Consider the following 144,179-nt stretch of genomic DNA (forward strand, 5'->3'; position numbering starts at 1 on the left):
GTGCAACAGGGCTGGTCCTCTGTAATTTGCCTTTTGTTTGCCATGGAAAGGCTGGTTTGTTTGCTTTGCACTTAAGGCCCAGAGTTTATTCAGGACTGTAAAACTCTTCAAAATCACATATAAGTAAATACATGAAAAACAAATAACGTTGAAAATTAGTGTGGTCAAAAATGAGGGACTACTGTTGCTTAATAATATATAGTTACTAACTTACTTCATTCCACAAAAGAAAAATGTATTTTCCACTCGCCAAATATCTTCTGTGATGTCACAAAATCCTAAACTTTTTTTTAAAAAAAACAAGTTAAATGTTTGTGTTTAAAAGAGTACTGTGCCTGACTTTCTACTTCAGCCTGTTGTGAATGACACCAGAGAATAATGAGGTCAGTGTTTCAACTGAAAGTTCCAGCTTAAGTTCTATTATTGCAAACTGCTTAAAACTGGAAACGTTAAATTATAAAACCATGATAGGTAGATGGTACAACATTAAACAAATTAATTCCGAACTCTAGAGCTTCCTATCCTGATCCTCCTGAGCCAGTCCTTGCTCATTTCCTTACTTCTGATTCATCAAAGCATTTAAACACTCTAGATATCAGTTGGATTTAAGCATATGCTTGTTGATTCAACACTTTTATCAGAGAAAATCCTCACTAAGGTTAGTGGGAATTTTTGCCACAAAAGACCTAAAGTTTCACACTTTTTTTTTCAATCCTGTACTTGAATCTGCACGACTTGAAATTGAGAATTTATATGTTTGGTAGTTGTTGCTATGCATCACTCCCTGCCAAACCAGTTATTTCACTTTGGCTATTTAATCTCTGGCTAGTAATATTAGTGGCAAGAGGAATTTAACAGACGGGGTAATGCTGGAGTAGGTGGAGACATGTTGAGAATAAGGTTACATTAATTTGTTTCAGGTGCCTCCTCTTTAGATGGCATTTCAATACTAAGACGAAAAGCACACTTTTTCTTTATCCCCTCTTGAACCCTCTCTACCATTTGAACATCCTGAAGTATAGCATAGCTTTATTCTCTTGTTTAAATGTAAGTTAATTTTTTAGGAAAAACATATGGAAGCATGTGGGAAATGACCAGAGAAAATGGAATGGAGAAGATACAGGGTAGTGGCTCCTCAAAATTCACACAGCTGCTGTGAAAATTCACAACACCTTGGTCTGCTGAACTGCCGCCCGCTGGTGTAAGCCCTTAGAAAATTTAGTGAGTACGTGGTGAGAAATTAATTCTACTGCAAGTTTGTTAAAGCAGGGTTTCTTAACAGGCTTATGATATCTATTTCTTCTGGATTCCTTTGGTACGAGCCTGTTTGACTAACATGTCTTACAAGTTAAATCCGTAGGATGTCTCTTAGAGTGATGAGACTGGGGAGCGCAGGGTGGCAGCTCCAGCTTTGCTCCCCGCTGGCACGGCAGGCTGCACCTTTCCCTTCTGCTTTCTGATATAATGAAATGCGATTCAGCCTATTTTTTTTTTTTTTTTCCCAATTAGAAACAAACAAAAACACTGCTACACTTCCTGGACACAGGTCCGCTGTTTAGCCCGTGCAGCAAATTAGCGGGAAAATGCCAGTTTTTGGAGATTTGCAGCACAGTGAGAGCTGGTTTTGGCAGCAGCCTCAAACTCTCACTGCTTCCCCTGCAAAGGGCAGGACAGGACAGCCTCCAAATTTTGCAAGGCGTCTCTTGCTTTACCGGACTTTTAACAACAACTTCCTTCAGTAATTACGTACTTTCCTTAAATTTTCCACTGGGAAGAGCTTGGAAGCACGGCCTCCTTACTCCCAAATAGCTCAACTGCCTGGGAAGCAAAACTAAATAAATAAATAACGCCCTAACTCCTTAGAGCCTCATCACTCCTAACTCGGGAGCTTTTCAGAGCCGGGGCTGCACTATGACCCTGCCGGGGCAGGCGGTGACGAGGCCGCCCTGGCGGTCCCGCTCCCACCGCTCCCTGCCCGCCAGCACAGGCTCCGCGCGCTACGCTCGCCTTTGGCGCGGCTCAGGGAGTTTTCCCGCCGCACCGGCAGGAGCAGAGGGGAGGGGGAGGAAGGCGGATGTTCAAGGAGGGGGTTTTACCGGTGAAAATGAAAGAAATCCTGTCAGACGGGGAGCAGCCGCGCCTCGGCGGCCCCCCCGGCCGGCGGAACGTTCGTGCGCGGGCCGAGCCCCGCGGCGGGAGCGCGCGGGCCGAGCACCGTTGCTACGGCAACCGCCGGCCGCGCTGGAAGATGGCGGCCGGGGATCGGGGCGGCGGGGCGGGCTTCGCCTTCCGCTGCCTGCCCCAGAAGGTGTTCCCCTGCCTGGAGGACAGGGACATTCGGGGGCGACTCTTCAAATGGTGGGAGGGGGAGAGCCCGCTGCGAGAGGGGGCGGCGGGGGGCGATGAGGGGCGGGCGGGCGGGCGGGGAAAGGGCCGGCCCCGCGGCGGCGGGTCCGTATCTCAGCCCGCCTCCCTTCCCCCGGCCCCTTTAGTTGGGAGTCGCATCAGTATTTTTCAGGCACGTAAAACCCTTGTTCTGAGGAGCAAGGCGTTTATCCTCGTCTTCCAGAATTAGCCAGTTCTGGCATTAGCCAATTAGCTTCACACAGTTACTCTGATGATAGTTAAGCAGCGGTTCTGCTTCCCCCGCCCCTCCAAGGAGGGTTGAGAAGCGGTTATGAGTGAGAATGGAAAGAATGTACTTACTGGTCAGAATAGGACTCTCTGTAGTGCACCTAGGCACATTTGCAGAGTGAGCACCTGGTATATCTGCACAATCTTTAATCTAATTTTCCCGTTTCAGGTCCATGCAAGGCAGGATCACAGCACAAGCATTCAGTTTTGACCAGCAGTTTAAGCCCTATCAAAAGGATGAATTTGTTATGGTAGTTCTAAGTCCTTTATATTTTAAGTTGCCTTTTTTTATAGCTATTGGAAAACTACATCATGGCAAACATTGTAGCAGTATTAACATGCTATTGGCCTGGGATTGAAAGTAGGTGATTTAGGTGTGGTGCTCAAACAAGCCTTTCTGGGTTAACTGTATTGTCCAGTAAAAATATTTAAGTCTGCACTAATGTTACTCTGTTTTTAAGAGAGAACAATTTAATCATTCAAGATTCCCAAGAATGGGAATCTGAACTGGATGCTGATCTTGGCCACAGCATTTAGTGTTGGGATGTCTACCCAGAGCAGTGTACATGCAGCTGGTACCCTTGCTCACACCTATTACCACTTTGTCACAGTAAATACACTGTAGTAATTACACGGGCATATGCACCGTAGATCTGAAAATGCAAGATTTTAGAATGTATTGGATATCATTGCTTTATACTGGAATTTTGGGCACTCAGATTTTTAAGACTCGAGTCTCTTGCTGATTTTGTCCCTTCCATTTTTGTTGTTGGCAAAGTGAAATCTGTTCATCTATCTGCAGACAGAAAAAGTAATAACCTGTGGGTTTAAAAACAGTGTGCTTTTTGCATCTGTTGTTTTTAAAGCAACTCTTTGATTTGTTGTATGTCTACTTTATATTGTTATCCTGGATAAAGAATTCAGCCTCTTTGTGTTTTGAAGAAATTCACACCATAATATGCCAATATTTCATCTCCAACTGATACACTTTTCAAATTATTGAAGTTTACAAAATGTGCATTTACTTTCTCCATGCTTGTCTCTTTTGAAGTAAAAATATAAAGATACCACTATGAAATTATGAACTCTGAGTAACTGTGAATTAACTGAGAACAGAGGGACCATTACATTATATAGTCAAATCTCTCTATATCCCAGAGAGGTGGTAAAGAGGTCCAGTGATGCTGAGACTGAAAAATCCATCATTTTCTTAGCAACTTCTTCAGTGATTATTTCCTCTGCTTGTATGCGTATGCATAACTTTGGGTTTTCTTAATTGGCTTACCTTTTAAACTTGTCAGCTACCAGCATTAGTATGCATGTCTCCTTTTCAAATTGATAAATCAGTAAGATGCAATACTTCAGATCTTTCTGTGGAACATCTTCTCCATCCTTTCAGTAAGTTATGTATTTATTCTATATCTAACAATTGTTGTGAATCTCTACGGTTTTCCCAACTTCAAATTTGTTTTCAAAATGTAAATGTTACAGTCATACTTAGCACATAAATTTTGACATCCACAACATTGTGTGCAGAAATAGAATTGTTTCATCTCTCCTTCTGTTGTGTGTACCTCCAAGGATTTCATTCAACCTTCTTCTGTGTTCTTGGACTCAAAGTACTTTACTGTAAAACCATAATACTTCATGTACAAGAAAGTATCTTGAATGTACGAAATACACTGGCTACACAAAGTTACAAAGTTATTTGGTGGTGTGATATTTAGTATCCAAACTGAAAGATCATACCTAATCTGCTTACTAACTGGATCCTTATAATTTACTTTGAAGATATCCAAGGCACTGTCAATGATGATTTTATGTTTCATTTAATTAACTTGTATTACCTTATTTGAATATTACAGGCATTTTTTAATGATCAAAATGTGAACTCCAGTTTAAAGTTGCTCTCATCTTCAGGACAATGGACTACATTGGGTAAATTTAGATTAATCTTAAAAAGACCGTGTAACTATTTTTCTCTAATTTACCATTTTGTAATAATGACAGTTCATATATGTATCTTCTTTTACTAATGAACAAGATTCTGACCTAGCTTGTTACTAAATTGTCACATTTTACACTTTTTTTCCTTGACTTCTGCATTGATCCATAAACCAAGCTACTAGGCATGTTTTTAAGTAGTCTGTGGCATCCAGTTGACCTGATCATGTATCCTGACATAAGCAACTGCATTAATTGTGGAATTATAGTACTACCTTATTCAAATAATATTTGGAGACAGACACTCTTCTATAGATGCAACCACCTTATTTAGGACAGATCTGAGATGATGGTTCTGTAACAAATTGAAGCTGAGATAGCAGAAGATTAGATAGAGCACAGCCCCAAGCTTGTGTAAATGTGCTGTCTGCACAACAGAAGTGATCTGGGTGCAGAAACAGAGCCATGTGATAAGTTGTTCTAGATGCAATTGTGGCTTGAGGTTGACTTCTACTTTGTGGCCATATCATTAACTGCTTGTAAGATTTGATTATGTCTGTAGATGGAGATGAGACACTAAAGGAGAAAGACCTAAAGCAAATAGCACATGATTTTATGGCACCACTTTGAAATGGTATTTTGATTATGTAAATGACACACAAAAGTTCATGGAAATCGCATATTATAATGTAATGGGATTTTATCCATAATGTGAACTCTGATATTGCCACAGTGATTTTCCTCGATCTGAATATTTAAAAAGAGGGTAGTGGGAAGTCCTCAGTTCTTTTGGTTTGTCTGCAGATACTTTTCTGTGTGTAAATATTTAATGGAGGTTTGGGAATTTTCTGACTTTTCCATTTCAACTCTGAAATTGGCATACATTTTCCCCAATATATACAATGACACTAGACTTTGCCACCTTTTTGTCAGCAAAATCCATTTTCCAAACACTATATCCACCTATTGAGACAACTGAAACATAAGATGCAAAAATATCTCAAGTTCCCCTTCAGGTACTTTTTTTTTTTCTACTCTGGAAAGCAAAAAGAAAAGAAATACATTTCAAACCATGGGTAAACCTATTCCTGCTTTAGGCAAGAATTTTTTTTAAGCTGTCTGGCCTGTGACTTGCCAGCCCCTGTAGTGAAGCTCCATAGGTTACATACCTCATGTTAAGAGCGGACGGTCACTTGCCAAGTATCCCAGCTTAACGCCTGATTCTGCTCAGTCTTCCTCTGCACAGAAGTAGAGCATTTTGTTCTGAGGACTGGAAGGGTTCCCTTTCTAAATCCTGAACAGCTGGTATACCCCATTTGCTCTTAAAATTTCATCTTCCCATTCTTTGCCTATTTTTGGCAAGGAATGTTGGCACATTTTTCTATACTTAGTCTTCATGTGCATTTTTTGAAAATATACTAAGAAGCAGCTTTGAGTAGGAGGAAGTAAAAAAATAATCTTCTAGAATTTTCTTGTTCAAACATGCCAATATATTAATCCAGATTTATAATGTACTTATCATTGTGGACTAACCCTTTAAAAACAAGTTTCTGAAAGAAAATAGTGGAAATGCGCTTATTTCGCTTTTTAGGAAATCTGAAGAAAATTACATAATCTAGATTGATTCAAATACTGTATTTATTCCCTTTCAAACTAAAGTGTTAGGGTTTTATTGCAAGGGGAGATATTTTGGCTGCATAATATAAGTGGGGCTTAGATTGGCTCTCAGAAACCTGCCTCCGCCTCCTATGAGCTGGGGCAGAAAGTATTTATGGACCCACAGAAGATGTCAGCATAATATAAAACATCAACGTAATACCACTTTATGGTAGTGTTTGTTTTCATAATATTTTTGTCTTTTTCCAGGCTGTGGTTCCCTTTTACCTTCTCACTAAGAATTTATTTTCCTTTATAATTCTGTGGGTGTGGTTTCACATTCATATTTATTTTTATCTCCTCTCCTTTTCCTAAAATCTGTTTCTGAAGTTCTATATTATTTTACTCTTCTGTATCTAATATCTCTTTTTTTTTTTCCTTCTTTTTGCTGCTTTTCATCCTCACCTTGATATTATCAGACTGTAATATCCTCAGTATCCATCTGTTAGATCAAAAGGTGGCATAAACCATTAGTTCCCCAAGGAATGCAACATGTACCTCCCTCCCCAGCTTCCCCACGTGTTAGGATTTCTGGTAGAATCCCACAATATAGTACATTGTCTCAAAGACTCCAGCCTCAACATTATTTGGAATACAACATTTTTGGTAAACAATACACAAAGATACTCGCTAGTCTGCATCATTTGATCAGACAGATACTACTCTCATGCCACACTTTTTTGGCTGTTGTAGTAGGGATATTTTTTCCCCTCTTCCTAGCTTTATGGCAGAGTACTTGATAGTTCTGTCATGTGCTTTAAGCCCCTTCTTCATCTCTTACTCTCATATTTCTAAAGTATTTGGTGTATATCAACTTATGTTTGAGTCTTGCGTTTTTAAATAGCTGCAAAGAAAACTAAATGGTAGTTTTTCCTTGGGCATGTTACTGACCTTGCACCTGTCAGCAGTCTGGGGGAGGCAGGACTGTATCTGCTTAAGCTCAATTAACACTTGAAAAGTTATCTTCGAAGGTATAGGTTCACTGTCTTTTTTTCTTTTTTTTCTTTTTTTCTTTTTAATGAAAGATAAGTATTTGCCTAAGAAATATTCTTGAGTTGCCATATGTACTTGAAGCTCTAACAATTGCAGTCTTTGGGATGAGCTTTTAAAATCTGCATGGTAACTTTAAATCAGCAGTTTTTTAGACCACTGTTACAGGTCTTAATTTGTAAAAATTTTAGACATCATTTGAACTTAGAAATCATTGACCTGCACCGTTTACTTTTGAAATACCATATTTTTAGTACAGAGCACTGACCTTGGATTATGTAGGTTCTATACAAAGTGTTTTGTAAATAGTAAATTGTTAGAGGTTTCACTGAGGTAAAAATTGTTCTTAAACTTTGGAGGAATTCTAAATATACTTAATCTGGGGTTTGTCTGCCACATACTAGATACGTAATGCGATAATTTAGAAGTATATTGGGATTGCTTTATAGATATTCCAGAGCTAGCTGTTATAAAAACCTTAATCTGCTTCAGTACTTCTAAGCTCTTTGTTTTCCACTTGCATAGTTGTCAAGGCATTTCTTCCTCCTATTTTATTGCTCACTTTTACAGTGTTATTAAAACTGGTCACTCTTTTCCAGGAAATTCTGAATCTCCAATTTTAAGTCTCTCCTCTCAAATGGACAATAGGAGTTTACAATATATTTAAACTTTTCCATTTATTGTTTGGTTTTCTGAACTACTGAAGAGATTACAAAACTCTTGATTTTTTTTCCTGATGAGAGTTTTCATAAAATCTTGTTTCAGAGCAGAAGTGTGTCTCCTTTCCTCCCCCTCCCCTAATAAAATCCTGACAATATGAAGGCTTATAAATAACTCAGTTTCTTACAGTTTGACCTCAATAACTGGGAAAATGTAAGAAGTCTCTTTTTTCTCAAGTCATTCAACATCTGATTTTTATTGGTCTTGACTCAATTTTTGATTCATAGGTCTTTATAAAATCACTTCTAGAGCTTGATTTAGCTCTTATTAAATCTCTTATAAATTAAAAATTCTATCCCTTGGAAAGGAAGCTGGAGAATTAGAAGTCTGAGGAGTCTGGAAGCAAGGGGGTGGGAGGAAGCATTATTATTAAAAAAAAAAAAAAGTTTGTCTTCTTTTTCCTTAGGTTGTGAGGCTGTAAGTAATTTTTTTTTTTCTGACTTGTAGTTTTGGTTATATAATTTAATTATTTTTTTATAGTTACTATGAGGACAGGTAGGCGAATGTCCTAAACTTTTGTTCTTTAATAAAAGGTACCCTTTTTCATAACCTAATCTGTAGCTGTGAAGCAAATCAATTAAATGCCAGGCTTTGCCAGCTTTCATTACATCACATCAGCCCAATAAAATGATTATGAAATATCATGTCAGTATTTTTAGCCTAACTTGGCAGATTTTCAAGCCATCAACTTGTAACTTCAATTTTTTCCTTAGTGTTGATCAGGTAGGTGGTACAGTTTAACTGAGTTTAGATACCAAAATGCCAGTCCTATTTAACCTATGAATTAATGATTTCCTTGTAATACATGGGAGAAATCCCATGGGCTTTTTGAAAGTGTGGGGGCAAGGGAAATTTCAGGTTATGCTATGCTTGCAAAGATTAGGATCAGAATGAAATGATAGGTGCTCTTGGAAACATCATGGTTCATGCAAACCCTCTGGGCATATTTCTGTTCTTGAAACAGTGTCATCTAGAGTGAAATTTGGACATTTCCTAAATATTAGTCTTTAGTGACCCCTTAGGTCAGTTTGTCAGAACACTTAATTTTATCTTTAATTATAAGGTCAAAAGCCTTTTGATATCAAGGTGTTGACCAGTCTATCATCAATAGAACCTACAGAGGAGAAAATACAAGAGTAAACTCATGGAAAACTGGAATGCTGTGAATATTATCTCTGCAGAGACATGTTGCCCTTGTGTTGCATGCTCACTCATGCTCATGCTCCCTCATGCTCCCCTCTTCTGTTCAGAAGCACTTTGAAGAGAGCAGATGGAACTGGACTGAGTCCAAAGCTTCTTAAACAAGGAGTCTAATGCTATTTGAGATTCCATAAGTTACCCAGTACCACACATATATATTTGTAGATGTAACACTGTATATAGAGAAGACACGTGCCCTTATGGACTGATACCTCATTAAGGAAAATACCGTAGGTCATCTCAAATGGTGCTAGATGTCTATGAGCAGCAGGATGCAACCTTGGATGACTTGCAAGCACACATGACAGAAAAATTATTTTAAAATGTACTCTGCACTTAATGATTACAGAGATAATACTCCTGATTCATAAAGGAAGTGTTGATAGTAAATAGCTGGTTAGTAAAGCTTGTAGTAGCTACACAATAACTTTTCCAAAAGTTCAGCTATAACACTTAAAAAAAATTCATCAGGGCTGTGTTCATTGGGGTTTTTACTTTGTGAGGTGCTGTTAGCAGCTACTGACTTTTGTCAGTTTGTACTTCATCACGACAAATTTGGTATTTGTCCTCAGATTCTTTAAGGCTTAGGCTGTGCAATATGATTTTCTAAGGCTGTGATCTAAGGTGATGTTGAGTTCCCATGGTGTTTCATCTGTTACTGTTTCGATTGGTAATATTGCCAACAAGGGGAGCAGACACAGGAGCCTTAACAGAAGGTAGTGTTTTCTTTACACTTGTTTCTTTCTTACCTTTCTTTGTTTTTTTGGGGACTGTGTGATTGAGTCACCCCTATGTGATCTGTGCTTTTTTAAAAGAATATTCCACAAACAACCATTCAGAGAAGTTAATTATTTCCATGCTGTATTGAATTATGAATTACTGTAAAAACATTAGTACCTGGAAATTCTTCTATTTGATTTATTGCAAGAGACTTGGAGTGAAGCCTTCCTGTACATTTCAGGTTCCAGAGTGACAAGAATTGAGGCTGCAGTGGTGCCCTGTACACAGATTTCCATGTCATTTTTTGATCGGCTGTACTCTGAAGGAGTTGTTAGAGAAACTGGAATTATTGTGAAATGTTATGATGACTACTACGATGATATTCTCATCTCTGATGAATTAAGGAAGGTCAGTATAGCAATGATTTTTTAATTGTAATTTTTCATAGTCTATTAGGTACCATAAGCACACCACGATTTTTCAGTTGTTGGGGTTTTTTTCTGATGATACATCCTTTGCATGGTAAAAATGGGCATCGACAACCATGTGAAAAGGCTGAGGCACTGCAGTGGCTGAATGTGTGAAAGCAATGGCAGTTTTCCAGATGGGCCCTCTTTCTTAGGTTGGAGAAAAAGTTAAAGCCTTCCTCTGTCCACCCTTGTCTCAAGTAGTTGCTGCTTGGATGGGGGGGCTGGGGATGCAGGCACTCATTTGCCTGTGAGGGCAAAGCAAGTGGTGCAAATGGAAAGGTCTTATGGTACCCAGAGCTGCGTGTTCACCCAACCTTCCAGGTAGTTGATGAAAGTGAATGTACTTTATAGCTACAACCTGAAACATTCCTGAGCAGGAATGCTGAGCATATCATATCAAAGGAGAGGAAACGCTGAAAATATAAATTAATCTTCAGTGTAACTCTGGAAAAGGACTAAATGTAACTCCTGAACAGGCCTGCAAGGTAAAAACTGTTTTTTATACTCCAGTGGAGGTGTTAGAGAGCAGATTATTCTGAAAAAGATTCTCTAACAGTGGCACCTTCTTAATCAACATATGACTTCACTGTGTTTCTTTTGACTTCATAAGCCAAACCAATTTTTCTTCTACTTATGTTTGTTTAGCATTAGCAAAGCATAGTGTGGGAGAACTGGATTTTGCTCTTCCTTGTATCTATAATCATCATAAGTACTTAATAATTATAGAGTTACACTCCTTTGCACTTGGCAAATCCTTTGAAGGCAATGTTTTGAACCAGTGACACTGGTTACAGGACAGGGCCTGAAATACTGGTCCGTCTTGTAAAGTTCTGGGAAAAGGAGAGAACTCAAGCTCAGATGTGGTTTGTATCCTAGCAGTTCAAAATACTATATAGTTATTTATAAGTTGGGTACATGTGAAATGTTTTCTGAAAATTAAATATATTTGATTTAGGAAATTCAGAGGCAACATTTAAAATAAGAAATCATTGGAGTTTCAGTCTCTTTCAGTTTTCCTCCCTTGGAAGGGATGTGTGTGTCTGCATTTGCAAGTGGAAGGATACCCATTTGTTTGAGATGAGCATGATTTTCTTGTAAGACATAAGCAGAAAGAACTAAAAGTCAACATATTCCAGGAAAGAGGTCAAAGTTTCAGATTGAATCAGCCAGCGCCCTGGGACGTGGGCTGTAGGGGGCAGCAGACTGTCTATCGCCTGGTGTCAGAGGGTGGCCCTCAGCTGCAAAACTTCCATGTTTCTGTCCTACCTGTCACATCTTCTTCTGCTTCAGCCAAGGAGAGGATTGGGATACGTATAAGGTGGCCATCAACAACAGTTGCTGCCCAGCAGGTTGCGTAGTGGAGTGATAAACAGGGCCAGCAAGTGGTAAACTCATGTCCAGCTGTGACCGGTTTGCCTGGGTTGGCATCTGCAGTTTGGCTGACGTGAGTCAAACATCTTGTAGCCACACTGAGTTACAGTTCCTTTCCACCCTGACAATATGCAGTGTTGGGACTAATCTAGCAAGTCCTCTGTGTTCACATAATATTGCAGGAAAAGGCAGATGGGAGGCATGGAGGCAGCTGGACAGTCTGGTTTACCCAGCCTTGCAGATAAGGGCTCACTAGTGTCTGCAGTAAAGAATGGTGTGGGTTTGAGTGATCTCCTCTGGAACATCCTTGGGATTCCTTTGCAAGTGTGAGATAACTGTGTAAACTTAGAGTAAAAAAAACAAATGTAGGCAAAATTACCAAAGACAAACTAATTGGCAGTGATCAACATACCAAAAATAGCTACATTATTTTCAGATTATCCATTGTTTCATTAGTGTGATAGGTGATTAACCAGTGAGTAAAAACACTCTTGAAAAAATCCTCCCTTAGTACTTGTGGACACAAATCTGACAGTGATTCTGCTTTATATAATATCTATAATTCTTAAACATAGTTGCATCATTGGAAGAAGGATTTAGAGAGAAGTACTTATTTATTTCCATCCCTAGTTCATATATATTTTACATGGTCGTAAGCTCTGTGTGACATATGCCAAAGTAGTTGCATTCTTTATAAACTTAATCTCAAATAAGAATTTTTTGTCCATTTGACTTCTTTGTTATTTTATTGTTCCACAAGGTCTTGCTTTTGGAAGATTCAGAACATTATGACTTATTCAGCCAATTGGATCGTGAGGAATTTTTGTTCTGTCTTTTTAAGCATCTTTGCATTGGAGGAGCTCTTTGCCAGTTTGAAGATGTAGTTGGCCCATACTTAGAAACTACAAAAGCTTTATATAAAGACTTGGTGAGGTGAGTGTTTTCTGTTTTATACAATTGTATATGTATGTGCTATACATACATACTTGGTGTCAATTTGACTAAATTTATTATGCATTACTTCAAAAATGAGGCTGTAATTTATCTGCGAGTGTATTATCAAAATACCATGTAACAATGGTAGTAGTTCAATGACAAAATGTATGTCATTTTAGTGGCAACTGTCCCACAGAAAAACTTTTTTTAAAATTATGTGTATGGACGTTGGTGTTTTATAATTCACTCCCATTTAAAATACTTTTGTTTCAGTAATTGTCTGCTGAAAACATAGCATGGCACTGGAACCAGAATATGTTCCTACTGTCACTGGTAAAATATCAACAAATAAGTCTTGGATATATAGTCTGGGACTATTTTCAAGCTGCTTTTGAGTAAGGATTTTAAAATTGAAAAACTTAAGTTGAAATGTTTTGTTCTGTATGCATATATAGGTGTTGGGTTGTTGAAATACAGTTGGATTTTGGTATTCTTAATTCCACAAATACACTTGTAGCATAAAGCTAAGGGTGATGAAATCTGGCTGTTAACATGACACAGTGGAATAACACACGTTTTTTGCTAGGTCTTGTATATGGAATTGTTAGGAATTTTTAAATATTTTTTTTTTCTTGAAGTTAGAGGTGACAGATGGGAGGTTCCAATTCAGGAAAAAAAAAAAAAAAAAAAAAAAAAAAGGCAGTATTTTGCCCTGTTTTAATATATACATGGGATAACTTCTCTGATCAACAAAATTTCTTATTTTCTGGCTAGGGAGAAATGGAATGTAGTTATCAGTATGCAGAGATTCATTCCTAGCTTGGCTAATGGGAATGTGAAGATCATAAATTATATTACTAAAAATTGATATTTTATTATACTTTCCCACTCATAATAAGTATAAAGAACAGTATTAATGTAAACAGTGGAAAACAGTTGCAGACCTCTGAAATGTGAAATAATACAAGAACTCTGATGATGTGGATACTAAGTAATGCACTGGAACGTACAATACAAAGGCTTTAAATTGCTGCAGGAATTGGTATTTTTCTTCCTTCTCAGCTATATTTGGAATGGTGTGATGATCAATTATCTCTTATTTTAAGATTCTATACTAGCATATTAGGAAAAAATTGTGCAAGATGTGTTTGTCTTTAAATCTGTTCTTAAAATGTCTTTGGATAAACATAGAGTATAATGTATATGTCTCAACAAAGATACAGTGAAAGGATTAGATCCATTGATTCTTAATCACCTGAATGATTTAATGATTCTATGATTCTGAGAATATTTCTGTACTTCTGTAGCAATTGTGTATAGCTTACTGAATTGAAACAAAATATTTAAGACAAAATATTTTTCTGGGGGTTTATTTATTTATTTATTTTGGGGTAATACTTAACCAAAGAAGCTTACAAGGCTTTAATAACTTCTGAGCAGCTTTGAGATTTTCTAGTGGTTGGTACTTTTCAGGATGCAAGTTGATTTAGTCGTAGGCCATTTCTCAGGGTCATTTAAAATAAATTATTTAAGTACCAGTAGAACTGTTGATACTTCTAGAGAAACCACAGAAACAGAAATTGAATGTTCCAATAAGGTTTTTTAGAATTAACTTGGATTGCTGCATTTATTAATTTTAATATTCTGATTACTTACCAAAGCTTTGTTATTAGTGTGATTAGTTTTGATACTTTCATATAATACATAGACAAAAATCAAGTGGGTTCTTCAGAAATACAGAATATGACAAAAGTTTCCATCAATCCTTCAGCTCTACCCTCCCGTTTCTTTTAAATCGTTCACTCTGCACTTGAAACAAGTTATTTGTTACTCTAATCCTCGGCTTTAGTTGACTCTGCATTGATTACAGCTGTTCCTGCTCTTGTGTTGTTGAATTGACCGAGAACAAAACACAAATCCAGTTCCTTCACTTTCTTGCTTCCCTTTGCTGTTGAGTTGTTTTCTTCTAAAAAGATTCAAGATTTATTCTAAGCCACTCCCTTTTTTAGCCTTCATATCTCCTTAAACTTTCTGCTCCCCCCCTTTCCTTTTTCTGCTGTAAAATCTGGTGTCAAGTAGATCATGTCAAGTAGTTCTTGCTAATAATAAATAAATTTTTAAATCCTGCTTTCAAGCTTTGCTTTTTCTATACCCTCAGTCTCTTTTCTTAGTGGCCCTTTATATATTTCTGTGATTTTTCTCTTGGATGCTACTTGTTTTCTTTATGCAATATCAGGAGAAAACCTTTCAAGGTCCTTTCCTCTGTTTTTTGGTGTTTGGGTGTTTTTTTCCCAGTTGGCAGCTCGCTTTCTATCCTCAGAAGTTTTAAAGTACATCTACTAAATTCATATGACTTAACTGTTCTTCAATTTTTGTCTGCCATGTGCTTCTCCAGTTCCGTGCCTATAAATGCCTGCTCATTTCTCATTGCCAGTGGAGCGGGTGTTACCACTGACTAGCAGTTGAAAAAGAAACTCACAATTTAACTAAATCTTTAACCTTGCTCCTTTGATATTAAGTTCTCTGTTGGTCCCATGAGAAAATCTTGACATTTCAGACTTTTTCTCCCCCTTCACAATCACAGCTGTCTCCTGCTTTGTGCGGTTTCTCCCTGCCCCAGTTTATCCAAAATGATGTTGCTATTTTGTTGCCACCTGCCTAGGAGAGAAAAAGCCAGTTAAAGGATAAGGAATGCAGCTCTGAAGAGGGTCACTCATGCCACAATCTTAACTGAAGTTTTAATTTCTAGTTGATTCTGTGCACTGTGTTACTTACTTCATTTTTACACAAATTGCAGTAAAGCAATGAGAATTACTTTCTTATGGCCTCTTATTTTCAGTAAACAATTGCTAGTAACAGTAGTGGTCTCACAAATTCTGTTCACCAAATCACCTTCAAATTCCTGTTGAAAAGCAACTATTATTTTTATTTTTTTTTCTTTTCTAGATGACTATCCTTTGTCTTATTTCTTTTCATCTTTGATTGCAGAAACATTAGATACTTTCTGCTCTTTATAAAGGGATATTAAAAACTTTTTGTGGTATTAAAAAATTCTGGAAGCTGTACTCTTCTTAAGCTTTCATTTTTCTGCCTTGAGGGCTTGAAAGGCTTGGTAAAAAAAAAAAAAAAAAAAAAAAAAAAAAAAAAAAAGATAGTACAATTATTAGCTGCTGGCTGATGTGCATTGAAAAATTAGCTCCCACAGATGAACTTAATCTAATCGTGATACGCCTACAGAGGTATAAACCACAGCTGTTTGATCCTGTAACAGTTTTTCTTATGGAAAAATGCCTTGGCATGAAAAGTTCCACAAAAGTCTCTAGTGCCAGGAATGGCAAACCTATTATGAGCTTTTTTCCGACTTCTCTTCCTTCCAGTCCTTCTTCTGGCCTTTCCTGAGTGTCTGACTCCAAGGCACAAGCGTTCAAAATAGTGCCAAAAGGTTTGAGATTTAATTTTATTAAAGCATGTCCATTTATTTATTTTTTTTTTAATGACAGAATTCAATTATCTCTTGAGATTAACTGCTCTAGATATTTTACAAGCACAGCAAGGGAATTTCAAATACAATTATTAAATAGCAGACATTTTCTCCTTTGTAAAAAGAGTAATAATTACTTCCTAATGAATTCATGCACAATTTGTCTGTTACTAATCTAGCAGTAATTAGTCTGTGACCAGTTGAATCCATCCAAAATTTTAGTGTTGTGTCATCCTGTGTCACCTAAGTTAATTTCAAAATCCTTGTAGTAGTTTTGGTTTAGTAAATGATATACTTACATGATTAAAAATGTTAGTTAAAATATAATGTATAGCTCTACTTCCCTGATTTTTCTGAGTGTCTCTCCATGGTGACAGCTGCTGTAGTATCTCATAGTCATTGTTCTCTTCATCCTTCTGTGCCATATCCAAGCCCTTTCCCCGTAATAAATGAATTGATGTGAATTCATTGAGTTGTTCTTTTAATGTTTGGAACACCTAATATAATATTGCCACTAAGGTTATGATACAAATAGAACCCAAACTGAATTGAGAGATGATGAGGAAGTTTGCTCTTCATAAAAGAGAGGAGATGCATATTAAAATGATGAAGGAACTACCACATTCAATGAATAGTTTAGAAGTTAACAGTTAAAAATAGCAAACTGGGGTATTAAGACTATTTTCAAGGAGATACTATCCTATCTTCTTCAAGCAAACTAGGCAGCTTTTTCTAAAACCTTTTAGGGAAAAAAAAGAAATAGAGCAAACAAGCTTGTCAAAGCTACCTCCTGGTTTCTTTCAAGTCAGTAGGGGAAGAATCCCATCTGATTTCGGCAGATATATTATTTTGCCTTCAAAATTAATCAAAGTACTAGAAATAAACACTCAGTCTGAAGAATTGCTTACAGGAACCACAAGGGGAAGGTTTGTCAAGGCAGGGGAATAAAAAGGAAGCCTTATTCACTGTCACCCCTTACTTTGTTATCCTAGATGTATATAACATAAAAATTAAGAAATCAGAAATTTTAAGTCATTGTTTTCAGACACAAGAATGTGTTGTTCTGAAGTTGTCACTCTTTCAGCAGAGGCAGTTAAACAGTTTCTGAACTGCTGCAGTTTACAGCCCAGTACGTTAGCATAAACTGACATCCGTGTTGGTTTATCTTAATATGCTGGTCTGTAAACTGCAGTGGTTCAGAAGCTGAGTCATGAACCAGTTGAGCTGTCCCTGCTGGGAAGGCAGTAATCTCTGGAGGGGTGGTAAGGCCAGCAACTGGGGCCAGTACCAGTTTCAGCAGTGCCAACTGAATCCACTGTTGAGTGTATCTATATGTCAGTTGCAACAAAAAATTCTGAGAAAGCTTCATTTACTGACTCACCAGAGGAAGGAGCAACTTGACAGTATAGGCTTAGTTCATACATAACTGTGTCATTACTCTACAGATGAAATCAGTTAATCAGAGAGTCAATTTCTTTTATTGGTTGGAGAGATTGAATCAACAGATGATGTTGGTTGATTTGGGCTTTGTTCTAATAAAGAAGCTTTGCGAAAGCAGTGGTAATAGGGGACTGTGGTCACAGACAGCTTGGAGCTGGCGTGGTACAACTAGGCTGTGTTTAACACACATCCTCCAGCAGCTTAGCTGTATGGGGACCTTTCCCAGCAACTGAACCTGCCTGTGAAAAGGCAGGTTTTGAGCTATGCATTCCTTGGAACTGTGTAAGTATGTAATTTATAAGGCTCAACTGCTCCACAATGAGTTAATGTAAATAGCAATCTGTGATATTAGTTAAATTTACGGAAGTTACATATTCTAATTTATTAAGAACATGATCTAATTTATGAAGAAATGTACACATCACTTAAAGAGGACCTGAGGAAAAATGACACATTTAAAAGTACTGCAAATCCATTGAGATGCCTGAATGCTCTGTGATAATATCTTAGTGTTGTTAGCAATTGTGATGGAAGAAATGGCAGTCTTCACAACAAACACAGTCTAGAAATATAAAAATTAAGAAATAATACCACCCTAAGTTGCCTATCTGTCTATATATATATATACAACACTGCAAAGGAGAAAAGATTAACCTAAACTATAATGCCATATTAATTTAAAATGAGGTAAAGTCTGCATTTCTTCACCAGTATTGCTGCTACTTCTCGTAGTCTGTATTAAGATGCAAGTCACGTTGCAGGTTGTTGGTTTTTTTTGTCAGTGAAATGTGAAAAGTTTTTTACAAAAAGTTTAGCTGAATAACCTCTCATATCTATCAAAATGCAAACTTTATATTGGAGTTATCTAGGCCTGGGTAATATTGCTGTGATTTAAAAGCTGAAAACAGTGAAACTAACTCAGACCCAGATGCAATCAATAGTTTTCAGTAAAATGTCATAATAACCACTTTATCTAACAATGGTCAACACACCTTTTCACAGTCAGTGTGACAGGAGTTGAATTTTAACTGTTAATTTGAACTTGATCAAATTTGAGTGAGAATGCAATGCATATGTTAAAAAAATATTTCTTAAATGAAGGATTTAATAATCAGTGGTTACTGTACATACTAAGTATGTATGATTCCCCTGTATTTCAGTGTTCAAAAGGATCCTGAAACAAAAGAAATAAGTATTATTTCTACAGTCTTCAGAGTGTCTGCATATGTAAGTATTAATACATTTTTTGTATGGGATTTTACTGGAATTAACATGCATAACATGAAAATAATGAACAGACATTTACACAAAGACAGAATAATATTCCATTTTAAAGGGTTATTTTTCCATAGTTCCTGTCATTTTTTATTTACTCTCCCTGATCTCATCCTACTTATGCTCTTTACTAGCTTTTCATCAGTAACCACCAATAGACTTTTATCTGGTAGCTCACTAAAAATAGGTTTACTGGGTTACACTTGAAGTCATACTAGTTGTCCAGAAACTATTTAAAAAAACAAAACACAAAACCAAACATATCTAGGTCTGAGTAATTCTGGTTTTAGATCTACTTGAGATAGCAGTAAGGATTAATAATCCATTCTTGACTTTGTATAGTTCTGTATTTTGAAATGTTGCTAAAGCTTTCTGAATAGCTTGTATTGCATCTGTTTCTGTAGAGACTGCAAGGAAGTTTAGTATACAGAAAGGTCAGAGTGATGAGATGACTGCTGCTAACCTCTTTTCCCCTCCCTTGCCAAGTCTCATTCCTGTTTCTCTTGCAAAATCACACATTTATCATGAAGATAAGTTTGAGAACTGGCTGCATGTTTACTAGATTCAGCACATGTGTCATTTAATTGTTACAGTAGGATGAACTACCCCAAATTCTTCTTGAGTAACCAGAATATGTAATAATGCCAGATAATGTACCCACTTTGAAAAGAAAAAGCTGATGTAATTTCAAACTGCACAAACTTCCCTGTAAGTTGCCAATAGCCCAGTTGTTCATCTGTGGGTCATCATCTTTTAAGTAGTGTGTGTTTCATAAAAGGCTTTTGAAAGGTTTGGAAAATAAGCACTTTTTGGGTGTATTAAAATTTACCTTTCTACTAGGCTAAAGACTGTAATAGCAACAAAATAAAAAATGTTCTTCTGTCACTACTGCTTCCTCCCCATCTCTGAATAAAATGTATTGATGAAAACTTTGCAGATTTCTGTGTTTAAGTAGATGCATTATATTTAAGAGCTCCTCCGTGTGTCTTTGCCATGCATTAAATATCATCAGTATTTAAAAAAAGAAATGAATGCTATCCTCCCCTAGCCTTGGGGGAAAATTGGGCTTTAATGCAAATTTGTGAATTTCTGAATTCTGAAATTCTGGTTTCTATTAAAGAACATCCTGAAGAATTTTCTCTCAGAATAGAGAAACCCTTTAACAGGTATGTCTAGATTGTTTCATGGCTCTGTAGATTTCTCCAAGCTGGGTTAATAAATGGATAAATAAATATACTTGTATATTTGCACAAGTACTAATGGAATAGGGAACTGAGAACTTTATGTAGCACCATCCTGGCACTATGCTGGCACCATCACTTTCTTTTGTATTTAGTTTTTAAGCTGTGGCTAAGAAGCCCTTGTTTTTTGAATCAATATATAAAACAGCATGCTATTAGAGATGTAAATATTTCAAGTTATTAAGATGTAGTTATAAATGTGTAGATCCGTTTAGCATCAAAACTAGATAGAGCTGGGCATCACAAGAAAAATAACTTTAAATCTTTTAACCAAGTACTTTGCTGAACTCCAAATAACCTTGAGAAATCTAGGACTTGCATCTAATGAAATGTTGTTACAGCTGAAGTATTTGGCATTTCAGAACTTCCTTTACCTGAATCCCAACTATGACAGTGTTAGAAATCAGTGTACCACATGGTTTAGTATTATAGTATTTTTAAAAAATTGTTGATTAAATGGTGCAGTTTTGAGAGATGTGCAGCAGTGTCTTTATTGCTGCATTATGCTATGCATTATGCTATGTATATGTACTCTTAAATCATCATCTCATTATCTGTGTTCCTACAAATTAAAAACAAAATTATCCTACTCTAACATCAGTAAATCAGTCATTACATCCCCTGCATGTCTGAACTGAAGTCCACACTGCAGATGGAATTCGTGTGATTCCTAGCTAGGGTTCATACACACATTGCTCTAAAAAACAGAGTAAATGTTTTAATTCTAGAGCCTTTATGCTCTGGAACCTTTAGGGTTTTTATGACCTCTTATACTAATTAAAATAAATCTAAGAACACTTTTTATTATATTATATTATATTATATTATATTATATTATATTATATTAATTATTTTCTTGTTACCATATTTCGGATATTCTGGAGTTTCTTGAATTGCCTTATTACCAGAACTTAGTTAAACTAATTTTTGTTCTTGACTTGTTGAACCATTTTTTAGTGTGCAAACACTGCCTTTACACAGCCAAAACCTTATCTGACATCGGTCAATTCCATAAGAATGGCAGGAGTGGAATTTTCAGCAGCAATGGAGAAAAAAGTTTAACTAGCAATCACATTCTGATGTTGGTTTCCTTCTGGTTTGTTTGCTGGTTTTGGTTTTTGGGTGGGTTTTTTTGTTTGTTTGTTTCAAGCATGAGTTTAGGTTATTTCTGATCAAACTCAAAAGGCATTGCTGAGTACTGTGAAATCTTAAAGCTTGCTCTCCTTACTGCAATTGAGAATCCAGTGTTTGATACACGTGTCCCTAAAAAACACCTGAAGATAGCTTGGCATCTTAAAATTGTAGCTACAGAGCTTTTGATTCTGTATTGCTTAAAAACAGAATGCTATTTTTAGCTTGTGGCACTTGACTATCATCAGAAAATGCTGTGAATAAACACTATCAAATCTCTACCTGTCTTAAACAATGCTTTTATGGTGCTGCTTATCTTAAATTAAGATTTACAGTCTTAATAATCCCTCAAAGAAGACACCAGTGGGGTTCATCCTCTTTGAGATAACAGGAGAAAATGAGTTGCCAGCAACATTTACTGGATAAAATTCACATATGATCCTTGGAGTAGAAAATGGAACCCACGCTTCTTCCTTCTAAGCTAATTGCCTTAATCACTTAAAGAGGTTTCAATTGTCATATTTCCATGGTCCAAAAAAAAAAAAAAAAAGATGGATTATTCTCTGCCAAGGAAGACAGCTTCAGACAAAAGAATGGGAGAGATGTGCCTCTAATCTGGAATAGTCTGTGGTCTGGGAGTTTAACATTTTCCTGGACATAATGGACAATATGTGCAATATAGGAATTACCCTTATGCAAAAAAAAGAGGGAACAGAACTTACATCTCTTTGAGTATTGTATAAAGGTGTTGGGGAGCAGAGGAAAGTGTTACATGTTTTAAAAGAAAGGAGGTATTGGCTACACATTTGTTGACCTTTCAGATGTTCACTTACCAGACTGCATAAAAAAAATCCCAACCCTTCAGAAATCCCCCCATCTAGTTTCTGGATCCCTACTGGTTTTGAAGCTGTGCTACCCTGTCAGTGCTGAAGCTTTTATTGTCATGGACAGACATAGGATGTTCAATTAAAGAGCCCAGTTCTTGCAGGGTTGGTTGTCAGCTGAACATGTTTTTTTCAGAATGCGGATTTTGAAGCTGTGTGCTTAGATTCCCTTCAAACCCTTTCTGAGGATTGGCACACAAAATGTTTTTGGTAACAGTTCAAAGCTGTTAATAAATGCTGTAATAAGCTGAGGGTTTTCTTTAAATGCAAATATTTGAAACTGAACAGATGCAGTAGCAAATATTAAGTGAAAAAGAATTACTGATAGAACAGCTTGAGGTATTAGCATAGAATCTCTAACTATTTTTCTGTTTCACAGGAAATGTGATTGGACCCTTGTGTATTTAATAATCTGTAATTTAGGCTCTAACTGTGTAAACACATGCTTATAGATTTAACTTTGCACTTTATATTAATATTACATTTACCTGAAGGTTATTGGAACTATGCAGATGTTACTACTGTGCATTTTGCAGTGTCAGGATCCTATGGTTCATTTTTCTATTTTGCCATGAAATAAGCTGTTCCAGTTGGAACAAAATTATGTATTTCATTCAGTTTTTATGAAGGCTCTTATGGGTATCCTCAGTAATACTGTTTCTTTCCCCTCCTCTCAGGATGATAACGGCCTATGTTACCCTTCAAGCAAAAGCCACCCTCAGACTTTCGCCTACCTGATTGTGGATCCCTGCAAACGGCACGTGCATACTCTGTATCACTCTTTTGGTGGAAGTTTATTTAGTAGTGACGTATAAACCTGGCTGCTCTCCAGCTTTATAATGGAGGTGGCCTTCTCTGCAAGAATTCCGGTAGAAATAGCCTAGTTTCGTTGCGGGATGTGCTCCTTGGTCACACGCCGTGAATGGCTACACGTCCACGTAGATGTTATGTGGTTAGTGACAGAAGTTCTCTGCAATTTTCTGTGTTTAAAAGGCGTAGTTCTTGAAGCCGTTTGCCTGACAGTTTTGTCCCCCCCTTCGCTCGCCCTTTTATCTAATAAAAGCTATTTCTCTAGATGTCTTTTCAGCTTTTCAGATACACGACGCAGAAATGTAGGAGACCCTAGAGTCGGTGAAATCTCTGCGGAATGGGAACAGAGCCGGGCCCGGCGCTTCCCTTCCTCCCTGTCCCCTCACCCCGGCTCCCGCTTCGTCCCGCGCGGTAACACCCCCGGGAGCCGGTGCCGCGGCCGCCAGGTGAGGAGGGGGCCGAGGGCCGGGCCCGCCCGCCTCCTCCCCCCGGGAAGGGCCGGGCCCCACCGCCCCAGCCCCACCGCCCCGGCCCCGCAGCTGCTCTCGCTGCGGGAGGGAGGAGTGGTCAGCTTGGGGGTCCCGAGCCGAGCCCCCACGCACGGTCCGTGTGCGGGACACGTGCGGGGGCGCAGCCCCTGCCCGGAGGCAGCTCCCCTGCGGGCGCGGGGCAACGGGGGCACCCGCCCCCCTTCTGGGCCGGCGGGGGAGGGGATCGCGGCCGCCCCTCCCCACCCCCTCTCGGAGCGGCCGCCTGGAAGTTGGAATAGAAGTTCGGGAAGAAAAAAAGTTTTGGTTGGCGGCACCGCTGCGTGGCTACCGAGGGCGGGCGGGCGGGCGGCAGCCGGGAGTTCTGCGGGCGGGCACGCACGGAGTGGCGGGGGGCGGCGGGCGAGCCGAGCCTTGAGGGCGCTGCGGGTGGGAGGTCTGCGGGGGGCAGGCAGCCCCTCGTGCCGGGCGCCCCCCGAGCGGGAGGCGGTGCGGGCGGGCGCGCGCAGGAGGGCTGTAGGGCACAGGCGGCCTCATTCGGATACGGTGCGGGCGGGCTCGGGGGGGCGGAGCCGGCGGCGGAGAGTGATTCGGGCGGGCGTAACTCCGAACTTTTGTTTGGTGTGTTGTGTGAGTTAGTTTCCGCCGCCGGGACAGAGGCGCCGGCCGGGCTGGGCCGGGCTCGGGGAAGCGCCGCACGGGCAGAGTTGTTTTGCCAGTTGCTGCGGCCGGGTTAGTTTCCCTGCCGAGGGGTGAGAAGCACCGGGCGACAGCAGGACAAGCCGCGGCCCGGGGAGCGGGGCATGCGGGGCCGGGAATCCGGGCTCTGAGCCGCCAAGCCCCGCCAGGGAAGCGCCGGGGAGTCCCGACGGAGCCATGGATCCCGGGCAGCCTCAACCGCAGCAGCCGCCGCAGGCAACGCAGCCCCCGACCTCGCAGCCGCCGCCGTCGCAGCCCCCGGGCGCCGTGTCGGGGGCCCCGGCCGGCGCGGCGCAGCCCCCGGGCGCGGGGCCCCCTCCGGCGGGGCACCAGATCGTCCATGTGCGGGGCGACTCGGAGACCGACTTGGAGGCGCTGTTCAACGCCGTGATGAACCCCAAGGGCGCCAACGTGCCACACACGCTGCCCATGCGGCTTCGGAAGCTGCCCGACTCCTTCTTCAAGCCGCCCGAGCCCAAGGCCCACTCCCGCCAGGTGAGGGGGAGGGGACCGCGCCGCGGGCGGGGGGCGGCCTGTCCCGGCCCTGCGCTCTCCCTCCCTCCCCGCTCGGCTCCTCCCGGGGGAGGCGTGTGGGGGAGGGGGCCGGGGCGGGAATCCGCCCACCGCGGGGCTGAGTGGGGCGGGGGGCGCCCGGCCGGGGCGGAGGAGGTGCTCGCTGCCTTTCTTCTCCCTCGTTTTGTGGGGGGGCCGCCCTCATACCTCCACTCTCTCCCCTTCTTGTTTGCTTTTCCCAGGGGTGGGGGTGCCGCGCTCCCCCCTGCTCCCGCGGCTCCGGGCGCTGAGGGGAGCTGGTGCTGTGGCGGGAGCGCGGCCCTGGGCTCCGGCCCGGTCTCCGGAGGGGCCTCGGGCTCCACATCCGCTCCTTGGCGGGACCCGCCACCGCTTTCTCGGCCTCGCCGGGAAGCCGATGGTGGCGGGAGAGTGCTACTAAAAGTTACGTGAAAAGGCTTTTCCTGGGAGACGGGACGGATTTCGCTTTGGGGTCTAAGCCTCCTATGTCGTGGGCCTGCCCGTGTGCTGAGGGGGGTGCCAGACTCCTCCTTCCCCCCCCCACCTCCATCCCGCCCCGTCAAACAATATGGATGTAGGTTTTTCCACCATTTAATCACTGCGCCGGCTTGGGAAGGATTTAACCCCCCTTCCACTTCAGAAGTTAATTCCCGAGCTGTCGTTCAGCTCTGACGGCATCGAGGGTCCGCAGAGATGACGGCGGCCTGGGCGGGGGAGTGCGGGGCCTCGGCGGTGCCGGGCCGGGCTGCGGGGCAGGGCCGAGGAGGGGATGCGGGCAGGGCCGGCGCTCGCCCTCCGGCAGCCTTTGGTCATTCAGCCCAGTGACTTTTGTGCCAAGACAAAAGTGTTGGTGCAGAAATGGCTGAAAGTTAATGTTTAGGCTGCTTTGGAAGGAGACTGCGCCTACTCGAGTGTTTTATGAAGTAATGAACTTTGTTGCTGAACTATAAAATAGGTTTTATTATTGGCCATTGTCACTTTATCTGGGTAGCCAGTAGGAGTGAAACTTGCGCTGTGTGCTGGTGCCTGGCACTTAGGTTGTTAAGGGTCTGTCAGCATTTCCATTATTAAACTCAGGTTTTGAAGGATTTATAACTTGGCTGCAGAAGATTACTCCAGGCTGAACCTTGGCGTGTACTCGCTCAGCCTAGGAGTTAATTTATTTCCCAAATACTCGCAAAATCATTCTGGCCTTCATATTGCAAGACTGAAAAGAAAATAGAAAGGGGTGGGGTTGAGTTGCTTCTGTAGTTTTGTGGGCTTCTGACTTGCAGACCTTTACTAACATACTGAAATCCAGCGAGGAATAAGGTTATTACATATAATTTTCTCTCAAGTTTTGCAAATCTCACCGTTCTATTGTGCACAAATGTGAACTGGTACACGTTCAGCTAACACTGGGTACTGTGTCTTGTGAAATACAGTAACTGCAGTTTGAAATGCACTTAATGTGTGTAACGTTCATACAACTTGTACTTTTAAGCTTAACGTTACCTTGCTTGTGTATGTTACCCTCCATCTATAATGCGTATTTAGATGGATCACTGTTCCTTGTGCCAGTTGGTGGTTCCTGAAACACAAACTTGAAGCTCAGCTGAAGCCAGACTATAATTTGCTTCGTTGTCGACTGTCTTTTGAAATAAAATTTTCCTTCTTGTTCAGTCATGCCACAGAAATATTCTGCTTAAGAAATAAGGTCTTTAAGTTTCTGTAATTCTCCGTTTCTTGAGAATTAAAATACCTCCAATTCAATTCATTTGCAATTTGTGTATTTTATTTAAATACAAGCTGATTAGTTTCCAATGTAATATATTAAACTTCTCATGTGTTTGTATACAGATGTAGTGAAACAGAATTGTCAGTCTCCGTAAAAAGTAGGTAAATGGGGCCTCATGTATGGTGCAATACCTTGTGTAGAGGGGTGTGGCAAGAGCTGATACAGGCATCTTATTATAGGTGTCCATGTTGTTCTGGTGTATCTATAAAATAATTGATAAATATATCTTTAAAAATTCAATATTACTTTAATCCAGTTTCCAGAGGTGCTTTTTCTGTAGATGTGTATTTACTACTGGCCAAGAAGTTTATGCACTTAGGACTGGTAACTCTGGTGAATGGTTTTGTGAGTCACCTCTGAATGACTGGTTCAACAGTCAGCTGCAGCTTTGCTTTGGACAGCTAAAGCATGGGCAGACTCTTTATAAGCTCCTGATACCCTTAACATGCAGTTTGTGTGTGGGTTAGGAAATTTTGTGGTCAGTCTTGTTGTATAGGCTTTTTTTAAGTGTTTGAGTTCAGGAGACCTCCTCCATTGGAACTTCCTGCAGTCAGCTGGCATTTTTTTGTTGCTTTCCTCTTTGTGTAATCATTTAACCCCCTGCAGAGAGTGTATGTGTGAGTGTCTTTGCACCCTCACACCCCCCATTACAAAATGAGAATGGGGAGCTAACCCCAGCAGTAGGAAGTGGGTGTGTTGGTAGAGGGTGAGTGCAGGCCAGTAACCAGCCACACCATACGCTGTGTGGGCCCTGCTGACTGCGAGCATGTTTGTTTCTTAACTCTGCACCAAGGAATAAGATCTTCAGTTTTCAAAATAAAACGAAAGGCACTAAGCACATGCTTATGGTTAATATTTCTTGACTTAAGACAAGGGCTTTTGTGATGCTAGTTAACCAACCTACTTTGGGGCTCTCTTGAACAGTAACAACTGGAAAGTAAGCAGAACTTTAGAATGAATAACTTGTGAATTTCTTCTGAAAGATTAATTTAAAGTGAAATGTCTTCTGACAGCTGCATTTCTGGTGACATCCAAGAATCTTAATGGGAATATTTTCACTCCTGGCAGGCTAGCACTGATGCAGGGACAGCAGGTGCCCTGACCCCTCAGCATGTCCGAGCTCATTCCTCTCCAGCATCACTGCAGCTGGGAGCTGTTTCTCCAGGGACACTTACACCCTCTGGAGTAGTGACTGGACCTGGAGCTCCATCCTCTCAGCATCTCCGCCAGTCTTCATTTGAGATCCCTGATGATGTACCTTTGCCACCAGGTTGGGAGATGGCTAAGACACCGTCTGGACAGAGATACTTTCTGAAGTAAGTAAAGCATGTTTTCAATTAGCTGTATGTCTGGTGGATTTTTTTGATTGGTTGTTGTCTTCTATTGTTGCTGGGTTTAAGTGTTTTAATTTTAGTGTATTTCAGTATGTTTAAAACACTTTTTTGTAAAAACATGCTCCTGACTTTAAGTAGAAGATTCTACCACTTCAGTATTTCTCCCAACCTGCTGTTTCTGAATACTCTATGGTACTCTGTGAATCTTATCTAAATGTTAGCTGAATAATGTTATCCATTATATTGTATACTAAAAATCAGTGAACTGTGCATAGTGATTTTTTAAACTCTGACTTTTGGTTTTGCTGAATCTTGCTAGAGTAGTCATGCAGGTCAAAATGCATTTTACCTCATTTTCATGATACAGTTGTAAAAGTACAGAGCAACTTTAGAAACTATAGTAGTGAGAATATATCACGACTTTTATTTTCTTGAATAAGGACTATTGTATAAGTATGCAATCAAAACATTTTTGCCTATTCTCTGCTTATGAGGAACTTAATATAGGCATTTGATTGCAGTATTTGGGTCTGTGGCTCTTAACTCATCTACATTCCCTGCAGTGAAAGGGAAATTGCAGAACCTCTAATGTTGTTTCTTGTTCCTACAGCTGTAGCTTTTTCACACAGTGAATTTAGTATCACCATTTCTATAACTGAAGAGAGGTTACACATGCCAGCCATCTGACATCTCTTCCATCAGTGAGCATTTCTTTTATGCTGCATAGTTTTCTGAAACAACAGGAGCTTGTCCTTCTTTCTGAAAGTTTGCCCACCAAGACTCATAATTGGTCCTCAAATATTTTTACTATATTTTGAACACTATAGTTTTATGCAAGTCTCTAAGTAACCCATTATGTGTCATTTTCAGGGCCCAGAGAGGGCAGGGGCAACACTGTGTTATTTATGTAAAACTTGTTTCAGCCAAGAAAAACATCTTTATGCCTACTTTTCTTGCTAAAATGTTTGTCATTAATCTGTGCATTTGATTGAAGTAGTTGAGTTTGTAGCTTCAAAAACAAATTTACATTGTCAGCAATGAAAATAGAACTTGCAGAGCTTCTTTAAACCGATTCTTGTTCCTACGGCAATGGGGTTACCATACAGAGAAATTAGGATCACTATTTTTTAACCAGAAAAAGTTTACAGCAATTGTCTGATGTTATTTAAACCCAAAGGTTACTTCTTGAAAACAGTTATTCTGTATTAGAAATGCAAAAACGAGCATTAGCTATAGATCTTGAAGATGTGGCGATTTCTTTGGTGAAGTGTAACAAATAACATATTCTAGAATGTGAAGATTTCTTTAGGCAGCAAGAGAATTTTTTTCATCTGTGTAAGTTTATGCCATTTGAGAACTGTAGCTCATTGGACCTTGAAGAAGGCACAGCCAGAGTTTTGAAATGAAAAGCAAACTTTGTTTTGACTGTGCTAGTGCGAGCTCTTAACAAACAGCTTGTAAAGCATGAAAAACATTTAATTTTCAAGGTTTACTGTTACAAGTATTTGTTTTTTATAGCGCTGTCAATTTTAAAGAAAGCAGGGTTGACGAGATACAAAATGTCTTCACACTCTTTTAATTGAAATTTTTAAATTATGCTTATTCAAGTGAAATGAGAATGTAAGATTTGTTCTTGGAAAGCTTTTCTGCACAAAAAATCTTTTTACTTTTTTCTGCAAGTTTTCATGTCCTTTCTTGGTGTCCTGGTATCCATTTCAAAGGGTCAGGTTTCAGCAAGAACAATAAAGAGCCTGAGACTGGAAAGTACACACAAGTCTGGCAAACTCATCTGCATGAGCAAGATCGTTTGTTCTCAAGCAGACATCCAAAGTAAATGATTGAAAGAGCTGCTAGCTGTGAAGGATGAGTCTTGAAGGGGAAAGGAGTGGAAACAAACCAGGTTGTTAGGAAAAAAAATAAAGGCTGTACTTTTTGAACCTCTCCCTGCTGGGTCACATGCTGACCTTGGGAGATTTTAAACAGCTTAATGGGCTGTTTTCTTTTGGCTTTCCTTGGGTAATGCTGTGGTATGGGAGAGTCTAATGAGGACAGTTCTGAAAGCTCTGTTCACACTTAATGAACATTTGTTGTTCCTAAAATGTGGTCTAACACTACCTACAGGTGAGATGCACCCACTTAATTGGAGTTGATGAAATTTTTTAAAAAAACATTTCAAGTACTAGCAAAGTGTTTCCTTCATATGCTTAAGAAATCCAAATAAATCTAAGAATTGTAGCAAGTTGTTGATAAACTGCTTGCAAGAACTATTTCCTTTAGGAAAAATAATTACAAGACTTGTTTGCAGGACAACTGGTTGACTTTTCCTCACACTGCAAAATAAGAAGAGGTTTTACACAATTTTGGAAGCTTTTTTCAGCGTGGAGTGCTAAGTTCTGTCTTATACCTACCAGCCCTTTAAAAGTCTTATCTTGTCTAGTTAACCTTAAACGTTTGCTTGAAGCGTACTAAGATTTCTGATGCTAAATACATTTAATGTGGTTCCATCTACCATATACATTATTTTTTTTTGTTGGATTGGCTGCATTGCTCTTTTTTTCCATTTGCTCCGTTCTGTAGCTGCTCCATGAGCAGTCTGGTAATCAGGCTTTAAAAAGATCTTTGCAAAATAGTTAACATTTATCAGATTTTTTTCCATATGTCAGTAAGTCTTATGGCTATAGTTATCATAGTATACTGCAGTGCAAACAGAATCATGAAATTGAGTACTGTACTTAATATAGGCTGAAATATAGTCAGTTCCACTAATCAAAGGGTCAGGCACTGCAAGGGTAGTAGTTTGTGCAAAAAAATGAAAATAGCGTATGTGGGAGAGAAAATACTTGTCTTTATATATAGGTACATGCACAAGTGTTATTTGTCCAGATATTTTATATACACACCACACATGTATCCATACATATTAGAGGAGGGTGAGAGTGGTAGTGTAGAGTCTGAGCCAGAACTACTTCTGTAAAGCAGTCTGTCATCTAGATAAACAGACCCCTTTATATATGAATGCCCAGCATATGATCTGCCAGAATTCCATTCATTAATGTTAATCTCAGTTATGAGTAGGACTCCTAAGTGTAATTTTCCTTTAGGGAAAACACAGATAATTTTGGCCAGTGAGTTGAGGCAAGCTTGCTGTACAGCTGGTAAAACTAATACTATTTTTTAATTGAAACTGGTTCTTAAATAGAACTCATAAGCTAAGACTTGCCTGGTTGGTAAGTGGTCATGTCTGAGTCATCTCAGCCCTGCAGTGCGGTACGCCAGAGCCTGGGCTTCAGCGTGCAGTGAAAAGGACTCGGTTTGTGTGGAGATGTCAACTGCATCACTTTTTAACCACTTCCTGTTAGCCAGCTGCTGGCTGACATTTCAGTGAACTATGGAGAAAGATAGGGGATTGCTCTCTAGGCAAAAGATAATATTCCATGGGAATAACAGACAACAACTTGCAGAAAGAAAATGTGCCTTTTACTCAATTTTAGAATTACTCTTACATTGTTTTAACTTAGTGTTATGCTTTTAATTCTTACAAAGCTTGTGTAGTACCTCTTCTCATCTTGTAGCGTGAGGAGAAGTTAACTGATCGTCCTGCAAACAGGTCTTATAATTATTTTTTCTAGAGGAAGTAGTTCTTGCAAGCAGTTTATCAACAACTTCCTATTTTTTTCTGTGAAGTGTTGAATGACTTCCTGAAGGAGGCCAAGGTGGTTTTCATTAGTGTCTGTGGGTGCATTTGAGGTGTTTACCCATCTGGAAGAAGCCTTGAAAACTGATTGTTGTTACACATTTCTTATGTACTCTATATGGAGGTATAGCTTTGGTTCTTAAGAAACTGTTCTAAGGTAGCAGGGAAGTTTGTTGCTGTGATTTGTGTGTTGTTTTTTTTTTCTTGTGTCACACATGAAAAATATCCAGCAATGCTGCTTAGTTTCACATCCTACTTTTGCCCCTGACCGAAGCCACCCACGACACCAATATAACCTGTTTCCATCATCCTCTTCTGCCAATCCTGCCAAAGCAATCTCAGTTTTTCAGGGCAGATAATGTTTATTGGAAAAACTGCTCCCACAGTTGCATATGTTATTGAATAACTTACTTTACTGAGGAAATGTATATTCAGAATCGTCAGTTAATATGAGTTCTTGTGTTTCTGGTTCAGGCTAGTTTGTCATTAAAAGAGCTATGTTGTTGGAACCTAAAAAGTGCTGCCACTGCTTTTGATCGGTGTGTCCACTTTTTAATGCTTTTTATACTGTAAAATAGTTGTAGATTTTTTTTTTGTTTGCTAACTTTTGTATGTGATATGTCAAATTAATTTCATTTTTATCTTGATAATTTCTGAGTTTTTATTAAAGTATTTATAAGATTGTTGATCTAACAAAAAACCCCATACAATTTATGTAGGGGAAAATGGGCACTGTCAGTTTGAGAACATAGCTGGAGGAAAGAGATCTTAGTTAAAATACTTTTAAAGTGAATCTTGATGTTGTATGTTTTTGGCAACTTAAAATTTCTTGTCTTGGAAGACAGTCATAGTACTACTTAATTGTATATATTTTTTTCTACCTCTTACTGGGAAAGCCTGACACAAACTTTAGAATTTACAGTTGCACTGAAGATTTCCATATCTTTAAAAGGGAGGAGGAACAGTAAGGGCAAACCTACCTTATTTGTGTAAGACTGAGTTGGGAGGAGGATGAAAGTGCATCTTCAGTCCTCTGAACTCGGAGAACTTGCAGCCAGCTTAGTGGGTGGGCAGCAGTGAAAGCAGTGGCAGACGGTGCTTTTCATAGGGTGCTTTACTTATATTTAGTTTTGTTTTGCTTAAGAAAAATTGCAAATCATGATATCTATTAATTAAATGCACTTCCATAAAAGGTAATTTTAGAAGACTATTCCAAGATGTGATTTCAGGTAAACAAAAAATATACCCTGTGGGTTTTGCTAATGTATTCTCCTTTTTTTTCTATATGTATATTGGCATTTATTCAGAAGAAATTAGAACTGGCAAGGATATAGGATCTGTGGCAGTTAGTTGTAAGTAGGTAATTAAATTATCACTAGGATTTTCTCTTTTATTGTTTTATTGTTGTTTTTTTTTTTAAAGAAAAAAAAAGCTGCTGACCTGTAATTTTCTTCCGCAGGTTTTGCCCTTCAGTATCTCATAAAAATAATCTTTGTGCTTTATAGTGTCTGATTTGGTGGCTATTAAAATCTTTCCATAAACTCTAAAAAGCACTGGATTAAACCTCTACTGAGAGCTTCAAATACCTTGCCATGTGTGAATGTGAATATAACTCAACCTAATAGGAGCTGTCTCTGCCCTGCAGGGGGGCTGGGACTAGATCTTTAAGGTCCCTTCCAACTAAAACCTGAACTCTTACAAATCTAAGTAGGATCTGAATATACATGCAGTGGAGAGAAAAAGCAACAACATACTTTGAAAAATGATTGTGTTAATGCAGTGTTCAATAAAGAGGAAAAATACCGTTGTTTCAAGTAGCAAACATAAGAAACTAAACCTTTCCACTTTGCTTATTGAAATGGTCAAAAATACTCCTGATTTAGCTGTTGAGAACACTGGTGTTGTTTTGGTTGATGTGCTTTAAAGGCCTAATACTGTTCTATAGCGAAGCTTTCCTATCTCCTGAATCAAATTTGAAATCTGTTTTTTCTTACCATGGTCTGAAAACTTTGTATTATGGTGAAAGCTTTAATTGAGACTGAGACCTTTATTTACTAGTCTTTTTATAATGATACATTTTAGAGTCTCTCTGCTCAGTAATAAGAGATTTCTGATACAAGTTTAATCAGAAATTAATGTTTAAGGATGATCCTTCTGCAATTCTGCTTATTAGAGATTTTCTCAGGTTATATATGGTTAAAAGTAGTAGCATCAAGCTCTGTGGGAGCAATTACACTGCTGTGAAACCACTTCTGTTTTCTCAGTTCTTGACCTCTCCTAAAGACAAACAAGAATTTGATATAAATCAAGATGAGTGTCTTCTGGATTCTTATCCTTTTGCCTTTCTCCTCTCTGTGTTGAAGATGGCAAAGAATTATAGTTGCATTTTTTTAGTAGTCATTTGGTATGTAGCATAGGGTAGTCTGTAAGCCATCAGTCACATTATGGAAATTCCTACTTGATAGAAAGCAGTGAAATAGTAAGGGTATGTTAATTTGAAAGTTCCCATGAAACTAAGACGGGCACTACTCCACCAGTTTTTGCAAAAAGTATTTCTAATGGGTAAATGCCATTGAACTGATCAGTGGCATATGTGGGTAAAATAATATTTTATATTTCCTCTTCTGAAAGTGAAAAAATTCAATAGCTTTAAAATTTGAAATACAAAACTGCCATTTATATTTTGCTCAGTTTCCCTCTGTAATCGTGGCATAACAGCTGCAAATTTTTAAAACTTGATACAGCAAGCAAATTGGAGTTTTCCTTCCAGTTTCCTTCCTACAGTAGATTTTCAGATAAAATATTTCAGCACTGCAGTACCTAAATTTAGTCACATATAAAATTAAAGCTAGAGTTCCTAGTTTGCTCCCAGATAAACCTTTTCACATATCAGACAGAAGCAGTTACTGGATGATGTGCAGGAGAGCCAGATATGTTAGTGAGGGCTGAGATACAAGACTAACTGTTAAAACTAGTCTGATATTAACTACAAGCAGTTTCTGTCAGGCTCTGGGTTAAGACTAGACACCTCCCCCCACAGACAAGCAAAGAAGCAAAAAATGAGGTAAACAGCTACAGAGAGCTGGCAGCCAAAACTAGAGATGTTTCTCTTCTTTTTATATGTGGCCAGACCACTGCATGTGTTTATCTTCATAGCTGGGAACAAATTCATATGATGTAATTAGATTTAGTTTAATCTTTTGAAACTGATAGCTGCTCAGTTCTTCTATTAGGAGCGTCTTTGTATTTTTATACAGTCCAGCATACTTGCATTTGTTGTTTATACAATACAAACACACATAGGTAGTAAAACTCATTAATGGTGGAACTCACTTTCTTTCACTGTTTGTGTAAACTTTATCCCCTTTTTTAAGGTGTGGGGGTTTTATTGTGTTTTTTTCTCCTCAAGCTGCACACGATTGTGTAATCCCTATTATTTAAATGACTCAGTTTCCTTGTAAATACAATTTCACTTGGCTGAATGCAGGAAATGTACAGATTTCTGTGAGTAGCAGTCACCTGCCAGGTGCCCCTAAGGACAGGGTCAGGATACCATGTAGTTGACTCTAGAGAAAGATGGAATTGTCTGTAAGGGAAATGTAACAGCCTTGGGGGTTAGCATAATGTGACACAAAATTCTTGGGGAGAAGGCTGCACACTGGATTGTTAGCAGATACATGCGAGATAGCAAGACATACTCTTACGAACAACTTGTTATATGGAAGGCTGTGTCAGATAAACTGTAATTTTGTTAAACATTTAAATGGGAATCTAGACCATGAGGGAAATTTGTCTTTATTATTAGCTGGTTTTTGGCAAATAAAATTGGGAGTTTTATTTGGAGAACAGGAGTTTTTGAAAGGTGTGACTAAGCTGTGTCACGATTTCATGGCCTCCTGAAGTGCTACTTGGAGTCTGTTTTCTGGGATTCACTCTGCCGGTATTTTATTTGGCTTTTGACTGTGTTACTTCAGGCTGTGTTTCAGGCAAGTATAGCTAGGTTTTCTAAATTGCTGGTTAAGTCAAGCTAATAATATAAAGCTGCCTTGTAAAGTAAGACTTTTACCAGTGTACTGCCTGTCAGTCATGCCAGTTGCTAAGGAAACAAATCTGTCTTGAAAACAGTCTTGGACTTTGCTGTAGTTTCACTAATGAGACATTGCTGTGTCATAGTGAAAGACCAGATCCCTTTTGTTGAGTCTCTGACATGCTGTTTGGTGACTTAGATCAGTGTTAGTGGTGAAGTTTAGTTATTGGTTATTACATTGAGGCTGTGAACCCAGGTTTTTTTCTCTGCTGAGCTGTTTTACAGGAAAGTCAAGTAAAGGTCATTTACTGTAGCAAGTTTATCTTCAATGGGTTCTGGTTTATGGAGAGCTTCACTGGAAGTCTGTCTGCACTACTTATGTTTATTTAAATAGTGTTACTGCTTTAAGGATGCCTTTCCCTTTCTGATTACCTGTTGTAACTGAAATACTAAGTAAACTTCTTGCGTTTTCTGGATATGTTGCAAAATTAGACATTTATAACGTAATAAAACATTATCTGAAAGCAAACAAGCATAGATTGTATAGACAAAATGGAATTCTTTGGGTAAAGGAAGGAAAATGCAGCTCACAGGTATATTTTCTCATAGGATCTTAATTTTCAATTTTTTTTCTTCTAAATTTGTCGTTCCTGTTTGAAGAGCTTGGCAAGGCCTCTGCAGTTACTTACGTACTCTCTTTAGAATGGTGAGAAATAGAGTAAAAGAGAAATTTCTATCCATCTTTTCATAACTATGCTTATAGTATAGTTAATAAGGTTTGGAGACCTGAATCTCCAATGCACACATAATTCAGTGGTGGTTTTTATTTATTGATTTACAAAACCTTTGTCATTGTCAAGCCATAACCAGCTTTGCACGAATTAAGGATATTACATGACATTGACTTAAAAAGGTGTAATCTGATGTATAAAAGGCTGTTAAAAAGAAAAGGTGAAAGGACTTTGAAGGATGTTCCATGCCTAACTTTATGGATTATTTTTGTATATGTTTGAGTTTGTAGGAAAAAATAATACTGCTTTAATTGTAGTTTAGGTGTCTGTTGACTTCTGTGCTGGGCTGTGGGTCAGGATGAATTATAGTTGTTTAACAATAGAAGTTGTAAATACTTCCAGTCGTCAGTGAAAACATTTAATAGCATGTTCTGTGGTTACAGAGCTTTATACACATGAGCCTGACTAAGCTAAAACTGCCTGCATTCTAGTTTGTGTATGGATAGATTTTGAAAGCTTTTTGTTGTGCTGCTATTGATGTAATTGTTTGTATGTTATGATGGGGACACAGCCATGGCTAATTTTCTTACCTTCTGTTCTTAAGTGCATGCGTACTTAATTTCTGTGTGTATGTCACTTAAACTCTTCTAGCCAGTGAGTTTAACATTTAGAATGAAGTAAACATTCTCTTTCATAACTGATCTTTCAGGTTTTCAGTTTTCACTGGAATCTTGTTCTGAAACTGTTCTAAAGCAGATCAAATGGAGATATTGAGACCAAATCATTAATAGGTAACAGAGAACATGAACTTTAAGAGTTGTAGTATTAGGAGAACTTATAATTTGTATGTTTGTGTGTTTTTGTTTCTGTCTTTTATTGTAATGACTAATAACTAGAAAAATAACTGGATGTTTCACAATATCCTGATAATTCAGTGACTGGCTAGGCATAAGGAAGAGAAAATGTGAAACAGACCTTAGCATAAACAGCAAAGAATTAACATTTTAGCATCCCTATTAACAAGGCCAAAGGAAGTCTTAACTACATTTTAAAAAATAGTTTGCTGTTATGGTGAGCAGCTCGGAGATTGCATGTAAACTTTAATTGATTCCTCCACTCTGCAGTCCTGTTGGAATAAGAGTGTAGACCCTGGTCTGTGCCAAGTTTTGCCCTTTTAAAGTGGCCTCAGAAGCTTGCCTGTGAAACCAAAGTGAGGGGGGAGGTTTAAGTGCTTTCTAGGACAAGGTAACATCTAACTTACCAAATAGTTGAGAGAGTTGTGAAAAAGTGAAAATTGCTGACTTTTTAATGGACAAATTTTATGTAAATAAATCTATAGGAAGAAGTCTTTTTATCCTTGCAAGAAACCATTAAGCTTGTTTTGTGCATGCAGAACAAGTTAGTTTGTATGGAATTTATTAGAAGTAAAGGAGATTCTGATGCTGATATTGTTTTACCTCGATCTACACATAATTTGCCTATCATTTTTCTTAATTCTTTATGTAAAAGATGTAAGCAAACTTACAGTTTTGCTAATGCATGATGCTTTTACTTCATAAGTAACTGAAATAACTAGTTTCTATCCCGTTTCTACAGATTTTACCTGTATTGCCTTTACCTGCAGTTGTGATACAGAGTTACAAGAGCTCAGAATACTAACCATTCAGTTACATACCCACTCTTGGTTAAAATATTCCAACACCACCTACTATATGTCATTAGATATGTGTATACGTTGTCTTTCTTCATTTAGTGAAACTCCAAGATACACCTGTAGAAGTAGATGCATGTGTTCTTTTATGGTATAGAGAGCTGTTCACCTTGTGACTTCCAGATCAAAACCTTTTGTCTGTTTTGCAAGCTGCGGGAAAAATTCTTGAAAGCAATTATTTTGTCAAACTGATGAGTGAAAAAGGGAAGCTTAACTAAAAAGTTTTATTACAGACTGCAGTGCAGTAGCAACTGGTGGTGTCACATTCTGCTTCATAAAACAATTTTTTGATTAGGACTAGTAGCTTTTCATTTAGGTTAGTATATCACTTGCATACCATTCAAGGCAATATTTCTGCTGAGTAGAAAGTATTTATCAAAGCTATTAGGCTGTTTAGTTCATGTTCCTGCACAGCATTTTAGAACCGCTGAGAATTTCCTAGCTCTTTACCCCTTTGCTGGATCCTACCAAACCAACCTTGGGCTTTTGGTGGACATCGCAATTCTGAACTGCAGGATCAGATTATAATGTTGTGTTGTTTCACGTAGGTATCTTTTTGTGTAATACATATAAGATATACTTAAAATTATTAGGTGAAGTAAAAAAATCAGATGATATATGGTTGAAGTAGACATAACAAATAGGATTACTGTCAGTAGGGAGGCAGTAGAAGTAACTATGCTTTTTCTCTTAAGTCTTTATCAGCTGTACTTGATAAGATGTTCAGTTTTAAAACCAAGCAAATGCTGGGCTCTGCCATCTTTGCTGTTGTAAGAGAGTTTGTTGGCAGAACGTCTTTTAAACTGTCCCTACTGATTGAAACTGAGTGCCTGTTCAGGTCATTATCTTGTTGCCAGTAGTGGTCATGAGCAAGTATCTTGGAAAGGCTAAGAACAAGACAACCCTATGTGATTACTTTGAGAACTGTTTCAGCCTCCAGCTGTCCTCAAGACTTGTGCTGTCTCCCATTGAGGCCACAGACACCTTAAACATCTGCTGCATGCTTTGGCAAGGAGTCTCACTGGTTGTCTATCCACCGCATGAAGAAACACCTTCATTCTGTTTAAAGCTTGGTTCTCCTCAGCTTCATTCATTGGTGCCCAGTTCTTATTTTGTAAGTGACAATGAGCAGTTGATGCATATTTGTTTGGTATCTTTTCCTCTGGAAATTCTCTCTTTTGAAGCTCAAAAAGTCCTCAGCTGATGAATCTTGCTGGAGTAGAAGCTTTCTTCAATGATCCCTGCAGCCCTTTTGTAAGCCTTTTCCAATTTTTATTAATTTTCAGATTAAAGGTTAAGAATATTTTACAATATCTACCATTCTGAACATTTAATCTAAAAACAAGAATTAAAAAATGCCATTAATTCCTGAGTAGATTTGTGTCATTTTGAAACTTTGTGATGCTGCTGCTGGTGATTGCTTGTTCATGTCATGTCAGGTCCTATCCTCATCCTGTAGCTGCTTTTTGTTTTGTTTTTTTTTAAAAAAACACACAAAACAACCAACACTTGCTGTTCCTAATTATATCTTCTAGTCGGTTTCTGGAACTTAATGGCTATGATTGCTGTGTCTCCACAAGTTTAGTCTTAGGAACTTTCTGATGCAAACACTGCTGTTGGTGCATTCACCTTGAAAGGGAAAGGTTGTCTGCACTTGTTTCCAGCTTGTGTTTGGGAGCTGCTCCAGCAGAACGGAAATATGCTGGTGTGATAAAATGATGCTGGGTATGCCATTCTAGAAATGAATCTTACTTTTTTTCTGTTGTTGTTGTATTTTTTTTTTATATCTTGTGGCTGATACTACACATGTGTGGGTTTGTAGTTGAATAGATTTGTCATTAGAGAAGTAAGCACTGCCAGGATATTTGGAAGATGTTATGTTTCTTCACGCACACAGTTCCTGCAATGCTGAAAGAATGTCGATCTCAACCTTGTTTTGGAACTGTCATTTGATATTCTGCTTTTAAGTTTAATTGCAAAATAGCTTCTGTCAATACCAATCCTTACTTTCCAGTTTCTCAGTAACAGATGCTTACACTGTATTTTTTGTGTCATGCAGTATGTCTACATATCATGACAGTTCAGTGACCAAAATAAAAGTATTTGGCTCTCCAAATTCGTGAGTTTTAAAAGATCGTCAACCAGCTGTAACTGATTTTCTGATGCTGAATATGTTTTTCCAAATGTAAAAATCAGTAAATAATCAGATAATAAAGGACAGTTGTCTGAGTCTTAAAAAAAAACTTGAGTGGTTCAGGTGGAAGCTTTCTTCTCCTGGCAGTGAAGGCTGATTAGTTCTGCATAGGAGCTTCAGGATTGTTATGATCTTAAGCTGACAGAAGATTTCAAGAGCCATGAATTTACCAGGTGATCTAGACATGCTTGTTTTCAAAGTTCACGAACGCAGCTTTTAATGTCTTTGTTATTATCAAGCCAACATAGTAGTTAGGGAAGGTTGATCATCTATCCCACAGTCACTGGCAGCCAAGCCTGGAAAACCTCCAAGGATGGAGATTCCACAACCTCCTTTCCTCCTATTAATTTTCTCCTTTAGAAAATGGTTCTCTGTAGCAGGGCAAAACATTTAGTGTAGCTCCTGATAGGCAGCTCACACCTAATGACTTTTAAAATGGGCTGTAGTTTCTCTCCTAGCCAAAAAAATTAAATGTAGTATAATGCTTTAGGTGGGATTTTCTTAGAACTACAGAAAAAAAAGAGGAATTAAGAAACTTGCTCGGTGTGTTTCATATACACAAGACAGTAATTTGTGGTGACACCCCACATGCCATCTTGCATCAGATAAGTTGTCCAAATGGCTATAATGTACTCTGCAGTCTTGTACATGTTCAGTAATTCATACAGGGACTTGCCTTCCTGGAATGCCTGGTTGACGTGTATCAGTTTTCTAGGTTATTGCTTACTGGAGTGATTGTATTTATGCAATTCCTTTTGACTTGCTTGAAGCCCTGGCAGGTTACTGCATGTGTAATACAGTAATTGCATTTCAGCTGTAGCATGACATGGCTTCTTAAATGATCTGTGTGCTGTGTGTTAAGTCGTAATAGTAGGGAATCCTATTCAAAATAGAAGAAACTGCTGCTTGTCTATGAAATCATATGCCATGTTTGGACTCCTGGTGTTCTCTGATTATGGGTTTCTGAACAAGATAGAACAGAGAACTAGATGGAACAGAGAAAAACATGCTGATTGGGAATGTGTGTCTTTTATTTTTAATGTAGCTTGATTTTGAAAAAAAAAAACCTAGGAACGCCATCTTCACAGCTGATTTCAGTGGGCCTGTGCTGCAAGGCATCCATATTTATACACAGATCTGGTAATTCATCAGCTTTGTTACTTGAGGTATTTTGAGTCCTATGCCTCCTTCTCTTACTGCTACATTTACTCTTCATTTTTTCCCTGTTGGACTTGTCGTGGCATGTGAGGTTGGGAGTAAGGAAACTCCTAGGAAGACAGCAGAGCATAATGAGGTAAAAGGTGTTCTTATGTTAGGATAGGCTGGGTTTGAAGAGTGAAAAGCAAGCTTTGTAGACTTTGGGGCAACCTTGGTGAGTTTCATAGCTGTTACTGTGCTGGCATAGTTACTTGTGTAGTTGTATCATGAGCCATATACCAGATTTTTCTGCGATGGTATTTTTTTTCAACAGGATCTGTTCTCTGATCTAGTTCATGGTGTGACTGCTTAGAGGAGGAAGTAGAGATAGATGCTGGGTGAGAGTAAATGAAGCATTAAATCAGTGATGCCACTAAAGAGATGCATTTGGAGTTGTTTATCTGGCTTAGGAATCCAGTTTTACTTTTTTAGTCAAAACAAGCCACTACCCTGTACAATTTTGCTGATGGATATTTTTTTTGTATTCATTAAAAATTCAATATAATAACCAAATGTTTTTAGGGCTTTAAAAATAATTTGTGCAGTGTTGGTGACCTTTATCAGAACTGTGGTAAATTATTAAATATGCTTTAAAAAACTAAATTTATTTGTTGCTCCACATTTATAGTGATATTTTCGTAGAAGACCAGATGCAATTTTGGATCAAGTAAAAGTTTTTATTTACTCTCTGGGATGTACTGAAGAGATGGGGACTTGTTGGTTGTGGTGGTTTGGTTTATTGTGTGCTGTTTTGGTTTTGTTTGTTTGGCTTTGTTGGTTTGTTGTTTTGTTTTTGTTTGTTGGGGTTTTTTTGTAGTTTTTTTTTAGAATTACTGTCAGTATTTCCCTTTAATACAAAATTATATTGTTACCATTTCCTGTGGACAAATGCATTTCTCTATTCTGGGCAGCTTCAGACAGGAATTTGATCCATTTGTGTTTTCTGCAAGAAGTATATTTTAGGTTTAACTGAAGCCTGTGACTTAATTATATAATATTCTGATCAGCCTTATAATGGCTGAGTTGAATGCTAAAACAACATCTACAGAAGTGACGTAAAGATTTAAAAAAAGCTTTATCAAAATGTTTACTTTTTAATTGACTCAGCTTTATAAGCAGTATTCTTCTGTTGCTACTTGCAAACATTGTGAATATTAGACATAGTAATTACAAAAGTAAGCCAGTAATAAGGCATAATATTTATTCTTGTCTGGCTTGAATCCAGATTCTAAAGGTCCTCTTTTTTCTTTTTCTTTTTTTTTTTCCCAATTAATCACAGAATGGTAGGGGTTGGAAGGGACCTCTGGAGATCATTGAGTCCAACCCCTTTGCCAGAGCAGGACCACCTAAGGCAGGTCACGCAGAAGGTCCCTACCTACAGCCTAGGAGCTATGGTGATGCTCAACAAAACTAGCTATTAAGCTAAAATTCAGAGAGCTAATTGGCTGCAATCCTCAAGAAAAATAGCTTTAAAACTCTAGAATTTCACTCTTAAAATTGTAATTTGGGATATTTGGTTAAAAAACCCCACAACAAACAACAAAAACAAACAACAGATGAAACTGAACAACTTTTGTTTGAGCTGCTGTAGATACATGATCAGCATAGTCTTCTGTTTGTGGAATTTGCATTCCTGTGCTGTTCATAGAAGCACAGATTTCATTGAATGGGCTAAACTGAAACATAGTGTGTGATGGTCTGTTTTAGTGTCTAGCAGAAAATGTCACTCTTGCTAGGAGTGTGTGACGTCAATGAGGAATAGTGGGAATAGTACTGTTAAGTCAGTGTTCAGGTGGGGTTTTCTGGGGGGGGGAGTGGTTGTTGGGGTTTTTTATTTGGGTTGTTTTTTTTTTTTAGTAAATAAAAGAGTGTTAATAAGCAGCTTAATCAGAACTTCAAAACCAGAAAATAGAAGAATAGAAAAAAAAAATTCTTGATGAGCCATATGGAGAAAAAAAAATAATAATTTTAAAAGCATTGGTGTTTGTCTGGCTTGTAAACCGGAATTGAAGTATTTTTATTGCAGACATCTGTGTAAAGTTACCACCTTCCGGTTTCACAGAAACTGATCTATGGTGATACAATGTTTCTTCCAATCCCACCAATACACATCGTGGTTATTTAGGACTGGCAGTTAAAAAACACAAACAGTTCTGTAGCTGGTAGTCTAATGTCTGTGCTTGGTTTAAAAAAGTTCTAACAATATTTGTAAACTTGGCTTTGCTGCAGTTACAAATTCAATGCGAGAACTAAATTCAGCTGAATCAGCAAGGTGTGTGTGGTGGTTTTGTGGTTGAATTTTTTTCTTTTTGTTTTGTTTTGGGTTCTCATTCTGGGTTTTGTTTTTTAAGTATCTTGTGCATTGAATTGAGCTGTTAGCCAGTGTGCTGAGTTATATGCTGTGGATAGTATGATAATTAAGCTGTTTTGAAACCAAATCTTGTTGCCTTTGTATAGAATATTTTTTCCCTTGTACTTTACCAAGGTGAAAAACCTCTAGCTAAACTGGGAGATCTAAAATACTATGAGTATTGAGAAGAGTGTTGGGAGGAAGGCAGTTTGGATTTTTGTCACTACATATAAGTGGTTTTTTTTTTAAGCCTACAAGTGCTTAGTGGACTTTCAGCCTGTTAACAAGCCTTTAACATAGTTTTAAAATCTGCACAAAATCAACATCTTAATGTAGAAGACTTTTAATGAGGGATCAGAATATTAATTTTAGTTAATTACCAGTGTAAATTTTGTATACCTGGTATTTGAAAGTTACTATAAGAAAAACATACTGAACTAAACTAATGACTGATTACAGACTAGTTTAATATTCCCACAAAATCATTCTCAGAAATAATTTGATCAAGCATGCTGAAAATAAAATGGAAGGAAAAAGAAACACTTTTACTATAACAGAGTGGTTTAGCTATAAAGTGAGGTATTGATAAATATTCTGAGTTATTCAGGTTTTAAGTGGTATATTTAACAGTGAAGCTAATGCAGATCATTACTTATGCAGATCATCTCAATAGCTCTGTTGTGACTCTGACCATTACTGGTCCAGATAAAATTGCAATAAATTCTTGCCTGTCTTCAAAAGTCTGTGCAAAGAAAAATGCCAGAAGTTCTGATCATCTACATCAGTAGAATAAATTGTAAAAAGTGCAAGTTTTATTAAGAACACAGTAATCACATAATTTTTTTCTTAACAAGACAGTTTGAGGGGTTTTTTTGGAGAGGTGTTTGGGTGGGTTTTTTTGGTTTTGAACACCTTGCAAGCTTTTGAAGCACAGCTACCAGCAAAATGGAAGTGTAGAGCAAGGTACAGATTCATGCAGCAGGCACTGTAAGGGAAGGCTTATAGGGAGACTGGAATAGAAAGAATTGAAAAATAATGCAGAATTGGGAGTTCTTCAGTTCGTTCTTGTGTTGAAGCAAAGTTGTTCCACAAAAGCAGTGAAACAGGTAATGATTTAGCTTAGTTGTAAGTAGCAATGACAGCTCAAGATGGTAATTGCATGCCTGTACAATATGGTCTGTTATGCTTTTCATTGACAAAACTAGCATACTAGTGCTTTATTTCCTATAGTAAGGTTAGGCTTAATACAGAAGCCAAAGACAAGGCATAGGCTTGTTTTGCACTGTGTTTTTTGCTCAGGAAATACAGGTGGCTGTTTTGTTTGCCATAGGCAAAGCAGGATGATGAAGAATACTGAGTGTCTGACCAACAGGCAGTAATGTGGGGAAACAAGAAAGCGTGTAGGTACAAGTCTGCTAGGAAAGGAATTTGTCATGATTTGTTCTTGGGGGAACTGATACTAATAAATAATTAAAGCCTGTACCATTGTTTCTCTTCAGATGTTCTACCAGACATTTAGAAGTGTGAATAAACTAGGATTTTACAAACTTTCTTAAGTTCAGTGTTGTGTGTGTGTGTTTTGCTGTTTTTTGTTGTTTGCATTTTTTTTTTTTTTTTAGTCTCTTCTGTTCCTTATATAAATAGTTACTACAGTTATGGTTAGTCTCAAACACCAGCATAAAAATGAAGTTGTTTCTTTCTACACACAGCTCCTTTTTGATTTACGACTTGTTCTTCCAGTTGACCAGCTTGGTTTAACTGCTGTGCTGTGTAAAACTAAAATAAACATTGAATGCTTTAATTAACTTTCCTACTATATGATGATAGAGCAAATAGTTTCAGCATATGCATTCATTGAAGAAAGCTGTATTCAGCTTGGCTGTGAAACCTCTATTTGCCTGTATGTGTAAGATCAGATACGTACTCATGAGTTACGTAAGACACGTTTTAAGAAAGAAATGCCATAAAAATGCTGAGTGTTCGATACATAATTTCCATGATTGACACATCCTTGGAATGAAAGGTATAACAGAGTTAGATATTTTGTGTAAATCTAGTCAAGGACTTTGTATAGCATGTAGAAGTTACCAGGTGTATCTGAGATCTAAATAAAGGTTGTAGTTGTGATTCTGGAAATTTTTGTACTTAAATTTATTTAATATGTTTTTCAATAGTCTTTACAGAGTATCTTTATGCAACCTAGTGTGACAAAAATAATACAGAAGGGGAAGAAATCTCGGTTGTGAGCTTTGTCCTTTTTTTATACTCAAGGTTGTGAACTATTTTTTTCGCTCTAGTAGCACTAGAGAGAGAGTAAGGAATAGTGACTTTAATTTCTTTTTTTAATACTGCTCTGTATCCAGATAGAAGCTTATTGATTGTACAGTTAATTGAAGCCAATTCACAGGTTTTTAGAGGCTGAAAAATTAATTATTCAGTGAATAGTTTTATTAATAGTCTATTATTAATCAGTAGTATTAAGTTTGATTACCAGGTGTCTTGCATTTTAACTCTTTACTCAGTCTGCTTCTGTTTGATAAATCCATTTTTATTTCAAGGTTATGTTTTGCTTCATTCCAAGAAGCATCTTGGGAACTGAGTAAGGCAGTAACACTTCCACTTAAAAAAAAAAAAAAAGGGGAAGGGTCAAAAGGATAATTTCTTTAATCAAGGTTTATAGCATGCTCTTTAGAGGCAGCCATTGGTTTTCTATTGATTATGGCAATTCAACTACTTCTTATAAAGAAAATGTGTGCTTAACAGCTTTGGTTTTAGTTTGGCTTTGACATCTCTGACTAAATCCATCAGCAGTTATTTGCTGGGCAAATATGTAGAAAAAACTGGCAGCTAGGATTTCAAAAGCTCAAAGTTTTGATTCTGAAAATAGTTACATATACTCAACACAGTTGTTTGTGTGAGTGGTCTTACATCCATTAAGCTGTTTAAATAGGGTTTGTACTAAATAACTTCATTGTCTGTGATGTTGCAAGCCTTAGAACTCTTCTACTTGTGTCTTTCACAAATCAAAATCACACAACTTGGAGTTTAATCCACTGTTTTGTTGTGTTTTGTTTTGATTTTCTTTACTAGTTTATCAGATTTTAGGCAGCATGCACAAGTCCAGCCTGGCTAAAAAAATTAAGTGTTGCCCTTTTAGACAGAAGCACCTTCCAGCAACAGCAAGAGAATTGGAAACAATAGAGGAGGCTGTCACCTACTTTGACCTTCTTGTTACAGGCCAGATAATGTAATGCATGAATTTTGCTGTTGACAATTTATACGTGTATTCTTAACAAATACTGGTTTATTTAAATATTTTTTTCAGTGAAGTAATGCAAAGACCATGTAGAAGAAACTGAAGATTGTTTCTGCATGAAGCAGGGAGAGGATTCTGTAATTAATTTACCTTTTGAGAGACCAGGCAAAATATTTTATTTCTTTTATTAGAGAAATAATAAAGCAATGGGAAATAAATGGAAATAATGCTTAATGTTAACTGCTCTCTGTGCTGAAGGTATAAGCTTACTATTGAATTTAGTGCTTGAATACTTAGGAGAATTGAGTCTACTAAAATACAGACACCATTTTAATACTAAAAAAAAAGCCTGAATACTCCAGTGGAAGTGAGATGAAAAAATTTAATTTCTTGAATATGGTCAGAAAACATGTGGCAGATAAAAATGGGTCCCTGCAGCCTGTAAAGGTAGCAGCTTGCATATTGAGTTTACTTTTCAAAGTCAATGCAGTCTATCCGAAGACATTGTAAAGCAAATTTTAATTGGCATATAAGAATTGATTTGAAACTTCCCACCTTCTAGTGGAGTTAATTAGACAGTCATATTTTATTAATTAATAACATTTAAACAAAAAATAAGTTAGTTACTTCACATCTGTTTGTGGTAGAGAGAAACAGTGAATTAAATTTGAGACCTAGTTTTCATTACAGGGATTTCATAACATTTCCCACACAGTACTTTACTTGTCTCAGGCTTTGGATAATGTGTATCTAGATTTCTGTGGCTTCTGTAATTGTCTGTTTGCTTGCTGAAGCTCTGGTTAGTGAGACTTAAAATTTGAGAGGTCGGTTTTGCAGTGAATTGTAAGAATAAAAGCTGCACTTGTATTTGTTTTTAGTCCAGGTTTAATGAAATGTAATTGAAGATAGGCATCTTCTGGCACTTCGGCAATAGTTATAGCTCTATTTAAAAGATAATACACTAAAAGCATGTATCAACTGTTTGAACACGTGTGTGCCAATTCCTGAAAGTGAAACTGGAACGGATGTTTAAAAGGAAATTTGGTTCTCTTGTGGTTGTGCCAGTCTGATAGCACGTAATGTTCCTTTCTTCTTGAAGGAAGTGGAGGAAAATAATCACATCAAGACATGTTTTAACAGTGCTTTGCTCGGGACAACAGTGTTTAGCCATGTTTTGAAGAATTCCGGGAAATAAGGGCTTGGGCATATTATCTATGGGGCTAAACTATGAGAAATTTTGAATAAATGGTGTGGGGAAATACAAGCTACATACTGAAATTATTATAAAACTTATTACTGCCTGAGGGTACACTTCACAACAAAAGCGTTAATTAAAAGCAGTATTATCCTGGCAAGACATGGAGAACAAGATCTGTTCTTGTAACAGAAGCATAATTGCAGTCTTGTCAAAATATCATTAGACCCTGTGGCAATTGAAAGAACATCTTTCCACCAGGGCGTGGCTTTTTGGAGTCCATTTTTTATGCTTTAAGTAATTTAGCAGCTTTGTATCTGCAACTTTTTATTTTTGCAGTCAGGTTGTTTTAGTGCAGATCAGAAAAAAAACAGAGGACCAGATGCCCATCAGAATGTTCCTGAAGGGAGTAATACATTGTTTCTGCAAATCTGTTTTATCCTCCTACAATATAAACTTGAGGCTGCTTGGTACGGAAAATTAGGAGGAGATGCATTGTAGAGGAAAGACATGATGGTTGTTTGTTTAACCCTCCTTTGTTTTAGAAGGTTGTTTTCAACTGGAGTTAATGAAGCATGCGATACGGCAGACTCTGTGAAACAGGTTTTATCAGCAGTGTGTTGGATGCAGCACGGTCGGCAGTGTCATTCATGCCTGCTGTATTAAAAAAATGTGTGTACTTGAATGCAACTTGAAGGCTGTATTTACAGTGGGGTATTACCATTTAAAAGAGGACTTCTTTGTTAAGTGCTATCTTGTTGACAAAGTAGCAATAAAAAGAGTGGACTCAAATACTCTCTTAAGTATAAGAATTTGAAATGCGAACTAATTAAACACCCAGTCTGTACAGAAAAATACATGTATGTCTGTATATGGATGTCTTTAGCATTTAGCTTGACTTTTAGTCTCTGTATTTTTGGTAACTGTTGGTTCTGTTTACTTGTGTTGTTTATAGGCATGTAGACCAGCTGATAACAATTATCTTTCGGCTTCTTAAAGAAGTCAGGTGCCCTTATCAGAGTTGCTTGGTGGTATTACGAAGACTTCAAGTCTGTTAGTCACTTACGGCTAGCAGTAGTTCTAGATGGGTGTGAGACCTGCTGCTCCATGCATCACATGGTGTATATTGGTGATGTGAATTTGTTTTCAGGCTTTTTCTTCCTTAGTCCTTTTTGTCTTGGATGTCTGAAATAGGAACTTAAAGAGCCTGCTGGCTCCCATGTTCTTTAAAATGCTTGGACGTTCTGATGACTCAGCTTGCATATGGATATGTGAATTTTATCAGTAGTCAATATAGAAACTACCCAAATACATACTGTGTATATGTGTATGTGCTTGTGTATTTTGAAGTTTCATGGTTTCAGAACTGCTAAGAAAATTAAAATGTATAAAAGCTTTCATAGTTTAGAAACTGTAGCCTGTAGGAAAAGATTAGTCTTGACAATGCAGCATTGTCTATTGACTCAATTAAGCATGTAGGTTTAGCTAGCTTGGGAACAAGTTCCAGCATGTGACATTATAAATAGCACACACATAACAAATGTAGGCATAGTAAGTGGACCATAATTTCCCCTGATGCTTTACAAGGTTTGTTTGAGTCAACTGTACTGATGCAGAAATTTACTCCTTCTGATGACTGTCTTGGGGTGCTACTAGGAGTGCTGGACCAAAATAAGGCTAAGTTGGTCAGAGGTTCTCTCTTCCTTTGGTTTCCTGGGCACATACTTTTTTTATTTCTTTATCCATATGTAGAAATGGAATTTCCAGATTGTCCCACTTTTCATTAGCTTAAGTACATTCTGAGCTCCGAATTTTTTGATCTAGCAAAAAGTAACAACATTTAGAAGAAACAGATACCTACGTAGATTGCCATAGAATCATGCTGTGTTTCCTTAATGAAGCATCCTTCAGGCTGAAGTCAGCACCTTCTGAGGTAGTAGTTCTCAGAAGGCAATAAATTACTAGGTGGTGACCCTTTAGATGGAAGTTCATGATACTGAAAGCAGTGAATGGGGGAAACCATGTCCTTGTAATATCTTGTGCCTTTTATGTCAGATCTGGCTTCAATGCTGGCTGTGATTTTGTTTTGTCTTTTGGATTTGGACTTGGCTTTGTGCTAGAACAATGTTGTTTTTTTCCTGTCACCCCCTCTACCAATCCTGTTGTATTTGATGGAGAATTATAGGACTGGATGTCCTTCAGCATGAACTCCACGTCAGATTATCTTTACATTTATGAAAATAAAAAGGCAGCTGAAAACCCAACAACTTTGGGTGTGTGATTCATTTCAGGTAGTATTTTTAATGTGTCTAAAGAGATTATCCAGTTGGGAAGATGAAACCATGTAATATCTTTTAAAATAACAATAGTTCATATTTATCTCATACACTTTCCTTTCTATTTTTATGTATGTTTTCTAATGTACATAATACATTATGTAGTACGTGTATGTAACTTAAAAATATGTGTACATTGGGGGCACGTATTAAAAAAAAATTACTGATAGGGTTCATGTTCAGAAGAGTTTGGAGACCACTAGTTTTAACCTACCTTGTAACAAGCATGTTGGCATGTGTGTTTTTGTGTGGTTTTTTTTGTCCTGCTTCCCTTTCCTGCTGGAAAACCTCTGTATTCTTATACAACTATATTTAAAACATTGGGAATGAAGCATTTTGCAGTTTTGTGTTTAGCTGAACAGGTTTACCTGCATGGGTGTACGTAAGGTTGTCTGGTATGAGCAGTTAAATGCTGGTAATACTGCTTTGATTCAGTTGTTCTGGTCTAAACATTTTAAAAGTTGTGTTTTTAGATGATGTCGGAATTTAAATTTCCAGTAAATACTGACCACTTCTAAACAACACAATGTTAGGATTACTGGTGTTTATAGACTAAATACAACAAAAATGAAACCTGTCATAGCTTAAACAAAAAACTTCTGTACAATGTCAGGATTGATGTTGGGCACTTGGTCCTGCTTCCATTTGATGGATTCTTGTATCGTTTGAGTCTTGTATCAGGGAATGACTCAACATTTTATTAAAAATGTTTTTTTGAAGGGGGTTGCTTTCCCAAGCTGTCTTGGAAGTTCCTGCTGCATTACATACGGGAGAAAGAAGGGACTGGTTACAGCGAGTCTGTTCCTTGGCCCAGTTGTGTCATCACTGAAGAATTACAGCAATCTGAACCTTTAACATAAAAACTTACAAGACCATAGTCCTCAACTTTAGCCTCCTCCTATGTTAAAGGTTTGGGTGGGGTCTTGCTATTGCTGATTATGGAGAGGGTTATGTTAATTTATTAGTGTCTTCTCTTGGTTTTGATACTCATGGTTATTTAAAGTATTTTTTGTTTTGGTTTGGTTTTTTTCCTTCCTCTTAGCTGTGGTGTCTGTAAGAAAACAGGAGCTGTGGTAAGGTGATGTTGCTTTACATTTTCCAGATACTGAATTTAATTCCTTAGATAGGAGTGGGTGAATGTAATAATGAAGTAAGGACCTCTCAGAAAATGTGATTACATCAGCAGAGCCCCCTAGTGTAGGTTCAGTGTGTGACAGCAAAAGAAGTTTTTTGCCTTGTTCTCTTAGTGTCTTTTTCCATCATTGGAGTAACAAAGGTAGGGCTAGGAGAAGTGCTTTAATCTTGTCTCCCATGTTACATGTTGTGCCTTTTTGCCTGCATAGGAGGCTATCCTAGCCAGAAGGATAATTTTTTTGTCCCATATTGAGGGGGTCAAAGATGAGCCTGTTAGCAAAATAGCATGTTATTGACTCTTTACTCAATTCTTTCTCCACTTGGGTTTTATTATCATGGCAAGTTTGAAAGATAAGTGATGTGTTGGCATAGTAAATAAACGTTTTGGGTGATCTGATGACCATGTCTTCTGCTGGCCAGTACATTGTGCACCTGGCATTTGTATGGGAGCTGAGGAGCGCTCGGGTTTGGTAAATGTTAGGTGTGCTGGCCTTTGTAGCTACCCCCAAAGAGGATGAGAAGTTTGGTAAAGCTGTCAGGCAAAAATGCTGTCTGTTAGTACAAGGAAAAAAAAAAAAAGACAAGCGTTGGTCAGAAAACCTCTCCTGCAAAAGATGAGAAGAGGAAATTGGTCTTGTTCTTTTCTGCTTTTACAAAAAGTTTCTCTGATAAATATTAATGATGATCAGGTGCAGCTCTTTCCTATACATATCTTTTGCCTTTTGTTATGGTATGGTTGTTGTGTGGATTTCTCCCTGCTCTTCTGATGCTTTTGCATTTGAATATGGACTTTCAGGTGAAGTGCAGTTCTGGAGACCCTTTGAGATGCTTGTACTTTACAGTTTTACAGGTAAATAGTTCAAAGTAACTGGGTCAAAATCCCAAATCCCACATCACTTCTGTGCTTTTATATGAACAGTGATGCTCCCTTTTTTAATGATGTGTGTTGTTGTTTTCTGTTTAGTTTCCTTACGATTCTGGTGTTGTCAGTCATTTATCGCTGTGTCCTAATACAGCGGGTTCTTTTTCCTAGATGTTTTGTGAGCAGAGGTGACTGGGTAGGAAGAGGAAGCCTGTTGATTTCTCCTAGGAATAAAAGCTCTAGTATGAACCTCTTTGTTACTGGATATTGTTAAATCTTGAGAAGACTTTAACAGACTAAAATACCTAGCTAGTGAGGCTGTACAACTTGACTACTTTTGGTAACATAATGAACTCAAAACAGCTGCAGAAGTGGGTTCAGCATCAAACACACTGATGGCTGAATTTTAATTGGCTTCACCTATCCAAACGTATAGGAGATGGCACTGGAGGCAGAACTTGACAGCTACAGTCACAAAGAGAGGAAAGAGCCTGGTTTGGTTTTCAGGGTGGTAAGAACATTTTTTGAGCAGTGCTTAGAATAAAAGTTTAATTTGTGAAGTTAATATGAATGACATTGTGCCACCAAAGTACAACGCCTCAAAGCTTCTTCAATATAAAAATTGATGCTACTTTACCCTACTTAGACCTATATTGAATGTTCCGTTGGAGCAGATACTTCAAAGTGGCTAGTGCTTTCAGCGTATACACTACAGGTTAATTTATTATTTTTTTTTTTTGTTTAAGAAAGCCCTAAACAGTTGTGACTGCCTGTGAATTGGTAGCCTTGAGTGGAGAAAATAGGGAGTGTATTCAGTCAACCTCTGAACCTTAATGATTGTTTTGCTGGGTATTCCAAAATATCTTATTTACTTAACTTGAGGACCTAAAAGTAATTGGAGTCTGGTGCCTATAGATAAGCTTCATATTCCGTAAGATTTTAAAAATGTCTCTGATGTGATGCTGCTCAGGAGCTGGGAGGTGCCAAATCTGAATCCTGATTAGTTGGCTTCATTTCAGTCTTCATTTAGTGGGTGTGACCTGTAGGTTCCAGTTGATGGGGCAAGTAAACATCTTTAAGAAATGACTTTTTCCAAGACAGACAAGTATGAATTTGTTTGTATTCTAAGAAAAAGCAAACTATTTTTCCCCCCCCCCTTTCGAATTTTTTTTAAGGGGAAGTGCATGCTGAAATTGTTTAGCTTTCCAGGAAGAAATCAAATGTTTTAGAAAGCTAGTTTTTCAGGCTGCTCAAACAAGTAGAACTTCTGAGTGTTTTTGACTGTAGCTCTATAGAAATTCTTTCCTCCCCCACCACGTTCTTTCACATTCAGTTTCCATAACCAGTGCACTATTGTGAAGGAGGGGAAATGCAGGGTAAGTGCAGGGAAGCCAGCCAATCACTCCAGCATCAGAGCAGACTCCAGGGCTTGTGGAGCTAACCTTTGTGACCTTCACAAGGGGCCTCTGCGAGGAGAGCCATTTTTCCTGCCTTGTAATGGTAAAGGAAAAACTTGGTAAGTCCTTTGATCAGCAAAGCAAAAACAAGGAGAGCAAGGAGCAAATGGGCAGCTTTGTGCACAAAATTGCTAAGTCAGTGTTGGCTTTTTCTGTGCTGAGAGCAGTGTTACCACCTTACATAGAATACATGCACATTTCTTAGGGTCTTGGGATATTTAAAACCCTTCTTTTCAAAACTAAGTGAAAATCTTGGTTGCTGCCACTTACAGTAAAGTGAAAGTGTTTTGTCTAATAATTTGCAATGTGAAGGTGAGAGAACTTTTTTTCTGGGGAGAGAGATTTTCAAAATAGAGGGAATTTCACACCACTTCTCAAAGAAGTAATTTCAGTATTGAGGAGTGAACATTTCTTGTATGCAACTGGCATATATTTTTATACTGTAAAACTTACTGTTTTGCAGTTTTTGATTGTTTTTCTGTTTCTCACTTGATGCCTACAATGCATTTCAGATGCTTAAAATAAGGATTGTATTGCCTGTATGTGAAGTTTTATTTTGACTTGTACAGATTTAAAAAAAATAACAAGATCTGTTCTTACATTGGGAGAATGTTATGTAAGCTTTTACCTTCTCTTCAGCTTCATTATATTCTTTTACTGTTCTTCAGCTACTGATCTTCAAATGCAGCTGTTTCCTTCTGGTACAGTTCCTAGTCACTTTGTTAAGTTGTGTTCCTCTGCTGTGGTGGTTGTCTGCTCAACAAGTTGAATTAATTCTTCCACCTGAGCTGAAGTCCTCTATATTCTTTCTCTGCCCAAGAGTAGGAGAGGATCCATAATCTTTTTATTCACTGCGTCCTTCCATTCCAGTGAGTTTGCCTCCCAGTTTAATCACTTTATTTCTGTACAGTTGAACTCTATGATTTGTTCATTCTGGACAAGAATTCCTCCTGTGGTTTGTAAACTTGTGGATTTCGACCTCCTTCCTTGGCTACTTCAGCTTCTCTTCATGAACTTGGCTGCTTAGGATATGTTGATATTACAAGATTGCCAGATTCCTCTGCAAGTCATGTTTCTTCTTTTAGACTTCCACTGTTCACTTCCTTTTGATGTTTCATTCTTTCCTCTGCCACTCCATAATCAATCATCCCCACTACTGTGATGAACTGGTTCACAGTGACTTTTTTTCTTTTTTCTTAAATGACTGAAAATAAATAATCAGCTTCACAATTGTGGAGTAAGGTAAACAATGTTTCCAGATCTGTGTTGTTTTGGAGCATAGTGCGCTTCAAATTTATGAAAGTGCAGAAATTTAAATGAGTTTCATTGTTCACAAAATAGCTACAGGTTTTCAGCAGTTAAACACTTTATTAGGTCCTTGCACATTTCTGGATAGGATGCAAATTCATTTTCCATGGATATGATTTGTCCAAAATGTTCTTTAGCAGCTTTCACCTGCAGAACAATACATATTACTCCAATACATGCAGTGATTTCGGATAAGATACTTAGCATATGAGTAAGATAGCTAGGAAGCGGATTTTCTTGAAGTCCTTCATTGGCAATGAATTTCTGAGTAAACTGTAGCAGAGTGACTTCATCAGTAGATTAATTTGCTTTGTGTGTACTAATAGTATGGTACATTCTCACTGCAGTCCCTGTGTTTAGGGGACAAATCCATCATCTGCCTACCACTTCTCCATTTCATTTCATTGACAAAACGAGCAAAGAGCAGATCCTGGCCTGCTCTTTGAGCAGAGGAGTTTGCTTCCAGGCCCTCTCATGTGTGGAAGCAGTGTTGGCAGCAGCAGCTTCCAGCCAGCTCTGTGATTGCTTCAGCACAGAAGGTGGCATTTGGCTGCTTAGGTGATGTTTGCCAGCCAAGCAAGTCTTCCCTGTAGTAGACTAGATGAGATAGACTGCTAGATTACAGAATTTCTGCAATCAAGTTCCGTTTTAGTTAGTCAAGTAAGATTGCAATCCTGTAGAGCTCAGAATATAAGTAATCAAGTTAGAGATGAAGAGACTAGAGCACAAAGAAACAGAGACTCTGAAATAGAGCCACTCGGCTCCAAGTTCTGGTCCACTTTCCCAGTTCCAGGTATTTTATCTGTCTTCTGTGGCGTATTCTTCACTCTTGTTATGCTGTTAAATTTTGTTCTTCTTGATATATGTGAAAATGCAAGTAGGTTGCTTGTAGAGAAGAACATGATACTGTCAGATCTGTAACAATCCTTTTTAGTTCTCAGTCCTATTTGGTTCTCATTTGACCATGAATATTTTGTTGTTCCTGAATAAATACATTTCTGCAAACATATTTAAAGGATAGCAAGATATTAGCAAAGAATGACTAGAAGGTGTAATGTGCCAGTTTATAGAACTAGACTCACAGAATCTAGAAATAGATTTATTTCTTTTTAATATACAGTTTACACTTAAAAGGTTTTAAGATTAAGTTTGAAACTATGACCTGTGTAGTGATATAAAGTAATTTCAGAATAAACTTTAAAGATTACACTAAACAGTGCATGTTTGCTACTGAATTTCCGTTGATGAATTCTGGAAGTAAGTTGCTGGATAAGTACCTGGAACTATAAAGTGTTAAAACACAGCTCAGAAAGCATTAGCCAAGTGAATGTTTTTGTTTTTTTTTTTGTTTACTCAAGCCTCCTAGTTCAAAACTAAGAAACTGGGACCTGAGGAGCAGAGTCGTTTGTCTCCTTTCATAATTTTGAATACAAAATTGATGTGAAAAAGTATACGGTGACTAGAATCAATTGATTCAGATCACTGAATAGAGATCAGACATTTTATGAGAATGTTGGAAATTACTGGAGCAAGGCAAACAAAAATGATTACGTTAGCTTAGTAGGCTAGTTGTGGGTTACTATGAAGGTATATTAATTTTAAAAGGCCTGCATTCTCCTTTCCATATGTCCGGTTTTTGCTTGCAGGTTTACATCATTTGATTTGAAGATTACAGTCTAGGTTACTAAATTTAAAGGGCAGGAGTGGATATATTCTGAAGTTTGCAGTTACAGTGAGTTCCTATGAGGGAGGCAGGTTGTAGTAGTGTGTTCATTTGCAGTTCGCCCAGCTTGGCCAAGTAGGTGTACACTGGATAGACTATGTAGGCTTGCTTTGTGAAAATTTGACATGGAATTGGGACGAATATTGTTTCATTAACTGTGTTCTTGCTGTGTGATTTTTAACTGTGTAATTTACTGCTTTAAATTCGGAAAAAGTTGTCCTATTACTCAGCTGTTGAACTTACTAGTACATGATAGTACATGTTGGTACTTCTGCAGTCAGTAGTAGTGTATCTTCTAAACTCAGGTTATGAAACAAGTATGTTTTGTCACTCTAAATGGCTCCAACTGAATGAGCCAAACCCAAGCAAATAGACAAAACCTGAACAATTTTCAGAAAAACAAAACTGAATTTCTGTTTGAATTGAAGGATTTAAAACAATTTTGACCCCATAGTTGATGGTCAAAAGTAGCCCTGTAGTTTAAGATGACTTTTGGATATAGAAAGCCTATAGAAGAAGTTATAGAGGAGCTCAGTTTGTCTAAGAGTTCAAAGTGACAATACTGAGTGAAAATAAAACTTCTTCACTGTCAAAGGAATTTCTTAAGCAATTTGTGAACTTTGCAGGCAGAAAAGGAAAAGCTGGAAGTTGATAATGGTGGCATTTGGAACTGAAAGGGAGGGTCATTGGGAGGTGCTGACTAATGGTCAACAAACACTGAAAGGGAGTTCTTGTGTTAGGAGCTGGCCTCACTTCCTAAAAGGAAAATAAACCCCACAGCATTCAAGCATAAAGTTTTAGTTGGGGAGGTCTCTAACACGAGCTATTAGAAAGTGGAGAGCGACTATGCTGGAAGGAGAGCTTCATTATAGCAGTGTTCTTTGCCATTAAGAAAGACAGGCAACTAACTAATTGTGCATCCTGTTTTCTGATCTTTTTTGTGTGTAGTATGTATTCGTATCTTTATTGTATTAGAAAGGCCTTTTACTAGTAAACATGATTTTTAAATGCTAGAGATCCATTTTATGAGTTGTTTTTTTTTTTTGTTTTTTTTTTTTAAATGTATGCCAGTAGATGAATCTTCTTCCACTGTAGCAGCGCACTCCACCCTCACCCTCCCCAGCTGCTGAATGCTGATTTTGTTAAGTAGTAGGTGAAAGACTGAAGGAATTCTAAATCTGGAATTAATTTCTAAAAGTTAAGGTGATAATTTTCAGTTGTTAACTATTTATTTGGCACTTCAACTCTCCTGCTGAAATTTAGTCAAAGTTGGAGATCTGTGATTTTTTTGTGAACTGTTTTGCATCTAGGGGCAGAGTTGAACAGTTTCTAAAAAATACTTAACTATGTTTATTGATAAAACAGGGTATTTGCTAATTTTGGCAAAGACTGAACTGTTACATATCTCTAAATGAAATTTGTACTTTAAGAACTGTCAGCAATTTAAGTGATGTGCTTTTATATGAAGTCCCATGCTTAACACATTTTATAATAGCTATCTTTTAATTCCCTCTATACCAAAAGATACTCAGAAAGCAAATCAAATTACTGCAAATGAAATACGTAAAAGCTGAGCTTCTGGTATTTGTTATGTTGATTTAATGGAATTAATTAAAACTTAAGACATCTTTAAATAATACTCTGGTCCATATTTTGTGTTTCTAGATAGCGAGTTTGTTTTGCTGCAAGTTATTTCAATGTTAAACATAAATTTGTGTTACTTCACCAAATTCTTAACAAAAAAATAGCAATAAAAATTGGTTTGATTTAACAATGGGCTTCTGGAATACTTTTTAAATTGATGCTCTTTAAGCATTTTATAACTGGTGAAGAGAAATATAGAACCTGGAACCTGAAAATCCTCAGGCATTTTTTTAGGTCCTTTAAAAAAATAAATATCATAGCTATTATAGTTAAGTATGCTATACATTTAATTATTATAATTTTAAATGATACAATCTAAGTAGCTTAATCTCTTCTCATGTCTTTTGCTCTGTATTGTCTTTACCACCCTAGGTTAAATGGGTAAACAAAAATAGCTTTTCAAAGCATTGCCTTTAGATGATGTGTTGTATCCGGGTGCCGAGAAATCTGTTGCTTCTGGTGCATTGCAGCTTGGGAAATCTGTCTCCAGGGGGCTGAAGCGTGGGGGTTGAAAAATAATAATTTGCTGGCAAAAAACAGAGTATGCAAGAATGCCAAAAGTTGGCTGAGCAGGTAGCTCACAAGTACTGTCTCAGGCAGCAACTTGTTGGAAGATTTTTGTCTGTGTTTTACGTGGCAGTCTGCAAAGTCTTCGAGGACAAGAATAATTGCCTCCAACCTGGGCAGCTTAATGGTGTTTGAATTGTAAAAGTAAAAAGCTCTCCCTGAGACACGGTCATATAGAGGAGTCAAAAAGGGATGAAAAAAACCCTGTAATACAGGAAGTGGAAGTGAAAAAGGAAAAGCAACAAAACCCATAACAAACATGGAAGTAGAAAGGAAACGGGAGTTGTGTTTTGGTTTTTTTTCCTAAGCTACAGTCTCGAATGAGGGAAAAGATAGTCTGTAAGACTATTTGTGTGACTAAAACTGAGAACATCTTAACAGCTGATCAGTTTAAGTTGTGCAGTGTCAGTTCTGAAGCATGCATTAAAAATAGTTGACTATTACTTATTTCAATGGCAGGAAAAACTGATATATTCTTTGTAGAGGAAAGCTATGCATTCATTTCTACTAGGTCCTACCTAATGGTTTCTTAGAGTCAACTCATCCCGTCAGGGCCATCTGGGAATGATCATTGTCTGAACACTAGCAACCAGTTTGAACTGCCCTCTGAGACTTCCTACTTACAGCAATAAGGAAACAACCTAAAGGATCTTTTTATCTTAACATTTTGCTTTCCTTAGTGGTGGTTAGCCTCAGGGTTATTCGACAGGATTGGTAGGAACCCCCTTTAGATACTAAGGCAGCTGGCTATAACAGCTTTTATTGCAGCATGCTTAGGCAAGCCTCTCTGTCTTGAAAACCTTAAGGCAACCAAAAATAGGGTATATAGAAAGGGGCCTAAAATTGCCTGACTCCTGTTCATACAAAGAGGCATTTCCCTTTTGCTTTCATTTTCTCCTTTTAAGAGTGAAACAGAGAGAGAAATGAGATAGAATCTGAGATTAAAGAAAAACAAAGTGATAAAGGATTCTATGGCCTGTCACTTCTGAAAATCATCTGCCCTTTCCTGTAATGTGAAGGTTGGTGTTTGTGTAATCTTGTCTTTAGTGTTAGAGAAGACAAAATTGTTGCACCTTGAGGTCTTTCTTCTCTGTGTTTTTTAAGCAGGAACATAGGAGAGTATCTGTAAAGTTAAAACAAATCCAATACTATAACCTGAAATAGCAGAGTCAGCTCTTCCTTCAGATTTGCCTGTTATCTCTTCATTTGCCTCTATCTCTTTCACTTAAAATTACGGAAAGATAAATTCTGACTGGATTGAATGAATCAGCCATGGGAAACAAACCTTTTAACTTTGGGGGCAGGTTGGAGAGAATAAAGAGGTTTTCTTTAAATAGAACATCTTTTTCTTCTTTAGAACTGAGAGGCCAAGTTTAAAATTAAATGAATCTGGTGATACAGAATTTGGTCACAGCATTTAGTCCTTTATGGAGTTTGGGAAACAATTGAACTGATGAAAGGACTTTAAGAGCAAGGACTCTTCTTAGTGTCTGTAATGCTGCTGTTATAGTTGCCAATGTAAAGGAAAGAGCCCTGGAAATGAAAACCCTTTGTTCTCCTTTTTGTTTTTTTGTTTTTTGTTTTTTTTTTTTTTCCTCTGAAAGTCAGATAATAATCTTATTTTATTTGGGAAATCCACAGAAGAATCCAAGAATTGTATTTTTGATAATAAATTTAAAATAATTCTTAAGCCCTTTTTTCTAGGTGAGGTCCTTAAGTGTAAGAAAGGAGGAGGACAGAAAAGGAAAAATAAATGCAAAAATAAGCATGTTATTGCTTCCATTTTTTGCATTGACAAATGGGAGTTGTTTCAAGAGTACATTATAAAGAAAAGCGATGCTTCCTTGGCAAACCTTTGAACATCCTATCATGCCTTCATCTTTTCTGTTAGTCATGCATGTACAGTTAGACTGCCTACTGCCCCCCGTCCATTTTAGCATTCTACACTCAAGTGAGAACCTTTCTGTGAATGCTTTCCTAAGAAGGTCAGGGCTTCTCTGCAACTTGAAAACAGCAAGATGTTTATAATCAGAACAGTAAGCTTAGTATTAAGTCCTTTGTGAATGTATTGTGCACTGCCTACATGCAGGCCAGTGCTACTGAGGGCTGCCTTTGAATATGTTAATGTTAAATTCTGTATTTTGTGTATCTGTAAAAACTCTGTTTCATATATCGGTGTCCACAGCTTTATGGGCTGTGTTTTCAGGAATTTCTGATAGCTCTTAGCATCTTGCAAGCTGCAACTGCTTTAGGAATAAATTCCACAGGAATTTGTAGAAGACCTTGCCTGACTTACTGACTTGGCAGAATCTGTTTCCACCAGTTAGATTTTTGTCAGAGACATTTAAGGCATTTAAGTTCCCCTTACTTTTTTGTTCTAGTTGAGATTCAAACCATTAATTTGCTGAATGAATTTCTGCTCTCTAAGAATGTAGTTATGTAGGATAGCATATATGGTTCTATTTTATACTTTGATTATGGGGCTGGAGCTCTGACAGGCTCACTTCCCACCGAGTCAAGAGGATAATTGTGCCCACCATTGTCACACTTTTTGCTTGTGTTCTATCTCAAAGTTAATGAAATTCCAGCTGTGGCAAAACACATGGTTTTACACCGAACAGTTCATGTTGATTTTAAGGTATGCTTTTGGAGCTGCAAGTAAGAGCTAACTATTGTCCTATCACTGGTGGTATGGTTTGGTGAGGACATCATCAGTTGAGTAGGTGGAGTAGTCCAACACAAGCTTTGTTTAGTTAATGCATAAAGACCTATCAAGTGGAAGAAAGAATATGGAAAATTAAAAAACAAAACAAAAACTTAGCCATATTCTGTATTGCAGCAATATTCAGAAACTTTTACCTAAGTTTCTGTGTCTTTGAGGCAATTAGGCCATGTCTGGAGACATTACTGTCCTTAAGAGACAAACTGTGTTGTGAATTTTAGGGTTTTTTTTTCTGAAAGTTTTGGGAAACATTACAAAGTTACTAGTTTTACTGCTGTGTGCTCTTGTATATATTACACTGCAATGATCCAGAAGCATAAGGAAATACTACGAGTTAATATGGAGAGGACAAGTGGAGACACAGTCCTTTCCCAAGTGGAGTATCATCTCTCAGCAGATGAGATTTTCATAGTAGTGTGACCAACAGCTTTTACTTTTGCTAGTTATTTACAAAGACAGTTAGAAAGTCCTTCAATGATCTTGTGCCACTTGAAGTGTGTCTCCGTGTCTAATAGTGGTGCAAATTTAGGGAAGTGTTCATGGAGGACTGAACTGGGGGCAGAGATAATTACTAACAGAGCTGTCTCATTTCCTCTTCAAGCTTTTCTTTACTGTTCCTATTTGAAATTGAAGTTTGTGTTCTCTCAAGCAATATATTAATGCTACCTAAGGTATAAATCTGTTACTTTGTTACCACCATTTGCAAAGAAAGGTACTTTGCTTTTATGTCTGCAGCGCCTGATTAAAAGTTACCTATATAGCTGAAGACTTAGTTTCATGTTTTAATCTTTTCCAATCTTTGAAATCCTCTGAGTAGAGTGGAAAATGGGCTCACAAACAATGTCGCAGCTTTTACGCTCAAGCAAAGCTGAATTCACTCAATTGTGTGTAATATCCTAAGAGTATCATCAGCCATAACCCAGAAATCTCTTTGCATGTTACACTCCAGTTCTTGAGCATGGTAATCAGAGCGGTTCATTCTGAGGCTCTTTCCACTCTAAACTTTTTCTTCCATCCCATTTCTAAACTTAACTGTGGAAAGTTCAGCTGTGGGGTCGCCTAGCCCATCTGCCATGTCAGACTGATCTTGGTCTTCTACCTATTGCCACCCTTAGGAATTTGCTTCCAGCTCAGTTCTTGAATTAACAGATACTGTCACTTTCACAGCTGCTCTTGTGGTCAGACCACCACGTTTGTGATTCTTCTGTAAAGGTTAGGCCTCTGCAGAAGTAGGTACTCTGGTTTCTTGTCTTCCTGCTGAATGATATGTAGGTGAGTATCTTACAGGTAGCCTATGCTGGACAAGTTTGTAGAAGATTTGGCAAAGGCATTAGTTTGAAATTGATTTGGGTTGAGTTTTTAAGTTTTGTTTTGGTTTATGTTTTGGGTTTTTTTTTTTGAGACAATTTATTGTCATTTCAGGAGCAGAAATACTCAGTTTGTCCTGGTGCCACCAGGACGTCTAACTTTTCAGTATATACATCAAGTCCCAATGTACTAAAATGTACTGGTAGCTCTAAAATAATTCAGTACTGGCATTTTATGAGGAGAAACTTACTCTGGCCATGATTAATCTTTAAAATTCTTAGATTAAAAGAAATAAGAAAGGAAAACCTTTGAGAAAGCTATGCATTCTGTGGAATGAGGAAGCCAGCTAGTTAAGATGAGAAAGGAAAAGATAAAAAAAGGAATCCGTAGCTCAGTCTCATTAAGGTAAAAGAGAATCATAGATGACACGCTTGTCAATGGAGCAGTTCATGTTTGGGATCTAAGGAAGAGTTTAAATTTCACATCAAGTTTAGAAAATAATTAGGTTTAGCTTCATTTGTGCGCTTGCTGGCATTAGGCAGAGACTTTCCTACCCATCCCCAATACAAAAAGCACAAAATGCCAACTCAACAGTTTGGGTAGATCTGTCATGATGTGGTCGGTGGTGTGTGTTTGTCTTTTGCTTTTAATAAAATAGGATTTACAGTGAATTCCAAAAATAGTCCCAAAAATCTGAAAACCAGAATTCAAGTTAGTCATCTCAGCTTCACTAGAGACTGGAATACATTTTTCATAGACATAAAGCATTATGCTTCTCTACATTATAAACCACAAGCATTACTTTATAGAGAGATACCTATTTTTTTTTCTGATGCTTTTATACTGAAGAATGTCTTTCTGAATGCTTGTGACTACTTTCTTGAAATGTCTTTTTTGAAGATTCATGTCTAAAAGCAAAGAGAAGCAACCGGTGTTTTATTCTGCTATGTTTATATTCTTCTTCATGTAAATCAGACCTCTTCAATTTGTTGCTATTTCAGAAATTTCATATAGTATGTTCATCTGATCCCTTGGATTAAAATACCCATTCACTGTTGTTTGCTTTTCTTCATAATGGCATATGACACATTTTTAGTAAATTAATCTGGCAGTTTCTGACCTGCTTATGTTAATGTCTTTTCTGAGAAGTTTCTTTATTATGAAAGGAAAGTTCTCACTACAAATGATGTAGCAGACATGGACCACATATAAGGTGACTTTATGCTCATAAAGGCAAAAAAGAGGAAGAAAGAATCAGTTTTGCAGTGACTGAGAATTCTGTTGCAAGAGTGAAATTCTCAACGTAACCTTAAAAAATGTACCTACCAAGGGCACAATAATTGCAACAAAGACTAGAGACTGTCAAAACTAAAGGCCTCTTAGGTAAGCCTTTCTCAAAGGATTTAGGTGATTGTTTTAATTTCCTTTGTGTTTGTTCCTTTCTGGCATGGCTTTCAGTAATACAGTTCATGTCTTTTCAGTGCAGCAACTGTAGTAGAAATGTGAAGGTGCATCACACTTTGTGCAAAGGCAGGTCAGTTGTCTGTTTTTAGGACTGGTTTTATTTCATTAGTCTATTAGCATCTAAAAGTTATTTTCAGTAAATATTAATAAATGTTTTTTTTTTTTCCTTGTGGTTCTTCTACTTCTTTTCTATTGTATGTATAAAAAACCCCAAGCAACCCAAAAATCAAACAAACCCCAAAAAGCCCATCATGCACCCCTCTCAAAGCCCCACAAAACCAGACTTCCAAATCAAGTTAGAAATTGAGTCTTACCTTCAGGCATGTGATAGTGTTTAATGCCAATAAAGATTTCCTTCAATTAGAAATTCTGATTCTTATTGACTGCAGAAATAGTGTGCATAAAATTGGAACATTTTTCTTTTATTTAAAGTTGTTATTGTCAATATGTAAATAATTTGTATGTGTCTGTAGAACTTGGAGATGTCTGGGAAGAGGCAGCTTGATTCTTTTTATAACATGTAGCACTTTGCTTTTTGGTGGAGGGTGATGTGGCTTGGAACAGTCACTCTTGATATCAGAATTGACATGTTTGCTAACATGTTTAGAACGCTCTGTGTGTTTTAGCTTTGTTTTTCTAAGGCCTGCTACTGTGGACCTACATTTATGATACGGTCTAAGTTTATTTCCCTAGTTTCTGCCACATTTGTCTGATTCAACAAGGTTTTGCTTCACCTAGATATAAATGAACAATAATAGATTGTATTGGATAGCTAGATATTGGATCTGACAAATCTTACATTCCTTTCTAGTCCTAGAGGTGTTGAGTTTAATTCCAAAGTTGTTTACTCATTTTGTTCTGTGCACTCAGTACAGAGCTGAGATTCCAGTTCATGAGTAGGTAGAAGTCAAGTTTAATTTGATAGTATTCTACTAAAGATAATGGTTGATTTATGGGTTTCAGTGATTTGATATAATCTTCTAATAATTTTATTTTTAATTTTGAGGTTGATGGTAGTGTTTTATCAAGATATGGCTCATGTAAAATAGGAGATACCAAACATAAGGATTAGGGCAGTTGTCATGTAATGCAACTACTATGGAAAGAATTTCCCTAATTTGGTGGAGAGAAAAACAATGTAGTGTTGGTGTCAGAATTCTTGTTATGTCCATTTAGACCTTTTCTGTGCTTCTATTCAAAGGGCAAGTGCGTTACCTGTGGAGAATGTTTCCATACATACATTGAAAATGAGACATACATACATAGTGGTTGTACTAAGTTACACTAGTGCACGTGGTGCAGACATTGAACAAAACTAAGAAGTATATTCCTTCCTGTAGTACTAGGATTTATCTGAACATTTCATCCATGTAAGTGGAAGTTTGCCTGCTTTGTGTTTTGTAAGTTGATGAGCGTGATTTGAAAGTTGTGGAAGAGAACTGATCTGTTGTGATGTGTTTTGGGTGATTGTTTAGTATATAGCATTCAAAAACTCAGGATATGGAACAGGTAAGTTACCTGTAAGGACTACAGTTTGAGTGTGGTTGAAGAGGAAGATTTTGAAGAAAAGTGTGGGCGAAATAGATATGTAGGTCAGGAAGCACAGAGCTGAGTGGGAGGGGACAAAGAGTTTGCTTTATTGAACCAGCTTTATAATTAGTAATATTTTAAAGTAATCAGCTTATTTATTTTGAGACTTCTTTCTGCTTTAAGAAGACTACTGGTTGGAGTTTAGTTGGTAAATAAGGAACATGCTGACTTTCCTCAAGTGATACTCAGCTAGGGAAAAGCTGGAAGCTGCTGCTGCCTAAAATACACTGTTGTTAAGAATTCCATATGAACATTAAGTATACTTTGCATGGTTTGCTTAAGCAGTCTTGAGGAATCTGTAATGCCTACCTCAATATTGGAGGAACCTTTAAAATTGCTTCTTCCATAGTCCATTCATCTGTGCAGAACTTGGATGTCTTTGGAAAAGCTGGTAGATGTTGTTTCAGTGTGTTCCCACAGTTAACTGCATGAATGGTTCTGTAATGCACTGAGACAACTTTTTGCTTTCTGTTTCTTACTCTTCACTCAAATAGCATATGAAAACAAAGGCTATAAAATTTGTACCTCAGGTAGACGTTTTGTAAGTGTACATTATTACATGGATTTTTATAGGAGTTTAATGAGAATCAACAAAGGTGTAATCATGGCTGCACTGGTGTTTTCCAATTTTTACTTTACCCAGAACTGAACTAAGCAAATATAACAAATCAGAAATAGAGGGGAGGAGTAGCACATGCTGGTACTGTAATTTAAACACATAGTCTCTGAAGCATTATTGTACAGTGTTTTTACATCTGTGTTATCTTTACCTGCTTTCATTGCTTAGCAAAATTGACGGACAAAAAAAGCAAGAAAATATTCTCCAGTAAGACGGTTTGTGTATAGTCCAGTCTTGGTGTAGGTAATAAATAAGTCTTGCTGCATGTGGCATGTTTCTCAGTGGAGCTGTAGTTTGGAAAACGTATGCAACCAAAGACACAGTGTGCTTAATATGACCTGTACTAAATGAGCTGTATCGTGGAAACCAACACTATAGTGACCCTGTTTTAATTAAGGCTGTATTAATGAGGGGTTTCCTGTATACAAGGAAAAACTGGCAGTAGTTGCCACGTTCAGACAAAGTAGAGCTTTGTTTTACTATTTTATTCTTGTACAAATAACATTCCTGCCTATTTTGTGACCCTGCTACAGTGTCTGTAACTCTTTGACCTAGAATGGTTTGTATGCATGTATCTTAAAACTTTTTAAAAGCCACTTTGTGATACCTTCTACCTTATAACAGGTAGTGCCTTTAATTATTAGAATGTGATAAATAATTCTATGTAAGTAATAATTTTGGTGACTACTGCCCTATTTTATGATCTTCTGAACCTGTAGCTATTCTTTCTGACCTGTCTGATATTATGAAGTAGCTACAAAATTTAGTATTTTAGGGGAAAATGCCAACTTTTTAAAAATCAAAGAACATGTTAAAAACATTTGTTGTTTCAGTGGCACATTTTTATTAATTGGAGTCAAGGGTTTAGTTAGCAAGTTTCTAGGCATAGCAATTAATTGTTTGGGGGAGGGAGAAAGTAATGTTTTGTTCGTCCAGTTTGACTATGATGAAGTCTTAATTTATGATCAGAGCTCTTGGATGTTGTGGCCATGTAAATACATAAACAAAGTTTAGGAGTTATCTCTTCTTATGTTAGTGTATTTGACCTAGTTAACTTAGGTTCCCTCCTTGAAGGAGACAATAGACCTGATTCACATTCAATAGATTCCTTAAGTCGATTAAACAAATTGCATCCTAACAGTGCTTATTGAGATTCCTTCCTCATTGGTGAAGAGCAGCGTAACAGGATCAGTGTCCACAAAGATGCTGGAGGTCAGGTGGCCAAATCTGAATTATATATCCCTTCACTATATCTGAAATAGAACAGTACCAGCTTCTACACTTGAATATGCTTTAAAGTAAGAGAAACAGTGAATTTTTAACAGTGGCTACACAATTATTAACTTAATCCCAACAAAAATATGGAAGATTTACAGACTGTTTGATAGTTCAGTACAAATACACATTGATCCACCAGTGTACATGCAGAACACAATAGGTACAAAGCAGAGGTATGAGTTGGAGTACCTAGTTTTGAACCCAGATAACCAGTAGAATTTATAGTCCAGCTTTAAATGTTGTGGTTTTGCTAAAGTAAACAAAAATGGGCATGCCATGTAATCCGGAAAAAAGTAACTTTGAGGATTGTTAATGTAAGGAAGAAATGGCACCAAGTTAATGATGCATTGGATTCGAATTGCTTACTATTTGAATGTGAATTTTAATTAATTCCAGTTCTAAACAAATCAATGACAAGCTTTGTTGTCAATGTTCAGTGTGTACTAGTAGCTTTCTTTTTGTCCACGTGTACTTCTTGGAGCAGTGTCGGTTAGTGGCATTAAGATAATGTTGATGCTTGTTTGAACAGCCTGTGTTTGTTAGAAAAACATGCTAACCACACACAACATGACATAATTAATTGCATTTTGTGTTTTCATGGAATTGATTACTTTCATGAATGACAGTGCTGAATGTGCTTTCCAGTTTGTTGTGGGGTTTTTTTTTCCAAAACAGATAAATTTAAGCTCTCAGAGTTTTTTAATTAGGTTCTGCAAAGGGGCTGGTTGAGAACTTGACATTCCAGCTGCCCTCATCTTTTCAAATAAAGTTGAAAGACAGCTGCACATCACTTTCGTATTACAGCTCTAGTGTGACTGGTTACTTAAATGACAATGGAGAGGTTGTTCAATTGACAGTGGTAAGGGGAGTAGTCCCTCAAATAATCTGAGGATGTGAAGGTTTGGGAACACTAATGGTTGCTCGCTAGTCAGTTCATTACAGCTCCCTAGGCACTGAGTATGAATTCATCATGCCAAATTACTGGACTGTGCTTGAGGTTGCAGGCTTAACTGTCTTGGTTTAAAAGACTCTGAAGTCACATGTGAAAATTACAAGTAACTAATCAGTGGGAAAAGTTAGAGAATGTTTAGTTAAGGGTACAATGTCTAGTTATGGTACAACAGTCTAGGGCGTTACCTCAGCCAGTGCTCTAGCTCTGCTTGCGACAGCTGTGTATTGGGAAAGTGTTGATGGGCAGAGTAAGGATTTGAGAATCTGACATACCCTGATGCTTGGAAATAATCCATACAGTTCTTGGTTTTGAACGTGGCTGTTGGCAGGCTTAACCTTTTGTTGTTAAACTTTCTGTGCTAGCAGGTCGTTGTTGTGAATGCATGACTGTCCTAACTCTTAGCTTTGTTTTGTCTTAGTCACATTGATCAAACAACAACATGGCAAGATCCCAGGAAGGCCATGCTTTCCCAGATGAATGTTACAGCTCCCACCAGTCCTTCTGTGCAGCAGAACCTAATGAACTCTGCATCAGGTAAGGAAAACTTTTATTTATGGAAAATTCATACAAATTTAGTTATAGGGAGTCCTAATCTCACAACTGTCCTTCTAGTTATCCTGGTTTTAGACTTTAAATGTGTTGTTGCCTGGTTCATCAAGCAGTAGGCTGCTACTTGAGGTAAGAGAATTTGTGTAGTATTTATGATGCCCACAGGAAATATTCTATAGTTCTTTGATTTGTGTTTTTACTTTTTAAACAGATTATTTGGACATTTAAAGAAGTAGAATTTTTTCCTTATTTCATCTGACTGAATGGGCTGTTAAACTAATGAAGACCAGATTTTTTCATTAAATTAGTGTCAATTTACATTAAAGCTGTTGTGCTTCTGCAGTATTCTGCCTCCCCTTGCTCACTTACTAGACTTGGTATACTCCCTTTCATTTACATCTCCTACATTTATTATAAACATCTCATTTTTAATTTTTTTTCCTTTCCTTAAATGAATGAAGCCAATAACTGAAATATCTTGTTCAGAAGCAGAGACATTTTGGTTTTCTTCTTGTTTTCCTATCATTTCCAAAATCTGTATCATCGTGATTATTCCTGTTGCTGAGGAAGTCTGTTAATCTCTTCCTGGAATACAGAATTGTTTTTCAGCTGGTCTGGTGGGACCTTGGCTAGACAGCAGCAAAGTGTGCTTGTTCTTGCTGTAGAATCTGTTGTGTGCTTTCAGAACTCTCTTGTTCTGACAGTGCAGAGAGTAAGCAGGTAAATTTAGTGCCATGCTAGTTTGACTGCTGTGCTCTTCCCTATGCTTGCCACCTTCTGTCTGTCACTGAAGTCCATGTTTTATTTATTTTCTCACAATCTGCTTGTATTTTGTGTATGTGCCATTGCTGTATTTCACGTTATTTTCTGGTGCTGCTTTTTGTTGTCTATTTAGACAGCTTTGTTTCATGTTGCAATTCATATGTGCAGACAATACCACAAGATTAACAGGCATGACCAAACTGTGCAGTTCATGAGTGAGTATTAGACGGGAAGCTGATAAAACTTTGTTGGCTAGCTGAGGAGGTTGGATTATTCTGAAATAAATGAGTCCTGTTCAAGTTCAGGAAGTCATGATTCAAAGCAATTACGGTCTCAGGCTTTGATGTGAAAATATAGTGTCTGTGATTATTTTTCCTGTAAGTGTATCCCAGGAAACCTGCAGCAGTAGAGATGACATGCTTTTGCAGGGACAGTCCTGAAGAACAGGGAAAAGGAGAAAAGATAGACCAAGGGAATTGTTTTCTGTCTTTTGACTTATCTTGTTTGTGCTAAAATGAGATACTCGCTGTTTGAATATGGACATAAATTCTCTGTTTTAAGGTAACTCCTCAGCCTTCCACTGTACCAAGAATTAACAGGAAAAAAATATTTATAGGGAAATATGATTCATGTTGTGTACTTCAAAAGAAGTGAAAGGTCCTTAGCAAAAAAACCAAACTGATTAGTTCTAAGGGGTAAAATCTAAAATAGAATCCCAACAATCAGTACATGAGGATTATTTTTAAAAAGAAAATTAAGAATTTACATATAATTGATGTGTGTGAACAAATGATCTGGCATAGATTCGTTGCTCATGCAATAAAGGACAGTTGAGGTGTTGTAAGTGGATTGTCTTGTGACTTGAGAAAGCTCTTACTTAAATGCAAGTTCGTGGAATATTTGTTTTTAATTTCACAGATGATACTGTATTGAATATGAACTAAAAATCTTGTAAAGTTTTTTTCCTTTGAATTTGATAAAGTGCATTAAGAGATCAGAACTTCAGTGTATATTGAGCTAGGTATATATGTGATTTTTTTTTTTTTAAATCTTAAATCAGTTGAGGTAGTATGACTTGGAACTGGCTCTTTGGTTTCACCTTCTGACTCAACTTATTTGCATTTAGCAAAAGTCTGGTTTGAATTAAACAGTTTTGAACCTGCATTTATTGTATATGATTGTTTCTGCTACCTGATTTGGCAAATCTTTGTGTACGAACTTTAAATTATGACTCTTTTTTTAACTAAACCTTCATGTGTCTGGTTCTGTTATGTTTTACGACTGAGCTCATGGTAACTTATGTTTCCTTGGTGGCCTCATATGGAATGAAAGAAATAGAAAAAGCAAGTAACTATGTACCACTTCAGTACAGTGGAACTTAAATCTTGAGTGCTAACTTCATAAATATAAGACTACTTGGTGTTCTAATTTGGATATTCATCCTCAAGAACTAGGAAATAAAGTTGAGACCTTTGAGTTAGAAGTTTCTGGTTACGAAATATTGCTGGCAATGCTTTACACTATCCTAGTGCTTTGAGAGCCTTTCATGAAAGATACTGGGAAAAACCAAGTGTAAGTATTGTGACAGCTGGAGGTCACTGACTTGCAAAAAAATGTCCAAAATGCCACATGGGAGAATGTTTTCCTTTCTGTACGGTTCATTCTTGCATAGCATTCATTAATTGTAGTCCTTAATCAGAAGTTACTGTCCAAGTTTTAGTGTACTTAATTACAGATTGCCATAGAAGCTTGTGTGTTAAGTTGCTGTGGTAAACATAAGAGAGATTTCTAGGAGCTGTTTTGAAAGCCATTGGAAGCTTCCATTAGCTAGAATTAAGAACAGGTAAACAAACTGAAGAGGGAGAGAGAGAACAGAACTGGGAAAGCTGCTGTCTGCGTCTTGAGGATAAACCTGTTGTCTTTTCTGGATAAACAGTGTAAGTGGAGCTCAAAAAGAGGGAAGAAAACAAGGGTGTGGTAAGGCTGAAGGCAAGTCAAAAGAATGTTTAAAATAAAAACTGGCAAAAAGAAGATAAAAGATAAAATTTAGCATGAGGCTGAGAGTTTTAGGTTGTTTTTCTTAAGAAATCCCTCCTCTTAAGAGAGGTGAGACTCCCCCAAGTCCAGGTATCATGCTGCAAGTTATGTTTCTTTAAGGAAATTAAAAGACATCTGAACCAGCTTCGTATGTTCTGGCGTGATTTTGTGAATGAACTACTTTGAGTATTAGTAAGCATACATCCTTTACAGGAGGGCATCAGTATGTGAAAAGTGAGGAATTTTCTCCCTGCTTGTTTTGATTCTTTGGTGTTTTCTTGTCTCCATTTTACTGAGCCTAGCTTGCTACATGTAATCAGCTAGAATGGTTTGGGCCATGTTGTGCATATGGCATTTGCTGGTAATGGAAAGAAAACAAGCTTGTTACTTCTATATATGCAAAAAATATATATATAGACACAAATATATATATATATATATATATATGAATCTTGACTGTTCTGATTATGTGTTTCTAACCCTTTTTTTTTCCCTAAAGGTATTACAGGAAAAACTATTCTGTCTTGATTTTTTTAAAAGAAAAGGGAAGTAATAGTAACAGTATGTTGTTCTGAGAAACCTGTCCTATACATTTCATACTGAGGTAAAATTATAAATTTTAAAGTAGACAATGCTTATTTGTTACAGTTGATATAACGGAGATGAGATGATAATTGCATTTATATACTTCAGATACTTTTACTTCCTGAATCATGCTTGACAGGACTGCTTACTTTAGCCTGTTCTGCTTGTGCATATGTATTAGGTAATTAGCTTTGGAGCAGATAATCTGTCCTTGTCGTCTTTTATCTTCCTTTTCATTGCAGTTTCGAATTGGGTTCTCAGTGAAAGTTCGTAGGCCTAGTGTAATTCTCTTGCCTCCTCAGGGAAGGCTGGAGGGCCATATTAAAGGCTGGTAGGAAAATAGACACTTAAATTCATAACTGTTGAAGTTTTTCCCCTGTTGAGGAGCAGGGGTCTGCTTGGTAGGGTTCCATGGGATAAAATCCTAGAGGGGAAGGAACCCAAGAGAGCTGGTCAATATTCAAAGATCACCTCCCCTGAGCCCAGGAGAAGTGCATCCCAAAAAAGAGGAAGGCAGGCCTAGAGGCCTGAATGGATGAACAAGGAGCTCCTGGATGCTCTTAGATGTAAAAAGAAGTCTTTAGAAGGTGGAAGCAAGGACAGGTAGCCTGGGAGGAGTACAGAGAATTTGTCTGAGCAGTCAGGGATCAGGTCGGGAGAGCTAAAGCACAGATGGAATTAAATCTCACCAGGGACATCAAGGGCAACAACAAAAGTTACTACAGGTGTGTCAGTGATAAATGGCAGACTAGGGAAAACATGGGCCCTCTCCAGAAGGAAACTGCATACCTGGTCATGTGGGATATGGAGAAGGCTGAAGTGCTCAGTGACTTTTTTTGTCGCGGTCTTCACCAGAAAAGGCTGTAGCCACACCATCCAGGTTTAAAAAGGCAAAGGTGCAGTGACTGGGAGAAGAACAGGTTTGAGACTATCTGAAGAACCTGAAAGTGCAAGAGTCCATGGGAGCTGATGAAGTTGCAGTGCTGCTTTCTGTCACATTTGAAAAATCATGGCAGTTTGATGGAGTTCTCACTGATTGTGGAAGTGAACACATAACCCCCATTTTCAAAAAGGGGAAAAAAGGAAGACCTGGGGAACTGCAGGCCTGTCAGTCTCTGTGCCCAGCAAGATGACGGAGTGGAGTAGATCCTTTTGAAGATTCTTCAAAGGCACATAGAGCATGTGGAGGTGGTTGCTGGCAGCCAGCATGGCCTTATGCAGGGCTTTGGTGGCCTTACGATGGGTCACAGCATCAATGAACAATAGAAGAGGAACTGATGTCATTCTACCTGGACTTGTGCAAAGCATTTGACACTCTGCTCCATGGCATCTTGGTGTCTAAATTGGAAAGAGATGGGCTTAATGGATGGAACACTGAGTGGATAAGGAATTGGCTATATGGTTGCACTCAAAGAATAGAGGTCAATGGCTTGATGTCCATATGAAGACCAGAGATGAGTGGCATTCTTCAAGGGTCAGTACTGGGACCAGTGCTATTTAACATCTTTGTTGGTGACATGGACAGTGGGATTGAGTGCATCCTCAGCAGGTTTGCAAATGACACCAAGTTGTGTGGTGTGGTTGACACACTGGAGTGAGGGTATGCCATCCAGAGGGACCTTGATAGCCTTGAGAGGTGGGCCCATACCAACCTTGTGAAGTTAGTAATGCCAAGTACAAAGTACTATACCTGAGTTGGTGCAACTCCAAGCACAGTTACAGGTTGGGCAGAGAATGAATTGAGAACAGCTCTGAGTGGGGGTGTTGGTTGATGACAAGCTCAGCATGATCCGACAATGTGCACTTGCAGCCCAGAAAGCCAACTGTGTCCTGAGCTTCATCAAAAGCAGCATGGCCAGCAGGTCAAGGGAGGTGATTCTCCCCCTATACTTTGCTCTCGTGAGACCCCATCTGGAGTACTGTGTCCAGTTCTGGGTTTCCCACACAAAAAGGACATGGAGGAGTTGGAGTGAATCCAGAGAAGGGCCATGAAGATGATCAGAGGGCTGAAGCACCTCTCCTATCAAGACAGTCTAAGCAAGTTGGGGCTGTTCAGCCTGGAGAAGAAAAGACTCTAGGAACATCTTGCAGCAGCCTCCCAGTACTTAAGGGGCAACAGGAAAGCTGAAGGGGGACTTCTTAAAAGGGCTTGTAGTGGGAGGACAAGGGGAAGTGGCTTTTAAACTGGAGGAGGAGAGATTTAGGTTAGACATTAGGAAGAAATTATTTAGTGTGAGGGTGGTGAGACACTGGCACAGTTTGCCTAGGGAAGTTGTGAATGCCCCATCCCTCTTAAGTGTTCAAGGCCACGTTGGATGGGGCTTGGAGCAACCTGGTCTAGTGGGAGGTGTCTTTGCCTGTGCAAAGACCTAAATGGTCTTTTAAGGTCCCTTCCAACCCAAACCATTCTGTGATGATATAAAAAAAAGTATTGTAACCTCAGTGATAGCAATTTAAGGTGAAAAAAATAAGCTTTCACAAAGAAAGATTAGGAAGATTCTTGGAGATCAGTGTTTGTATTAGGAGATTCCGGCTATTGAATATAGTTGTTCTAGTTCCTAGATTGTCTATGCGTATTTTTTAAGTATCTAAATACGTATGTCCACCAATGTGCATTAATGTTGTGATAAAATACAGCTTTATTTACCCAGATTTTATAATTACATCTCAGAAACTGTAGGGACCTGAAAAATATACTTTGTATCCCAGTATAGCTTGAATCTGTACTACATTTTTGCTTTTGTTTTTCTTTCTGTTGCCTTCTATCTGCCAGTAGTGAGATGTTTTATGGCAAAAATGGTGTACTGTGAAAGTAAAAACTTGAAAAAGATGGAGATATGCAGCAGAGACATGCACACAGACTTTTAATGTTATATGTATTTATGTTAAGTTACAGCATTATATAAATATTTAGTTACAGAGTTATGCCTTATCAGTAGTTCTGTGAGGATGGCTTACATTGAGAAATTACAATCTAGTTTTTGGAAAACTTTAGCAGTACCACAGTAAATGGTGAGTTCCCGAGAAGGATCCTCTCTCCCTGTGCAAATAATTTCATAAAACTGTAAGCTTATGTTTGTTACTGTGTTCAGTTGACCTAGGAGGCATCAAACAGAACCTAGTGGGAGACCATGACCCAAGGATATTGTTTGGGCTATATGTTTACAAAGGTTCAAGGAGAGACTGGAAAAGTACTTGAAGGAGATATCCTTTGTCACCAAGTAAGCCGAATCTGGCTGAAGAAATCACCTGAGGTACTTGGAGGCCAAGTGGCTATTCATAGCCACTGTACTTTTTGGGTCTATGTGTGTATTTGGTGCTTTATTTAAAAGTTTATGTAATCTGGCAGTCATTAAACATATATAAAGTTCTGTCCATCTCTCCAGGCTAGGTGCTTGGGCTCAATGGACCCGTCATGGCTATTTTTTGATAGCGTGGGCTACAGTAACTACAGAAAATCTAGTGAGAAAATCTGAAGTGCAGCAGGATACATATACACACACACACACTTGTATAATTTAAATCACTTGAAAACATAAGCTAATGCTGGGAATTCTGTTCCTATTGAGCCTTTTTGGGGAAAAGGGACACATAAATTTCACAGGAATTTTTCTAGATGCTCTGAGTGAATGTGTCTGCTTGTCTTCAGTATAGTTTTCAATTTTTTCTCTGTTACTTGCCTCTAATACAGTTTGTCAGCCAGTTACGGAATGAGATTTGACAGTCTCTGGTTTCACAACTGCTCACAAAACCAAATAGTAATTAGTACAGGTATTAGTACTAACCAATTTTTAACCAATTTTTAAACTGCCACGTCACAGAATCGCCAAGGCTGGAAAAGACCTTTACAATCATCAAGTCCAGCCTATGACCAACACCACCACACGGGCTAGACCATGGCACTAAGTGCCACATCCAACCTTTCCTTGAACACATCCAGGGATGGTGCCTCCGCCACTTCCCTGGGAAGTCCATTCCAATGTCTAATCACCCTCTCTTTGAGGAGGTGCTTCCTGATATCCAACTGAAACCTCCCCTGGAGCAGCTTGAGGCCATGCCCTCTTGTCTTGTTGCTAGTTGCCTGGGAGAAGAGCCCAGCCCCCACCTGACTACAACCTCCCTTCAGCTAGTTCAAGAGAGTGAGTTTCCTCCAGGCTAAACATCCCCAGCTCCCTCAGCCTATCCCTGTAAGACTTTCCCTCTAGTCCTTTCACCAGTCATTCTGCTCCTCTGGACCTGCTCCAGCACCTCAGTATGCTTCTTGAAGTGAGGGGCCCAGAACTGGATACAGGACTCAAGGTGAGGCCTCATCAGTGCTGTGTACAGGGGGAGAATGACATCCCTCCTCCTGCTGGCCACACTATTCCTGATACAAGCCAGGATGCCATTGACCTTCTGGGCCACCTGGGCACTCTGCTGGCTCATGTTCTACCAGTTGTCAGCCAGTACTCCCAGGTCCCCTCTCTGCTACTCTCCAGCCACTCTTCCCCCAGTATGTAGCGCTGCGTGGTGTTATTGTGGCCAAAGTGCAGGACCCTGCCCTTGGTCTTGTTAAATTTCATATCATTGGCCTTGGCCCATTGATCTAGCCTGTCCAGGTCCTCCTGCAGCTTCTTCCTACCCTCCAGCAAATCAACACTACCCCTCCAGCTTAGTGTCACCTGCAAACTTACTGAGGGTGGACTCAATCCCCACATCCAAGTTGTCAGTGAAGATGTTGAATAGGACTGGACCCAGTACTGATCCCTGGGGGACACCGCTATTCACCAAATTCCAGCTGGATGAAGTTCCATTCACCATGAGTCTCTGGGCCTGGTCATCCAACCAGTTTTTAACCCAGCAAAGGGTGCACCTGTCCAAGACATGGATTGCTAGCTTCTCCAGGAGGATGCTTTGGGAGACTGTGTCTAAGGCCTTGCTGAAGTTGAGGTACACCACATCCACAGCCTTCCCCTCATCCAATAGGTGGGTCACCCAGGCATAGAAGGAGATGAGATTGGTCAGGTAGGACCTTCCTTTCCTAAACCCATGTTGGCAGGACCTGATCCTCTGGTTGTCTTCTACATGATGCTTGATGGCGCTCAGGATGATCTGGTCTGTAATCTTGCCAGGCACCGAGGTCAGGCTAACAGTGATAGATAGATAGATAGATAGATAGATAGATAGATAGATAGATAGATAGATAGATAGATAGATAGATAGATAGATAGATAGATAGATAGATAGATAGATAGAAGGCTGACAGGCATGTAGGGATGACAGAAGAAGCTTGAAAGCAGTTTACTGACCAAGAAATGAGACAACATAATGATCAATGCCAAAAGTTTCTAGAGAGAAAAGTTCCGTTTCTACAGTTGTTGGTGGCACTTGCTGCTCTGATAGCCAGGTGAGCACATGGATCTTTCCTGTCCTGTCCACAGCTGTACATGTTATTTAGAAAGAGAATCTAGCCCAGGTTTGTCTCTAGTAAGCTAGTACTCATCAGATCACTGAATCTAATAAACAGTATTCTTCGCCAGGTAGGTGGACTGATCAGTTCCTGGCATCCTGCTTCAAAGGCTTTTTGTTCTTATTTACTACAAAGGAACATGCTGGACCAGTATACACTCAGTGTTCAGGAGGACTGACATCTCAGGTTTTATTTTTTCCTCGAGCCAGATGGGTTTTTTGGCTTTGCAGTTCAAAAGAGAATTTCTTGCTGAGTTTCATCTCTGTGGGGTGTGTGGCTTAAAAGGACTCTGAGGAGAATGGTAGTGAGAAGGTTTGCCCACAAGACTAGGGTGTTGGCTTAGTAGTCAAGGAAAATTTTTGTTTCTTCATTGGCTTCTACTCATGGATGATGTTGGGCATGTCGCTATGCTCCTGTGCCCCAGTTTTATAACTGGTTAACTGGCTGGTGTGGTAACAAAGTTCTTTGCGCTTCAGCTCTCAATTCTACATTGAAGTCCTGTTATACTGTGAATATATTGATTTATGATTTATGAATGTTTTGCAGTGTTGTCACTCTTTCTTACCTGTTCTGATCACTACCTCTGGTAAAAGCTGAAGCACTCCTGTTACTTGTATGCAGCATTTCAAGTTTGTGAGTGTTAAGGATGGGAAGGAAATGTCTGATGTTTAGATCACTGGTTTTCTTCACTTGAAAACCTATAGCACTAGTGGTGGTGAGATTGCAAGAGAGGCATAGTTTCTGAGCTGAAGTGAAAAAGTATAAATTAGAAATGTAGTTTGCAGGGGATCTTCAAAGACCACAGGGAGAACTTTTTGTCCTGGTTATGTGTTGGGAATGTTGTAGTCTTTTTAACATTGCTCCAAGAACCTCTTTCGAGGTTAAACAAACAAATCTTTCTCCCTCCTCCTTCTTCTTCTCTGCACCCCCTCACCTCCCGCTTTAGCCAATGATTATTCAACAGGAGGATGACTTAAGACAAAATTATAAAAAGCTAACATACTTTAAACATGGATATAGTAGGTACTGCAGGCATTTATCAGATACACACATTTTTGTGTGGATATCTGACTCTCATATGAGATTATGATGTTTGTGCATACCTTACATTATGCAGAATGGTCTGTTTGTCCAAGTTTAACAGCCAGATGGATTTTGCTTGTGTATGACTATATTATACTGAGGAAGAGTGAAATCTGAGGTTCCTGCAGCAAGTCTTGTTCTAATTTCTTTTACGTTCTAAACATTTGTAGTGGATCTTTTATAATTTTAGGATTGTACTTAAATCTGAGGAAATACAGGCAAGATCCTCCTGTATCTAATGTAAATATTTTTAAAAGCCCGTCTCTATACTAGTATGGAATTAAAAAACCATGCATTTGTAAAGTACCTGACAGATAAGATGAGGTGAATGTAACTTTAAGAAGTTTTTAGTCTAAGCAAAATACAGATGGATGTATTGTATAGAGTTGGGAATGAGTGGTTTATGAACTTTATAGTCATGAAAGGTGGTTTTCTCAAAAGCTGCTATTTGAAACAAAAGGGAAATACACTTCAAGAGTCTGTGTTTAGACATGAGCTCTGGACCCCAGAGCACCATCATCTACCTCCCTTTTACTGTTTTGTAAATGCAGGTTTCCCTGTCTGTGCCTTTCTGCTCACAGAGGTGCAGCCCTGCTGTTTGTAGCACTGTCTTTATGTCTGCTCCTGGTGTTTTCTTGCTATTGCCAGTTCATTGCTTGTTTGCTTCCTGTTCTTCAAGTTTGTGTTTCTGCTTGCTTAAGCCTTTAATGCTTTCACAGAAGGGTATGATGTGAGATTACAGGCAAATGAGTTTTGTGACTTTTAAATTGTTTGTGAAAGAGGAATATTTCAAGATCTCATCAGTGTTAGTTGTTGCTGCTGTTCAGCCTTAATCACTAGATGAACTTCCCCGTGAAAAGTAGAATATCTCTCTGCTTATCCTTTTTCCTGGTGCTCATGCTGGTTTCATTCTGGCAGGCTTGACTTATTGCTGGTTTTGTAATATAGCAAAAGGAAGTGTCAAAAAGCATATGGAAGGACACAAACAAGTTCTAAAATTAAACTCCAAATTCTGAATCAAAATTATAGAAGTGCTTTCTGTTCTTTGATTTCCCACCCACCACTTCTTTGCCCTTATCCCAGTAATGTTAGGCATGAGCTTGAAACTCTTCTGTTTCATGTGCTGTTATATATGTAAAATGTTGGAATTTTTTTTAGATCAATTTCAGCTGGAGTAAACAAGAGCCCGCCATCAACTCCTTCCTTCTATATTGCAGGCCCACTCCCCGATGGATGGGAACAAGCTATGACCCAGGATGGAGAAATTTACTACATAAACCATAAGAACAAGACTACATCTTGGCTAGACCCAAGGCTTGACCCACGCTTTGGTAAAAGTTCCTCTCACTTCAGAATTTTTGGTTAACTTCAGTTCACTTAGCTTTAATTTTGCAGGCATATTTTGAAAACTTTTTATAGTATTATTAAAATATATTTTAATTTGAATTATAGAGACCTAATTTAAATAATTATTTTTTTAATAAAAGAAGATACAAAGGATTAGCATATATCCTGTAGGAGTGTATGTCACCAGAGTTTCTAAAGCTAGGGGTTGGGATTTTGCCATATGATTCATACAGTTCCCAAAATTGGTGGCATTTAGAAATTACTTACCTAGAAACAGTTTCAGCCAAGCTCATTCTTCCCATTAAAATTGCAAAACATCACCACAGAAAAATCTTTTCATTCCCAAACAAATACTTGCTTTCCTTTGTACTATCCTGAAGAGGGCATTGTCAAATAATAATTTATACTGTTTAAATACACTTGAAACATATACCAGCTTATAATTCCAGCTTGTCACAGTGATGGTCATGACAAAACTTTCTGTTTTAAGCAATACAGAGAGAAACTACTAGTTTTCTTGCTTCTACTTTAAAAATCTTTTTGTGAGGTAAAGCTTGTAATAATGGAAATAAAACAGTAAATAAAATAAATTGGGGATTGCAAGGCCTAGATGTAAAAATTGAACAAAGTAGAACTGCTATCTCATTTTTTGTACTGTGCCTGTGAAAATCAGAGCTGCAAACATTAAATGAAATATTGGCACTGATGACTATGAACAGCAATAGCATATCATATTAAGAGACTCTAAACTAGGTTATTTGATTGTCCAAGTGATTGTTCTGAGGTATTTAAGGTGGTATTACAATTTTAACTTTTGTGTAAAGCCATGACCTGTGTGTGGAAGCTTTACTAGCTGTATTAATTTGACCTTGATTTGTTTTTCCAGTAACTTACTATTTTCAACTCCTTTGGCTTTTAGTTATTTTTCCAGAGCCATGGAAAAAACAGTAGGGATTAAAAAAAAAAAAAAAAAAAAAGAAGATCATTGTGGTTTTCAGGCTTTAGTTTTGGACTCGGTGCAACTAAATGAAAACAGTGTGCAGATCACTGAGTAGGTCAGGCTGAGGGGATACAAAGCCTTTGAAGCTTTACAGGGGTTGACCTAACAACAACTGTGGGCCCCTTTTGGGAGAGGCATTAACTCCATGAATGCCATATAAACACAGAGCTGCAAAACCCAACAGTCACTGTTCTGTTGTTTTTCTGAAATGGCTATTACAAGTGTCAGCATTTTTGTTTTGTAGGTTTGAGTGTTTACTTTAAACATCCGTTTGCTCTTATGGAAAACACCAGATTGTCACACTTTGTTTATAAACTGCTCACCAGTTTGTAGACAGGTTGAACCACTGTGCAGCTTGAATCCAAAGGTGGGGCATATGTGGAAGGTTGTCAGCTTTGGCAAATGTCCGTGCTGGCTTTATCACCAGCCAGAGTTGCAGACCTGTTTGCTGTTGCAAGAGGGGTGTGTGGGAAATTTGCAACTTCACATTTACCTTAATACGTGAATAAGGCTGAAAAGGAAGCAGGCAGTCATTTTGAAAATCAGTGTTGCCTTTTGCAGTTACAAGAGACAGGTCAGTTATATTTACTGAAGTAATCTTGCAGGTTATGTGTTTTTCTTTTCTCTGTAAATGCTTTATAGTTTCTCATGATGACCTGGAATTAAAAAGGAGTGTGGAAAAAGCTTTCATTGACAGAGGTCGTTAGTGACATGAATCTTGTTTCTTAGAACTCTTTTGTACTGCTGTAAATGGTATGGTCTAGCTATAAGGGGAAAAACTACTTGTCTTCTGCCTACTGAAACTCGTCAAATGTTAAGGCTGTGCAATTAAACTGAAAGAAGAAGTGTCCAAAAGGCTGCATAAGGATTTCTTGTTGCATAGCTTCCCTTTTTGGGCCCACTGCGTATGTGTATCCCAGACAGGCTTGAGTACATGCCAAGGTTCTTTATTTTGTGGTCGGACTTTTAATCTGTTCCAGACCTTTTCAGTCAAAGAGCTCAAGTGTAACTGAAAGGGGCAGGAAAGGAAAAAAAGGAGGGGGGGAAAAAAAAAAAAAGCATGTGGACTCTTCTGATCTAGAGTGATGGCAAATAGAGACAAGCTGCTAGCTGCTGTTGAGCTTGAAGGAGTTTTCCTTGAAATCTTATGTTGTACACTTTGTATTGTGGTTTAAGTGTTTATCATTTGAGCCAAGAAAATACAAAATCTTATTCCTGTTGCTCTTACTTGTGACCTCCTTAAGTCACTCCAGTACAGACAAAAAAAATATCTGTTTGACAGAGCTGACTTACTGAGACTTGCATTTATTTATCATGTGGAGATCCTCAGCAAATATGTGCTGTGACCCTAAATAGCATATGAATGACTCAGAAGTTTACCTTTCTGTGCTTAATATAGGTTGAAGATCCTGTGGAGTTTGTTTTTTTTTCTCCTTGAGAATCACCATATTCTTATCTATCCTTGTGTTTTAGTATAAGGGATTAGTTTTCACTATTTTTTGACTACTAACACTTTCAGAAGCGATCCTAGGTGAATTTATCTTTGTAATGTTGAAGCTTTTGATTAGTACAGTGATACTAATGTTCATTGAAAATGAAGGGGAAATTAATTATCTTCCTTGACACAGGCACTTTCACCAACCTGAAGAGCCATTGAAAACAGAAAGCTGTTGAATGGTATGTGCAAACATAGTCATTTGGTCCAGTATTCAGAAATAGAAGGTTTGAAGAATCTTTGCCCTTGTTACTTCTGAATTTCCAGCTTCCAGGGAGACAGCCCTTAGGGCTCTGTATGTTCCTCTTGAGATGGAAGCTATGCATTCATCTTTGTTTTTCCCTAGTAGGTGTGCATATACCTCTTTTTTAATAATAAGTAGTGCTGAGAATTTTCCGTTAATGTGGCTAGAAAAGGGAGATGAAGGACAATTAGTTTGAAAAAACCTGTTTTAGGTGGACACACCTACTGACTGACTTGATAAGGGGAATTTGGTATTCCATTTATACTTTTAAACAGAAAATAAAAGGATGTAGTTAATAGGGATTCTTTCTTGGAGCAGGCTTTTAAGACTAATGCAGCAGATAAGAGTCTCTGTCAAAAGACCTGACTCTGGAGTATGCTGGGTCTTAAACCTGAGTGCTCCAAGTTGGAGAAAAAAACTTTGTTTCAAGACTCAGATCTAACATCTTTGAAGTGGGCTTGAGGTCTTCAGCTAAACCACTTAACCAGCAGTGAAGTCTTGTTGTGGCTCAGATGTTGATCTTCCATGTCTGTGTATTTTACTTCAGAACAGTTTTGTATTGGGAGAATTCACAAACTTTAAACTCTAGGAGAGAACTAAGTATGTAAGGAGGGGTCTTCTCGTGCCAAGCACAGGCAATCATAAAAGATGACATGGGATCAAAGGAATGGGGATGGGAAGGGGGGTCTTTAGGCCTTTGTCAGCAGGGTTCTTTGTCTAGTGGAGCATCTGGTACAAACATGCTGTCCTACCTTCTCAGTGCCTTTGCAGGCGTCTTAGTAAGGGGCTTCAAATTACTTTTAAAAAGTTATTTCTTTAAGAGAGTTGGACTATCAGGTTGATAGTATGTTTTTTACTATTTTGTCTTTTATTAGCTTCTGCTGTTGTCCTTGGGTCATTTTTCACAGGTCTTACTGTTTTTCATAAGCCTTCCAGATAAGTTTGTATGTGTTCTTTGATAGTCAGGGACTGTCTAGGTAGGAAGCAGATCAGCTACGCATTCTGAGTGGCTGGAGTTGGTGAAGTAGAACAACATCTACTTTTTCCATAAAATTAAATTTCCTAGAACCACTTGAAGCTTGGAATTGTTCAACTTTATTGCTACAAGCTCCTAAGAATAGGCTTTTGTATGAAATACTGTTAAAGGGGCTTTAACTGTTACTTTAAGTTTGCAGATGATAGGACTTGGTTTTGAAATGCAACTTTAAATTGAGGATAGTTAATTTGTTAAATTGAAAGATGGGACCATGAACTTGAAGTGGGAGAATACCAGGAACTGGCAGTTGATTTCTGTGTGCCTATTGGGTTATTTTAAGTCTTGTGTACTCCACTAGAATAGTCAGACAAGTCTGTCTGTAGGAACAAGATACTTTTTCAGTTTTTGTTATTTTATTTCAGACTTCAGTTTCACAGGTTTGTTACTAGTGAACCTACGAGTGTTACACATGCCCCTTCTCCTCTTTCAAATTTTGGAGCTGCTGTATGAGGTATGAAGCAAAAGATGCGACCTCAGGGTGAAGTCATTGCCAGGACTTTGTTTCTATCACTCCTACTTAGAGACATGCTAATGTTTTTTTAAGTTCTGTATGAATTTTGGATGAGGGGGGAGGCAAGGCAGGGCAATGTTTAATAATGGAAATTATGGAAAGTGCCATAGGAGTTCTGCATACATTAGCTGCTTGAACTACACAAGTAGGAAAAGGAATAAAAGTGATGATAACAGGAGGAGTACAGAGAATTTACATCAGAATTTTCTGCTTCCTTCCTTTTGTAATGTAAGAACATTTTACCTTTAAAACAATGGAAAGGCCTTGTTTGGAAATACTGAATAAAATGAACGTGTAGATTTAACTGACACATGCATTTATCATTTCCATTAAAAGGAAACCAAACAACACTACAAAAAAAAACACACACACAACAAACTCAAACCTAAAAGCTTAAGCTTTGTAACATCTACTGTTAAAGTATCTGCAATAGAAAGGAGGTATTCCATAGTGTTGCTTTCTTATCCCTTACCTATCTAGCACTTTGTTTAATATATGTTCCTTCAAATCAGTTTGTAGGAGCCTTGCCAGAGGCAGATTTGTGGACATGATAGAGGCAGAACCCTAGGCTGGAAAACTTCTGTTTGGCCTTTGGTCAAAAAAAGCCTCAGACCTTACATTTGGTCACAGTGATGTTACTTTTTAAGTTCCAGATCTGCCTTTCGTTTTTGCACAAAAGCAGAGCAGGAGCCACATTTACTTTGGATCTGCAAATTCGGTGGCATATCCTCTCTACATCTCTCTAAAACAAAGTGGGCTTGACTCATCTGAAAGATCTAATGGTATTAGACTTTTCACTTCCCTGTTTCTGTTTTTCCAGAAGAAAAATTTCAGGAGGTCACTTAGGATGAGGAAGAAGACTTCTTTGTTTTGCTATGTGTGTCAGAGAATGTGTACAGACGGAGCAGCATCAGTTCTCAGTGAACCAGTGAGTTGTGTCACAGAGAGCCTGTTGTGAACCTACAGAGGCATGTGAAGTGACACTGGTAAGCATCCGTTTGTAATGGCGGATGCCGCCGTTACGGTAGTGAGAAGAAATGCTGATTAGTTACTCATCACCATATCCAAAAGTAAAATCTTAGGTTTTTTTGAAGGCAGGAGGTATTTAGCTCTCTTTACTGAATGGAGTTCAGAAGAAATCATTACATCTGTCCACAGTTGTTATATAAGGATGCAGTTATCTACTTTATGCAGAATATTTGTACACTAATAAAAGGGGAGGAAAAGTCCCACTTCTACTAAGTAGTTGTAGGTTTAGATAAGTTTATACCTGTTTTGGATTTGGTTTTCAGAAGAACTTAATCCTGTTGGAGAAAGGATTTTTGTTGGTAATGGTGTTTTTATGCCAGTAAAAATAACACGTACTTCTAGTCTGGTGCTGAAACAGCTGTGCCAGTGAACCAAACTGCACTCCTAATAGGGCCATTTTTCCCAACATATCCTTCTAACACTGCAGTTTGCATGTCTCTGTTAATGAGCATACTAGGTCAAAAATTGTGGATGCATTGTTTTGAACACATTGTTCATTATCTGTAATCTAAATATATATGCACACAATAATTATGTACTCTGTATCTAATCTTATACAATCTGAAATTCAAAGAAGTGTCAGCTTTTTTCCTCCTTGAACTCAAATCATGTTGAAACACGATATCAGTCTCTTACATACAGAAAACAGTTTTTCTGTTTCTTGACAGTATACGGTTGAATTTTATTTTTTTTTAATTACAGTAGGGTTTACTGGATTTTGTAATTCCTGTTTAATGATTTCTAATGGGTTTATGACAGATTTAAAAAACATGCACATGCCATATACACAGGGTTTGTTCCCCTCAAATAATTTGAAGGAAACCTGCATTTAAAAAAAAAAAAAAAGTTTTCAATTTATTTTATAAGAAATTGCACAGAAGCTGATGTTTTGGCCTGTTACGTGGTGATTAAGCAGTGAATCTGTTTGCAGCTAATACCTTATGTAGCCACTTCGCTAATTAAACTTCAGTCGAAGATGCAAACTAGGGTTGATAAAATACATTTTGCCAGATACGTGATGGACAGACATGCGTTCTTGATGAGCTCAAAGTCCTGCACATTCTGTAGTCCTCGGTGTTTCATACATACACTTCAAATGTAGATGCCATTAGTTCAGGTTTTATCTCATAATCTGTCCTATACAGTGTATCCTAACTAGACATAGTTACAGTACTTATACTTACACTGTTATATTACTTAGACTTGCACTGTCAGTTCTATTCTGTGAAGATTTAAAAATAAAGTCAAATATTTAATAAAAATTGTTTAGACTTCCAAAATGAAAATTAATTTCTTTTTAGAGAATGATGAATGTTTTGGTTTATAAGAAAACACTGAGCGGAAGTTTCTTATAGCTATTTATGTTGCTGCTGAATCTTATTTTATTTCTGACTTGCCAGAATATTTTAGTTCTTCTGAGACTTGCATACATTGGGTGAAAGTGCTTTCTGAATATCGCTATTGATTTCTAAGGGGAAAAAGATAAGCTCCATGAACAACTGCAATAGTATTTTATTCCAGTTTAATTTCCAGTGTGTTAAGAGTATGTCTGTGGATGCTACAGAGTCTTGATGATCAATAAATCCAGCTGTTGTACTTCTGCATTTTAGGATACAGAAAGACTTTTAAAAGCAATGACAGCTTTATCAAAGAAAACCACTGTTAAAATGAAAATATATTGCTTTAATCAGCAGGTTCTTCTAGTGATGGAAGAACAAAAAGAAAAATTAATTTCATTTGAATACAAGTAATTGATGAACGCAGAACAATTAATCTGTAGTTTAGACACACTTCTGTACTGGTCTTTTCATTAGATATGCCTTATTTTAACTAAGAGTCCAGCTAAGGAGTGGGTGATTATTTCTTTTTACCTGACTTTGACACTAAGATTTGTACACTTGAAACAGCAAAATGAGGGTTGAAAACAGTCTGTTTCAGGTTTCCCTTTCACTCTAACCTCCAGGATTCTCAGATTCATCGGAGGCTGGAAACAATGGAATATTTTGTTGTGCTAATTTTTAGGTTGTTTTGTAACAGCAGCATTATGAAACTGCAAATGGGATTTCCTTAAAGTAATATAGCAATGCATTCTATAGAATGCAGTCCAAAAGCATGATTTGTATCCTGATTAAACAAATTGTTGATCCAAGTCTCTAAAAAAAGCCACTTGGAACAAGTTTTTATTACTTCCGAGACTCATTCTTTCAGATCTGCTGGTAATTTTTGTTTTTTTTCTTTGCAGCTCTTTTCAGTGTAATTAAAGAGGATTTTTGCCTTTGTTGCAATGCTGCAAACTGGCACTATTCAAAAACCTGCCAAAGCCAATAAAGATGCATAAAAACTGTCTCGTTTCTAAATGAAGCTGAGGGGGACACGTACTCTTTTTCAGTTCCCTCAATGAAAACTTTGATTATTCTTATTAAGAGCAGTAAGCTATAGCATGCTCAGATGCTGAGCTTCTTTTTTGTTGTTTGGTCAAATAAAACATTAAGGACTTGAAAAGCTTTAAATTTGCAGATTAAAATTAATTTAAGTTTTGAAGGGTGAAATGGTAAATACAAAATATAAACCATCAGACATTCAGCTGTATCTAATCATGAAGGGTTCTCTACAGCAATCTTTGCATGTAATTCTGCATAGGAGACAGGATCTGTGTTACTGCAAACAGTGTCCTGGGATGTGTGATTTAGACGGGCATAAGATCTTGGGAGAGAATTAGCCTTTTATGTTTGAGTTGTTAACATTCGGCTGGCCTTTTGTCTCTAGCTCCATTGACTTGTAATTGTTTCTCTAGTTTGGGTTTGGTTTTTGGTGTTGTTTTTTTTTTTTTTTTTCAGGGTTTTTTGGTTTGTTTCTATTAAGGATGTAGATGGCAATCTAAACTTTTTTTTCCAGTAAGTGTCAAGTATTTTCTGCTAGGGTACAGCATAGGCATTTTGCTGTTGAGTTTGTTTAGTAGAATATTTAATGGTTAACATTTGAAAACCACTAAATCTCAGTTGTCGAAAGCATATTGCAGCTATTAAAATTGACTGTATTCTGTAGATTGTGAAGCTAAGCTATATTATAGGATATTATAGTTGCCTGTGTTTAACTCGTCTGCCCCTCCTCCTCCTCACTCAAATCCCCCTCTTTTAGAAACAAAGACTTGTTTGTTCCTTCTCTGCCTGTGAGGTCTTTGCAGCCTCTCCTGTGTGGGTGCAGAGCCCCTTACTGAAATGCTCTCCATGCCCATGGAAGGTAAGGAACAGAATGCTCAGAAAACTGTTAAGTCCTAACTCTCGCAGATAAATGAAGCTTTTTGCCTTTGAATTCAAAGTACTTAAAAAGAGCTGTATATGCTATGGTCATCACAAACCCATGAGGTGTGGAAAAAAAAAAAAAGAAGCTTATCTGAGATCATATTGATAAGCATGTTCTTTAGAGTTCAGATTTCTGCAGTCATGTATGTCCTCAGTAAGTAGTGGAGAATTGAGAATTAAAAAAAAACAACAACAAACAAACAAAAAAAGCCAAACAAAAACCTAAAAAAATCCAAGCAACCAAAAAAAAACACCCCACAAAAGAACCAAAAACCAAAACAAAATGAAAAAAAACAACTCAACAAAAAAAACCTTTTAAACACTTTTTGTTCCTGTCACTTGGAGCAATATGTGTGTTTCCTCTTTTCATTAGATATTGTGCTGGAAAATAATAGAAAATTAAATTCTTCTGTTTCCCTTGAAGATAGCACACTGCTGTAATCAACCAAGATGGCAGAAAATAATTTAATGTTATTACTTCTGGGTTTTTTTCCATTAGTTCTTCGCTTGGGTATGTTGTTAGTCAGTCAAATTCAATTAGCAATGTCTTCTTTAATGTACAAACTTGGTGGTTTAATTTCTCATTTAAAAGTAATTCCCTTACATAAAAACATCTGCATAGTCTGTTCTGAGGACAGTCTAAAATCTTGTCAGTTGGAAGACTTTTGAACTTGCATGCCTGAAATAGTAAAAATGCTCAGAAAAATCCTTGTAATGGATTCTTGAGTCAGAATTTAAAACTACATTTTTAGATTCAGTTTCTGAATAGTTACTAAATAAAAATGAAATTTCCCCTCAATATTTCTTGGCAAATGTTAAGTATACACAGAAGTCTTACTATCTTAAGATATTAATGTTTTAGATACACCTATATTTAGAAACATTACTTTCACAGTGGACATTGCAAGATATTTTTGGGATCTACGACAATGGAATAAAATTAAAAAAAAAAACCCAGATAAACATAATGGGGTGTCTTACAGTTTTAATTGCTAACTTGGTAGATGGGAAGCGAACTGTGATCAGGGAGATCAAGAATAGTAAAAGCAGCTGTCAGAAAGATACAGGAATATATAATATGAAGAACTCAGCATGAGAGAGAAATTATTTTCAGAGCTGCATATTAGAGGAAAAGAGACCTTGGGAGGTATTACTTGTATGGTACATGAAGGAAAAACAAATTCATAACATGTTGAAGGGATGTTAGTGATACTGTAACACTTAAGTGTTTAAGGTTAGAAACTGTTAAACTTTTATGAGGTCATCTGTAGCATGACTTGGCTGTGAACTGCATGAGGAAGGGACTCCCAAAACCATGGTTGAATAATTGGAGACTAGACCACAAAAGTGGTCTTTTTAAACAGAAAGAAAATTGGCATTCTTCAGCTTTGGGTACTTAATTTTTACAATCTAGGTAGTTTGCTTTTAACTTAGAAGTCCTTCTTTCAGGTGACTGTAATTTTTTAACCTTTGTCCCTCTTTACTTTCCAGTGTAATTGACCTTCCATCTTGTTTAATAACAGGGTTTGAATCCTGGAGCTTCTGAAGAGTAGCACAGACTTCTGCTTGAGTTACGGAATTAGCTAACAGCAAGGGAAGGCTTTTTGTTTTCTGTCCTCACCTACTAACCCCTTCATTGTCTGCTTTTAAGGTGAAAGAGAGTGAGATATAAAAATCAAAAGGCATCATCCTGATTCCAGACTTGACAGGATTTAGAGTAAAAAGAGGAAAAGGAAAAGATGTATTCCCCACTCCAGCTTGTCATGTCCAGCTTGTGTTGAGCTGCTAGGTCGGCTGCTTTTCTTTGTTGCATTGCTCTCTTTAGCTTCAGCTTTGGTCTAATTTGGTAAGTGTAGGCAGTCAATTGCTGTCAGTCTTGCAGCAGAGATTGTCCACTGAAGGTTCTGGAGCTTGTAATTACAGTTCACTGCTCACATCCTTGTAGGACAGCTGTTGGTGCTGTTGAAACTTTTGCTTAAGTTTCTAGTGTTTTGGAGCATATAAATCTCCTTTGTCTGTTCAACAAGCTGTACAGTGTCTTTCTGTTTCTGGCCTAGGGACCACAGCTTACATTGCAAAGCTGGTTAATTTGCTCATCCTGGCTGCCTCCTTCCTAAAGATCAGTTTTGATAGCGAGATGTCTTGTAAGATCAACTGCTTAATTTTAAGGTTAAATCCACTGCAGTGTCATTCTTCCCACTATTTTTCCCCCCTCTCTGGATCAGGATGGGACTTGTAGGTTGAAGTTGAACCTCCAGCCCTTTGCATTCGCTCTGCTGTTTCTACTTAGTATTAGGATTCAGTTTCTATTCCTACTTTACCCATTTACTTACCTTTACAGGAAGTTTCTCTTCCTTGTGATTGTATGTCTGGAGCACTCTCACAAGTGACTACAGAACAGATTATTTCAAATTGCTTTGAGCAATTTGACACTTAATTTTATTTTGACATGACTTAGGAAAATGTGACCCACCTGTCTATTAGACTGTTGACTCTGCTGGACCTGTGAGATAGTTGAAAGGGTGGACTAGAGAGTTGAGTCTGGCTTTGACTTTGTTTTTTCCTCTTCTCACCCCATTAACCATATGACATTTCTTCCTTACATGTTACCTCTCAATGGAAAGAAGAGCTATGGCATGGGGAAACAGGAGCAAGGCAGTTGCCATTTTTACTGCTTTTGTTAGATAAATATATTTAGGCTTTCTTGGAGCAGAAGAAAAGCACTACTGTACCTTAAGTTGAACACTCAAAAGGCAGTGGAGGCCAAAGGGATTTTCAGAGAAAAGATGATACAGCTTCTTTATTAGATAATTCTCCTTTCTTGTGTTGAAAGTGTTAGTGTTCAAGGAATTCTTTATATATGATGAAAACATTAATGCAAACTAATACAACAGATGGTTTTCTTTGTACCAAGTCAGCCTGTCGTCCTAAAAGAAGCTTACTGCCTTTTTGTTCTTAGTTCCCATCAATCATAATCCTCATTTTCAGGGAAAAAAAAAAATAATAAAAAAAGTCCCTACCACTCTCCCATCACTGCTTTGTCAGGGCTTTCGCCAGCATGTTGTGAACGTTAACAGATTCAGGCTGTTTCAGATGACAAGATGGAAAGCTAATTCCAAAACTCAAAGCCCCTGAAAATAATGCCCTTGTAATACATTCAGCCTTTTCCAGCCCTCTCTCCAGTGTCTCTGTTGACTTTAAACATGCTGATCTCTTGTCAGGAAACAAAATCAGACCTGTCAAGTGGATACATCCCGGTCATGCTTCATTTTATAAAATAAAATTGTCTTAGGTCTTGATTTTATGGGGAAAGGAAACATGGGTTCTCATTGTGCATTAGGCATACAAGGTGACACTTTTTCTTCTCCACATCCCAGAAAAAATATGTCATGTACTTCTGTGGGGTAAAATAAAATGAAGCACTACATGTTTCCTGTGTTAATGGCAGTATCTTTGGCTGCCATGAATCCACCATTTCTATACAAGCTCTAATTTTGCGTGTCAATATGCAGTAAATAGAGTCTGTAACACTGAAAATGTGTGACAAGGATGTGAATAATTGTTGCGTGACCTGCACCACATGGGGAAGAATTGTAGCCTTAAATGAAATGTGGATTTATAGAAATGAGGTGATCTGTTTTGTGATTCTAGGTGGTTTTGAGTTTAATTATTCTAAGATTTCACATGAGTAAGAAAAGTGATGCTGCATTATTTGTGTCTAAATTGAGAGTAGATTAATAGGAGGGAGAGATTGTTAAACTTGAAATATTTTAACACTTTTGAATTTTTCAGCAACTTACACATTTGACTGTTTTCAGAAGCTTTTAGAATAAATACATACTCTTAAACATGTGACTGTTGCATTGATTTAACAAGAATAACGTGTAAGCATACATTTCACACGTTCACATGCAACATCATTGTAGCTACATCTTTTTTACTGTCATGGCTTGTAATTTTATAAAGTTTTTAAAATATACTTTCTAAGGATAATGTTTTCCTAGCATGTATTTTTCTGAATTTCATTTTAAAATGTTTATTGTTTTGGTTCCTTAGCCATGAATCAGCGAATCAGCCAAAGTGCTCCAGTGAAACAGCCACCCCCTCTGGCTCCTCAGAGTCCCCAAGGTGGTGTGATGGGTGGGAGTAACTCTAATCAACAACAACAAATGAGACTTCAACAGCTACAGATGGAGAAAGAAAGGCTGAGACTGAAGCATCAAGAACTGCTTCGGCAGGTGAGGCCACAGGTTAGACACCTACTTCCACTATTTCTTTTGTATGTTTTGTTTTGGCTAAGTTGTTGTTTCAGTGAGTCTTGAAGAATGGTGACCGTACAAAAAGTTTGGAGATTGAAAAAGGTCTGAATTCAGTTACCGATACCAGCTTGGTAGTGAAAGCATCTGACTTCTCAGACTGAAGGATTTTGCTTTCCTTCCTCATTCCTCTCTAGCAAACTCTCCAAGAACAGGCTCCTTTGCTATTATGATGAAATCATGGACTGTTGATCTGATTGGATATTGCTCTTGGGAATATATTTCATATTCATTGAGCTCCGAGTCATGCAAAAAGACACAAAGTTGGTTCCCACAGCTGCTTTAGTTCTTCCTTTTAAGTGGAGGAAAGTCTTTCACTTTTAGAACATGTTGCAGTCTGTAGGATTTCAAAGTACTTTTAAAGTTTGTGAGATTCACTGAGGAGACACATTGTTGCTAAAATATTACCTGTTAAGCAGTGGGAATGGGGCAGGGAGCAACTGAATCATTCATGCTGCATTTTAAACCTGTAGTGGTGTTATGCTAAAGAATTTCAGACTTCATAATTAGGCTGCAAGCTATTCCTCTCAGTATTTTCCTACTCTATGAATACAGCTGTAATAAATATTAAAGTGTAGGGACTGTACGTTGGAATCTCTGGATTTTTGAATTCGGGCTTGACTTCCTTTTGACTTTAAGCCTTTTGCTTCAGTTTTTTCCATCTGAATGTTTTGAGAGTTACTATCATCTGTGCTGGATACTTTGGATATTATTTGGGTTTTTGACACTATCAGAAAAAGCACTAATCATTTCTTTGAGGAAAACCTTCTAAAAATCTTACCCTGTTCCCTTTTCACTTTGGGTGATGGGCCTTTTATCAGGAGACAGTAATGTCCTCAAAAGACAGCTTTTCTCTTTCTTGATCACCTGCAAGCATTCTGTCCTGGAATCTGACTCTCCTTTATTATCCCCTTTGTAGTCAAGACCTGTTTTGTAGGAATCTTCAGCATCTCTTGGTGTAAGATGGGTTATCTTTACGCCATTACTTTTTATAGTACTCTAGGTAAGAATACATTGCAAAGGTTGCATCAGGACTTTCTGCTTAAGCACCTGGGCTTCTGCTGTTGTTCCTGCTTTGCTATTAATCTACCAACAAACATTTTACCCTGTGCTAGCATGCTTCTAGGTAGGCATTCTAATTGTCCTCTTGCCTCAGATGTCATTGAGAACCTGACTAACTTTGGACCAGGTGACAGCCAGTTCCCTTCATGTTGTTCTCCTTGGTCGTTAAGCTTATCTGTCAAATATGCATCCTTGGTAAATCTGCGAGTTTGGTTTCACTGTGTCTTAGTTTCTTAACTCCCTTATCCTGTCTCATCTGGCCTGTCTTGGGGGCTTGATACTACAAGATGGTGTTTATAAGACAGCCTGCATAGGCAAACCATGCAGCTAAAGTAATTGTTATCCATCTTATTTTTACTCTTAGGCATTGCGGAATAACAATCCCAGCACAGCAAATTCTCCAAAACATCAGGTAGGCTCTTAACTGATGTTTCAGCATAATTAGAAAAATGAAAGCATAACACTAGGCTAGCAGAGGAACTTTTTCTACATGAAGGCCTTCTAAAAAAAGAAAACAAACAAAAAAAAAACAACCTCAAACCAAGCTCGGCCATGCGCGTTTTCTGACCGCTTCTCTAGTCACAACCCTAACTTTGTTTTTAAGAGTGCTGCATTACCACAACTTGGTATCGATATTTAAAAGCAAACGAGGAAGTAATTGCACGTTTTTCTGCATTGAAAACAACCTTCTTGTTAAGCATTCTTGAGGATACTGCTGTTCAAGTCCTGATGCCATCAAGACGTTATTTAAAGCAAACCTCCCATTTTATCTAAGGTAGTAGTTTGTGACTTTTAAGTACTGTACATATGAATGTTCTTATCAGTTTGTTTAAACAGGTATGATCTTAAGGCTATCTTTAATCAGCTAATAAAAAGTCACTTGAAATATTTATGATTTTTGAGCATGTGCAGTGTAACAGAATTATTTAATATATTAGACTAAAATTGCTGTGGGGATTTAATGTGTGATTATTCCATTTTGACATTTAACAGACTTCTGAACATAAAAATTTTCTGTATAGGAAACACCAATTCGGAAAAGTCTTCCAAGTTAGACCAATAGAAAATTGGTCAAAATGGGAAGCATAATAAGCATAGCATAGGCTTTTAAGAAGTTGAATATAGAATAAATCTCTGGAAGGATGTATTTATGGATCTATTCAGAGAGCTTGCTATTGCTTGCTATTGCTAACAGCGTTAATCTACTGACTTTAAGGAAAATATTTAGGTAGGCTTGTATTGTATTTTGTGTTTCGAAAAAAAAAACCCAGAATAAAAGAAGAATTGTGTATTTGAAAGCTGTGAGTACTGGTGTACTATTGCATTCTGAAGAGTACCACAAAATTTGTACACTACTGTTTCTCCTGACATCATCTTCAAAACAGAAAACTTAGACTTCTAGAAACAGTACATACATCCTGGAAAAAATACCTTCTTGTTTGGCAATATCAGTGCAGCTTTAAAATGGAAACATTTTATTTGAGATGTAATCATTCGATTAATTTATAAAACATTAACCACACAGTGATCTCCTTGATCAATATTAGATCCTATTAAGAAGCAGGAGGAAAAATATCCTTAAGAATTGCTGGTATACAAGGGAATAAACAGAGAAGCACACTCCTCACCACCAGTTGGAAACACCTTATCTTCTACCACAATGAGGTCATTCAGAAAGGAAGTTTTTCTTACTGAATGCCAAAAGTGTATTCTGTGTTTTCTTGTATGCATGAAGCCCCATCATACAGTTGTTTACTCTTCCACATTAGCTTCCTCCTGTTGCCAACTCAGAAATATGAGCAAATGGAGAACTTCAGAATCAGTTTCATACTTATAAGATCAGATTTTTGGAACTTCTTGAAATTCTGGCTTAAAACACTAAAAAGATGCAAAAAGTCAAAGGGACTGTATTAATAATTCATTACATGTATAGGTAGTGGTCACTCTGCTTTGTTTGGGATGGGAACTGATGGAAGGATTTATGCAAAAATCAGGATTCCAGTTACATTTAGACTGGCAACTTCATACAAGGCTCACTTGTATACTTGCCTGCTGGGGATCAGTTTTATTAGTCTGTGCTAATGACTCTATGTTTAAGTGATCTGGTGGGTAGAAAAGTAGGCAGTCATGTAAATTTACACTAATAATCTAGTATGATAGTGTTTTTATCATCTACATGTGTTTTTTATGTTTTCACATGTCACTTCAGTAATGTAGGGAGCAGCCACATATAGAAGAAAGTGCTTAGACAACTGCTTCTGGAAATTGATCTCTGAATGCTTCTTGAGGCCTACTATAGAGACAAATTTTGTCTGTCTTCTCCAGCAATGTTACTATTGAAGTCCCAATCTCTACATCCCATCAAATCACAGTCAACCTCATGAATCTGTGGACATTTCTTTGGTCAACTGTTTCTTTTTGACAGATTTTCTTTCCTTTGTGAATAAAATTAATGAATTGTAGAGGAATTAGCTACTTTCAAGATGATAAAGCTGTGCTTGGGGGAAGAAGAATAATTTCTCTTGCTAAATTTTAGATATTCTTCTAAGGAATGCTGAAACTAAAATCTTTCTATGTTCAGTGCTCTTAATTCTGGGAAGACTGTCTGTTTTAGTGAGGGATTGTCAAGTTTCTCCATTTGTGAAGAAGTTCTATGACACCAGCATTCTTGAAGCTTGCGTCTAATGAAGGTCTCTCATATATAGCTAAAAAATCCTGATAAATGTTCCTGAACTTTTAACTGGATCTCTCAGCTTCTCTTAATCACATAATCAAGGGGTTTGGAAAGGACTGGTGGAGGTCATCTAGTCTGGCATCCTGCATCCAGCCTGCCATCCTCTTCCTTCTGGACTTGTTTTGTCCATGTAACCTGGATACAGTGCCATGTTTGTATCAATATCTTTAGTCAGGTTTTGTTCTGTTTTAAAAAAGCATGAGTTTGTTTTGAGTGGGCATTGTGTCCTTGCCAGTTTTTATCTCTGCCATGATAATACAATATCCTGTAGTGACACTCACACTCAGTGTTATGTATGGAGGCCTCAGCACTTAAATACCTCCTGAAAAGATTTAGCAGTTGCTCAGCTTCATCTTTTGTAGCACATACTGTAAAGGACTCTTCTTGTTTGAATGAAGATGTATCTTACTGTAATTCTAGAAATGTCCAAGTCAGAAATATTTGAAGGAAAAATTTTATTTTTCCATACTTACTGTGTATAAACAAGAGCTATTGATACATGCAGGGAATTTGAAACCACCAAGCATCTGTCCAGTTACTCATGCTCATCATCATCAATCATCTGAAGATGCCTTGGCTTTCTCTCCATACCCAGTAACTTGTGTTCCATTTTCTTTCGATTAGTATCTGGTTGTCAGTAGTGACTCACCTGAAATAGATGTCAGTCAACTTTTGTATACACCATAAAATTGGCTGGGTGTTAGGTAATGGATTTCTTGCCTTCAAGTATACAATGGAGAGAGACGGAAATAATGTCTAGTTACTGATGGCATTATTCTTGGATGTGGTGCAGACTACTTTCTTGTGCTAAGACTGGAAGATTTCTTACTTGTTTGCTGTTAATACTAGGGTATTTGCTGGTAAGATCAGCATACCATGCACCTGTTTACATGATAGGTTCCTCTGTATGCTTGCTCATTCTAAACCTGCAGCTTGTACGCTGCTCTCATGTTCTCAGTCCTCTTGCCCTGGACTTGCTTCTTAGCAATTTTTTGAGTTACATCCTGGAATCTCTCCTACTCAGTGGAGAATCAACAAAGACGTACTGGCAATCTGTCACTGTTATTATTCATGGGACTACCTTCCAAAAATCTTTGTAATTAACAAACTGTCTTCGGTAGTCTATGCCAGTAATTTCAGTGTGTAATAACAAACCTTAGCGTATTTTCTCTAATTTATGTAAGCATCTGTTTCTAGGAAAGCACTTGTATTTTAGGTTGCTGAATGTTAGTTCAGATAATCTGTCAAGTACCTCTCATTTACTCTGCATCAGTTGTACAGACCTTTGTTGCAGAGCACCATGAGGCTTACAGGTGAGACAGCACATGTATGCAGTGCCATGGCTGTAGAAATCAAGCTATGAGAACACTTAACTAGCTGTCTAGAGCCATCATAAGCTGAGGCTATAAACTGCAGCTGGGGAGTTGTGTGGTAATTTTAAAGGAAAATATTTGGGTTTTAATAAAATTACTTTTGACTTAGAGATCTGGTAGATGTACTCTGGCAAACTGAACTGCAGCGCTTTAAGACATTAAACTGAGCTGTCTGCCAGAGATTGCCTTAAGAATAAGGCAGCAGAACAGGATGTGTCTAACATTGCTTCAGCTACTGGGTTATGAAAAAACATTGGTGTGGCTAAACTGCAAGAGAGATCAGATATCTGATCTGTCAGGAAAATTATTTTTCAGCAAGATTCATTTTCTGACTTGTCTTAGTGTACGGCCAGACAAATGCTAGTTCCAGTTGAGGGGAGGAATAAGAATAGGCAGTCAAAGGTCATCTCTAACTATCATTAAAAATTCACTTTGGAATTGCCTCTGGATTGAGACTCACAGTGATTAAGAGATCAAGGAACATATCATCTTCTGCCTGGACTAATAAACTGCTTCTTCTGAAAGCTGTTAAATAAATCAGAAAGTTTTGGCAAAGTATTGGGAATTTCAGCTTGGAGGTGGATGTCCTGTAGAAATAAGGGTGATGTTCCTTGACCTAACTATTATTTTAGTCTTCAGTATTTCTGATGAGCAGTACAACAAGGTACTACTTTAAAGTAGTACCTAGAAAAGGCAAAGATGATCAGACATTAACAGGCAAGTGTTATTGGAAGGAAGTCTTAAGTGGCTGGATTTTGGGGGGGAAAGGTGTGTTGTCTGCCATCAAAATACACAAAATGTGGAATTAATGTACTTCTACTGCAAAAGCACCATTGCTGTTGTTCAGCCATCTTGTGGACTAAATGTTTTAAATGTTCTTCAGTGTCAGAAATAGTAGATATTTAATTTCTTACTCAAAACCATGTATCTAAGTGAAACTTTGTTTATTACTTGATGTAGCAAGAGCTGTAGAATTTGAGTTCCACACTGTTGGTTTGAGTAAGAAATGCTGATCATCAGGAGCTTACACAGTAGGAAAGATGCTTGTGTTATATAAGTAAGTGGAAAATTGAGAAGCTGTGATTTGACTCAGAGCACCCAACCTTTACAGATTAACAAAATAATTTATTACTTGCTTGTTAACATAGGTCTTTATGGATAAATACCCTGTCTAAATGCCTACAGAGTAAATCAGATTTGCATTAGTTGCCTTGGTCTGGTTTTTATTGCCTATAATTGCTTCAGAACACATTTTGTGTCTGTATAGGAGCGGTAGCTCACTGCAGTGGATTTCCTGGAGTCATTGGTGCTGCTTGCAGTTACAAGCAGAAGTACTGTTAAAGCAATTGGTCAGCAGAAGCTATGAGTCATGGTGACCTGAGTATGAGATGGCTGTGATTAACAGCTTTTGCTAGAAGGAGCAGAAGTTGGTGGAGGGCATCCAGCTCTACTTGGCCTTCATTTGTGATTGCTGTCTCCTGCTGACATGTTACCTGCCTGCCTGGGGATCTGAGACACCCTGGCTGGGCAGCTGCACTGCTGGAGCCAGGGGCAGAGAGACAGCAAGAGGAGTATGCAGCAGTGGACAGCAAAGGACTGCAAAACAATTACAAATGTCTATTCAAATTTGTGCTGCCATATCTGGGCTTGCAGTGCCCTGTGTAACATTGAGTTCTTTGCCAAGTGTATACAATGCAATTATTATCACTCTTATCAGTATCACCTCTTAAATTAGTTTTGCTGGTTTTCATGATTGCAACACTGAATGATGTATATGTCCCCCTTTCTCTTCAATAATTGCATAACTCCTCATCGCTGAATTTATCTTCATCTTGCCATGTGTTTTCCTTGTGTCTTTTGGACATATTCTGTAACTTTGTGGCCCTCAAACAAAAATGTAAATACTTAGGTTGAAGAAATAACTGGTGCTGTAAGTCTGCCTAAAAGTGTAATTTTTTTTCCTTTTCCTCTACAGGCTTCACGGGGATGGGAGTGAAGCGTTAGATTGTTTCATAGTTAAACAGTGTTTGGGGGCAGAAATGTTACACTTGGCCCTTCTAGAGTAAATTTACCAAAACCCCCATATTTATTTAAGTTGAGAAGCATAAAATATTTTTAATACAGTAAGAATATGATACATGAGTTGCACAAGGGAGTCTTTTACCTTTCTGCAAAATTGTGATGAGGATAAAAATGTTCTGAAAAGACTAACCTTTATAAAGTTAATTTGGACATGGTGTGAAAGACCTGGAACTTCATGTAAAACTTAATCTGTATGCAATTATGAAACAAAAGTGGATACGGTCAGCCAGATAAATTACACAATGCTGACCTTATTTTTGAAGTTATTTTGCTTCAGATGACAGATCATTTTGTTCTTTATGTAATAATCAAAATCCTGTGTTAACGATAGGAATGCTAAGCTTTTCTTTTCCCAGAGGTACTTAAAATAAATTTGACATACTTAAAAAATAGGATGAGATCAAGTTATAGAAATATAAGCCAGGATTTTTTAATGGTTTTATTTTTGCCTCCAGACATTAAATACTTTTAATAAAGGGTTTATTTTAAAGCATGAACTAAAAGCCTGTAGTTCACACTGCTCTGTTTGGAGCTGAGACAGGCTTGTACACTCCCATACATTTTTTTTTTAAGTACAGGAAACATTATTTAAATTGAAAATCAGTTTCATAATGAAGAAAGACTATTCTTGAAGCAATGCAATTTTAGTTTCCGTTACATGCATCTTCAGGAAGAATGGTCTTCATACACTCTTTAGGTCTTGCAGAAAACCTTGCTTATCTTATGGAATGATTAAAAGTTGCTCTGTATTTATTTCTGAATAGCTCATCTTTTTTGGGAATTACTTTCTCTTTCAGACTCCTGGATTGACATGAATTTATTACTTGAATGAGTAATGGAATAACATTCTTTGTAGGGGGAAGTGCTGTAGTTCTGTCTCCAGAATAAGTAGCAGTAATACTACTTATAGTTAAAAATAGTTGTAATTTTACATTTTTAGCAATGTTGTTGTTGAAACAGGAATAAAAGTACTACTAATATTAAAAAGATTTATTTAACTTCAATGTACATGCCAAAAAATGGGCAATATACAGCTCTCTCTCCTGGTTTAGTACTTCTCTTTTTAGTGGGCCTTCAATGAAATGTGATTTTTCTTTTGTAGCCAGCTAGTATCTGAACTACATTTATTTTTACCATACTTTTAAAAGTTTGTATTTTGATGAAGCTTCAATCTCTCCTACCCTCTAAGGGTCTAGAAAATACAAAGATAATTTTCTCATTTTTTTATTCTTTGACTTTTTTCTTAAGGTACAGAGAGAAATGTGTGGATATATTTTTCTTGGTGTCAGTAGGTCTTGAAAACAGGACCTTAATGTATTTCTTGTCTTCTTGTTTGGTTTTTTTTTGCTTTTTTTTTCCTAAGTATTGCATCAGGAGGCAGTGCTGATTGGAAAGACCGGGCCTGCTACACAATGTGCTTAATATTCAGAAATGACTCCATGTTGGTTTTGTGTTGTCATCACTCTTTGGGCCACTGGTGTATGATTAAGCTTTTTTCCACAGGCTGCTGGCACTTTAGGCGTCTCCTTTTCATCCTAATCAGGGACTGCAGCCCAAGGAAATAAAAATGCGAAGCACAGATCAAAGCAAGGGGAAGGGGAAAAGGACAGAGCATTCTTGCCACAGCCAGGCAGCTGTAGCTACCTAAGAGCAGAGCACTCAGTGTTTGACAGCCCTGCTTTCAGAGTGCAGAAGGAAGGTATCCTGTATTCCAGGTATGAACGTAAGGCTGAAGAGATTCTAGAAGTAGTGATGCAAAATGGTGGACTTGGCAGTGCTAGGTTAATGGTTGGATTTTATGATCTTAAAGATCTTTTTCAACCGAAACAATTCTATAATTCTATAAATCAAGAGGTTTTGGTTTTTTTGTTTGTTTTCCCTCCTTTTTCATTGGACAGTTAAAAGTAGTTGTATCATGGGAAGGCAGTTTCTCAGAGAAGGGAAGGCTCAGGTGACATTTGGAAGAATCCCAGTCTCCAGAGGAAGGGCATAAAGATCAAGATGTGAGTGAGCAGTTCTTGAACCATCTCAGGGATGGCTGCTCTAAGACCTGCTTTCTTCAGATAACCATTTGGGAAGCATTTCAAGAAGTAAAACTTACTTTTTTAAAAAATTGATTGAGTCCACCTGTATATAAATAAACCTTCTTATATCACAGCTGATGTGACTGATGGAAGTTTGTAAACTTGGCTGTGAAATAAGACTAACTATATAGTCTTAGCACTTGGTTTTATTACATAAGCAAAGGAAAATAATACGGGTAAGCCTTAAGAACTGATTAAAAGTTGCCAACTGTCCTATGATCTGAAAATGAGGAGAAGGAGTATTATTACTATTTATTAGAACGGTGACCAAGTAATTGATGGTGAGCAGAGGACTGGATTTACTTGGAGCAGGCAAATGGGTGTGAGAAATATAAAACCCAGTGGTATGTTTGTACACTTTCTGCACAGGTCTAGTCAACAGGAGTGAGAAAACCTTCTAGTACAATACATGAAACTTGGTATTAAAGGAATATGTAAAATAATAATCCACAGTAATGGGAATGAAGCTTATGCAGATTAAAGACTTACATGCAGTGCAAATCACTGATTTGAACAATTAGAAATTTCACAATGCGTGCCTCAAACAGGAGGAGTGAATTTGAACTTTTAGGGAAAGACTTTAAACTTGGCCGAACAAAAAAGCAAGGCAGAAAGGAAACCAGGGTCTAGATCAGAACTTAAAATGGGGGAAAAGTGCTAGTCAGCAGAGCTAGACAGATGTGTCTTATGATTGTAGATAACATTAAAAATTCTTTTTTGAATCTTCAGAATAGACTTATCAAAAGGATATCAAAATGAACTAGAAAAAATGTATGTAAACATGCAGATATTTATACCATACAGACATTTACAATGAAGTCTCTTTAATACTGAGCTTGGCTGGTGGAACTTTGATTATCATTGAAGCTAGTAAAAATTCTTCCTTGGTCTTCAGAAACATAATTTCATTTAAATCTTGTAAATGGGAACAGTAAAAGCATACCCATAATGTCGTGTGTTTATGTATCTAAAAAGTTTACTCAAATGCCTAACATAATTTTTCTGTTTCTTCTCCCTAACCCCCCCTGTTCTAGGAATTGGCTCTCCGTAGCCAGCTTCCAACAATGGAACAAGACGGTGGATCACAAAATCCCGTGTCATCTCCTGGAATGTCTCAGGAACTGAGAACAATGACTACAAATAGTTCTGATCCCTTTCTTAACAGGTTTGTGGGAGTAGCTACTAGAGGGGGGGGGAAATAAATTTAAAATTCTGTTTGGGACATGTAATAGTTTATTTTGAACATCTGTCCGTGCCAAAAGCCACAGCTGTAAATGAATCTTTCCTTAAATGGCAAGTCTAGTAAAAGTTGAGGATTAAAAGCTGTCTCCTGTGGGAGGAAGTAGGCTGTTCAGACTTGTAGGAGGGTTTTTTATTCAAAGTCGTAACATGTTTGCTTCTGCATAATCTGTTGACTAACAGTCAGTTCAAATTACTGACTCAGAAGAATTTGTGAATAGCTTGCTGGGAGATCAAATGAACTGTGAGGCACATTTAAGACTACACTTTGAGGTTCATTTTAAGGTTTCTCCATTCTCCCTTCTCCAATTTGGGTATTTCATTAAGCAGTATTTTTACTCTGTTACTGTTAGGTCTGCAAATAGTGGCATGTTTCATGTTAAATGCTGTGTTACTTTGAAGTGGGTCTTTTAACTCAAGATGTAGAATTTTACAGTATATAGACTAGTATTTTTCATATAAATTTTTTTCTTAATCGTTCTTAGTTGGAGTATTTGTTTTGTTGGAAATTCTGTTCTAATTACAGCTTGCAAATGCTTCATAGTAACCATTACAGCTTTGGAGAAACTGCTGCACCTTGAGATAAGTCGTGTATTTTTTTGCTTAGAATGCTGGAAAGAAAATATGAAAATGGTAAAACACTCAAATCTCCAAACTACAAAAACTTTTAATTAAAGGAGTAAAAATCTGCTGACATTTCAGCAGAATCAAGTAGTTGATCTTAAGTTGGAGTAGCTAATTTTGTAGTTCTCCTTTGGCTGTATTTTGTCAGCAGTCTAAACTAATAGCAACTCAGTATCCCCTACCATAAAAGAGGAAAATAATGTCAGAGTTTATCACTACTTTTCTGCATTACCTTGAAATGTTAGCTAACTTTATCATGTTTACTCTTAAGTGCTCATGTAATATAACAACACGCTAGCCCTTCTCTTTAATGGTACATTATTATTCTGGTGGAAGACACCATAAAATTCATCTTGATTCTTTCAGTATAAGTCCTAACTTCCATGGTTTGCCACCAGTACAGTTTTGAACCTGTTTGTAAGCCAAGAAGTCCACATCGTGTTAGAACTGGCATGATTATGGAGTATGGCAAGCTTAAATACCTGCCTAATTTGAGATTTGGAAAGCTGTTAAAATCTCTGTAGTTTTCTACTGCAATTGTAAATCCCTTCCCATATTTCTTTAAATAACTGAATGTTGCTGGTATCTCACACTTGTGTTCTTCATCCCATAGGATGTATTGTCATTGTATGTAATTTTCCCAGTTCTTGATATTACATCAGCTTAGCTTGTCTTATTTTTGCCTTTTCCAGGAGACTTCTCCAGCTTTTCATATACTCTGTCCTCACTCTAATTCTCAAAATTAGTAAAATACAGTGGAGATGGTGCAAGAACATACCATCCATCTTCCCAGTGCAATCTGTTGTCATTCATATAGTTTAGATTATGTAAATAACATCTTTTGTTCTTGGGCTTTTTCTCTCACTGCTTGAAGTGTACTGTCTGTGCTAGTGTTGTGCTGCTGTGAGAGTAGCACACTGTACCTGACTTGAGTTCAGGATATCTTGATTTGCATTTTGGTGTGAGCACTGTCTCCTTTCAGGTAATTTTATGTGTATCACTGCTCTTAGTTCTGGCATAGGGGTGTAAAGGAAAGGTATTTTTAAAAAGGAGATTTGTGGATATCTGTTGCTATGCCTGAATTAGGTACAGCAGTCCAATAGTTTTGCCCTAGAGATCTCCTTGATATCCCTTATATTAAAGTTTAGACTTAAAGAAAGGGTTCTTTCTATCTTTATAGGTTATATATAAAGTTTCTGGTGAGCCAGTCCCTCTAACTTTATTTACCAAAGTTGAATATCCAAGGTTTAGGTAGTCAGATATTTTCCACTGCCTACATAATCAGAACATCCAAAAAATCTCAGAAAATAATTGCTATGTTGGAGCTATTTGAGAAAATGTACAGTAGTGTTTTCATTTATGTAAACTTTATTGGACTGTTTCACCTTCTGGTTTGCCATTCTGTTTATGTATTTTCATCTATTAGATTTATATTGGTAGTGATGGTAATTCTCTGTTTAACTCCTAAATTGAGATTTCTTCTTTTGTATACACATATTTTAACAAGTACTGGTTGAAGAAGCATCTTACTCTATTTTGGGTAATGCAGTTTAGCTGCACGCAGTAATTCTGGGTGGTGTGACTGCTAAATTAAGAAATCCTTGTTGAAGAAAGAGGAAATGTGTATGAAGGAGTGATTTGAAGAGAAGGGCTGGGTGTTCCAAGTGTGAGAGCAGCAGCCAAAAAGCCTCCTCAACTAGAGTAATTTAGTTCAGCATAGTTTCAGTTCTGTTTTTAGAATATTGTCCCACAAAGTAAACCAGCATTTTTTTTTTTCATTTAAGTTATAAGTAGCTTAACTATTAGGATTGTTATCAAATGTGTGGCGATAGTATTTTTAAATAAATAAATAATGTTTTAAGAGAAACGTTAGGTTTCTTTCTTGTGTGGCAAAGATGTCTTTGTGAAATCTGATTGGTATGTATCTGTAGTCATGGCTGATGGCATTCAGCTTGCATCCAGTGTTGAATAGCTGCTCAACCTGCATCTGTTTGGTTCTTCATGCTTGATAAAAAGGCATGTGCTGAATATTTTATGAGCACCTTATAAGAAGGATCAGTATGGCTTCAAGTGCTAATCTGAACAGTAAGTCAAGTTGATCTTCATTTAGTATTCAAGCTGGAAAATCAGTAAGGATGCTACCACAACCTGAAGAAATACAGGTTTTGAAAATGTTTTGTGAAGCCTGGGTATTATAAGGGTAAGCAGAGAGAGGAAGATGATCGTATATCTCTACAGCTGCTTATGCAGGCCACTGCCAGAAAACCTGCTCCTGCTTGGGTTCATCTCCAAGGGTAGCAATTCCTGCCAGGAACCTACTCCAGGATGGGCTCTCCATGGATTGCAGCTTCCTTCAGGGCATGTTCACCTGCTGCAGGACGGGGTTCTCCACAGGCTGCAGAGTGGATCTCTGCTCCACTGTGGTCCTCCTTGGGCTGCAGGTGAACCTCTGCTCTGGTGCCTGGAGATGCTTCTCCTCCTCCTTCACTGCAGGGCTGCTTCTCTCACTTTTTCTCACTCCTCTCTCCCAGCGGCTGCACAGTGGTTTTTTTACCCTTTCTTAACTATGTTATCACAAAGGTGCCCCCACTGTTGCTGATGGGCTCAGCTTTGGGCAGCAGCAGGACCATTTTGGAGCCACCTGGAACCAGCTGTGACTGACATGGGGTCAGGTTCTGGTATCTTCTCACAGAGGCCATCCCTGCTGCCCCCCTTCTATAAAAACCTTGCTGTATAAACTCAGTACATCAGCCTACCTTCCCCTTCCACCCCATCCCAGATTTCCCACTGGAGCTTTCTTGGTCCTGCTCACTCAGTAAGATGGCAATAAGGAAGGGAAGGCATGTGAGGCCCCATGCCATCACTGTTTTGTTAACTGTTCTGTCAGCAAGATTGTTCTGAGAAGGGTTTGTTTACAGGATGGCTTCTGTACCAGTATTTGATTTATATTAGGGCACGTTCTTGCCATGACATGTATGACTGAACTAGTAGTAATGCAACAGTGGGAAGCAATTGAAGAATTGCTCAAGGAGTTCCAATAATAGCTCCTATTAATAACAGCAGTGACCTAAAAATACACTTCAGTGGTTAATTAAATATGAAGACATTAGTAGTTAGTAATGTGTTTTTTTCTAATCCTTGGAGAAGTGTGGAAGGCTACACCATTGTTGTTACTACTTTTATAATCATTAGGGACTATCTGTGATATGCTTCCAGTGGTTTTTAGTTGTGGGTGAGTGTGAAAAGTTTAAAACTATACCGAACACAAGCAGTTTTTTAAAGCTACTTAGATGGTCTCTCAACAAATGCAATTGAATCTAAATAGTGTGGTTTTAATGGGAAAAGGTCTGCATAAAGTAAAACCCAGGTGTCTTGCACAGACAAAGGCTTCAGGTTTTTATTAGAACAGAGCATTTCTCCTGACAGCAGTGTTCTGAAGCCCTTGGGTTGGTTAAAAACTAAGCGTTTATTTTAATTTCTTCATACTCTACCCTCATTTTTTTTTTTTAATCCCCTTTCTTCTGTTTACAGTGGAACCTATCACTCCAGAGACGAAAGCACAGATAGTGGACTTAGTATGAGCAGTTATAGTGTACCCAGAACCCCCGATGACTTCCTGAACAGTGTTGATGAGATGGATACAGGTCTGTTTTTGTGGACATCCTTAATGCACATTTGCCAAATATACTTGTTTCCATTTGCAGTGAAAACAAGCAACTTGGAGAAGCTGTCATACTTCTCTCATTGTTTTTCCACCTTCTTCTGTTTCTATAATATAAATATTATAGTTAGATTTCTGAAAATCATACTCATACCACTGCTATTGTGAGGGTGGGGAATTGCTTATAAATAGTACCACTCCTGTTGTTATATGGAATTTGAGTGTCTATTTGCTTTTAAAGTAATATTGTTTGTTCAGAGCTAAGAACAGTATCTCATCCACTGTTGCTAATACTGTTCCAAAACAATATTTGACTCTGAATTGTCTTTTTATTTAAGCGTGACAAATAAAATATGCTAAATGACATGAAAGATCTGTAGAGATTTGGGTCAGTAGGTGAAAAGGTGGAAACAAAGGCAGGTTTGTTGTACATCTGCATGCAGTCATCTTTGGTTTTTGTGATGGACTTGTATGCATCATGCTGCTTGTATGATGCAAGAGGTACAGGATTAACATTTAATCAGTTGTCCTGATAAATTGTGGGTTTGCTACTTCCATTATATTTAATATCCATCTTGCTTTGTGTTACAACTAGGTGACAGTATCAGCCAAAGTAACATACCGTCCCATCAGAACCGTTTCCCAGACTACCTTGAAGCCATTCCAGGGACAAATGTGGACCTTGGGACACTGGAAGGAGATGGGATGAATATAGAAGGAGAAGAACTGATGCCAAGTCTGCAAGAGGCTTTGAGCTCTGACATCCTTAATGACATGGAATCTGTCTTGGCAGCCACCAAGCTAGATAAAGAGAGTTTTCTTACTTGGTTATAGAGGCCTCAGGGAGACTGAATTCTAAATCTGTGAAGGATCTAAGGAGAATAGGACATCTGTATCTGAAGTTCAGAACAAGCCAGTGTGGTACACTTGGGCTTGTGTTCAGAAAAAGTAAATGAACAAGTATTCAACAAGATTCTTTTGTTTTGCTCTTCCTTGTCCATCGCTGCTGTTATATATTGCTGACTTCTTTCCACAGTTGACTCTGAAGAACAGACATCTTCTTGATCTTTTTCTATTGCTGTTGCAACTACTGTTCAAGGGGGGTGGGGAGGGATGATGAGCCTATTTGGATGACGAATGCCATTCCTTTTGTCCTAGTATGCGCTTGCATATCATTTTATCTAAGCACTCAGATTTGAGAATTAATTTCTGCATGTCACTGCTTGTAGTTTGCTCGGCTAGTTGTCTCCTGCTGTCTGTGGCAAGTGGTAAAAAGTGACATACTGGGGTGACAAGCCAAAAATGATGTATCTGGTCAAAAGAAGTCAATACTGATTTGGAGATACGAGTTAAAGGAAGGCTGAAGACTGTTTGGCATTAAGTGTTTTCACTAGTAGCTATTTCATTAGTCACAAAGTGCTCTTGTTCATATTTTATGTTATAGTAAATCATGAGTCATTTTACATAGAAACATATATGAACTTTGTTGCCACATACTCTAGCCTAACTTTTGTTTGTCAAAAATAGTTTGATTATTTTTGTTAGTTGGTTTAACTGTAGCTGTAGAATGGGAAGTAATTATAGGTGTTCTTTTTTAAAAAAATAGTGAAATCTAAGCATTTTTTTCTGATTTCATGTAGTCTTATTTAAATCTGAATTGTCTGCTTTTTTTATACTTAAAACATGCCTATTGTAGCCTGATAAGCTAGTGAGTACATAAACCATTATGTTTTGCCTGTAACTTTTTTATTTTTTTAAAGGCTAGCTTTGAATGTAATCATTAGAATTCATGACCAGTGGCTTATTTTTCATGTTTATTTGCAATATTTTGAATTAGATTCCAGTTGCAGCAATGTAAAAGTTACAATCCTAAGTGTCCTATGTACAATTTTAAAATGCATTTTAAAGTAGCAGAAACCATTTTAAAATGACAGATGCATCTAATCTCTCTCCTGGTTATCAGTTTTGATATCTAAACGAGTTTAGATTTTAAAATCCTTCACCTGGGAAGAAACTCACTGTATTTTTTCTCTCAAGTTAGCATGGAGAAAGTCTGAACTATTACGGTCACTCTAAGTTGCAATAAAAAGGCTAGAACACAAAAAAATCCTCAATGAAAACTCCTCTAAGTATAATAGTTATCAAAATCTGTTTGGTGAAAAATAAGCCCTGGACACTATGTAGAAGAATGTAAAGATATGTGTTAGATGGTGACATGAGCAGGTAATGAAGTGTATATTAGTAGTAGAGCTTAGCATGGGGTAGAGATGAATATGAATTATCTTTATTTTAACAGGAAAAGATGTATCACTAAGTTGTCTGCAGGAGTTGACACAGTTTCCAAAGAGTATTTTTAAATGAACAAAATGAGCATGAATCAAACTTTCAGTATAAGCTATGAAGTTTTGTGGGGCTTTTGTTTTGTTGTTGTTTCTTTTTCTGATGAAACAAAGTGTCACCAGTTAACACCTCTATAATTAAGGGCCTGTCACCATTCTCAGCGTGAGCCTTTATTTTCAAGGGTGTATAACATGACTATAAAGATACTGTAACCATGAAACTTGGTTCTGAAAAAAATTTCAGCTAGCAGGGACTTCTCCTGGGGAGAGATTTTTTTGGGGGGTTTTGTTTTTGTTTTGTGCTTTTTAAAAAACATGGATTATTTTTCAAGTTAGGAACGAATCAGCAAAACAAGGCAAAAATATCCCTTATTATAATTTGGATTTTTTTTTTTAATGCTTCAGAAATAGTTCTGTTTTAGAGTAACAAAGAATGAAAACTGAGCCAAGTCTCATTTTAAAAACTGAAGCAGCAGAGGCAGAGATTTGAAATTTGCTACTATAAACGTATATTTACTACCTTACATAAGGATATTAGTGTTTGAAATACACAATTTGTTGTGGTTTGTTATGGGATACATACAGGTTTTAGAAAAAACAGTTTTCAAAATACATGACAAATATATTCTGCTACATTCAGTGATTAATAGGCCACTTATATTGTGCAATGACACAGTAGCTCCTAAAACAGTATATTGTGTCCAAGATAGGGATTTTAGCAGCATTTTTACAATTCCATTCTTCTCTCTTCTTCCCTTCAGGAAAAACAAGACACTAAGTTGTTTTAACTTGAATGGTCTGACATAAAACCACAACAGCAAGGAAATGCAGAGTTGATTCCATTTGTTGTCTTCCATGGTTGTATCCAGGTATAATAGCACATACAGTGATGCACTGAGTGCAAACTCTTGACTTGCTGTACCTTGCTACAACAGGGATGAGTACAGAACAAATTTTCTTTCCTTGCCTTTGTGTGTTTGTCACAGCTTTAATATTTGAATATTTTCTTCTCATTGTAGAAACACTAAATGGCTTATGCTGTATTTGGGCAGCACTGCTTAGGGTAGATACTGACAAACTGGGAATCCTTGAACTGCTCTAACATGGATTATATTTTGTGATACTTATTTTAATGGATTTTAATACATTTCCGTTCTCTCATTTATTAGGAAACATACCACAGAGATGCTGTACTGTTGGCAATCAACATTAATTTGGATTATTTTTTTTTTTTTAATTCTGCAAATGCATTGTTTGATGAAGTGGTTAAAATTGTTTGAAATGCGAAAGTGTTTTGGGTAGTATTTTATACTGATGTATATATTGAAACAGAAATCATTGTAATAATTGTAATAGCTTTTAGTTATAAATACACTACATGCAGACAGATGGGGCTGTACAGTGCTGTGCTGTTCAACATCTGGGCAGGGCTACTGCTTGGAGACAGGTTGCAGTGTCAGTAAACCATATGGATCAAATATTGTACCATTCAGTGTTGGCGCTCACCAATGCAAAAGGAGAAGGGACAATTTCAACATGATTAACACTACATAGCTTTCACATAACTGGTAAATTAGTACTAAAGTGACCTTTTCACTTACAAGCATGTGTTTGTTTTTTTTTTTATACAAATTAACAGGTGTGCCTGTGTAAAATAATTTGTTTTCTGTATCTTGGAAAAATACTCTCCACATTTAGAATGTTGTATGTTAGAGAACTCTTAAATGCACCCTTGTCAAAAATTATATATATTAGTTACCAATGTTACTTTTAGATATGAGCATGACTGTAAGTTAGGTACTTAAGTACGTTCTGTTACATTATTTTTCTTTATGTAATACTTTTTCAGCTGTTTTATTTGGTATAAATATATACTTTGTGCTTAAAAATCTTTGTTTGTTTTTGACATTCAATAGTATGTAAAGATACGGATTTCCTTCAGTAAGACGGATGCATTGGATTGTTGGAATTCCTATTGTAGTAAGTCTCTTCTCATCCCCCCTTGTCACTGCTTTTGTAAACTCCAGTCCTGCAGACCTTGTGTATGAGCTCACCTAAGTGACAGGAGTCCCTCTGAAGTCAGTGAAGGTTTAACATTAATGTGTACATCTCAGAGTGTTTACAGGAATGAAGAGACAGTGATTCTGCTGAGCCTCATACAGTGTGTATTAAACAGTACTTTAATTGCATATCACACTATAGTGAGGGCTGGTAACAGAACAGCTGTTACCTGCTGTAAGAAACCATCCACTTTTTGCAGATACGCTTGTGATGTTCAGGATCTCCCCATGTAGCTGATACACTTTTGGCTAACTCTTTAAGTTGATTCAGCAATTTGTGGCAGACTTATCAATAAAGACACACTATTTTTGTTCCCAAGTTTTGACTTATGAATTGTGAAATATGTAAGGACATACTTTGAAAGAGTCTGAAGATTTTAGCTTTAAAAAATATTTACAGGATTCATTAATTTTGACCTTCTGTAAAGCAGAAATTCTGAAAGGTTGTGTTTTTTTCATGTAATGCAATTGGTAGTGGCTGAAGTCACACACTTTGCATTTTAGCAGTGCCAGAGTCACTGCTGTTCAGCACTAAAATGCCTTAAGCCTGTGATACTCAGTGCAGTTCTGTGTTTTCATAGTTAAAAGTCCAGAGCTCAGGGCTTCTATCAGTTTGTCTTTTCCTCGTGAGTTCCTAGCTAGGTTTAGTCACTCAGATCCTTTAAATTTAAATCCAACATCACACCTGGCACCTGGGAGTAGAAAGCCAGTGCCAGGCCATGACAATGCACCAGTTTTATTTGCTGATCTCCCTCTTTCACATTTAGTTGGTGACATAATGCAGTCGTTGAAGTATGAGTGACCTTCTGAAGCACCCCTAAATAGACTGTAGACAGCAAAGCAGGATATCTGGTCCAGGTGTTTCAGGCTTGCCTGGCAGTTTTTTAAAAAATATTTTCAACACTTAGTTAAAAATAAAAAGTATTGGTTTCAGTGAGCCAGAAATAGTTTGCTTCCAAGGAAGCTTTGAGTCTTCTCTGTGCTAATGCGTTGCTTATCAGCAAAAAAAAGCATTTTTCACCTACGATTGTTAACAAAATAATTACTTGAGGTTGGGCTATGATCTGTCTAGCACCCCCTGCTCTGGAGGTTTATTTGGAGATAAAGTGAGGCCACTGATTTTATTTTACAGCATCAGCATCCATAGTTAACACATTCCTTTTGCAGAGGAAAGGTGTGATCTTGCCTCTTGTTGTCACTACTTATTACTGTTAAAAATAGTTATCCACACCCTCTAAATTTAGATGTCATCAAAGTAGGAAGACATCAGTACTGCATGAAAAATCTCTGCTAACATGAAATGGTGAAGCCACCGCAAACTGAAGAAACAAATAGTCCTTAGAATATCTGGTAGAGCTTTGTGCCAACTACCAGTACTTAATGTTTCCTTAACAAAAAACCCAGTCTTTTTTTCTCTAGAGAAAAAAACCCAAACAAAAACAAGAGGAAGTGTGTTGAATAAGAAATGTATAAATAACATAAATAGATCTGATCAAGCTGCCTAATGGTTTTTGTGGAAAACTCATGATTTTTACTTTTCCTCACATGCTCCTCTGTCTTTATTCCAGAGATTATAACTGAGAGCACTGTAGATGTAGGCTATTACTAACTGGTATTTTCTATTTATGGGAATAAAGTTGGTCACTCTGATTATAGTATTTTCTATATTAAACTGGCTTGTGTTAGAACATGAGGCAAAGTAATTTTATTGGATTTTCCTGTCTTTTTATTATATTTTTTTTTAAAAAGTGGGATAGGGAGGAAGTCAGGAGCAGCCCAAGAGGCTTTTTCTTCTATGTTATTCAACAACAAAATAGAGCTCCATAAAAATGGTATGTTAGATCTTACCTGAAATGCCCTTTCTCCTCCTAGATACGTTATTTCTAAGCTACTCTAATGTTTTACAAATTATCGTTATTTGCCAGCTGCAAGTTTTGCTGCCCAACTCCTGAAGACTGGAAACGTAGAGCCAGGTGCTGCTCATCCCCAAAGGATAGCAGAGTTCTTCCGCTCCAGGGTTCAGCTGTCAGCCTGTTGGAAGTCTGTCATATAGTGCAGAAATTACTCCAAACATGTTGCCCAACCACTGTTACAGGATGGTTATTGGCAAGCAGGACTTTCTGAACAGTGATGGATTCCTGCTCTCGTTTGACTTCCCAGAGACTGGGAAAGTACAGCTTTCCTGTTTCGTTACTTTGATTTCTGCCACCAGCTGTCACAGCAGGGCATGGAGTCCTCCCCACACCAGTGCCACCATGTCTGCTGGAGGACTCCCAACCAGCACTTTCAACCTGATTTTAACAGTGGTTTTTTTTAAAAGCCAACAGTTTTTACTCAGTCTTTCATTCCTAGTTTCATTGTTAGGCATGCAGATAAAATTGTCTCAGCTCTCTTGACTTGACAAGTGACCCTTTTCAGACTTCATCAAGCACTAGAAATCCTTTCATACCTGTCATCCACTGTGGGAGAGTGTGACTTGGAGGCCTCAGAGATCCAGCTGTAATTCTGGACATTCCAAGTCGACAAAACAAGATGTGGGTGTATGACAAAATTCCAGCCCCACACTTGAAGAAAATGCATGATTTAGGTGATGATACCTTGCAGCAAATGGCAGTAGCTGAGAGATGCCTTCTAGTTAGACCAGTGGTCTTCAGCCTGTGGCCTGCAGGCTGCAGTGGGCTGTGAATGTTTGTCTAGATGAAGGAGTTGCTAGCAGAAACAAAGCCTGTTGGGCAGCCTTACACTTTCTGTGCAGGAGAGATTCACACTGCTGTTGGGAAGAGCTTCCATGCCTGCGAAAGCTGACAACTGCTGGACACGTTAAAGCTCTACTACTGCTGCTGCTGCCTGTAAGTGCCACCACCTCCATCCCTGCCCACAGGTGATTCTGACAACTGCTTTAAATCCCTGGGTTTTAGATTTATATACACCGGTGTGTAAAACTGTGCATTGTCTTTCTTAATTTTGTTTTTTTCACTTAAGACGTGACTCTCACTTGAAAGGTCTTTGCTCCTGTAAACAGCCTTTCAGGCTCTTTCTCTGATGCGAGATTAAAATAGCTTTTTGAGCATGAAGTAATGTTCAGGGAAAGCAGAGTTTACAATGAGAAATACCCCAGAGTTTTCCCTAAAAGTGTGTTTATTGTTAGACACTGAAACTTCTACCTGGTTCCAATTCCAAAATAGCAAAAGAGACAAAGATCATTCCTTTCAGCATTCTCTGCATTCTTACTGAAGTAGCAAGGAGTTTGACCTACAGGCATTTGACTCAGTCTTTTGAGGCACTTGAATTTGGTAATCTTTATTATGGATATAGGTTCCTCTGTAGGTTCATTTGAATGTGATATGCACCAGCAGATCACTGAGAACCAGAAATTTCTCTGCAGCTTAGCGACAAGAATGCCAGAAAACCTCAGCCAAACAGTTACATCAATGTAGAGTTCTTCTTTATCTGTGTGCTACCTTGGAAAAGAAACTGTTTTTACATGCAAATCCAGGACTACAGTAAGGCTTAGGTTCCTTGCAGCTGTGATCTCTGCTGGTGAAGTTTATTGTTGTCATACATGGATTTTGTTTTATAGTTACCTTGAAATTAAAGTAGCAAAGTCTGGTGAGGTCCACAAAAATAGGAAGGAAGGAGATCTGTTCTGCTGCATGAGGCCAGAGTTCCTCAGCTGCTTTTAGAAATGTCTTGCTGCTAACAGATCGATGGCATCTGGTGGAGTTTTCTCTTTGTGGCAACTGGCTTCATGTTCGCTTGTATTTTATTTTTAATGTCACTAACCTCTGCCATACGGCCACTTCATTGAAGTGGCTACATTGGTGACAACTGAAACAAAGGATAAAGATTTATTTTTTGTAAATGCAATAATCTGGTACACTGTAGCTGGGCATGCATGGCCCTGGATAAAGAGGAATCCCACCTTGTAGTGGCGTATCTGACTTTCTGCTGAGCTTTTAAGTGAGACCTTTTGCCATTTCCCAGGAAAGCTGAGTTGCATTGTTTTATTTGTGTCTTGGGACTATCAAGATGTTAATGTTTGCAGGATGCTTTCAGGGTAAAGCTGTATTTAAGAGCTTCCTGTTCATTCATTCTCCAGACTGTGTTATTTTGGGGTCTTTTACTGAGAAATACCACTGAGAAGTACAGGTTTTTTTCAATGTAATGTATAGCATGTACCTGATTGACTAGCTTAAACCCACAAATTACAGAAAGGTAGTATCAGTGCATATCAAATGATAGTTTTCACTGGCACGTGGACACTTGGTAGAAAGGGTGAGCTGATACAAGTTGGCCCTCTGGTGCTTCCCAAAGTTACCTTGTCTTTGCTGGAAGACAAGAGTGCACAGTTACCACTGGCAGATTAATGTGTGCAGGTTCTTCATTTTCTGGAAACCTGTGTCCCTGATCCTTAGGTTTTTAGCTATTTTTTAGATTCAGCCTTCCTGTTGAGCTTTATTCAGTCCTCTTTCTGGGAAGCCAAATAATCTTTTACATGTAAAAATACATTGATTAATTACGACCATGGGGGGGGGGGGGGAGGAGAATCTTTCATCATTATGCGTATGTAGACATAGATTAGTGATGCATGCAATTCTGTGTGTATATATAGACACACAATATATAAGCATTAATTTCCTGCCAAAAAGCAACTCAGGTTCTCGTGAGTTGTCTTTATCTCAGTCTCAATGTCTCATATCTCAATGATACTTGGTTGAGGCTTATAAGGGAAAAAAAACAATAGAAGTGCCCCAGTTATACAGTCTGTATGGTTACTGCTTATTTTTAAAGCAGCAGGTTTTTAGGTGTGATGTAGGAGCATTTCAGTCACAAAACTGAAATAAGTAACAAAAGAACATGACTGAATGCACATGTTATTCAGCTGTGCTGCCTCTCAGGAAACCAGTCTGAAGTAGTTCCAGCAGCTGTATGTAAGTTGGTGTAGCTTTTGGAGACTTAAAGGTACCTTAAACAACAACAACAGCAACAAACAGACCCCAAAAAACAACCCAAAACTCCAAAATCAAAGAAGTAGGATAGAAGCTGGATTGTCAGTCACCCTGTCACTCCCCTACCTGTGAGAGTGTATTTGTTGCTTTCAGTCTGGGACAGAAGGGCAGTTGGCTTCAGAAAGGATTTGTCTACTCTAAAGTTTCTCTTTGATTTTAATACATAATCCATGCTATGCATCTTAGTATATGTACATTCTGTAACTGCATAGTCATATTTGTGCATACCCAAACACAGGGCTGTGTATGTGTGGCCAAGAAGATACATTATGGAGCAAAATATTTACTCATGGCAAGGATTAAGTCCCTAATGGGTGTCTAATACAACTGAGTGCCATGTTCCACCAATAAATAGCCCATACTATGCTACTTGCTTGAGTTATTCTTTTTAAATAGAGATTAAGATGGTTTTTGATTACTTCCCCATCCCTGGGATCCCATGACAGTTGCTGGGGTTTCTATTGTTTTTGAGGATTCAAGCTGCCTCCATGGGTGGGCCTAGACTGTTTTAAAATGTATTAACATGGGTTTATTCTGCACTTGAGTATAACTATTTCTCTGCTATGACTTTTGTTGCTAGGTGTTTCTTTGGTGGAACAGTAGCACTGGAATATAAAATGACAAGCTGATGTCTCTAGGCATTCCAGGCCAATTCAGGGAGCTTTTGAAGTCAGACGTCTTGGACCTTAGGTTTTGAATCAGTCCTTTGGACTGCATGCTGAGCTTGCACAGGGCCTAGCCTGCTACTGGAACAAAGAAGAGATTTTTATATCCCATAATAGGCAATCTGAGTGCTCTAACTGCTTCTAGCACTGATGAGGGTGGCCACTCTTTTAGGCTTTTCTTTTTTCTTTTTCCATTGTGCCATCTATAAAAATGTGTGATACAGTTTCTGCTTTATTCAGTACTCAGATGTCAGCAGGGATGTTTGCATTTTATGCATTTATATGTATTAATGCATGTGCATATATTTATATAATTGTGTTTATAATAAATACTCAAAATTGGAGGGAGTCTGACTGTGCTGTCAAAGATCAAACTGTGAAGTGTTTGGAAAAAAAACTGAGACAAACCATTATAAAGACAAATACATGAGTATGCCATGAGAAATAGCCAGCTACAAGAATTGAAGATTAGGACTTGGTAACTCAGTTGATAAAATTGCTTTTGTGACTCAGGAGAACATCACAAAATGATTTATCAGTCATCTTTTTTCTGTTATAAAAATGTATATGCTCTCATGAGATGCACTAATGCAAAAGGTACAAAGCACTTCTGTGCTGGTTTGTACCAGTGAGCAGCTGGAGTTCTGGGCAGCCTTCTGGGTTCAGCATTTGACAACAGACATGGACTGAAGATGGTCCAGAGGAGAGCAGTGATGATGAGGAGAATGTGAGAAAGGAAGAGTACAGCAGTGGGACTGTTAATCAAGAGAAGAGCTTATTAACTAGTTAAAGATTATCCTCAAGTAAAATGCAGCTGCTACTAAGAATCTATTATCCATGATCCACAGGACAAGAAGTCCTTGAGTTAACATTGCAGCAAGGTAAACTTAGGTTAGGAAAACCTTCTTTTACTCTTCTGAGTGCCTTGTTGGGGTGCCTGAGGAGGCTGTAGTAGCTCCACCACAGGAGAATTCAAAGAACAAGTTAGACAAGTGTCTCTCAGAAATTAGGTAGGGCTGACCGAGCCCTGGGGAGTCTGGGTTGCCTAGCTGACATGTGAGGTCCACTCCTGGGCACCAGCTTAAAGAATTGGGGTCACTGTTCAAGCTCAATCACTAAGTTAGAAAATGGAGGTCCCTGGACAATCAGATCAGCAGATTCCTTCCATCTTTGGTTCAGCTAGTAACCCCTGTTGCTCTTGTAATTTGTTGTTAGCAAAGGTAAGCACCTCAGAAGTGAGCAGTTCTTACTCTTCCAAGACCTACCACTCCCCCTGGTATTTATTGCTAGTGATTGATCACACCAGTGGTGTAAAAATGGAAAAAACCTTAGTTGTTGTTTACATTTGCCCAGTTTTAGTTTCAAAACATGGTGTTGTTTTTTTTTCTCTGCTTAAGAAGTCCTTCAGTGCTTGCTCTTTTCTTCTATTGAATATATTTACATGCTTTAATTAAGCTCAACTGCTTTAATAAACTGGACAAAGTGTTTCCCTGGTGGTAAAGGATGCTTTAGTGCTATCTGTCTTCTAACTAAATGTACTGCATGTGTTCAATTTGTCTGTGAATTAACCCAGCTACAATAGATTTGAGCTCAGCTCCCACTTAGTAGGAGAAAAACCTCCTGCAGAGAAGTAAAATCATCCTGAAAATCATCCAGCCTTTGTGGAAAAGATGTATTTTTGGCTGAAACTCTAAGGGAACTACTGATGAGCTTGAAGCTAAGCCCAGATACCAGTCTTGGCAAAAACAAAAGCATCAAACTGGGTAAGGGGGGGGAAATCTAGCCTAAGAAGTGTGTGGTCTTTTCTAATGGAACAGCCTTTTGCACGTTCTCTGGTGCAGAGCATGTGGTAAAAAATATGGCCTGCAGACTTAAACATCATTTGTTTACTGGTGTATATTTCCCTTAAGGGAGTGGCACATTTCCCACTCCCCTCCACCTCAAAACTTTCTCTTTACTGTATTTTCTTTTTTCCTGCTGAGGAGGGTCTTCCTTGCAGTTGACTTTCTGCTGTTTGCAGTTCTGCCCTTGAATAAATATGTGTCACAAGACTTGAAAAAGAATTTTTGGAATATAAACCTCTTTGGGACTCTGGAGCAATAGAAAGTTAAGATGAAATGCTCAGTGTTTAGCTCAAGGTCATTAAATAATTCACTGTACTTACTGCCAAGCAAGGACTATTTCATATGCTGTTTTCCTGGCTAAATTCCAACCTGGCTAATTGATGTGCCCACCTAAATTCCTCCTGTGTGTTTGACTAGAGGAGATGATAGTCTTCACTTGCCTCTCTAAAATGCTTGTGTCCCATCTGGCTCATGCAGCCTGCCTTCCACAGGTGCCTGTTTCATGGGTGGGTAGGTGATAACTCCTATTATGTTAAATACTTCAGGCTCTCTCAGGATGAAAGGTGCTAAATGCATGCAAGTCATTTATTATTTTGCTCAGAGCCTGCCAGTTCTGCCTGTGCTGGAGACATGCACGACCTGTTCTGACTTTTCCAAAACAGGTTTTAATATGCACTAAACCCATTGGCTAGAGCTGCTGCACTGCCTTTTGTTTCTAAATTTACCCTGTTGCACAGCTGATTAGGGAGACAGGAAGCAATATATCTCAAGGCTTTCAGGAGACAGCCCCTCCCTGAAGATGTACTTAGTGAAATAAATGTACAGCCAGCAACATGCAAGAGGTGGAGTTTCAAGCCTGGGCATGCCAATTTAGGTAATACCTTCAAAGAGTTTGTCATTTCCTTCAGAAGTTCACTAACTTGCTTCCCCCCTGCAAATGATTTTAGTTTAAAACGCAGACAAGATAGTATTTCTGCTTATCTCTGCCCCATGTTGAAGGGATTGGGACTTTTGGGAGTTCCAGTAGTGTCAGCACTGCAGTAGGTGAAGCAGCATTTTGGTGAGCTGAAACTAGAGGTTTGGAGTTAGGAGTGGTTTTTGTTTGTCTCCCTTATCATTTTGGCAACTGCCTGAAGAAGTATTGTCTCTCCCTCTTCTATTTTTGGATAGAGGGATGGGAACACTTTGTTCTCTTGAGGTAGTATTTGAGTCCAGTTAGCAGAGAACTCCTGAGCAAGTGTGTGCTTGGATCTTGCACAGAAGACAACACACCATTTTTCTGGGGTTAACTCTGTGATACCCAGCCTGCACCTGACACCAGCAACCCTGATGCCTGATCTGCAAAATGTACTGATAAAATGTACTGATTCTCTTGATTCCTTGATATGGCAAATAAAGGATTAAAAATAAAGTCACTTCATATAAGTAAGCTTTTCTAGTTTGCTCTGTGCAGAGAGGCAAACAGCAGAACTGGGAATTTGATCCTTTTGACTAGTGAAGTAGTCACTCATGAGTGGATGGGTAGAGAGGTATGGCACAGGATCCCAAGCCAAACCCTGAACTGTAAGAGTATGGACTTCTGGCAAACCTCCTCCCTTCACCAGCCTCACCTCTGAAATGGGTATAGTTAATTTGCCACTATGAAGATAACTTGCTTTACCAGGTAATTACAAGGGTGGTGGTTTTGGTTTTTTTTTTTTTTTCCCTTTGCTAGGAAGTAATTCATGAAAGGCATTTGCACAAAAAAGCAGAGCAGAATATTTCCTGAAAGTGAGAAAACCTGGCCCTGAAAGGCTTCCTTGGCCAAGGTGCATTTTGCCTGATTTTTGCCAGAGGTTGCGAGTGCCTTCTCTTGGAGCCTGGCTCCAGTGGCCTCACCTTCATGGGCTTGTATCTGCCACAAAACTGCATGCCAGATAACTGCCCTGGCAAGCCTGGCACCTCTCATTTTGTAGCAATGGGTGACTGGACTCTGTGGTGCTTTAGATACTGCACAGCTTTTTCTATGAAAAGCAGGAGCAAAATGCTACGAAGTCAAATCACAATTGTAGAAATGAATTATCACAGGTAGAATGGTCCGGGGAAAACTCTCCCTGAGATGTTCTTCAACTGCGTTTGCTGTTCAGTGTAAACATGCTCATGCTATTCTGTCTAGTGAGATGAGGGAAACAGAAATCTGTAGTCTCAGTACTGAAAAAATGATAGCAAAGGTGTAATTAAGCATGTAGTCATGCCCAGTACAATTACATCAATGAAAGCACAGTCATCCATCTGTTATTCCCCATGAATTTTACTAATCCTGTAAAGCTACTGTGAGGGACCAGCCCTTGGGTCCTGTACTTGGTGGTATTGGTGTCAAACCCCATTGTAGCCCCTAAACAAAGTCTCGTTTGCATCCCAAAAGGCCTGCCTGAGAGGATGGAGACTGCACTGATGGTCTGCATATGGCCTGAGGCCTGCACGTACTTTTTGGTACTGCATGTACCAATTGAGATAAGGATGGAGGGGCTGAGGTTCACTCCAGCTGCTCAGGCTTATGACTCAAACAGGCTTGCTCATCATTGCGAAACAAGGTAACTAGGCCTATAAAATGGGGCTGCAATGGTGGGCTTTGGGGAGCCTCACTGACACCAGCTCTCCCCCATTGGCTGGCCCAATGCTGGATCCAGGATGGGTGATTTTCTATCTCTATAAACTTTTCTTCTCCTGCTTTCTCTCTCTCTTCCTTCCTACCATCATTAAGTAACACAAGGCCTAACCATGATTTTTTGTCTCAGGTTGTGCAGCTTAAACATACATGCATTGTACTCTTGTGATCTAATTGTCAGCCTTTATCATTGTGCAGCCTAAGATAATAATTGACCTATTCGTATTCTTTCTATATTTTTAATTAAACCTAATTTAAATACATACCTTGAGTGTAATTTCACCTTAATCTGATCAAGGGGTATCTGACGGTCGAGCATTTCCTCAGACCGGGACATTTTAATCACTCTCCCTGGAAAGGTCAGGTCTGACACAAAGGTTGGATCCAGCCACACCTGGGCTCCTCTCTGAGGAGGAGTTTAGAAAGCCAGGGGGTCTGATCTGAATCTCCCTGGATTGCCCTACTCAGGTCTTGACAACTACCTTAAAATGTTTTTACTGAAAGGTAAATTGCTTGATTCACCCATTCAGTAGGTGTGTGCAGTTTCTATGTCATTTAGAAATCATTAGGCTATCTTTGCAGTGATTCTTTAGTGGAGGGTGTGATAACCAGATGTCAGAAATACATATAAATCCCATTCCCAGGGCTTAGTTCAATTATCAGAGCATGACCACAGTTAAAACTTAAGAAACACTGAATTAAGTGCATCTTTCCAGAATATGGATAGATAAAAGCAAACATGGAGCCAGCTAATCCAGCATCCTTTTGGATAGCTGCTGCTATACCATAAATTGCAAATTAATAATGCAATTGTTATTTTAAGTCCTATTTAATTTTTTGTCTTGGGGAAGAAAAAGTTTACCTTGAAGCACAGCTGAGAGGGAGTAGGAGGTGCATCCTCGTCAAACAATTTCTCCATTTAGCTGGATTTTTTCCCCTTGATTTATAGTAGCAAGTAATTTACATCTATTACTTTCAAATTGCTCCTCGTTTCTGGCTTTAAATAGCGTAAGAGAACAGCTGAAGCTGATACCAGCAGAGCCCCCTCTCAGCAGACCACGAGCTGTCCCCCTGCCAGTGCAGGCCACGGGTTTTCGTGTGTCCGAGTGAATCACCCTGATCCTAAACACACAAATTATGCTTGTCTGCTATGATTTTAAATAAACTTGGAGCCCTGCACAACATAATTAAAAGCCTGACAGGGAACTCTAAACGTTGCTTCCAGCCTAGAGTAAATCACAGATCTGCACACTGGACCTCCAACAAATTGCATCCAGTTTTGCTTGATGAATGGTTTTAACCTTCCCTTTGCAGTGCAAATTCCACCTTTGCATTAAAAGATCCAGGAGGAACCAAAAAGTGGCACTGTAGCATTCAGAGTAATCTGCTTTGAACTACCCGTGTTCCTGTGCTCTCTGTGCATGGTGCTCCCCTCAGCAGACACCCCCCAAAACACTGGGGATTGTATATAAAAGCCTGGATTCTCCTCTCCCACCAAAGATTCAGTGCCTCGGGCCTCAGCACCCTTGCCTGAGAAAGTCCTCAAAAACATGTCTGAAAGGTCCTGTGCAGACGGGATTAATCCATTGAATCCAGTAACAACAGGAATCCCCCCTCAAGCTGCTCTGCTGTGGCAGTGCTAGATCTGGGCAAGGGAATTTATTTATTTATTTATTTTAAGACATCCATGTAGCTTTAGGAAGAGCTGAAGTGTGCACCGAGAGACTGGGTTGATGGGTTTGCAGAAGCCACCAACTAACTCCTGCTGGTGACATGGTCCTTGTGACACTAGTGCTGTTGCAATTGGCTGTGAGAGTGGTTGCTCCCCAGCTGAAGCTGACTTTCATTATTTGGTGGCATTTGTGAGAACAGCAGCTTTTAAGATCATGTGTGCCTGGGGGCAGAGTTCATAAATATCAGACTTAGGGTGAATTTTGCTGTGTGACTGGCTGGGATAATCTCTTGCTCACTGATGGACAGAAAAAGCTACAACTTCATCTCTTCTTCTCTTTTACAAAAAATGAACAGTCTACAAATTATAATTGATTTAAATTTATTATATTTTTTTACTTCTTGTCCTTTCACATGTTTTCTTCTTCCCCGATTCTGGTTCTTTTTCCAAATCAAAGGAATTTGAAATGGATGCAGGCAGTCCTATCTGAAGCAGTAGTCTTTCCCATCCTTCTCTCAAACGGAATGGCCCTTCAACCAGCATTTATAGAAAATTGAGAGAAATTAAAACTCTCTCCCAGGAAAGAAGAAAATACTTAACTAATTTTTTAAAAGATGGAGCTTGCACCAGGTGCTTAAGATAAAAAGGAAATGGACCCTACATAGCAGTGTTAGCTAATGCATCCACCACACCATGGATGCCCAGGTAAGTAAGACTACCCCAACAATTCAGAAACTGTGGGGCTTTTCAGACAAGCATTTGGTAGCAACCTTACTAATTTTGAAATGGCAATACGTCAGCATAGACCCAAAATACACAACCTGAATATCTTCTTGCTGATGTTTTGAAAACCAGAAGAGATTCTCATCAAAGATAACATTTAGTTCTGTGCTTGAATGATACTTTTACCAAGTGTGAAGTAAATGGCAGAAAATGTTTCTTGTTTTTGTTTAAAACTTTCATTATTCATTCAAAATTCTATTATGTAGAGCAGTGTTCAACTTTTGAGCTCGTTGTCTTAAACTGAAGAATTTCCTTTGTCATCAGTCCTTTGCCTCCTAAAAAATATTCATAATCTGGGAATGTCAATTTTGTCAATTTCTAAATAAATATCTGATATTCAGCATTTGTAAAGGCCAGAACCTCAAACAGAAGAAAATATATAGATAGGATATAAAAAAATCCCAGCTCAGTATAAATCTGAATAGTGTTTACAATCCTGAAATAACTTTTTCAAGACTCAGAAGAAATTGGGGGTTGTTTTTTTTAGCTTAAGATTTCCTGGATCTTAATATATTTGATTTCTGTTAAATTTAACTTTAGCTTCATTATTTTTAGGTTGTGTTTGCTTTGGAATGATTCTAGCATCCTAAGCTATTTTTATGCCGTTCATGGTGCATACTTACAAATTTATGGTGGGTGCTTTAGCTTTTTAAAAAAATTGCTAAAACTTCCATGCCACCATTGTCGCAACAGCAAAAGGATCTGTCATTTGTCATGAGATAGATGTAAGCATCAGCCTTCTAGGTCAATTCAATTTTTTTAATGATAGATTAACCAAAACCTTGGTAATTGTATTTTGTTCTGCAGCAGTAAATAAAGAAGAAATCTCTCTGGCAGTTTAAACTGCATCTTTAGCTGCTGCATCCCCAGAAGTGGGGTCAGCAGTTTCTAGGAGGAAGGATGGAAATGGTGTAAAAAGCATTTTTGGAACCTTCCCTTACTCCTGCTTTTCAATAATGCTTAATGCTGGGGCATTTCTGTGCCCAGCTGAGTAATGATTCTTTTTCTACACCATGTTTTGAGATCCAAGCTCTCACCACCAGGTGGTGTGGTGTGGCATGGCCTGGCACGATTGTGTGCTGATGGCATCCATCAGCCTAGGGTGGTGCTGCCTTGCTGGGCAAGCTCAAAATGCAGGACACTCCCTTGGAAACTTAAAATGCTATTTTGAAGGACAATAAGCATAATTCCTGAGCATTAATTAAGAAGTAAGGGTAAATATGCTTTTTTTTGGGGGGGATGCAATCATCTAAACAAACTTTTTAAGTCAACAAGGGGTGTATTTAAACTGAGCTAATCCTTCTTTCCACTTAAGAGTGATTAGAAAGATAATGGTGCTTTTGGGGAAGCCAAAGTAAATGTCTAAACTGAGTTAGATCAGTGGTGCCCTAAAAGTGTCCAACTATCTCCATTCACTGTAAAGGAAACTGATGCTCACTTGGTTGGATGTGGATGTCTCACATCAGCTGGGAGGAACCTCAGCCCTTGGGACCAAGTGGAGTCTATGTAAAGAAGACAAGAAATTGTTGTGCTGCTTTGCTGGTGAGGTCTCTGCATCCAGCTTCCTTTGCACGGAGAGGAGGAGGCAGCTAGAGAAGGTTTTCAGGATAACACTGGGAACTAGACCGATTTGTAAGAATTTTCATTCAGGATGACAGGGATAAATCTGAAGGTGAGCAGGGTCATGTGGGGATGACGAGGGTGTGAGGGTGTAGAGGCTACAGGATAACAGGGTTTAATGCAAGAGCTAGAAGGGCTCCAGGGTGCTGGTGCTGGGGTTGAGTGATGGGGAGGATGCTGGGTTGTTCAGATGATACTGGGGCTAAGAGGCCTGAGGGAAAATGGTCACTGGGGGCAATAGTATTGGGAAGATGCTGAGGTGCAGAACCAGGCTGTGCCGGTAGACGGGGGCAGAGATTTATTTTATGGGGGTTGAAAATATTGAGGTAAGAAGCTGGTGGGGGTTTGAGAGGTGACTGGTTGTTGACTTGGCTGGGGAAGAAAGAGATCATTAGGACACGTGAATAGGGATACAGATAATAGCCATTGTTTCTTGCCTTTCTTCAGGTTCTTCCTCCATAACTGCTCTGTGTTATGATTCAGGGCTGCACCAATGTGGTATTAGGGCCTTTCTCATCTGTGCAGTCCAGTCTGGTGATGGCTACTCTTTCTTCCCCTCAAGAAGGCAAGGAAGGGAGCACAGACCACCAATCTGGCAGTTCACCAAGTCCCACTTCTCATCTAACCTGCAGTGTTAGAGAAGAGTGTGCCAGAGGGATGGCAGAGAAGACTGACCTGATCCCAAGCTGAGGTGCTCCACCAAGGAGAAGTAATAATGCACAGTGGAGAACCGAAGCTTTAGACCTAGCCAAGGAGCAGGGGCAGGAAGCCCCTGCAAGCAGGAAGAACCAAATGTGCCAGATTTCCAGATTTCTCCTGGTAAAAGAGGAAGTGGGCAACCTCAGCTCTGCTCTGGGCTCTGGAAAGGATATGGTAGCTATCTCCAAATGTTTTTCTTCCCTCTCCCTTCTGTTCTCCTTCCTCCTCTTCCTGACCCCTCTGCTCATCTTGTCCTGCCAGCCACCCTGCCTCAGGTCCTGGGCTCTCTGCTCGGCTGGGGCACTAGTGTTTACCTTTCCAGATCTTTATGTCCTCACAGTTTTATTCTCCCTGGTTTGTAATCAAGTGGTTTTTTACCTTGCTAATCAGCCCCACTTCCCTGCTCCCACCCACCTTCAGCCTTGAGCCTCCCCAGTGCAGCTGCAGCCTGAGCACCCCGAGGAGGGCAGCTGCCCTTGCCCCTGCCAGCACTGGGTGCAGGTAGCACCCGGCTCTGCTGCCTGCTGGGGACAGTCCTGCCAGGGCCTGGAAGCTGGCAGGGGACACAGCCTGCCCTGTGCTGGCACAACCCACTGCAAGTTCATCTGCCAAGCCAGCAAGTCTCTGCTAAAGTACGTGAGCTGAGACTTCTTTCAAAAACACATTTATAACTTGGCTACATCTCCTGGCATCAGGGTGACCTCCCTTCTCTCTTGCCAAATTTCAAGCTCTTGCTCAAATGAACGGTTGCCTAATCTTGCCCCGGAAGCCACAGAACCATTTTTACTGAAACTGCCCTCCCCTTTCCTCCTCCTAAAAGAAAATGGAGGGTGAAAGAATGAGCCCGAGGCCAAACCTTGGCAGAAGACATTTCAGCCCGGATAAGTAACATCTAACAAACTTACCAGCAATGAAAAGCAGGATCTTTAATGAGAACTGTCAGGAGGTGGTAATTACAAGCAGTGCTACCAACTGTATCTGCAAAGTGCATCACCCAGAAAAGGAGGGAAGTGCACAAATGGTAAAGATAATTTTACATAATCTGAAGAATTAGATGCAAGCCTTGGAGTGTCTGTTTGTCGTCCTACTTGATCTATCGTTTGTTTCCCTGTGTTGCCTCTTGCCTTTGTATTCTTTCTCCTCTGCAGTTCCTGCCATCCAGAGCAGCATTCCTTGTTCTTCTACCAACTCTCTCACATTAGTTTTTGGTGAAATACATATCTGTAATTCCTTGTCTCTTGCTCCTACTTTTCTCCTCATTCTGTTACCTTTCATCTCTGAAATGGTTTACTCAGTTTAGAATCTTTGGAGTTTGTTTTAAAAAGGATTATTAAAAAGATTTATTAAAAAAGAGGCATATCTACAAATACATGTGAGCCTGAATACATGAACATTAATGCTACGGACCTTCACTGGGCAATTAATGTAAAGCTATTTCCTAATCATGAGCCATTATTTAAATTAGAAGGTGGCAAAAATTGGTGTGCAAAAGCCATTGACATTTTAGATTAGATTAGCTCAATCTTAAAAAGACACTTTTAGTAAAATCTTTTAGTAAAATCAGAAATATTAATAGATGCTTCATTTCACTCAATGCCTACTTATAAATGATTTTTTAAACTGCTGACGTTGTAAAAAACGTCCATGTGAGAAGCAAGGAAGAAGTATTAACTTAAAATTTAGCATAGGAATGAGTTTCAGATAAAGCCAACTAAAAAACCCTAACAAACAGGTAGTCTGAATCTCATTTATATAAACTCCAGATAGAAGGTTAAAAATAAGCTAATAGATAACAAGGGGTGTACTTAGAAGAGTCTGTTGCTCACCAGCCATGCAGGATAAACTATCTACAGGTCGATACAGAATCATAGACTATGCTGAGTTGGAAGGGACCCATCAGGATCATCAGTCCAAATCCTGCCCCTGTGTAGGGCACCCCAAGAAACACACCATGTGCTGAGAGCATCATCTAAATCCTTCTTGAACTCTGCAGGCTTGGTGCTGTGACCACTTCTCTGGGGAGTTTGTTCCAGTGCTCAGCCACCCTCTGGGTGAAAAACCTTTTCCTGATATCCAACCTAAACCTCCCCTGATTCAGCTTCCTGCCATTTCCCCAGCTCCTGTCACTGGTCACAGGAGTGGAGACCAGTACCTGTCCCATCTCTTCCCCTAGTGAGGAAGCCATAGACTGCAATGAGGGCACCTCTCAGCCTCTTGTCAGTCTCCAAGCTGAATAATCCAAGTGATCTCAGCCACTCCTCATAAGACATCCCATCCAGATCCTTCTCCGTCCTCATGGCTCTCCTTTGGACACTCCCCAATAGCTTAATGTCCTTTTCATATTGTGGTGCCCAAAACTGCAGGCAGTACTCAAGGTGAGGCTGCACCAGTGCAGAGTAGAGCAGGACAGTCACCTGCCTTGACTGGCTGGCAACATTGTGCTTGATGCACCTCAGGACACAGGTGGCCCTCCTGGTTGCCAGGACACACTGCTGGATCATCTTCAGTCTGTCATCAAACAGGACCCCCAGGTCCCTCTCCACCACTCTGCTCTCCAGCCACTCATTCCCAGTCTGTACTCACCACCAGGCTTGCCCTGTCCCAGGTGTAGATTCATTTGATCAGCTCAGTTTGGATTCACAGGGAGTTGAAATTCTGCCCAGTCAGTTGTAGGAAGAATTCAGCCATTTCACAGCTGTAAATCCAGGAGACAGGTTTGTTATCTAATGTGGTATCTTGCATAACAGTGGCTGTGGACCTTCCCTGGATTGATTTTTACTCAATTAGACCATAATTTTACATAATACCCAGGCATAATTTTACAGTAGTTCTAGGTACTTCACACTGATCCCCAAGTTGAGCCCCCAGGTTTCACATCTGTTATGCGCTCAGGTTAACTATGGGTGTAACTTGTGAGTACTTCAAGTTACCTAAATAGCTGGCACCTTCTTAATGGTGATGAATCCCTGTGATGTGGAGTTACCAACTGCTAGGTAACACCAGCAGTTAAATCATGGTCATACTAATGGGCATCTCTGCCACCCAACAGGAAATCTTTTCTACTCTGGGATAAGAACTGTTGCACCAGCTGCAGATGTTAAAAAGGACCATCTGTTTTAAAAAGAGTCTATGACATTTCAATAGTGGGCTTGTTTACATATTTTGCTGCTAAACTAATTTACATTCTACTAATAAATGCAATTACCTGGGTTTTCTAGTAGTGACAATGTCTTATCCTGGAGCAAAGGGAGCATCCTGCACTGTTTGTTCTCATACAGCTGTTGAATCCGGAGACATTTGCAGATGTCATTGGAAAAATGACTGAGACAGAATGAGCAGAATTGCAGGAAATTAACTTTTTTCTTCACTTATGGCTTTTATGATTCAAAACTGTCTTTACATGCTTTGCTTTTCTGGTTTCTTCATTCGCTGTCTTCTGGAGAAGGCGCGTGTCTCTGGGTGGTTTCACAAGTGGCACAGCGGATGAGCAGGATGCGTCCTGGTGGGATGATGGGATGCATGTGGGGAACTGTTGGCTGAGTCTTGTCCTGCTTCCTTTCCATGTCTGTTTATTATATGGTGCTTGTGAGAAACAAGCTCAGGAGGAGAATTATTAATTGCTCATTGGTGCCTCCTGGGGAGGATCAGAGCCCAGAGAGGGTCAGAAGGAGATGGAGTGACAAGCCCCTCCCCAGAGGCAGGGAGAAGGTGGGTGCTGCTGAGCCAGCCAGGTTTAGCTCTCTAGGCTGCATTTCCATCAAAGTTCAGCTGGGAAATGAAACACATTGCTACGTCTCGGAAAAGCACCGCAGTATCTAAGTCAGCCTGAGGCCTCCAGCCAGCCACGTGGCGCGAGGGGTAAGACAGACCCGAGCAGTGTCCTGTATCTGTGCTTTGTAAAGCCTCTGTACTCCTAGTATGAAAATCATAGAACAAACTCTCCAGTTTCCTTAAAGTCATTGCTACAGCTGGGCTAGCTGAAACAATATCTTCATTGTATTCAAATAAATACGTGGTCGTAGGTTTCTGTATCCCTTTTCCCATTACTGTGAGGTATTGGAACAGCTGTGGGGTAGTACAAGTTCTCCTTTAATCAGTCTTCCTCCCAGGGAGGCCTGGGAATTGCAAGGTCACAGATGCTGCCTTGGGAAACTGCTGAATGGATCAGGCAGGAGCAGGTTTGTTTACACAGAAAGCTGGTACACAAACAGCTGGGCAACGCGGCAGGAGGAGAGACGAAAGGCAGACACTCCACTCCAGCCAGAACTGAGATCAAATACACTTTCTAAACAAGCTCAGTAATAGATCCCCCAGATGTTGGGAACCAGATGTAAAATGTTATTTCTGTGCTTTCAAACTGAACGTTGCAAAGCTGGATTTTAAGGAGCTTCCTGCGTGGAATGGAAGCTGAACATTTGACACTCACCTTCTGTGCTTGCAGCATTTAGGAGGACACAGATGATCTCAAAGGGATCCAAAATGCCAACATGTAGAGCAAGAGCCAACTGATACTAAACTGCTTTTTTTTTTTGGAAGCTACTTGGAATGAATGAACCAGTAAGAAGTTCTGGGGACAAGATTAAAATTTTGCCTTTTAGAGCTTTCATTGCCCTGCTTTATTTAGGGTCTATAGCTCAGAGGCTTCCCTTGAGCCCAGCAGTCTTTGCAATTAATTTGTTTCATGGAAAAAAGCCTTGAGCTTACTTTAGAAGTGAGAAGGTGGTTAAGGTTGTCATGACAGGACATGCTGCATGGCGTCTGACATGCTTGTTGCATATTCCTGGTAACTCTGAGTAATTTCTGTGTCCCCATGTGTTCAGGTCTCCAGCCGCATAAGTTATGCAGTATCCATGAGCAAGTAAGAGGTTGTGCTGTTGTGACTGCAAATCAGTGCCACCAGCTCAAGGTGACCCAGCCCTGGCATCTGGGCCATCACGCTGGCCCACCTGACCTAGTAGCCTGTTGCACAGCTCATGTGCCCAGGATGTGGAGGACCTGTTGTGAATTCCCTCCTTACAATGAAGGGTTAAACCAGTACAACAAACACGTTCGGGTTATAGATAACTTGGAAAAAAGCCACCATTTGCTGATCTTTCTATAGATGCTGGGACTATTGAGCAGCCAGGGACTTGAGAGTGCTGTGCTGAAGGTGCGAGTGCCTCCTCTGGTGCGGGAGTGGCAGGCAGATAGGAGGTGGATTCTCCTCCACCAATTCAGCTTAATATCAAACACAGAAACAGCTGTCAGGTACAACAGAAATAGTCTTGAGGGCAGGGAGTGGATTCAAGTCTCCAAGATAAACGCTAGAAATACAAAGCTAATAACAAGCAAAATCATAGTCAGGCTCCTTGATTTCTTTAGACCCGTGACTAGTTCACTTTGGCTGAAATATTTTTTACTTAGGTGCTCCAATATCTTATAAACAGCTGAGAAATCTACTGCCAGGCCTGACTCTGAGCATACACTCAACCTTCAGAGGTATGAGGGTGGGGTGAAGAAGTAAGTGACAAAGGTTAGCAGTAACTAGAGTTTGTAGCCTTTGAATCTCTGAGGGGGATTTTTTTTCTCCTTCATTCAAAGCTGAGAGGACCCGAGATGTTAGCAATCTCAAATGCTTCTATTTTAAGCAGGCTGTATGTGATAAGCAAGGAGCAAACATGCTGTTAAACACGGAATTTGCAGAAAGGGTGTGCACAGTCGGCTCGGCACTGGTTCCAGGAGAGCTCGTTGGCTGCAGAGGTGTGGTCAGGTGAGGGACCCCAAGGGATACTCACCAGCCTTCCAAGTTTTAACCTTTTATAGGATGTATTTCAGGACTGTTGCCTCTCCTTGTCTTGGTTTCTGACACCAACAGTCAGAACTTGTCTTGGCTAGGAGCCATCTCTGCCTGCTTTCCAGGAGCTTGGTGAGGGAGGACACCGAGAGCCCTGGCAGGCCATGGCGCAGTCCTGCAGCCGAGCTGCTGGGAAAGCAGCCCCTGCTTTTGTTTTCTCCCTGACTTATCTTGGGTGATGGTAAGTGCTTTGGTACAGGCAGTCTGTGCATCTGGGGAGCAGCACAAGGGGCTCTCCAGGCTGAAGTGTAATCCAAATAATAGATCCATAACAGATAAGTCACAGGAGACAGAGCTGGCCAAAGCTTTAGGCAGAAGTATGCCAATGAAGTACAGAGAATATAGGTGGGGGGCTGAGAGCACTTTTATCTAAATCAACAAACTATCTTATCTGGTGCCAGGGAAAAACAGTTCTTACGGAGCAACAGCTGCTACATGTCTTCATATATCTTCTGTGAACAGCATTAAAGTTGTCCAAGTCCAGCCACCCACAAGAGTTACTATCCTAAGCCCTGTAGAACAGTTGGGGTATAAGAAACACTTTGAAACATTACATTAGGATTTTTTTCTCCCTGTTATTTATATTTACTTAAGGGGCATTGATTTCAAGGGAGGCACAGAACTGGCAAGAAAAAAACTGAAGTATCTGAGCTGTTCCTGAGGCAACTGAAATTCTGTGTTCCAAATGACAGAATTTGTAAGTTTTAATGTTGCAGTTGTATTTATTACAGATATTATGGTTGTTTTTACAGATCTAATGTTTTCTGGAGTGACTTTCTAGATTTGGGACCACTCGCAGTGTGACAAGAAGGCCTGATTTGGTGAGGAGGTGTATGAAAACCTCCCAAGATGGTCCTCGATAAGCACGTGGGTGAGGGTGGAGCACTGCTGGGGGTTCCAGCCCCACGCTGGGACCATCGCCTGCCTGGGCCCTGCCCAGGACACCCATGCAACAAGTCTCAAAAATTATTTTTTTTCCCATATTTGTCCACTCGGTGGTGCTAAAACACCACCAGCCCTTTCCTGGCATTTCCTCACTGCCTTGCGTGAGGCGGAAGGCATCTGTGACTTTCTGGGATGTTCGAGCCAGTTATTAAAAAAAAAATAACTACGTCTGAAAGGTCATTAGCTCCCTGGGTTGCTGCTGTGTGCCCTGAGTCTTCATTTCCAAGGGAATAGAGATCAGCAACAGAAAGACTCATCATGCCTAATTACATGGGAAGAGATTAGCAAACCCATGATCTTTTTCTCGTATGTTAATTATAATTTAATTAATTTAGGATTCCGTCTTGCTTTTAGAGAAAAAAAATGAGTGTGGTAATTTCACTACCAAAAATATTTTTCTTTTCGGAAAGAGCTGATTGGTCCCCGAAGGCAAAGTGTGTGGGAAAAAGGATCTTTTATCTTTTTGTTTGTTTGTTTATCAACTGATATGAAGAAGATGAGTGAAAAAAAAAACACCCAAAGTTTAATCTGTGATGTGCATCTCTCTTCAGATTCAGTTACATTTCAACTAGTGTGTATTACCCAAGGAGATGTCCTGCTGGGAAGGGCTGTATGCTCAGGATGCTATGGAAGTACCTCCAAAACCAGACTAACTGGCTGTTATTCCCTCCCCTTCTCCAGGCAGAGTCACTGGCCCCAGGGCAGCTGGAGAAGGGACACAGGATGCAGCGATGCCAGCCTTGCTGAGCAGGTTCAGAGCAACGGGTTGAGCTTTTCATTTTACCTGAACACCACTGCTGTGTCCAGGCTTCTTGGTCAAGGCTCAGGCTCCCAGAGTGCAATTCAGCCTGCCCGAAATCTGAATTGACTTGTGTGCTGCCTTTGGGTATTCACAGGCAGGTGAGAAGAACCTAAGCCTCAGAATCTAGCACAGAGCCCATGTTGAGCTGCACACAGCAAGAAGCATCAGGGTTTGAGCAGGCAAAAATGTTTCCTAACCCTAATTCTTAGAGTCAACACACACAACTGTCAAGTGGCTCAGTATGTCTCAAGGGCAGGATTCTCTGAAGTTAAAATTAGTGAGAAAAGCCTATATATTATGTGATGTTGATTACTTTTATTGTTTAAATGCTTACAGTGTAACTGTGTGCAGACAGTTGCAATGGTATCTCTGAACTCTGGTCTTATGAAAGAGCTCCAGGCATCCCCAGCACTCACTGGCACACGGGCTGTTAAATCTTTGCAGACAAGGATTTTACAAGTACTTTGTTCTCCCTCTTTGTACCAGTTTTTAGCCTAAGTTCCCATGCTGGGGGTTAATGGCCTAACAGACCTCTCAGCTGTTTCACTTCTGTATGAACTGCCCAAGAACCAGGTCATGCTCCAGGAGTGTGGCCACATGCCAGGGACATGACTAGATTGTCTTCTGCAGCAGGTACCATGCTAAATGTGTGTGGGTGACACTGAGTCAGGCAGTGCCTGTGCTCTGCCAGGACTGGACCTCTTCCAGCTCACAGGCTGCTCAGGAAATATGGACTTACCTGATTCTAGCTTCTCATGTGCTGTGAATCAACAAGACCTCATGACCTCCTCTTCCAGGGACAGAGACAGCTGTTTGTGGCTCATTTGTGGGGCACAGATGGGGGAAGCACAGCCTTGTGGGCTCTGAGGCAGCTGTGTGCAGGAGGTGATGGGCTGAGGGCTTCAGGGTAGGGGGAACACCATGGGAAGGCGAAGGAGCGAGTGTCTGGCTGTGTCACTGCTTCCTCTTTGCAGCAGCTTTCCACAGAGGTGTGTAGTCTGCAGCACTTGTGATGACTGTAGCTACCCTGAGGAATCCCAGGAATGGACTTTCCCAGCTGAATACAATTCCGTAGGAAAAGCAGATGTTCACCACAGAAACACTCTGGCTCTGCAGCAGTGATATGCCTCTCTCCTCTGAGTCCTTGGCTCCACAGGCTGGGGAGATCAGTCTTCTTTAGTCCACGAACTCTTACATCTCTTCAGCCTCAGAGATGTTTCCCATAAACTCTGATTATTATCTACAAAAAAACCCCACCTCAAAGCAGTACATTTTAAAGAAAAACAAGCTCATGAGTTCTGATCCCCCACCCCAGAAAGGAATGTTTCAGTTTCACTTCTCTGCAGTTATATCAAATCCTGTCCTTCAGGAATCAAAACTGCAAATGGACAGAAAGAAAAAGACAAATGTAGTTTGAGGTCTGCTGTGTTTACCCATAACTTCCTGCTGTAGAGTTTTTTGTACCTTCTGATGCTCCTAAAAACAGCAGCAGAGTGACCCAGCCAGATCACAGGTCTGGTTCACGAGAACAACTGCTGGACTGCTGCCTTAACTCATAAACCACTCACAGAAAAGCATGTAGATCTGGAGAAACCATTGCCTTTTATAATTTTCCCTCATTCACTGACTCTAGTTACATAAGCCTCCTATGATGTTACAGAAATATAAGATTAAAACCAGATTTGTTTTCTGTTATCTGTCCTAATAGCCTCGGAACAGGCTCACTAGTGACTTAACACTTCCTTCCTGAGCAACTAACAGAGGGGAAAAGGCATTTCAGGGTGGTGCTTGTAGCCCATTTGAAATGTCTAGTTCAGGATTTAATTAAAAAAACACATCCCAAAAGCACCTTTTTCTTTTAATTCAACTATGAACATTGACCAGCTCAGAGATTTTATATCTATTCTACAGCTCTTCTACATTATGCTGGATGATTCTCTCTTGCTAATTGCATCATTGTAACCTTTGTCCTTCTCTTGCCTGACATTCAAATTCTGCACCTTTTTTTTTTTTGTGTTTCCTAAGAGTTTTTTCTGGTCAGCAGCTCTTTTTGTTTCCAGAACTGCTGTAGCATGCCATCCTTCTATAGCCTTCCGTAGTGCCTGTCATAGTGTTATATTACAGAAGGAAAGCACACATTGATTTACAGAGGCTTGTCTTTTGTTCTACTATTTATTGAACAGAAGAAATTGGTTTACAATTAATTTTGTAGCTTATCTTTCTCTATGAGAAAGCTATAGTCTTTCTTGCTGGGGCTGGGCAAATACACTGTAATGTGAGGCCTGACAACCTGCAAACAATGTAGCTGACAACTTGTCAGCTGAAGAGTCCTTGTGTGTAATAACCAAAAGGACAAAGCAGTGTTTGAAAAACAGAATATTCTATAAATGTGCTCTTTTAATGTGTGCAGAAAATCAGCATTGGCTGGAAAGGAACTGACTGGAGGGGGAAACAGAGATTTGAAAGGCCAGAACCCAAAGAATCGCATTCAAAATGTGCATGTATTTCAATCTGCAAAGCCTTGACCCATATCTGGATGCAGGGTTGAGCAGCTTCATATGTACATGCAATGTTTCACTTCAAAGCAAGTTAACTTTTTTATTACTCCATAGGAATCAGCAGAGGGAAATCACTGCAGTAACACCAAATGTGCTAAGGTCTGAAGTATTCTGCAGCTTCTAGGCATGAATATACCAGGATTGCTTCGAAGCAAGAAAAACAGACCTGCAGAAAACAGACAAACTCCTACAGACCTGGGCTGATGCCAAACTGTTATATATTCTTTCAGAGAAAGATAACCTGCTTAATTTTGGGTAGGTTCTCACAGTACTTTATTTTATACCAATAACTGCGTGGCCAAGTGACGGAAACAGTGTTCTGGAGACCTGTAGTATGTGTTTGACAAAGCTCAGACACAAACCAGGTTCATAGATATCCATTCAAAACTACATTAGGAAGAGCTTCAAGACAGGATAAAAGTTAACTTTCTATAAGATACAACCGAGGGGATCACAAGTAAGTGGCAAGAAGGCCGGTATCAACATCCGAGACGCTGGTGCTTTATTCAGTCCCTTGCATTTGTACTTCTCAACATGTAGGTGGTGCTGGAAATTATGCTTTGTGCTTAAGGTTTTGAAACTTTTGAGGTTGAGACACACAGACTTCATCTGTGCCAGCCCTTAAATGGTAATTTAATCTCCACTATTAGAAGAGCCTGAAGAGAGCACAGCACCTTGAATCTCAGAACTGGTGGTCTTGTCTTTTTTTAATATGTGCCTTACTTTCAGAGCAGGATAAAATTAATCTCATGTCTACTTATGAGCTTAATGGTTTCTAAAGTATCATAGAGTCATAGGGGTTGGAAGGGACCTCTGAAGATCAAGTCCAACCCCCTGCTGCAGCAAGAACACCTAAGGCAGAGCACTCAGGAACACGTCCAGATGGGTCTTGAAAGCCTCCCAAGAAGGAGACTCCACAACCTCTCTGGGCAGCCTGTTCCAGTGCTCTGTCACCCTCACAGTAAAGAAGTTTTTCCTCATGCTGAGGTGGAACTTCCTGTGTTGTAACTTGGTGTCGTTTCCTCTCATCCTATCACAGGCCACCACTGAAAAGAGACTGGTCCATCTTGACATTGACCCTTTAGATATTTGTAGACATTAATAAAGTCCCCTCTTAGCCTATTCTTCTAAAAACTAGACAGCCCCAGGTCCAGGTAATGACTTCTTAAAGCCTCAGAGGCTGGGGCTTTATTTTACAGATGCCAAAGAAGCATATTTTACCAGATTTTCCTTTTTTTGTTGTTCAAAACATACTCTTACTGCTTTTGTGTGTTAACAATGTGGTTTGTTTCTTTAATCTCACAAGTGAACTTTATTTTGTCCCTTCTCTTCAAGTTCTTTGATCCCAGTGATCTTTAGCATGGAGCTTTTCTAGCTGAAAATGGTCTCTGCTGAAATTACTCAACCCAGTAAGAAAGGACCCTTTGCTCTTCCAAGGCTGTTGTACCCTCTGTCTTGGCAGCACCATGGGATAATGAACCCAGGGTCCAGCTCCCACTTCAGGATCCAGCTGCACTTGCTGACATTCTGGATTTCTGGCCCAAGAAAGTTTCTATTTGGATGCACATGTTTTTTACCCCCAAAAACTTTGCTCATAAAAAAAAGCATTTTTGGATTATTATTATAATTAGTAACATTGAACTTCAGGTAATAGGCCCGGATTATTGTATTAGAGGTCCAGAAGGCTCCCATTGCATAAACAGATTATCTGCTACCTGGGATGTCTGGTACCAGCTGGTACTGGGAGAGGTGGATTTTAGGTCAGTGCAGCCACTGATGCACAATTAAGTCCTGTCAGTATGTTCATTGTTTCCTGAGTGTGAGGTGGTCCTTCTGAATGAGTGCACCAGAGCAACCTTCCTGAAGTGAGCATTCAACATGACATCTAGTGTCTGTGTTTTAGCCTGATTTTGGCATCTCGTTTATGTAATCATTTTTGGTATAAGAATGTATCTGTCTGTCCACTCTACCCCAATAACTTCTCAATTGTTTGACCGGTTTAACAGCAAATTTATCAAAATTTGGCAGCAAACTCCAGCCACTGAAAACCTACTTTTCTAACCTTTCCACTAAATAGCTATTTATATGAATTCAATTAGCAGTTCTTGTCTCTTCTGTCCTCCCCCCATTATGTGTATGCAATGAGTATTGGTATATGGGTTAACATTAGTTTTGTACCTCCTAGCCAAAAAAAACCCTCTCAACCCTTATCAAAGGCTCATCACCCTCCTTCCTGTTTTTACTATGTTTTTCCTTCTAATACACTCTCATGAAAATATTACCAATTTAACATAAAGTCTAAAGGAAACTTTTTTTCAGTAGTGCATGTTAGATGACTTTTCATCTATTCAATACAACTATGATTCTTCTTATTTATCAAAATATTCTTAAGAAACACAGCATTGCACAGCAGAAGACAAAAAGGAAAAGCCCAGCTTCCCTGAGGCTGCAGTTTTACTCCCATTTGGCAGCAGGATTAACCTAAGCAGTCCCCTCCTCCTGTCATGGAATCCCATGTCTGCTACAAATGTTTGTGCCATCATTGTTCAAGGAGATCTGATTTATGGCTCATTCAGTTTGCACACAGGGGTGGGGTTTTTTGATTGTACTGTAAACCACAGATCAGCTCCCCATTAGCTGCATTGGGAACTCAGGCACAGAGCTCAGATTCCTGGTTTTGCGTACGGATTTAAGGCTTTATTTTGTATGTGGTGGCATAAGGTTTAAGCTCCTCTTTGCACGTGCATGTTTTTGGAAGACAGTGAATGACCACGTGCTTGTATGCCATTTGAAACTGTCATGTGGATACTTTGGGAAACCACCTTGACCCTGTAACCTCTGCATGGATAATTCAATTTCCGAGGTATTTGGCTTTTTAAACAGAATGCATCACCATGGCAATGACCCAGTTCCTGGGTAAAGTGTGATGCGATCACTTTTAGCATGATTCACAAACCACTTGTAACTTCCTGAACCTAATTGCAGTCTTAGTAATAAATTTCCAGTGTAGCCCTCAATAAATCAACCAGTTCCACATCTGATTCTCTTTCAGTTGAATCAGTACTGACACACAAGATTCCTCAAGAACTTGAATAGCAACAGCTAGTTCAACTAAAGCAAATTAAACACCTTAGGAAGGATCTACAATTGCCAGAGAGATGATGGGGAATAAATGAGAAAAATAAGATCTACAGAAATTTTCTTAATGTAATAGCAGGAAGTAACCTAGAGTCAAAATAGACCACCTGGTCATGAGAAAGACAAGTCCTTTGGAAGACTCAGTAAAGCAGAGCTCTGAATTTACACAAGCTAATGCAGCTGAATAGCAGCAGCAGCCTTTTATTTCCTTGATATATAGGTGATCCTCTTCCCACCTAAATGTGGCTTATTTTTGTCCAGTCATCTCTGTTTTGGCATTCTTCATGTTCCTGTCTTCTGCTGAATGTAATATTTATTATACCATGAGGAGAAATAAATGTTCTTCCTAGAGGCAGAGAATAAAACTTAGAAAAGTGAGCAGATTCTCAGATATAAAAAGAGAAATTAACTCAACATTTACCACGATCTTCCTGCAACTCATTCCAATTCTTTTTTTATCCTTCAAGTAAATAACAATGAAAGAGAGCTTTTGATCCATTTAAAAGACTTAACTTACTCAGTGTGGCTTTTATGTTTTTGAGACTATATATGGCTTATGGGAGAATTTATCTGAGCCCTAAAGGTGAGAAAAAAAACAACCTACAACTGATTTAGGTAAACTCAAACATTTGTACTTGTGATCCTTTGTGTAGGAGGATATGGAAAACAAAACTCTGTCTTGGTGCAAAGGGAATGGAAACTTTCCAGATTGTGAGTGTACTGACCTTCAGTTAGGGAGCAGCAAGATGTGCACTGTGGGTTTTGGGGTTTTTTTCTTGAACATTTGAGGTTATTACCATGAGTCATGGATACCCTTACTGTCTAGATATGATATTTGTCTCTTGTGAGCTTTTTCCCAATTTTTTGTTATATGCCCAAATGCAATCTAAAAAGTCTAATTTTAAAAAAAGATAATAAAAATAATAGAATAAAAGTTATTGCTAGTCTAGACCAAGGTGCCATGGTGCTGTATTTAGTCAAACCAAGTGGGAAGCAGTTGGCCTCCACCTAGATCATCAAAACAGTTTGTCTGATCTCATGTTTTCAGGATATCAGAACTACTCTTCTCTTGGGACTTGGCTTCATTTGTAAACTAAAGAGATAGTGCAATATTTAAAGACAGCATTGTCTGTCTCAAGTTGGTTTTTCCTAAATTGGTCCTTAATATCTATTTTTTCGCCTATTTCTCTCATCATTATCCTCCTATGTACTGAAGGAGTTAATGAGCCACATCTTCCAAAGAAATTGGTCAATGGTTTTATGTGGAAAGCTAATTGCCATCTTAGACCAGTTTAACAGATGAAATCTATCTCTTTACTGCTGGAAAGGGTGATGATGATAAATAATAATTTCAATAAAGCTAACACTCCAAAGTTCAAAGCGACATTTTTCATGGAGGCATTTTTGATACCTTTGGAATGCTGAAAAATGTGGGCACTAGCCAGTGATACCTGTTTTATGTTTTAATACAGGTTTTAAAGGTGGGTTTAGAGTTGTGGGAGAGTGGGTACAGGAGCCTCTTTCCATCTCAGTTCACTAGCTGAGCTGCATGGCTCCCCAATGAAGCCTCGTGAAGCCTTGGAGGAATGTCTTGTTTTTCACTCCTAAAAAGCAGCTTGGAGTTAAGATAGTTTCTGGTATTTCTATATATCAACAGCCAGTCAGGCTACAGATACAGTTGAAGTAATACATTTAATGGTTTAGAGATTATTTTTTCTTCACATAACTTAATGCTTGTCCCTAAGACAAAAAAAGCAACTACGAGTTATGCTCCTGTCTAGGGTTAAAGATCAGAGCAGTTATTACTGAAACTACAGAATATGTTGTATCTTATCCTTGGTAGCAATGACATGATGAGTTTGTTACTTTGAGCTGGTTGTAAGTCCAGAAAACATCTAAGATAAAAATTGTGGTTAATATTTGTGCATGTGCGTGCGTATAATTCATAAGGTTGAAATAGTAGTGAGATATTGACAGTCATGGTGGTGAAAAACTTGTTAACAGTTCATAATTGACAGCAGAGAAAAGAAGTAGCAATGGAAAGGCAAGTAACAGTGCCTTTTCTCCCTCCTTCCCCCCCATAGTTGTTTAAGAGGCGCCATTAGATTCAGATGTTTTCATGATGTGGAAGATGGTAAACTGGAGAAGGCATCAGAGAAGGGTGACATCATGGGGAAACTGACATTCATCAGGCTTCTTGGAAAAGAATTCCAGGCACAGGGCTATATCAGGTACTTCATAGGCTCTTTGTGCTACTTGAGGTTAGCGTTGGTAACACACTCATGCTACAGGGTTCCACCTCCAGAAATTTGCTGTGTCACCTTTGCTGTTTCAGCAAACACTGCCATTAGGTTTATTTTCGTAAACACTGGTAATGAGGCAGCCACACTTTTATTAGCACTGCAACCTCTATGATTAGATGGCACTCCTTAAGAAAGCAGTTTCCCTTGGCTGGGGACAGCTTTATCTGAAAACACCCTTTCCCCCCCCTTCCAGAGCCAAGAGCCTGCAAACTAGAGTGCCTTGTTTCAGTTTATCAATCCTACTGGTTTTTAGGTCAAAATCATGATCTTGGAAGCTTGCTGCAGCAGCTGAAAGGATTGGAATAAGGATCAGTCCCACTGTGATGTGCCACAGCCTGAGAACCAAAGCCCAAGCCTGAGGTTAGCCTGGGTAGGACTGAATTACCACTGCTGTCCTCTGCCTCTGGAGACTTACCTTGTTCCCAGGTTGAAGTCAGACTCAGGAAGCTGATAATAATGTACTGTTCCTCAGGAATTTCAGTCCTAAGAAGAAACCTTTAGTTGTGTTCTTACTTCATGTCCTTTCGGGAAAGGATTATTCATCGTTGCAGCTAAGTAGGCGGGAAAGTTCCCTCTTATCTCTTTCTCTGAAAAGGAAGGAATTGCT

The 144,179-nt window shown here is 38.7% G+C and overlaps 2 protein-coding genes across 9 annotated transcripts; both read left to right on the plus strand.

Moving 5' to 3' along the window:
* Positions 1 to 2,242: 2,242 nt before the first annotated feature.
* CFAP300 (cilia and flagella associated protein 300) lies at positions 2,243 to 23,167 on the plus strand. Its single transcript, XM_051644176.1, has 7 exons — positions 2,243 to 2,358; positions 2,804 to 2,885; positions 4,500 to 4,572; positions 10,106 to 10,272; positions 12,466 to 12,638; positions 18,723 to 18,789; positions 22,771 to 23,167. Exons 1-7 carry the CDS (start codon positions 2,249 to 2,251, stop codon positions 22,906 to 22,908), a joined length of 810 nt encoding a protein of 269 aa, XP_051500136.1. The 5' UTR covers positions 2,243 to 2,248; the 3' UTR covers positions 22,909 to 23,167.
* Positions 23,168 to 24,034: 867 nt separating this feature from the next.
* Positions 24,035 to 112,883, plus strand: YAP1 (Yes1 associated transcriptional regulator). 8 transcript variants are annotated; one of them, XM_051634068.1, is made up of 9 exons: positions 24,035 to 24,585; positions 27,467 to 27,714; positions 69,470 to 69,585; positions 80,734 to 80,847; positions 93,537 to 93,730; positions 95,223 to 95,270; positions 104,166 to 104,296; positions 108,526 to 108,638; positions 109,251 to 112,883. In XM_051634068.1, the coding sequence occupies exons 1-9, from the start codon at positions 24,268 to 24,270 to the stop codon at positions 109,487 to 109,489; spliced, it is 1,521 nt and encodes a 506-aa protein (XP_051490028.1). In that variant the 5' UTR covers positions 24,035 to 24,267; the 3' UTR covers positions 109,490 to 112,883. The 8 variants fall into 8 exon arrangements, with proteins under 8 accessions (XP_051490028.1, XP_051490035.1, XP_051490042.1 ...); XM_051634075.1 differs by having other exon boundaries at positions 93,537 to 93,718; XM_051634082.1 differs by lacking the exon at positions 95,223 to 95,270.
* Positions 112,884 to 144,179: the final 31,296 nt, after the last annotated feature.

This window comes from Apus apus, chromosome 1, assembly GCF_020740795.1.
Source record: "Apus apus isolate bApuApu2 chromosome 1, bApuApu2.pri.cur, whole genome shotgun sequence".
NCBI classification, from domain to species: Eukaryota; Metazoa; Chordata; class Aves; order Apodiformes; family Apodidae; genus Apus; species Apus apus.

Coding starts and splice junctions, on each gene's coding strand:
- CFAP300 (XM_051644176.1), top strand. CDS start 2,249: ATGGCGGCCGGGGATCGGGGCGGCGGGGCGGGCTTCGCCTTCCGCTGC. Junction 10,273..12,465: donor TCTCTGATGAATTAAGGAAG/GTCAGTATAGCA, acceptor TTGTTCCACAAG/GTCTTGCTTTTGGAAGATTC. Junction 18,790..22,770: donor TCTTCAGAGTGTCTGCATAT/GTAAGTATTAAT, acceptor CCCTCCTCTCAG/GATGATAACGGCCTATGTTA.
- YAP1 (XM_051634068.1), top strand. CDS start 24,268: ATGGATCCCGGGCAGCCTCAACCGCAGCAGCCGCCGCAGGCAACGCAG. Junction 24,586..27,466: donor CCAAGGCCCACTCCCGCCAG/GTGAGGGGGAGG, acceptor CACTCCTGGCAG/GCTAGCACTGATGCAGGGAC. Junction 80,848..93,536: donor AAGGCTTGACCCACGCTTTG/GTAAAAGTTCCT, acceptor TTGGTTCCTTAG/CCATGAATCAGCGAATCAGC.